Genomic DNA, 144,179 nt, shown 5'->3' with positions numbered 1-144,179 from the left:
AATAACCCATGGAAACAATGGAAAACAAGGCTCAGTTTCGATTCTACTCACAGAAAAAACAGTTGAAGCTGAAAATCTGAGCCTGGTACACCACTTGAGGTGTGAAATCATAAGGAGGGGATCATTTGCAGACACAGATTTGCCTTATTCATTGCTCTTTCCAGGGACCTCACGTCATTTTACATTATAACTTTTTTCCTCTCTTTCTTTCATCAAGGTGGATGCAAGTTGCAAACTTGTTTTTAGGCCTGTTTTCTGTCTATCAAGTTTTTAAAAGGCCAAGTAGGAATAGACTATTGCAGATGTAATGCAATATGTTACCGACCTCTTCTGGTGCTGCCACAAACATTCAACACTACTCTTTAATTTAACCAGCTTGAGTGGTGGCCCCAAATGAATCCCAATTTAAGGGTTCAGTAAATCTAGATTATAAATTTGCATATAAAACTCATAGGTTTTAATAACATTTATATATGTATGCAAAAGATGAATTTATTACGATTTGATGTAAAAAGGTTATAAAAATTACTGTGCTAAAATTTTGCAAAGGTGCCAGCCAGCATCACTACAATCCAACAGAAATTACATAACAAATGAAAAAAAAAAGTGCAGTGCTATGTGTAACAAATTATCAACACAAATAAATGGTGACGTTAGCATATAAACATAATAAAGTACATTGTGCAAACAATTATATAATGTAACCAGAAGTGAGACCTTCTAAGTATGAAAAATATAAGTGGACTTAAATGATGGTATAACCACTGTATAACCAAACAGTCCATATAATGAGTGAAAACAAAAGTTCATTCCAATAATAATAATTATAAGGGACAATCCAAAATGGCTTAAGGAGTCACCACGGCATGTACATCCACCACCCCGGGGGGGGGGGGGGAGTAAACATGCTTACCAGAAGACAGCATCAACCGAGCATGTAGAAAAAAGGATCAAGATGGTGGTCACAGAGACTGTATCCAAGAGTGAGACAACACTTTAAGTCCTCTTCTATTTTTCATGCATAGAAGGTCTCACTTCTGGTTACATTATATAATTGTTTGCACAATTCACTTTATTTTGTTTATCAGCACAATAACACAACTCATGAGTGGTTAGAAACATTTATTTTAGAGACATGTCATATTAACAATCCTATTGCTGGGGGTAACTCACCAAACAAGTTGACTAAAGAGGTCTCTTAACTGCTCCTATGACAGTGATCCAACAATAACCAAAATGCAGCAAAATCTGTCTTGCTTTCCAAAAAGCAGTGATAAAATGACACATTACTAGTGATAGTTGAGAGAGTGCCGTCATAAGGCCAAGTGTGGCTCTTTTAGCAATCCTGTTTCTGGTGAGTTACCATCAGTAGTAGCATTGTTAGTGTGACATAACAAAAACTGCATTATCTCAGGGAAATACATATGACTAAATAAAATGTCTCCTACAGATTAAGTAATATTCTACATTTTTTTAGAGAATAGAAAGGAGTTTTCGGGGGACTTTTAAGGTGCAAATGAGTACAATAACTCATAAAGTTAAAACATTATTTATTTCTCATTATATTAAAATAATTTTTCAGAAAAGCATCATAGAGTGACTTATTAGTTTAACAGCTATGGTTTACAGATTTCACATTTATAATGGATGCATCATTCTTGACATGTTTTGCCAAACTATTTTTTGGCTTCTTCGGGAATGTATACACTAATGTTAACTGTGTAATACACTATCTATAAAGAAAAAAATATGTAAATATCTATACAAATATCCAAAGGGTTTTTCATAAATCCCTGTATGTTGCGGTCATTCAGGTACTTATCTAATAGTTTTTTAAAACTATCGATGCTCCCCGCTGAGACTACCGCCTGTGGAAGGGAATAACACATCCTTGCCACTCTTACAGTAAAGAACCCTCTACGTAGTTTAAGGTTAAACCTCTTTTCTTCTAAGTTGAATGAGTGGCCACGTGTCTTGTTAAACCCCCTTCCGTGAAAAAGTGTTATCCCTATTGCGGGGTCACCAGTACGGCATTTTTAAATTGAAATCATATCCCCTCTCAAGCATCTCTTCTCCAGAGAGAATAAATTCAGTGCTCGCAACTGTTTCTCATAACTAATATCCTCCAGACCCTTTATTAGGTTAATCTTTGTACTTGCTCCATTTCCAGTACATTCTTCCTATGGACTGGTGCCCAGAACTGGACAGCATACTCTAAGTGCGGTCGGACCAGAGTCTTGTAGAGCAGGAGAATTATCGTTTTATCTCTGTAGTTGATCCCCTTTTTAACGCATGCCAATATTCTGTTTGCTTTGTTAGCAGCAGCATGGCATTGCATTCCATTGCTAAGTCTATCATCTACTAGGACCCCCAGGTCATTTTCAATCTCAGATTCCCCCAGAGGTTCTCTCCCCAGTGTATAGATCGCATTAATATTTTTGCCACCCAAATGCATTATTTTACATTTTTCTACATTAAACCTCACTTGCCATGTAGTTGCCCACCCCATTAATTTGTTCATATATATATTTTTGCAATGTTTCCACATCCTGTGGAGAAGTTATTGCCCTGCTTAGCTTAGTATCGTCCACAAATACAGAGATTGAACTGTTTACCCCATACTCCAGGTCGTTTATGAGCAAAATAAATAGGATTGGTCCCAGCACAGAAACCTGGGGGACCCCACTACCCACCTCTGACCATTCCGAGTACTCCCCATTTGTCACCACCCTCTTAATTCCCCCTTGCAGCCAGTTTTCAATCCATGTATGGCCCATGCTAACGGATCTAATATTGTACAATAAACGTTTATGGGGAACTGTGACAAATGCTTTTGCAAAATCTAGATACACCACATCTTTGGGCCTTCCTTTATCAAGATGGCAACTCACCTCCTCACAGAAGGTTAAGAGATTGGTTTGGCAAGAACGATTCTTCATGATTCCATGCTGATTACTGCTAATGATACCGTTCTCATGACTAAAATCTTGTATATAGTCCCTTATCATCCCCTTCAAGAGCTTGCATACTATTGATGTTAGGCTAACTGGTCTTTAATTCCCAGGGATGTATTTTGGGCCCTTTTTAAATATTGGTGCTACATTGGCCTTTCTCCAATCACCTGGTACCATTCCAGTCAGTAGACTGTCAGTAAAAATTAGGAACAATGGTCTAGTAATTACTTGACTGAGTTCCCTAAGTACCCTCGGATGAAAGCCATCTGGCCCCGGGGATTTATTAATGTTAAGTTTCCCAAATTTCCCCTAATTTTAATTCTGTCCTGTGTTAACCATGGAGGTGCCTCCTGTGATGTATCATAATGATAAACACTGCAGTTTTGGTTACTGAAGCCCCCCGATTCCCTTGTGAAGACTGAGGAGAAGAATAAATTCAATACCTTTAACATCTCCCTATCCTTTTTTAACCAGATGTCCTTCCTCATTCTTTATGGGGCCAATAAGCTCTATCCTCCCTTTTTTACTGTTTACATACTTAAAGAATTTCTTGGGATTTTTTTTGTTCTCCTCTGCTATGTGTCTTTCGTGTTCTATCTTAGCTGCCCTAATTGCACCCTTTCTTGAATTTGTTGAAGGCCTTCTCCTTTGCCTTTATATGCATTTTTACATTGGAGTTAAAGTGGAAGTAAACTCCCCTATCGTTTTCAGCCAAGGAAGCTGCCATCTTTGCCTCTGTTTAATCTTCAACTGCTATGGTGCTGCACATGTGATTCATTATGACACCAGCCATTGGATGGTTTGATAGTTTGGCTGAGAGCACAGCCAATGTGCAGTTAGCATTCCCGGCATGCCTTTTTTTTTAACTGTTTAAATCGATGGGTTTACTTCCACTTTAAGCCATCCAGGACTTTTGTTTGCTCTTTTAAATTTGTTACCCAATGGGATGCATTGGCTAATGCCCTTATTTAATATGATCTTAAAGCAAACCCATCTCTCCTCCGTGTTCTTTGTTAATACTGTAAGATTTTATCCAAATTTATTGTAATTTAGGGAAGTTGGCTCTTTTGAAATTCAGTGTCTTTGTAATCCCCTTATGTTTCCTATTTGTGTGATTTATTCTGAAGCCAATTGACCTATGATCGCTGTTTCCAAATTGCCTGTATTTCCACATCCGTGATCAGGTCTGTATTGTTGGTAATCAGTAAATCAAGTAACACTTTATTTCTAGTTAGTGTGTTTACCATCTGAACCATGAAAATTTCCTGCAAGACATTTAGGAACTTGCGAATCTTAGATGAATGCGTGGTTCCCTCCGCCCAGTCTATATCTGGATAATTAAAATCCCTGATTATGATATTACTTCCCATCCTTGCTGCTAATCCAACTTGTGATAGGAGACCCGTCTCCCCCTCCTCCCCCCCTCCAGGTTAGGGGGCCTATAGCATACTCCTAGTAATATTTTCCCCTTAGCTTCATCCCTTTGGAGCTCTTCCCATAAGGATTCCACCTCCTCCCTAGCTCCCTTAGTAATGTCATCTCTCACATTCACTTGTACATTATTCTTGATATATAGGCATACCCCTCCCCCTTTTTTACCCTCTCTATCCCCGTGATAAAGGGTATACCCTTGAATGGTTGCCAGCCAATCATGAGAGCTGTTGAACCAGGTCTCTGAAATTCCCACAAAATCAAAATCCTCCTTGTACAACAATCTCTAGTTCACCCATCTTGTCCGCCAGGCTCCTGGCATTGGTGGACATGCCACGTAGTTTAGACCGGTCGCAAACTTTCCTCTTATTGGGTGTTCTGAGATTACAACTAGGACTTGTTACTATACTTGCCTTGGGTTTATGTGCTTTAGTCAACCTACCACTAATGCCCCCAATACTACCCTCTGGAATATGTTCCGCGCTGACTATCTCTACCTCTGCCCCCCCCCCCCCCCCGTCGCATAGTTTAAAAACCCCTCTAACTTGTTTGGCCATCTTTACTCCCAGTTTATCTGCACCCTCCTCATTTAGGTGCAGTACGTCCCTTCTATAATACTGATGAGCGAATGAGAAGTTGGCCCAGGAACCCAATTCCCTCCTCACTACACCAGCTCTTCAGCCACTTGTTCACTTCCTTAATCTCCCTCTACCTTTCTGGTGTGGATTAACCACTTGCCGACCGCCGCACGACGATGTATGTCCTATTTTTGAAGAGGGATATCTCGGTAACGGCAGCAGCTGCTGCCACAACCGAGATATCCATCTCTTCAGGCGGCGGTCGGCTGTACGATAACGGTGGTCTCCGCGGCGGATTTGCCGTGAGATCACCGCTATCGGCGGCGGGAGAGGTGCCACCCCCCCGCCGCCCTCCAGCACCTTCCGCCGCTTACCGGAGCCGTCGGTAGCGGCGGAGGCGATCGGGTCCTCTTCCTAGCTGGGCATAGAGACAAGTGAGGCTAAGATGGCCCCCACTCGTCTCTATACCATAGGAGGGCGGAAGCGACGTCAAAACGTCATTCCCGCCCATAGCTCTTAAAGGTATATTTTTTTTAAATGTAATTTTTTTTTTTTTTTTGTTGCATTTTAGCCCAAATATGAGATCTGAGGACTTTTTGACCCCAGATCTCATATTTAAGAGGACCTGTCATGCTTTTTTCTATTACAAGGGATGTTTACATTCCTTGTAATAGGAATAAAAGTGATCCATTTTTTTTTTTAAAACAGTGTAAAAATAAATAAAATCAATTAAAATAAATAAGAAAAAAAAAAGTTTTTTAAAAACACCCCGTCATGACGAGCTTGCACACAGAAGCGCGCGCATACGTGAGTAGCGCCCGCATATGAAAACGGTAGTCAAACCACACATGTGAGGTATCGCCGTGATCGGTAGAGCAAGAGCAATAATTCTAGCCCTAGATCTCCTCTTTAACGCAAAAAATGCAACCTGTAGAATTTTTTAAATATCGCTTATGGAGACTTTTGAGGCTAAAAGTTTGACGCCATTCCACGAGCGGGCGCAATTTTGAAGCATGACATGTTGGGTATCAATTTACTCGGCGTACCATTATCTTTCACAATATAAAAAAAATTGGGCTAATTTTACTGCTGTCTTATTTTTTTATTCAAAAAAGTGATTTTTTTCCAAAAAAAGTGCGCTTGTAAGACCGCTGCGCAAATACGGTGTGAAAAAAAGTATTTCAATGACCGCCATTTTATTCTCTAGGGTGTTAGAAAAAAAACAATATAAAATGTTTGGGGGTTCTAAGTAATTTTCTAGCAAAAAAAACTGTTTTAAACATGTAAACACCAAGTCTGAAAAGGCCTGTCCTTAAGTGGTTAATGTACCATGGAGGTCCTTTTCCTCAATTTACCTCCCAAGTCCCTAATATCGTTAGGACACTCCATCTGCCTCTGACTTTGTCATTGGTGCCAACATGCACCATGACAGCTGGGTCTTCCCCCGCCCATCCCAGTAATCTGTCCACCAGATCCGTGATGTGCCAAACCCGAGTGCCTGGTAGACAACATACAGTTTTAGCGCTTCAAGTCTTTGTTACAGATTGCCCTCTCTGTCCCTTTAAGAATTGAGTCCCCTACCACCAGAATCTTCGCTTCCCCCTACTCTTAAATTATTGTTTTTAAATTGCATACCTGTGAAATCTTGAATAAAACTCATGTGTCCTTGCAACAAAGGAAACCAGAGAAAGATGACCTTGGCGGGTATACAGCTATAAGGAGGAAAATGGCCCAGGCTGACATAAAAAAGTTAAATGTATTACCAGGCATGTCCAAACATAAGATAGGGGTGTACACATGCACAAATCTACAGTGGGGATAGAGTTAGTAATGACTTGTAGCCATTGATGTTGAATGCCCTTATAACTCTATCCCTCACAGTAAAGGTTTTGAAGTTATAAATCCCTTATAATTAGGGACGGGCTTGATGTTCGCTGAACAGCAAACATTATGGGGCGTTCATGTGAAATTTGAGTACCACAGAACCACTCCATAATGCACTGCAAGATCTCAGTGCATTGCTGTATGATCCTTACAAGGGTAAAGTTGCAGAACTCATCCTGCCTTCACAGAGGGAGCAGAGGATGAAATATCTTCAGGAGGCTTTGAAGAAAAGTTTCTGTAATGCATTTCTAGACCCTGGGAGGTTACCATTTCCTGGTGCTGGATAAGGTGTTTCTGAGGCTTCGTTCCGTCAGAGGAAGAGTGGTGGAGAAGTTGGCCAGCTGACCGATGTTTTTAAACAATTTTTCAGTCCTTAGTCCAAGGTCTGATAGGTTCAAGCAACCATCTCCAGCATCTGCATTATATGTTGCAGGAATATTTAGAGGCAAGAGTAGACTTGGATACCTTTCCAACAGAGCATCCACTCGGCTACTGGGTCTTGAGAATGGACCACTGGCCAGAACATTCAGTGCTGCTGAAGGGTTTGTAATGGATCAAAGAGTGCGCCTGTCCACAGACTCCATTGATAAGCTCATATTTATAAAATATAATCAGTCCTGGATCAGCAGCTATCAAAGCACCTGATGCTGATTGAATTTGCTATGGATATGGGATCCCTTGAAGGCTGCCTATGCTGCCTATCCTATTCCTCATGAATCTTGATGATGCTATCTTCCAACTATTTTTTTTTTTTTTTGGTCTAGGGCACCACCACCAACCAAGGCCCAGTTTGTATGCCCCTGTTTAACAGGGGCATGTAATTACAATTGTTGAAATTATATTTAACAGCAGGGCCCGTTCCTTTGCCCAACAAGAGTAACTGTGAGGGGCACCACCAACACCTAAGGCCCAGTTTTTCTGCAGAGTATATAGTGCAGTTCATATACTGTAGTAAATGTACTGCATTTCAGAATATATAGTGCAGTCCGTATAGTATATATACTGCAGTTCAGTGTAGTATATATATATATATATATATATATATATATATATATATATATATATATTTATGGCTGAAGCCCTATGACCGATACGTATCCGAACAATACAAACTTATCATGAGATACCCTATATGAAATGGACCTGAAAGTGTGCCCTGGTCTAATGGACGGTATACCAAAATAAGAGGGCATACCCAGTAATTAGAAATGAATGTGTTTGAAGAGAAATGTTTTGATAAATGCCCTAAAAAAGGGGATGGGAGGGTGGGTATTGCGCACAGGAAACCGACAAAGACCACAGGCGAGTGGGCTGGTTAAATACCCCCCGGGCTCCTCACATAAATTCAGGCCACCATACTGGCCTTCTTACTTATGGCTGAAGCACTATGACCGATACGTATCCGAACAATACAAACTTATCATGAGATACCCTATATGAAATGGACCTGAAAGTGTGCCCTGGTCTAATGGACGGTATACCAAAATAAGGGGGCAAAACACTTAGGTAGAGATAAGAGAGTTTTATTGTTTCCAGCTTAACCTTTATTGAGCAAGTTGAGTGAATGCTCGAGACATCTCTACCTGTGGGTTAGGGATGTACCGAGTTAAGCAGGCCGATTTCCACCTGCCCAAACTTTTGATGACGTGGTCCGGGACCCCGTGCCGGGATGCGGATGAAGCTGCTCCGATGCGGAAGGAGTGGCCGGAATACTCACCGGGATTGAGGAGCAAGTTGTGGAGGAGAATCCTAACATGTTTAATGAACTGGCAGTTCGTTAACGGTTTGACCGGGAAGGGCAAAAGAGGGCTTGAGTCCGGGAGCTCGGGTAACCGAGAGAGTATCTGTGTAAGCACAGCGACCGGGCACCAGGCGTTGTTGGTTTTGTAGAGGTGGATATCTACGCCGGTGCCTGTTTGCTGGGTCTTGGTTACCGAGAGGTGGAGGATGAAGTGGTCCTGGTGACGCAGCAGATGACGTCTGCGAAGGACTGGAGTATGTGGGCTGTTATGAGTGAACTCGCTGGGCCGTAGGAAGCCATAGTAGGCCAGGTAAATGGCTGCCTGTATGACCAGACTGGGGAGAACACCGAAGGGGTAACTGGTAAGCATGGTGGACATGTCCCTGAAGATGGAACTGGTGATGGGGAGCCGTTTGACTTTTATTGGCGGCTGTTGCTTCTGGATGCCGCGCAGGATGGCTCGGATCGCGTGGGACGAGAAGATGGACGGCTTGGAAGGATCCTGAATTGAGAGGAAGTGCTGTATGCCAGCTAAGTATAAGCGGATGGTGTTGAATGACAAGGCCAGTTGATTATGGCAGTATGAGGTGAAGGCTAGTATGTGCCTAGCGTCTGTGGGGGTGCCTACTGTGGAGGCAAGCAGAAATGTATTGAACGCCTTCCAGGCTACCCGGTAGGCTTTCAGAGTATTGTCCAATAGTGAATGGTTGATGAGCTGAGTGGCTCTATGTAGATGTGGCTCTAGTCCAGGGTCAACTGAGACCAATGCGGGATAGGAGCTGAGACCGTATCTGCACTGGGAACCTGCTGAAAGAAGGACAGGAAATTAAAGCGGGACAATGCGTCAGCTGCACAGTTGTACTTTCCTGGGATAAACGTGCAGTAAACATTAAACTGATGCTGCAGAGACAGCTGCACCAGCCTGCGTAGGAAGGACATCACGTAGAGAGATTTGGACCTGCCCTTGTTGACAATTTCGGCTGTGGCCTGGTTCTCGGTGGTGAAACCTACAGTTTGTCCTGTCCAGGTATGACCCCAGAGCTGGGCGGCTGCTACCATGGGGTAGAGCTCGAAAAGGGATGACGACTGACTAAACCCAGGGATCCTGAGTATTTGAGAAGGCCAGGGTCCGGCGAACCAATGGTGGCCAAAAATTGCCGCAAACCCTGTGGAGGCCGCGGCATCTGTCACTACCTGTGGCGAGAGAGGTGAGATATACGGGATGAACAAAGAGATACCGTTCCAGGTGGACAGGAACTCGTCCCACATCGACAGGTCTGCTAAGGCTGCGGTATCTAGGCATAGGATTTGATCCGGGTCTTGTGCCTGAGAAAGGTAGACCAACAGGCGTGAGACAAAGGAGCGACCTTGCGGAATTATACGCATGGCATAGTTGAGCATGCCCAACAGCGACTGTAGCTGCCTCTTTGTACATCCCCTGGTGCGGGTGAACTCGTGGAGAACTGCCCTGATGCGGGTCAGTTTGTGGAGGGGCAGGCTGGCCTGCATGGAGCTGGTGTCCAGATTGACTCAGAGGAAGGTGATTGATTGCGCGGGCCCGTCCACCTTATGTTCAGCGATGGGAACATTGAGGTTCCCAAAGACGGTCCTTAATTTGTCGAGGTCCCTTGGAGGTGTGCCTGGCTGTTCGATCAACAGGAAGTCATCCAAGTAGTGGATAACTTGCTGACAACCAACTTTGTGCAGGAGAATCCACTCGAGAGACTGCGCGAATGTGTCGAACAGCCACGGGCTGCTTTTAGAGCCAAACGTTAACTTGGTGGCGAAATAATATTGATCTCTCCATTTAATTCCGTGCCAGCACCAGAGGGATGGGTGGATAGGCAATAGTTTAAAGGCGTCGGATATGTTGGCTTTGGCCAGCCACGCACCTGTGCCTACTTTAAGGATGGCCTGAATCGCCATGTCCACCTCGGCGTATTTTAATGAGAACTCTTTGGAAGGATCCAAGGAGTTTAAGCTGGGAATGTGGGAAGAACGAGGCGCAGACAGGTCGTACACCAAACGATTTTTATTAGAAAATTTGCCCTTGACAAGCCCAATAGGGCTAACTCTCCACATATTGAAGGGGGGCTGTGAGAAAGGACCTATGACAAAGCCTCGTTCCACCTCGTTCTGCAGCAGTTGGTCAATGGCTTGCTCGTCAGAGGCTTCTGAGCGGAGGTTTCTGCACTCGTAGGTCTGGTGGGGTAGGGAGATGAGGCCGGTGTGGAAGCCTGTCGTGAAGCCATCGAAGAGGAAGGTGGCTAGTGAAGGAGTGGGGTGCATAGTGAGGTAGAAGCCCAAGCATAGGACGTCTATGCGGCTCAGTCATGAGCCCTTGTGTGCTTTGACCTCGCACAAATTTCTGGGGTGCGCTCTGTGACATACGACACAGATGTGCAGTAGGCGGCACTGGCTAAAATTGCACGAGCCGTAGTTATAGTTATTGCAGATGGCCGCTCCCCCTACGGTTCGGACCGTACGTCCAAATTTGTCTACTTGATTCTTTGGCGCAGGGCCTGATTGGCCTAGGGCTGCACCAGAGGTGGAGGGGAACTCTACCGGGCGACTAACCGGTATGTTGGCGCACCAGGAAGCGGTATGGGTGGAGGACTGGCAGATGGCACACAGGGGTGAACGAAGGCCGGCAAAATGCCGACAGAACAGTTCCGTGTCCATAAGGCTCCAGTCTGTGGGTGACTGGAACTGTGCCAGTTTAGCGGCTGCCTTGGCTGAGAATGACCGATGATAGTCGTAGAAGGAGAAGCCTCCGTATTTGTATCCTAGGTCCACTACCGTGTGGAGGTACAAATCCAGCTCTTCCCTCCTGGCAGGGGATGCTGAGCAAATGACGTCTCTCAGCATCCCAAAGGCTAGGGCAAACTCTGGGATGGAAAGTTTACGATTCAGCCTGGGGTCCTTAGCTTTGAGGACTATGGAGACGTCTCCCCAGGAGTAAGCCTTGTTTTCTGCAAGGTCATGTACCGAAATGAGCAGGGAGGCCAGGTTGACATCCTTGCCGTCCAAGATGTCCTTCCTTATGCCGGCCGGCACCAGATGTGCTGGACAGACCACGGGACATGTTCCTTCGTTACCTGTCGGCAGTGGTGACGGGACTGGAACCGGAACAGGGGTGGTTGTGGCTGGGAGAGCTTCTAGGAGCGTCACTCTGGCCTGGACGTCCGTGACCGTATTGGTTAGGGACGACACCATAGCGTGCAGTTGGCCTATAGCCGCTGAGATGGACTGGAGCGTAGCATGAGGCGGGGTACTAGGCCCGGCCGTAGCTGGTGGGGTAGAGAGGAGCCTGAAAAGCTCTGCCTTCCTAGCCGTAGCGGGGAAAGGAATGCCCCTGCGTCTCAGCTCCGCTGTCAGCCTGGCGATAGTCCAACCCCTGAAGGACTGTACGCTGTCGCTCACTGAAGGCGGGCGAGGAGACAAGGGGGCGGTAAGGTCTTCGCTGCCGAGTTGGGACATAGCTCCAGGTAAATCGTGCCCTAGGAGTGATGTCCTATCTCTTTGGGGACGAAGGATGGACGACCGGAACCTATAGAGGGTGACATAAGTCAAGACTGTTTCTCTATTATACCAAGCGAACCCACCTATTTGCTGAGCACTAAGGCGGGAGCGAACGTGTATACATATATATATATTGTCACAAGCCTTCACATACATATATATGTATGCCAGCATGGTTGCTGTCGCATTTTCCACGCCTTCCCTTCTCTCCCCCTTTTTTTTTTTTACCTGGGAAGATAACGTCCAAGCTGGTGCAGGGTGGACCTACTGAACTTGACTGACCTGGAGAGAGAAACAACAGATGACAATTGGTGAGAACCTAACAAGTAAACTGAAGAGTGACGTGAACGGCTGGCTAACATGACCGAAGTGCACCGTTGAGTAGACATTTTCCCGCCACCACTCCTTTTTTATCACCGCCATTTATTTATCATCATCATTTCTTTTTTCCTTTTTTTTTTGCTGTCCCAATCCGACGTATCATATGCGTAAAGGACGAAGTGCGAGATGACCCGTGTCCAATGCGGGAGCGTAAATAAGTGCTGTAGTTATGACCGTACAATAAGGCAACCTGTTGAAAAAAGTGAAATGTGGGTGTTCCCTCTGGGGCACGCCGAACCGAATCGATGCATCACGGATGCTACTGGATTCGAGTCGGAGCGCTGTAAGTGACAGTGAAATGAAGCATGATTTGCCATGACAGAGGCACGAAATGGTCGTGTCGCAAGTGCGACTGACAACAAAGCGGACTCTGGAGCATGTACTGAAATGTGGGAAATAACCTGGGGCGAACCGGAACGAATCGGTGCATGTGTATGTGCGACTGGATTCGAACCGGAGCGCGGAGCGTGACAGTGAAATGAAATGAACAACTGAAATGAACAAGAGGCCTGGATCGGCTGGCCACGAACTGCGACTGGAACCGACCAGTCTCTGGAGCATGCACTGAAATGAGGCTGAAAAAATACCTGGGGCCGTCCGGACGAATCGATGCACAGGGATGTGACCGGATTCGAACTGAACGCACTACGTGACAATGAAATGTTTCCCATGATAGAGCTACGAATCGGAGAGGACGCAGCCTGCGACCGTCAACGAGCGGGCTCTAGAGCATGTACTGAAATGAGGCCAACGCAACTGGGACACGTTGATCGAACCCGTGCGTTTTGAGAAATGCGACTGGTTTCGAATCGGAACGTGATAGGTGACAGTGAAATGATTCCCATGACAGAGACCCGATCGATTAGCAACGAGCGGTTTCTGGAGCATGTACTGAAATGAGGCCGAGCAACTGGGGCACACCGGAACGAACCGTCGCATTTAAACGAATGCGACTGGATTCGAATCGGGGCGCGGTGAGTGACAGAAATTAGTGAAATGATGAAATGACCTACGTGAGCCAGCTGTGGCAGAGGTACGAATCGTTGTGCCGTGAGGTGCGACTGGCAACGATTAGTCTGTGGAACATGGTGATGAGGCAGATAACACAACAATTTACGAAAACAGTGCAGATTTTTCTTCGAGCAATTCCTACTGAAATGAGGCCCGTGAAATGAAGGGCGCTGCGAAAATGGTGCGTTTTGAGTGATAAACGACCCGGTTTCGTAACGAATGACTCAAGATATTTCAAGTTTTACGATACTCAAAAATGAAAACGTTTTAGTAAAGGAAGGTCAAACGAGACCCTTACCTGCGGCAGTCGAGCCAGAGACGTTGTACAAAACACGAACGGGAACGAAAACCACGAGACTTCTGGTAGAGAGAAGTTTCCGAACGGCAACTAAATTCGAGTAGTCGGCCTAGTGACGTAGTATTGCGCACAGGAAACCGACAAAGACCACAGGCGAGTGGGCTGGTTAAATACCCCCCGGGCTCCTCCCATAAATTCAGGCCACCATACTGGCCTTCTTACATATATATATATATATATAAAAAAAATACAGTGCAGGGTATATAGTGCAGTGTACAATATATAGTGTATTGAAGTGGGGAACCCTATGACAGAATTAAGAAGACAAAATGGCATGCCCCCCCCCCCATCCATACCAGGCCCTTTGGGTCTGGTATAGATATAAAGGGGAACTCCACGTCAAATGAGAATGCGGCCCTCCCAAACCATACCAGGCCACATGCCCCCAACATGGGGAGGGTACTTTGGCCAAAGATGGCTCAGGGGGACTAAGCCCACGGCCCAAACTATATAGGGCTGCCTACATAGTGGCCGCGTGTAGTGTTTTTGGCGTGGACAGAGAGATAGCTTGAGTTAGATTAAGCAGGCAGGCTATTTAGTTAGTGGCAGTGTATTTGATAGAGATATATATATATATATATATATATATATATATATATATATATATATATATATATATATTGTGGCTCTGTCATGAGTGATGCGCAGTTTCACCGCCACAGTTATCAATTCTGATCATGTCTTCTCTGCTTTTTTACAGGTAAATGTCTATCCAGCTGTACGCTCTACTCTGCTGAACTGACATTGCTGTAACATATTTGGTAAATGTCTTCTGCTGTCATATCTTTAAACGTCTATATTTTTATATTTACTTCTATATTTAATGCTAGCTATATAACAACCACACTACAATAGCAACATTACTGGTGATTGATTCTCAACCCCATTTGGCTTGAGTAATCAAGAGAGGTAATTAGCTTACGACCCTAGCCTGTGTCTGGTCTGGTATTGGCCATCTCCTCTCCCATATTCAGGTGTCTTAAATCAGACCCTATGATGACCAATAGAGAAATGCATGCCTGCATTTACAAAACTTTTCTCAGATGCCCACCTAACCAATTGTCCCTTGGATCCTGTTCCTTCACAACTACTACGGTCACCCTCTTCTTCTATCCTATGCTCCCTCATTCACATCTTCAATCTCTCCCTCTCTAGTGGCACCTTTCCCTCCCCTCAAAAAACATGTGCAAATCCCTTCCAATCCCAAAAAGCCCTCACTGGACCCAACCAATCTAAACAAATTCTCATTGCTCCCATTCACTGGTAAACTTCTATAATGCTTAGTCTACAATCGTCTTAGCTCCTACCTCAGTGAAAAAAACCTTCTTAACCCATTACAGTCTGGCTTTCACTCCCGGCACTCCATGGAAACTGCCTTACTAAAACTCACTAACGATTTACTAACTGCTAAAATCAACAGCCAATACTCCATACTCCTACTACTTGACCTCTCTGCGGCCTTTGATACTGTTGACCACCCGCTCCTTCTCAATAAACTACATTCCCTTGGCCTCCGAGATTCTGCTCTATCCTTGTTCAATGCCTATCTATCACAGCGCTCCTTCACTGTCACCTACAACTCTGTCTCCTCCTCTCCATTGCCCCTTTCTGTGGGGGTCCCCCAAGGCTCTGTTCTTGGACCCCTTCCTCCCTTGGTCACTTGATAACCACCCACGGCTTCCAATACCACTTATTCGTTGATGACACCCAAATCTATCTGTCTACTCCTCGCTCCTTTGGTTTACTCTTGCATTACTAACTTGTTAACTGACATTTCAGCATGGATGTCGCACCACTTCCTTAAACTAAAACTGAGCATCCCCCCCAGAATACCCCCGCCATCCGTGCCCCCCTCCATGACTTTTCCATCAAAATCATCAATGCAACTATCAGTCCCTCCCCTCACGCCAGGGTACTAGGTGTAATCCTAGACTCTGACTTGTCATTTCAGCCCCAGGTCCAATCGTTGTCAAAAATTTGTAGAATTCACCTCTGTAACATCTCTAAAATTCGCCCCTTTTTAAAAAATGAAACCACCAAGCTCCTCATTCACTCCCTTGTTATCTCACGCCTTGACTATTGCAACTCCCTTCTCATTGGCCTGCCTCTCCATAGGCTATCCCCTCTTCAGTCTATCATGCTGCTGCCAGACTTATCCACCTTACCAACTGCTCAGTGTCTGCCAACCCTCTCCTACAATCCCTACACTGGCTCCCAATCACCCAGCCAATTAAATTCAAAATACTAACCACAACATACAAAGCCATTCACAACTCTGCCCCAAGCTACATCACCAATCTTGTCTCCAAATATCACCCAAATAGTCCTCTCCGTTCTTCTCAAGACCCTCAAGCTCTCTCATCTCCTCCTCCCATGCTCATCTCCAAGATTTCTCACTACCTCCACTGGTCCGGGTATCCCCTACTCTTGCTACCTTCAGGTGGTCCCTGAAAACCCATCTCTTCAGGAAAGACTATCATGTCTTCAAGTAATCTTCTACCACTTCCATCAGCTCATTCCCCACAGTTACAACCTTTTGTACTGCCTGCCCCACTCTATTAGATTGTAAGCTCTTCTGAGAAGGGCCCTCTTAATCCTCTTGTATTTTATTATATTGTAACTGTATTGTCTCCTTTCATATTGTAAAGCACTGCGTAAACTGTTGTAAATTGTAAATCCTGTATAGTAATAATATATATATATATATATATATATATATATATATATATATATATATATATATATATATATATATAAATATATATATAAATAAATATATATATATATATATATATATATATATATATATATACAGTGCATTCACTGATGTATAGTTAGTATAGTGGATCCATTGTACAGTTCCCAATACAGTGCAGGCGGTGTAAACAGTATATAATACAGTCTGTACAGTTTCTAATACACTTAAGGTGATGTGTATATATATATATATATATATATATATATATATATATATATATATATTGTAAGGGATCTTCCCGGGGTAGGGTGTGTTTGGACACAGTTCACAGCAGACTTGGAATTTATAAAGCAGATCTTGGCGTTTATTCGTGGTACAAACAGTCCAGCAAACAAAAGTATACAGCAACACCGTGCTTTTAAGTACAACAAAAATAAAAGACCTAGCCCGGCTGGGCGCTTACTAACAGGTTCTGCTCACCTATCTGACACTTACAAACACAGCGTCTTTCGCCTGGATGTCGCAGGGTGAGTTTTAGCTCCAGCAGTGGCTGTGCTTGCAGCTTCCTTCAACACACAGATTGTTCATTCCCTGGCTCAGAGCAATCACCTGCAGGCCTCGCAGAGCCTTTAGCTTCCCAGGCTAATTAGGATCAAAGCTCACCTGATCCCAAACCCAGAACTGGATCGGGGGATGTGGAATGACAGGTCCCTCTACCAAACCTACCTGCCATTCCATATAAACCCAGGCCCGGCAAAATTAAATAACAACTCAGCAGCATATCGCTGCTGAGAAACTGATCCATCCTGGATTTACCATCTCACACTGTGTAGCAACCTAGGTGAGATGTACACCCCCTCGATCACTTCTCCAGTGACATGTCTACATATCCCCCCCCTCTTTTTCAGACCGGAGGGCTGAGCCTTTTGTCCCCACAGACAACTTACCCTTGACAATGCGTCAGCATTTGCCTGTAATTTCCCTGGCCTGTGTTCCACAGTGAAATTAAAGTTTTGTAGGGAGAGAAACCATCTAGTCACTCTTGCATTTCTCTCCTTGTTTAACTTCATCCATGTTAGGGGGGCATGGTCTGTCACCAACTTGAATTTCCTGCCTAGCAAGTAATACTTTAACGATTCTAGAGCCCACTTTACTGCCAAACATTCTCGCTCCACAATGGCATAATTTTTCTCGGCCGGGGTTAGTTTTCTACTCAAGTACGTCACTGGATGCTCCTCACCATTCACTACTTGTGAGAGTACTGCACCTAAGCCTGTGCTAGAGGCATCTGTCTGGACCAGAAATTCTCGCCTGAAATCGGGGGTGACTAACACAGGTGGTTGGCACAAGGCAGACTTAAGGCTTTGGAAAGCCTCCTCGGCCTCTGGGGTCCACGTGACCATTGCTGTCTTTCCGCCCTTTGTCAAGTCAGTTAGCGGAGCAGCAACTGAGGCAAAGTTCGGCACAAATCTACGGTAATACCCCGTAATACCCAGGAAAGCTCTAACCTGTTTCCTTGTCAGGGGTCTAGGCCAATTCTGTATTGCCTCAATTTTATTTAGCTGTGGCCTAACCAATCCTCTTCCAACAATGTAGCCCAGATATTTGGCCTCTTCTAGGGCTAGAGCACACTTCTCGGCATTTATGGTCAACCCTGCCTCACTTATGGCATCCAACACGGCCTGTACCTTACAGAGGTGACTTTCCCAATCAGGGCTAAAAATGACCACATCATCGAGGTAGGCGGCTGAGTAATCACGATGTGGTCGCAGAATCAAGTCCATCAACCTCTGGAAAGTTGCAGGCGCTCCATGTAACCCGAACGGCATCACTACATACTGGAATAGCCCATCAGGGGTGGAGAAAGCAGTTTTCTCTTTAGCCTCGTCAGAAAGTGGAATCTGCCAATAGCCCTTTGTGAGATCGAGGGTGGTTATGTACCTGGCGTTACCCAACTTCTCAATCAACTCATCTACCCTGGGCATAGGATACGCATCGAACTTGGAGATCTCATTCAACTTTCTGAAATCGTTACAGAACCTCCAAGTTCCATTGGGCTTTGGGATTAGCACAATTGGGCTGGACCATTCACTCTGTGACACCTCAATTACCCCCAGAGCAAGCATACGTTTTACCTCGGCAGATACGGCTTCCCTACGTGCCTCGGGTATCCTATAGGGCTTAAGGTTTACTCTGCTTCTAGGCTCAGTTTCAATGTGATGATGGATGAGGTGTGTACGCCCTGGGAGGTCAGAGAACTTGTTTTTGTTTTTCTGTAAAAATTCCTGAGTCTCCTGTTTCTGTGACACTGATAGAGTATCACCTACCTTGACTGGAGGGATTGGTTGTGACAAATTATTAACAGTATTTGTCGCCCCCAAGGATTCCCTGTCTTTCCAGGGCTTGATCAAGTTTATGTGATAAACTTGGAAAGGCTTCCTTCTACCTGGTTGGTGCACCTTGTAGTTCACCTCACTGATCTTTTCAACAATTTCATAAGGACCTTGCCACTTCGCCAAGAATTTACTCTCAACAGTGGGGACTAGTATAAGGACCCTATCGCCTGGGTTGAATGTCCTGATTCTTGCGGACCGGTTGTAAATTCTACTTTGGGCCTCTTGAGCTCTCTGGAGGTGTTCCCTTACCAGGGGCATTACAGTGGCTATACGGTCCTGCATTTGTGCTACATGCTCAATAACACTCTTGTATGGGGTGGACTCATTCTCCCATGTCTCTTTTGCAATGTCTAGTAGACCCCTAGGGTGATGACCATAGACCAACTCGAATGGTGAGAACCCTGTGGACGCTTGGGGCACCTCCCTAATAGCAAACATGAGGTAGGGTAATAAATGATCCCAGTCACGACCATCTTTTGCCACCACTTTCTTCAACATATGTTTCAAAGTTTTATTAAATCTCTCCACCAATCCGTCCGTCTGGGGGTGGTACACAGAGGTACGGATGTGTGAGATTTTAAATAGTCTGCATAATTCCTTCATTACTTTCGACATAAATGGCGTACCTTGGTCAGTTAGGATTTCTTTGGGGATCCCAGTCCTAGAGAACATATAAAACAACTCACGTGCAATTGTTTTAGATGCAGTGTTTCTTAAGGGTACAGCCTCAGGATAGCGGGTCGCATAATCCAGGACTACCAGAATATACTGGTGTCCTCTAGCTGACTTTACAATGGGACCCACTAAATCCATGGCAATACGCTCAAAAGGCACCTCTATAATAGGGAGCGAAACCAAAGGACTGCGAAAATGTGACACTGGGGCACTAACCTGACATGTGGGGCACGACTCACAGTATTTTTTAATGTCATCATATATGGCCGGCCAAAAAAACCTCTGGAGAACCCTCTCTCGCGTTTTGTCAGTCCCCAAGTGTCCCCCAAGAACATGGTTATGTGCCATGTCAAGCACCTGACGCCGGTACGGCTTAGGTACCAGAAGCTGTTCCACAATCTCATCCTTAACCTTATTAACCCTATAGAAAAGATCATTAGTCACCGAAAAATGTGGAAATCTTTTTTCAGCATCTGGTTCCTGAGGTACCCCATTCATTACAGCAACCTGCTCTCTCGCATTTTTGAGAGTGGGGTCCTGTAATTGTGCAGCCCCAAAATTATCTCTAGACACCTCTAAGTCTAGTATATTTTGCTCAGTGGGAGGAGCCTCCTCCTCCCCAGCCAGGACCTGTAAAGGAAAACAATCATTTTCATCCTGCATACTTTTATCATTCACAGTGGACAAGGCAACCCCCTTAGAGGTATCCTCACTCCTTTTGGGGATTTTTCTTTTTTCCCAGAGAGCCCAGAATAATGGAAAATCGCGCCCCAATATTACATTATGCATGAGGTTTTTAACCACACCCACTTCATATTGTACGGTGCCTTGTTCAGTCCCGACTTTAGCCAGCACTATAGGGTACATTTTTGTATCACCATGTATGCACACAACACTCATATGCTTTTTAGACTCTAAGTCCCCAGTCACCAGGCTAGCATGCACCAAGGTTACAAGGCTTCCTGAGTCCATTAACGCTTTAACAGGAAAGTCATTGATTGTAATATCGCAGATTTGCGGTTCAGTCTCTAGTCCAGGAACTGCAGCACAAGATGGTTCCGCAAATAGCGACTGACGCCGGCTAGCGTCACATTCCATGGGTTCAGAGGTAAGAGGGCAATGGGCCGACACGTGTCCCGCCTCATGGCATCTCCAACACTGGATAGGGCCTGGTCTCTTTGGCAAGGAGTCCTTTTCAGAGCCCCTTAGCCACCCGGGACCATCACCAGTCTTTTGTCCCTGAGACACCACTTGAGCCCTTTTCCCCCCATCAGCACCCCTCCACACTCCCCCAATAGATGGAAGTCTCTTACCAGCTGACGGCACAGATCTGGCGCTCCGGGGAGGTGAAGATGCTGCAGGAACATCACGGAGGTAGTCCTCAGTCGCCTGGAACCTCTCCACAAGGTTGACAAGTTCGTTTGCATTCTTAGGATCACCTTGTCCCACCCAGCGTTGCAAGTCAGTAGGAAGGGCTCGGAGGTAGCGATCCATCACGACCTTCTCTAGGATTTGTGCAGGAGTAGAAGTGTCTGGCTCCAACCACTTTCTTGCCAAATGGATTAGGTCATACATCTGGGACCTCGCTGATTTGTCCAGACTGTAGCTCCAGTTGCGTACCCTCCGGGCACGGACTGCAGTAGTAACTCCTAGTCGGGCAAGCATCTCCTCTTTTAGCCGAGTATAGTCCTTAACCTCTTGCTCACTGAGGTCATAGTAGGCTTTTTGAGGTTCACCTGTTAAATAGGGCGCAATTACCTCTGCCCACTCAGCGGCTGGTAACTTCTCTCGCTCAGCCACGCGCTCAAATACTGTTAGATAGGCCTCAACATCGTCCTCAGCAGTCATCTTTTGCAGCGCTTTCTGCACAGTCCTTCTCCCAGAAAAAATCTCTGGAGCGGCTCCCATCACCACAGGCGCCTCTCGATTTGCTATCAGGTGCTCAATAAGTTGTTGTTGTGCAGCCATGAACTGTTCATGTCGTCTATTGGCCTCTATCTGAGCCTGCTGTTGTGCAGCCATGGACTGTTCATGTCGTTGCTGTTGTTGCAAACTCACTTGCATAAACTGCTTCAGCATCTCCTCCATGTTGCTGGACTGTTCCTGGAGTGTCATTGCAGCTTTCACCCAAGACATAAGCAGCTGTAGCCAAGTCTGTCCACACCGTTGCCCCTAGCAACCGACTTTGCCCGCATTCGAACACCAATTGTAAGGGATCTTCCCGGGGTAGGGTGTGTTTGGACACAGTTCACAGCAGACTTGGAATTTATAAAGCAGATCTTGGCGTTTATTCGTGGTACAAACAGTCCAGCAAACAAAAGTATACAACAACACCGTGCTTTTAAGTACAACAAAAATAAAAGACCTAGCCCGGCTGGGCGCTTACTAACAGGTTCTGCTCACCTATCTGACACTTACAAACACAGCGTCTTTCGCCTGGATGTCGCAGGGTGAGTTTTAGCTCCAGCAGTGGCTGTGCTTGCAGCTTCCTTCAACACACAGATTGTTCATTCCCTGGCTCAGAGCAATCACCTGCAGGCCTCGCAGAGCCTTTAGCTTCCCAGGCTAATTAGGATCAAAGCTCACCTGATCCCAAACCCAGAACTGGATCGGGGGATGTGGAATGACAGGTCCCTCTACCAAACCTACCTGCCATTCCATATAAACCCAGGCCCGGCAAAATTAAATAACAACTCAGCAGCATATCGCTGCTGAGAAACTGATCCATCCTGGATTTACCATCTCACACTGTGTAGCAACCTAGGTGAGATGTACACCCCCTCGATCACTTCTCCAGTGACATGTCTACAATATATATATATATATATATATATATATATATATATAAAATATATATATTCTGCATTCAGTATAGTCTACATTGCATTCGGTGGTGTACAGTTTCTAATACACTTCCGGTGGTTGTACACTGTATATAATACAGTGTAGTGCGGTGTTACAAAAAACCCATCATGTCTGGAAGGCCATAAGGAGAGGCAGATGCTCACAGGCCGCTAAAAGAGGGCAAGCAGCCTCTGTGTCTAAAGTCAACAGTGGTGGTTGTGGACATGGTGCATCCTCTGCAGGTAGCCGTGGGGCACGCTTGTCCTTTTTTTTCTGCTGCTGGCTGTGTTATTGAGCCACAACATGCAGAAGAGTTGGTGTAAGGGAAAACAAAGCTGCCCTCATTCTACTCAGTCTCTGTCACCCAGGCTCAGAGTAGTTTGCCTTCCAATGCAGCTGTCAAAGCGGCCTATTCCACCAGCTCCTTGTCCACAGTTACTCCTTCCATAGCCCCACCATCATGCTGCTGGAGGATGCACAGCAATTTGAAGGCTCTGATGTTGGTTCCCAGGTTGAGGAAGGGAGTAACATGAGCCTAGAGAGAGGGGGTGCCACAGAAGGACAAGAAACTGGCAGTCATGTTCCCCCAGCTGCAGCATACTGCCAAGTTTGCTCCAGTGATGAGGAGGGAGGGGATGATGAGGTCACTGACTGTAATTGGGTGCCTGAGAAAAGAGAAGAGGAAAGTGAGGAGGAGGCACAACTCCAACGAGGCAGGATGTCCTCCAGGGAGGCAGCTTAAGGGCTGCCACCTGTCAGGGCTGGTCTCAGCCCTTCCTTTTCTGACCTGGACACTCAGCTGTCGGCTAAATGCCAGTTCCTAGCTCACCACAGTGACTCACCTGTTGATGCAATCCTGCTCGTCAGTCCTGCTTACTTAAGCCATCCAGCCCAGATAATCTCTTCCTTCACCTTGGTCAACATCACAGAGACTTTTGCTGATTCCTGGCTTCTTGACTTTCTGGCTTGTCTAACTATCCGGTTACCAAACTTTGGCTTTTGACTACGTTTGTTCTATTTACTTTTATTATTAACCTCCTTAGCGGTAATCCCCAGTCTGGCTCGGGTTGGAATTTTAATTACAATAGCGGTAACCCCGAGCCGGACTCGGGCTTGCACCGCTCGATGCAGGGGAGGACACAGGTAACGTTACTTACCTTGTCCCCTGGATCCAGCGATGTCCGCCGCGCTGTGTGATCGAGCCGTCCTGCGCTCGATTCACAGTGCCGAATGCCGCTGAGCTCCGTTCCCTGCGACGTTACGACGCACGGGAGCGGAGAACGGCGGCAAATTCAAAAATGTAAAAAGACACAAAACACACACAGCACTGTAATCTTACAGATTACAGTGCTGTAGTAAAAAATACACACCCCCTTTGTCCCTAGTGGTTTGTGCAATGCCCTGCATGCACTTTTATATTATAAATACTGTTTTTTACTGCTTGGAATTTGGAGATTGTCCATAGCAACCAAAACATGTCCCTTTTTCATTTTTTTTTGGATTTGATTACATTATTGAATAATTTTTTTTATTCTTTATTACCGTATATACTCGAGTATAAGCCGAGATTTTCAGCCTCTTTTTTGAGGCTGAAAGTGCCCCCCTCGGCTTATACTCGAGTCATCGCTGTCTGCCCGCTCGATCAGCGTGTCGAGCAGACAGACAGCGGCCATTCTGATTCAAAAGCCGCGCCTCCGGCTCCGCCTTCGCCTGTGATAGGCGGAACACTGAATTTCCCAGCAGCCTGTGTTCCGCCTATCACGGGCATCCGCTCATCCTCGTACTACGGACGAGGATGATACGACGTCCGTGATAGGCGGAACACAGGCTGCTGGGAAATTCAGTGTTCCGCCTATCACAGGCGAAGGAGGAGGCGCGGCTTTTGAATTTTACAATGGCCGCCGACGAAGAGGGCACGGGACGGAGGCAAGGCAACGCACGGCACGGGACAGGACAGGACGGGATGGGACGGGACGGGACGGGACGAAGGCAAGGCACGACACGGGACGGAGGCTCGGGACAAAGGTAGGCTGGACACACACACACACACACACACACACACACACACACACACACACACACACACACACACACACACACACATGGAGACACACACACACGGATGGATGGATGGATGGAGACACACACACAGGGATGGATGGATGGATGGATACACACACACACAGGGATGGATGGATGGATGGAGACACACACACACAGGGATGGATGGATGGATGGATGGAGACACACACACACAGGGATGGATGGATGGATGGATGGAGACACACACACACAGGGATGGATGGATGGATGGACACACACACACACAGGGATGGATGGACGGACACACAGGGATGGACGGACACACAGGGATGGACGGACACACACACAGGGATGGACAGGCATGTCTCACCCTCGGCTTATACACGAGTCAATAAGTTTGCCAGTTTTTTTGGGGGTAAATTGGGGGCCTCGGCTTATATTCGGGTCGGCCTATACTCGAGTATATACGGTATATTATAAACTTTATCATACCCGGGATGTCCGCTAGACTCTGGTTTGAAGAGATTTCAGAGCGTTATTCCTAAGAATTACAGGACTACAAAATAAAAGCCAGATTTCCATGCAAAATAATTGTACCGCTTTCAGCACCTTATTCCAGACTGAATCATACCGCCAGGGAGGTTAAACAAGTGTGATTTAACTGTACTTCTGTCTCAGATCCGATTCATGGTTTCTGACAGTAGGCAAAGGTTGTGAATTCAGAAGATGCAGTCAATCCACATTTTGGTAATATTTTTTTCCAGATTGGATGAGCATGATCAATGCATGGATCAGTTTGCCATAGCGTTACAAATGCTTGGCCCAGCTCACCTGGAATCTCCCACTGTGGCCGCTCCGGTACAACCGGTGTTACAAGTCGTCCCTGCTGCTGTCTTTGTGCAGGCACCTGCCTCGAGGTATGAGGTATGTCTGTAAGTAAGAGATATGTTTGGTTCCGCTCTGCTTTCCCAGCGATTTGGGGCGATCCAGTGCAATGCAGAGGATTTCTCAACCAGGTTGAGATATACTTTGAAATGCTGCCCCAGGCATTTCCCACGGACAGAAGCAAAGTAGGTTTTGTGATATCTTTGCTTTCTGAGAGAGCTTTGGCCTGGGCAAACCCTCTATGGGAGATGCAAAAGCCCATTGTCCTGAGTTACCCAGAGTTTGTGGCTTCTTTTAAAAGGGTATTTGATGTTCCCGCATGTTCTGCTGCCAAGTGCCTCATGTCCATCAACCAGAGTATGAGAACTGTTGCAGATTATGCCATTGAATTCTATACTCTGGCAGCAGAGGTTGCTTGGAACAATGAGGCCCTTGTGGCTGCTTTTTCTCATGGTCTCTCAGATACAATCAAGGATGAGATAGAAGCCCGAGATTTACCCACTGAGCTGGAGAATTTGATCACGTTTGCCATCCTCATTGACTCCAAACTCAGAGACTCTGTTTTAAGGAGCGCTTGTGGAAGCCTCCTGTACATTTGTCTCCGAGCTTTGCAGTCCCACCCTTGCCTCCCTCACCTCCCATGTCTCCTGGTACAGAGTCAGTCAGTGAAGGTGAACCCATGATCTGAGATCACTGAACGTGTATGAGAGGAGCCTGGGAGATGTATAAACCCCCAACAGGACTTTTCCCAGCTCTCTCTGGGATGCTCTGCTACAATACATGTATACACATTTTTTTTTATTATTGCACTTTAACCACTTCCCGACCAGCGCACGCCGATGTACATTGGCAGAATGGCCCAGGCAGGCATATTGGCGTACAGGTACGTCCAATCTTAAATGCTGCCCTGCCACCACGAGCGCGCCAGTGGCGGCGCACTTGCGTGCTGGTCAGGATCCCCGTGAGTCTAGTCGCGGGTCCCGCGGACTCGATCGCCGTGGGCATACCCGCGATTGTCTCACGGTGCAGCTGAACTGGGAGATGCTGTTGTAAACAGCATCTCCCCGTTCTGCCTAGCAACATGTGACACTGATTTCTGCTCCATGTGATTGGGGCAGAGATCAGTGTTCACTAAAAGAAAGCCCAGCCCCCAACAGTTAGTAACACACCCCTAGGAACACTTAACCCCTACACTGCCACCCACTGATTAACCCCTTCACTGCCAATGTCATTTACACAGGAATCACTGCATTTGTATAGCAGTGATTGATGTATAAATGACAATGGTGTCAAAAATGTCCGATGTGTCCGCCATAATGTCGCAGTCACAATAAAAATCGCTGATCGCCGCCATTACTAGTAAAAACAAAAATATTAATAAAAATGCCATAAAACTATCCCCTATTTTGTAAACGCTATAACTTTTGCACAAACCAATCAATAATCGCTTATTGCGATTTTTTTTTACCAAAAATATGTAGAAGAATACGTATTGGCCTAAGCTGAGGGAAAAAAATGTTTTTTTTATATATTTTTGGGGGATATTTATTATAACAAAAAGTAAAAAATATTTTCAAAATTGTCGGTATATTTTTGTTTATAGCGCAAAAAATAAAAACCGCAGGGGTGATCAAATACCACCAAAAGAAAGCTCTATTTGTGGGGAAAAAAGGACGTCAATTTTGTTTGGGAGCAATGTCGTATGACCGTGCAATTGTCAGTTAAAGCGACGCAGTGCCGAATTGCAAAAAGTGGTCTGGTCTTTGGCCAGCAAAATGGTCCGAGGCTGAAGTGGTTAAATAGAACAGTTGGTTCTATGCTCTTGCTGATGCTGGCTCTTGGATGTTACTTGCTGACTTGTGGCTCCACTCAAAATGAATCTTAACTCACCCCTCTGCCACCAATCTGACATTTCTGGTGTTGCTTATGCCAAATTCACCAGGTCCAAAAGAAGGCAGGGGGAAAGGGGGGCACACAAACCTTTATAAATTTACATTTGTTCAAAAAGTTAAACTATGCACAGGAGCTCTTGGTAATCAGGTGGCAAATTGGAGCAGAAAGGGTATGAAAATGTAAGTATTAAGAAACCTTAATGTAGATGTAAACTTAAAGTAGATGTGAACCCAAGCTTAAATATCATATACTGTAAGCTTTAATGTCATATAAAAAGTGTTTTTTTAAATATATTTTTTAATCTGCAGTTTAAATTAAATGATTACCTTTTGATCCTGCCATGAAGGTCCGTGTTCAGGCACCCTCTGTTGTAGGATGGCAACACTCTGACCCTATATCCAAACTGTGCTCCTGCATTTTCACCTTGATAAAAGGGCTTTCGATGGAGACTACGAGTAGCTGTTTTAACACATACTTCATGCACATGACCCACTATTGGAGCAGCCATTGCTAGAGTGTATGCATAGACAATAAGTGCCTGCAAAGGGGCTGCAGGACTTCAGCAGCACTGAGATGCAAGTGAAAAATGTCCAGTAAGTACAATGGGGGTTATTTACAAAAGGCAAATCCATTTTGCACTACAAGTACAAAGTACGCTTGAAATTGCACTGAAAGTGCACTTGGAAGTGCAGTCGCTATAGGTCCAAGGGGCACATGCAAGGAAAATAAAAAAAACAGCATTTTAGCTTGCACATGATTGGATAATAAAATCAGCAGAGCTTCCCCTCATCTCAGATCTCCCCCTCAGATTTACAGTGACTGTACTTCCAAGTGCACTTTCAGTGCAATTACAAGTGCACTTTGCACTTGTAGTGCAAAGTGGAATTGCCTTTCGTAAATAACCCCCAATGTGTGGGTACTTTTTTATGAAATAGATATAGTCATTTTTTAAATCTGGTGGTTTCTAAAAATACACATATGTATCATATCCCTATACATCTGGTTTATTTTGTTATGTCGCTTAGACATTTTGGGATAGAGCAGGTTTCAATGAGATGGTTACTAAATATAACATTAATAGTAATCTCTAATAGTGATATTAGAGAATCAGGCATAACACTTACTTTGTCTTTGAAGCCAACCAACTTTCAGCTGATAAAAAAGGATTTGCTGTTTCTGATGTTTATTTTAGCATGTCTAAACTGTAATTGAAATTCTCCAAACTATTTATGTTTGTGACACAACTGGCTACAGTGCTTATTTGGTCAAGGCAGGGTGCTATAATTCCTAGTGGACAAAAACAAAAGAATACTTTCTCTGCTAAGTGGCATAAATAAGCTTTTTTTTTCTATTAGGATCAAAGGGAGCATAAAGTAAGATACCTCTGGTCTTCAGTTTATGGCTGGCGTTTTACTTGTTATCCTTATTAATGCATTGAGCTCAAACTAAGGTGACATGATCCAAACAATTTTAACATTGTCCAGACCTTCTGTTTGGGCAATTAACAACCTCTGTGAATTTATTGCTCACAACCTTCTTCTTGAGGGTGGTCACTATCTCATTTAAACAATGTACAATTCAGGACATAGACCTGTGCATTCCCAATTACCTAAATCACTCAAAACAGTGTTTGTTTTTCTCCCACACTTGTGTGACCTGTTGGGTGTGTATTAAGTTTTCAGATTCAGTAAAAGGTATGGTGTCATGGCCCTTGGAAATACCAAATGGCACGTATGTTGTTATGTAGAGCCCCATCTACAAAGACCTGCAGCATCTCATTTTCTACCAATGGATAAAGGGGGTTATTTACCAAAGGCAAATCCACTTTGCACTGCAAGTACACTTGGAAGTGCAGCCGTTCTAAATCTGAGGGGTAGATCTGAAATGAGTGCAAGCTCTGCTGATTTTATCATCCAATCATGTGCAAGCTAAAATGCTGTTTTTTATTTTCCTTGCATGTCCCCCTCAGATCTACAGCTACATTACTTCCAAGTGCACTTGCAGTGCAAAGTGGAGTTGCCTTTAGTAAATAACCCCCAATGTACAAATATGCACAGCATGTTTGCACAATATGGCAGACGTACCTCCTAGATGTCTTTCTTCTAGAGCTGGCATGCTTACTCTTGTTGTTGGGAAAATGCCACCTTCTCAACACTTCTTCTGAGTCTGGCATCTTGTCACAGCTCATTGGGCAGCCACTGATTAAGTAATCTATACATTTGCGCTCTGGACAATTGCCCTCATACTCAGCATCTTACAGATGCCAGAAATAAGCCGGGTGTGTACAAAGTATTGTGCAAGAATCCCAGGCTGTGTACTCAAATTTAAAAAATTGTTGAGAGAAAAGAGGTTTTTATTGGCAGAAAAGACATGAAAAGCCTCTATTGCTAAAGAGCTCTACTACCTAGCAATCTTTTTGTTCCTTGAATTTAGTTCTACTTTAGGCTCCATGCACACTAGAATTTTTTTAACCACTTCCTATAGTAAAAAGACGTCCAGGCGGTGGTTCCGCTATCCTCACTGGATGTCATATGACGTCTTTAGGTATAACAGCCGGCGTGCGTCCGTGTCAGTCTGACACACCGCAACACTGATCTCTGATGGAGACTCTTTATCACATCAGTCTGACACCCTGCAACTACGATCTCGGTAAAGAGTCTCCGATGGAGACTCTTTACCACGTGATCAGCCATGTCCAATCACGGCTGATCACAGTGTAAATAGGAAGAGCCGGTGATCGGCTTTTCCTCACTCGCATCTGTCAGACGCGAGTAGAGGAGAGCCGATCGGCTGCTCCTCTGACAGGGAGGCTCTGTGCTGATCGATTATCAGCGCAGCCCCCCTGAGGATGCCCACACTGGACCGCCAGGGATGCCACCAGACCACCAGGGATGCCAGTCAGTGCCACAATGGATGCCAATCAGTGCCCATAATGGATGCCAATCAGTTCACTGATTGGTATGCATTATTGTTTGGCACTGATTGGCATCCATTAGTACAGTATAATACAATACAATGCTGCCTATCAGTTCCCATCTGTGCCGCCTATCAGTTCCCATCTGTGCCGCCTATCAGTGCCCATCCCTGCCACCTATCAGTGCCCATCCCTGCCCATCTGTGCCGCCTATCTGTGCCGCCTATCCATGCCCACCTGTGCCGCCTATCCATGCCCACCTGTACCGCCTATCCATACCCATCCATGCCGCCCATCCATGCCAATCCGTGCCAGCTATCAGTGCCAATTTGTGCCACCTATCCGTGCCCATCCGTGTCCCCCATCAGTGCCACCCATCAGTGCCGCCTATCAATGCCCATCAGTGCCGCCTATCAGTGCCACATATCAGTGTCCATCAATGCTACCTCATCAATGCCACTTCATTGGTGCCACCTCATCGGTGCCCATCAGTGCCGCCTTATCATTGCCCATCAGTGTAACCCCATCAGTGACCATCAGTGAAGGAGAAAACTTACTTATTTACAAAGTTTTGAAACTGAAACAAAAAAAACATATTTTTTTTCAAAATTTTCTGTATTTTTTTATTTGTTTAGCAAAAAATAAAAACTGTGATCAAATACCACCAAAAAAAAGCTCTATTTGTGGGAAAAATTATAAAAATTTTATTTGAGTACAGTGTAGCATGACCGCGCAATTGTCATTCAAAGTGCGACAGCGCTGAAAGCTAAAAATTGGTCTGGGCAGGAAGGTGTTTAAGTGCCTGGTATTGAAGTGGTTAAAGCCCCATACACACTATCAGGTTGTCTGCTGATTTTTTCCTTCAGATTTACCAAAACCATGTAATATGAGGTCAAATCTTAGGAGTTTAAATTTGTATGCATCAATCAACCCTCGTTCACCCCCCTGCACTTCCTGTCACAGTGTCACGAATAGCAGTTTTTTTTTTTCTGTTTACTGCATTGGTGCATTGTGACTGTAATAACTGTTAGGGTAGTTAGATTTAGCCCCCTTTAAGTCTAGGGTACCTCCCTACCCCCTAATAAAGGTTTAACCCTGTGATCACCCCCATCGCCAGTGTCACTAAGCAATCGATTTTCTGATCACTGTATTAGTGTAACAGGTGATGCTAGTTAGGCAGGTAGGTATTTAGGTTTGCAGCTTTATATAGCATCAGGGACCCCCATATACTACCCAATAAAGGTTTTAAAACCCCGATTGCCCCCTAGTTAACCCTAGTTACCTAGTATAACTGTCATGGGTGATGCTGGTTAGTTAGTTTGTTTTTTTATAGTTTCAGGGCACCCACCATTTATTACCTAATAAAGGTTTAACCCCCTGATCTCCCGGCGGGTGATATCAGTTAGGTTTTAGGGTCAGATAGAGTCTGCATCGCCCCAGGCAGTGTCAGGTTAGTGCCAGTACCGCTAACACCCACACACGCAGCATACACCTCCCTTAGTGTTATAGTATCTGAACAGATCAATATCTGATCTGATCAGAGCTATACTAGCATCCCCAGCAGTTTAGGGTTCCAAAAAACACAGTGTTATCGGGATCAGCCCAGATACCTGCTAGCACCTGCGTTTAGCCCCTCGGCCCAGCCCAGACCAGCCCACCCAAGTGCAGTATCGATTGATCACTGTCACTTATGTAGCACTGGGCTCCTGAAGAGCATGCACTATGTGTTTTTCAAATTTAAGGTTACACCTGAGCTGCAGTTTGGTTTGGGTACAATTGTCTAAATTTGGACTTCAGCATCAGTCTGACTGAACTATGAGATGTTCAGCTTGGCCACAGGGGGCACTGTCTCCTCTGGCAGGCATGGAACTACAGTTTGGTTGGATGCTTTAAGATTACCCTCTCTTGGAGCCCGCCCAGTGGGAGTGGCGCTCTTGCTGTGCTTTATTTTGCAAATAAAATCCCTTTATGCGGATCTATCGTCAGTCTCTCAAGTTACTGGGCCATCTGCCACGTAACACACCTAGACGTGATGTGAGGCAAAAGAACGTAACGGTAAGCCCAATCTAACCAGCAGCTCCTTTGGGGGTTAGAGCTACACTTACAAAACACTAATCACATAACTGCAGCGTTTGCAGAGTCAGGCCTGATCCCTGCGATCGCTAACAGTTTTTTTGGTAGCGTTTTGATACAGTCGCTAACAGCCTTGGAGCTTTTTTACCCGTGAGTCTCACTAGTGTACCACTAAATTTAGAGCCCATAATGGCAAATCGAAGGTACACTATTGAAGAGGCCTACACATTTCTGAGCATTACAGATAGTGAAGAGGAAGTCACTCATCTGTCAGATTCAGGCTCAGAATACGATCCTGTAGACGACAGCTGATCCATGACAGATAGCTCTGACAACGGAGTTGTGGTCCCTGCCAAGGTCAGGCATACCAGACCCCAAACTTCTTCTTCTGTTGTTGATGTGCAAGATCCTCAGGTCCCTCATATGGAGCAGAGCAGTACTAGCACCACTCATCCTTCTGGTGGCAAGCACCAGCGGCCTAGTACACCCTGGTTGTAGTCAAGCCAGCACTGCAGTAGCACGTGGTGACGTGGCAAGTCCCATAAGTGCAGTTCAAGCTGGTCAGGTGGCAAGCACAAGTAGTGTCCTGCTGCCACCAAGAAGACGAAGAGAGGCTCGCCGTGCCCATAGTGCCCTTCCTGCTGCTTTCGCCAATCCTAATTGGGAACCCACCACTTCTGCAGCACCCGTACTTCCCCCATTCACTGGCCAATGTGGCATTCAGGTGGAAACAGTTGATTTTTCATCACTTGATTTTTATTCGCTGTTTAGACTAGTATAGACAGGCATGTGTTCACAGGGTCTCCCAAGATGCCATCGCATTTTGAGAGACTCAAACCGCTGGAACCGTTACAACAGTTCCATTAGAACTGTTACAGTTAAAAAAAAAACACACAAAAAAAAATCTAAAATCTAAAAACCAAAAATAGTTGTCATTTTATTGTTCTCTGTCTCTCTATTATCTCTCTATTGTTCTGCTCTTTTTTACTGTATTCTATTCTGCAATGTTTTATTGTTATTATGTTTCATGTTTGCTTTTCAGGTATGCAATTTACTGTGTTTTATTATTAACCACTTTTTTGTTTTCAGGTATGCCATTCAGCTGCAGAGCGGATTTATTTATCTTGACAGTAACAGCATTTGCTCCCACGATACATAAAGCTGTGACTCCAGTGCTGTCGGAGGTGATTTCACCACCACAGTTAAAAAAAAAGAGCATATATGCCGAATGTGGGCAGCAGGGGCGGAGGAGTGATTTGCCCCTACCTTTTCTGGGAGGATGCTCCCATGCTTCGGCATATATATATATTAGGCACAGATTGTGTTAAAAAATTTGTTATTTTTTACTATGTTTGTTTTTTTTTTGTATGTACTTTGCAGGTATGGTAAGTCCCACTGTTATACTGTAATGTGACTTTGTTTTATTGTTAACCATCATTTGCTTAGCAGGTGCGCCATTCAGTTGCAGCGCAGATTTATTTATCTTGACAGCAATAGCGTTTGCTCCCATGATACATAAAGCTGTAACTCCATCGCTGTAGGAGGGGATTTCACCACCACAGTTAAAAAAAATAACATATATGCCAAAGCATGGCGCCAGCAGGGGTGGAGGAGTGATTTGCTCCTACCTTTTGTGGGAGGATGCCATCACGCTTCGGCATATATAAACGGTGCATGTATGCCCATCATTAGAAGTGGGTGGATGAAGGGAGTTATTCTAATTGTGGGCATACCCACCGATCAATCTCTTTTTTTTGTTCAGCCCACAGGCTGCATGAAAAAAAAGATTACAATATATGGCCAACAAGGACCAGTAACGTACTGGTATGTTGCTGGATTTTGAGTGGTTATACCAGAATGATGCCTGCAGGTTTAGGTATCATCTTGGTATCATTCTTTTCAGGCAGCGGTGGGATTTCATGTAAAAGCAATCCTAGTGGCTAATTAGCCTCTAGACTGCTTTTATAAGCAGTGAGAGGGAATGCCTCCCCCTCCCCCCCACCGTCTTCCATGGTTTTCTCTGGCTCTCCTGTCCCAACAGGGAACGTGAGAATGCAGCCCCTGAATCGGCCAGCTGACCATAGAGCTGATCAGGGACCAGAATGGCTCCAATCATCTCTATGGCCTAAGAAACTGGAAGCTACGAGCATTTTATGACTTCGATTTTGCCGGATGTAAACAGCACCATTGGGAAATTGGGAAAGCATTTTATCACACTGATCTTGGTGTGGTCAGATTCTTTGAGGGCAGAGGAGATATCTAGGGTCTAATAGACCCCAATTTTTTTTTAAAAAGAGTACCTGTCACTACCTATTGTTATCATAGGGGATATTTACATTCCCTGAGATAACAATAAAAATGATTAATAAAAAAAAATGAAAGGAACAGTTTAAAAATAAGATAAAAAAAGCAAAAAAAAAAAAAGCACCCCTGTCCCCCCTGCTCTCGCGCAAAGGTGAACGCAAGCGTCAGTCTGGCGTAAAGTGTAAACTGTGAAGATCAGATTGAGAGCAGTTATTTTAGCAGTAGACCTGCTCTGTAAATCTAAAGTGGTAGCCTGTAAAGGCTTCAAAAGACTTTTAAAAGTGTATGTAGTTTGTCGCCACTGCACGTTTGTGCGCAATTTTAAAGCATGTCTTGTTTGGTATCCATGTGCTCAGTCTAAGATCATCTTTTTTATTTCATCAAACATTTGGGCAAAATAGTGTGTTTTAGTGCATTAAAATGTAAAAAAGTGTGTTTTTTTCCTAAAAAATTGCATTTGAAAATTTGCTGTGCAAATAATGTGTGAAAAAAATGAAACACCCACCATTATAATCTGTAGGGCCTTTGCTTTAAAAAAATATATTATGTTTGGAGGTTCAAAGTAATTTTCTTGCAAAAAAATATATTTTTTCATGTAAGCAAAAAGTGTCAGAAAGGGCTTTGTCTTCAAGTGGTTAGAAGAGTGGGTGATATGTGACATAAGCTTCTAAATGTTGTGCATAAAATGCCAGGACAGTTCAAAACCCCCAAATGACCATGAGCAATATATCATTTAGTGACAATTTTGAGCAAAAAAAAAAGTTTTTTCATGTTCCCGCAATTAGTAGCAAAATATAAAATATTCCATGGGCTCAACATGCCTCTCAGCAAATAGCTTAGGGCGTCTACTTTCTAAAATGGGGTCATTTGGGGGGTTTGTACCATCTTGGCATTTTAAGGCCTTCAAAAAAGTGATAGGTAGTGAGGAGTGAAATCAAAAATTTGTGCCCTTAGAAATCCTGAAAGCAGTGCTTGGTTTCGGGGGGCCTCGTACGTGGTTAGGCTCCCAAAAAGTCCCACACATGTGGTATCCCCATAATCAGGAGAAGCAGCTAAATGTATTTTGGGGTGCAATTCCACATATAACCATGGCATGTGTGAGCAATATATCATTTAGTGACAACTTTTTATAATTTTTTTTTTTTTGTCATTATTCAGTCACTTGGGACAAAAAAATTTAATATTCAATGGACTCAACATGCCTCTCAGCAATTTCTTTGGGGTGTCTACTTTCCAAAATGGAGTCATTGGGGGGGGGGGGGGCGGTTACACTGCCCTGCCATTTTAGCACCTCAAACAATGAGATAGGCAGTTATAAACTAAAATAAAGAATATATATGTGGCGCTATAAACTAAAAGCTGTGTAAATTCCAGAAAAATGTACCCTAGTTTGTAGACACTATTTTTACCAAAGACATGTGGCCGAATACATTTTGCCCTAAATGTATGGCTAAAATTGAGTTTATTGGATTTTTTTTATAACAAAAAGTAGAAAATATCATTTTTTTTTCCAAATTTTCGTTTTTTTCAGTTTATAGCGCAAAAAATAAAAGCTGCAGAGGTGATCAAATACCATCAAAAGAAAGCTCTATTTGTGGGAAAAACGGATGCACATTTTGTTTGGGTACAGCATTGCATGACCGCGCAATTAGCAGTTAAAGCGACGCAGTGCCAAATTGTAAAAAGGGCTCTGGTCAGGAAGGGGGTAAATCCTTCCGGGGCTGAAGTGGTTAAACACATTGCCAAAAGTTTAGCATATATTTTTAGGTCCACATTTTTCAAAGAAATGGACCTATAGCTAGAACATTGAGTGGGGTCCTTTCTGCTTTTGCTATAATAGTAATTTAGGCCTCCTGCGTTTGCTTTATAAGGGATCAGTCTAGTTTAATTTCATTATAAAAAAATTATCAAGATGAGTTTAATGATATCTCCAAATTGCTTATAAAAGGTATCTGAGAATCCATGAGGGCCAGGACTTTTACCTGGTTTCAAGGATTTAAGTACCTGAGTAAGTTCTGCTGTTAAAAAAGGAGTCAGTAGGCTCTTTGCCTTCTCCTCCGACAAGCTGGGTAAAGCAGCACAATGGATATAGTTAGAGGGTTGGGGATGACTGAAACTGTCTGATATAGATGTATCATTTAAATTATATAATGAAGAATAATAATCATGAAAAGTGGAAGATATTTGTTCAGTAGCATATACAAGGTTGTACTGGGAGCAGCGCACCTTTGAGATGAAACACCTAGACTGTTTCTTGGAGATCGAGCGTGCTAAGGCTCTACTACACTTATTTCCATGTTCATAAAGAACATATTGTACACATTCCTTATTCTTCGAAAAAGCCTGATCAAGTAGCGAATACAATTCAGATCTCTTTTGATTGCATATCTCAATTATATATAACCTCGTTTATGTAACCTATTGAACCTATCTGCTCAACAAAAATATTGTATCACAAATAGATAAGGTAAATCTCTCTAACCAGGGCATAGACAGCAATGAAAACTGACAGATGTTCTAATCCCTCTACATTTCCTCTACACTCCTCCAAAACTCCAAAAAAAAGTTGTGTGTTTTGTTCCATTTTAACTATGACACTCATCATACCTATATTTTACAGAGGTGTACCCTAAATATTAAATAAGGGCCTATACCACATGACAAAAATATTTGGGAAAAATCTGATAAAATATATAACCTTTTATTGAGGCTACCTGAAGGGATTAAGGCTCTTGCTTTACACTTTTTTGTGCTAGGCTCCATCACACTTGGGTCACTCTCTGCGTGAAGTTTATAAGCTAACCCTGTGTTTGCATGGGTTCCTTCATACAGTCCAAAAAATAGTGGCTTCCACATGAAATTGGTTTGAATGTGTTTATGACATTTTGTCTGAAATGAATAACACAATGGATATTCAGTAATGCAGAATAATGTATTTTTGGTGGCTTATATGTAACATATTTTTTTCCATTCCATTAGGTAATATGTAACCTAATCAACACTCCATGTCTCCATGAAATTTAAAAGGGAAGGGAGTTACATTTCATTACATTCAGTTTTGTTCTTGTTACTGGCATATGAAAATCTGAAACCACGTGCCTTGACAGCATAGCATGGATTGCATATTTACAAGAGGTTAATCAGTCAGTGTTAATCCCAAAGGGCAACAGAATGAGGAAACAAACAGCCAAGGCATTCCATCATTTCCTCTATTGCTTCTTATCTGCAGCTCATCTTTCAGCCCCCCTGAGAAAAGCTGTAAATGAAATGAATGTTCCACTGCCAAGAAAAAGTGTGACAGCTTCATGTGCTCTCTGCATTTCTTTAAAGCGCTTCTTGATTGGGAAGTAAGCACATTTACTTGTATACACTAGAAGCACAAGAGTGCAGCCAGCAGATGGGGATACGTCATGCTTTTTTATAAAACACATATATGCACACCTAGTTACAACTTGACGCACTAAATGCTTATCATTAGACCTGGCATGGATAAGTCTGCAGCTTGTGATGTGATGTGATTTTTTTCTTTCCATTGCTACTTGCTGTAGTGATACCAAGCGCTGTGTCAAATTTCACCTGTAATGTCATGGCTGTAGATAATGGTACTGTGTTATACATATGAAAGTATGGGCTTTAATCCTTCAAGTAATGAAAATTTAAGACTGAGCATCAAAATATCGGGGGCCTTTTGCACACTTAAATTGGGTCTTCACTGTATCTGAGAACAACAAACCAAAAACACTGTTTAACTCATGTTTAATATTTAAAGAAAACTCCCCCATTCATGTCCCTATGTTTTATTTTGTTGAAAAATCTCTTCGAAAAACAACCCCCTAGCATTTCTGGCCATAGCGAGGGATGACCCAAACACCCCCTGGTTTGGTTCACACCAGAACTTGCAAACAGACAAAAAATGTGTGCAAACACTGTTAAAGTCTATGGGACATGAATGTGAAAAATCAAAAGTGCTAATTTTAAACGTTTATATGCAAGTTATTGCCATAAAAAGTGTTTGGGGACCCAGGTCCTGCCCTAGGGGACATGTATCAGTGAGAAAAAAAGTTTTTAAAATTGACTTTTTTTCAGGAGCAGTGATTTTAAGAATGCTAAATGTGAAGCAATAAAAATTAAATATTCCTTTAAATATCGTTCCTGGGGGTCCCCTTAGTCTGCCTGTAAAGTAGCACATTTTTCCCATGTTTAGAACAGTACCACAGCAAAATGACATTTCTAAAGGAAAAATGTCATTTAAAATTGCTCACGGCTGTAATGTATTGCCAGATCATGGCAATATAAATAAAAAATCATTTAAAAAAACAGCATGCCCCCCCCCAGTCCATACCAGGCCATTCGGGTAGAACTCAATGCCAACTTTTTTTTTTAAATGGCGTGGGGGCCACCCCCCAAAATCCATAACAGACTCAAAGGGCATGGTATGGACGGGGGAACCCATGCTGTTTTTTTTCTTAATTCTTTCATAGGGCTCCCATTAACCACTTCAATACACTATATTATATATTGTACACTGCACTATATACCCTGCACTGTATTGTATATACTACACTGACTGCACTATATACTCTGAACTGCAGTATATATATAATACAGACTGCACTATATACTCTGAACTGCAGTATATATACTATACGGATTGCACTATATACTCTGAACTGCAGTATATATACTATACAGACAGCACTATATACTCTACTTTACTACTACTACTATACTATACTCTATAAACTCTACTATATACTTGGGCCTTAGGTGTTGGGGGTGGCAGAACATGGTAACCACTCACAGTTACTCTTGATGGGCACAGAAATGGGCCCTACTGTTAAATATCCCAAAAATTGTAATTACATGCCCCTAGCAACATCACCACTATATATATATATATATATATATATATATATATATATATATATATATATATATATATATATATATATAAACACACCACCTGAAGTGTATTATATAATGTACAAAAATGAACCGCCGGATGACTATATATATATATATATATATATATATATATATATACCGTATATACTCGAGTATAAGCCGAGATTTTCAGCCTCTTTTTTGAGGCTGAAAGTGCCCCCCTCGGCTTATACTCGAGTCATCGCTGTCTGCCCGCTCGATCAGCGTGTCGAGCAGACAGACAGCGGCCATTCTATAATTCAAAAGCCGCGCCTCCGGCTCCGCCTTCGCCTGTGATAGGCGGAACACTGAATTTCCCAGCAGCCTGTGTTCCGCCTATCACGGGCATCGTCTCATCCTCGTACTACGGACGAGGATGAGACGATGCCCGTGATAGGCGGAACACAGGCTGCTGGGAAATTGAGTGTTCCGCCTATCACGGACATCCGATAGGCGGAACAGCAGTCAGTGGGAAATTGAGTGTTCCGCCTATCACCGACGGAGGCGCGGCTTTTGAATCCTAGAATGGCCGCCGACGAAGAGCTGAAGGACGGAGGCTCGGCTCGGGACGGGACGGGCCGGGCCGGGACGGGACGGGCCGGGCCGGGACGGGACGCAGGCTGGACGGGACGCAGGCTGGACGGGACGCAGGCTGGACGGACACAGGCAGGCTGGACACAGGTAGGCTGCACGGACACACACACACACACACACACACACACACACACACACACACACACACACACACACACACGGATGCATGGACACACACACACACACACACACGGATGCATGGACACACACACACACACACACGGATGCATGGACACACACACAGGGATGGATGGACCCACAGGGATGGACGGACACACAGGGATGGACAGGCATGTCTCACCCTCGGCTTATACACGAGTCAATAATTTTTTCCAGTTTTTTGGGGGTAAATTGGGGGCCTCGGCTTATATTCGGGTCGGCCTATACTCGAGTATATACGGTATATATATATATATATATTACAATACTAGACTGAATGCAGAGTATATATATATATATATATATATATATATATATATATATACTCTGCATTCATACACTTTCAGACCATTTTCCTGGCTTAAAGGGGTTGTAAAGGTCAACTTTTTTCACCTTAATGCATTCTATGCATTAAGGTGAAATAAAACATCTGACAATGCTGGCGCCTCCAGCCCCCCCCGTTTTACTTACCTGACCCCTCAAAAGTCCCGCGCTTGCCCCCGACATCCTCTTCGCCGCTCACCCTGCCCATTGATTGGCTAGAGTGGATGATTGAAAGCAGCGCAACCATTGGCTCGCGCTGATGTCAATCACATCCAATGGCGCGGCACGCCGGGGCCGGGGCCGAGTGATACAGCGAGCGGCTATGGGGGCTCATGGGAGAGCGCTCCCGCAAGCACTCCACACTATGCGAGGGAGCTCACATGAAGTCATGGAGTCCTTGCAGGAGGGAGCCAAGACAGCTGTCGAGCGACCCCAGAAGAGCAGTTTCGGGGCCACTCTGTGCAAAAAGTGCTGCACAGTGGAGGTAAGTATAACATGTTTGTTATTTTAAAAAAAAATGTTTTTGCCTTTAGTGATCCTTTAAGACCAGAGCACTTTTTGCGATTCGGCACTGCGTCGATTTAACTGACAATTGCGCGGTCGTGCAACTTGGCTCCCAAACAAAATTGATGTCCTTTTTTTCCCACAAATAGAGCTTTCTTTTGGTGGTATTTGATCACCTCTGCAGTTTTTATTTTTTGTGCTATAAACAAAAAAAGAGCGACAATTTTGAAAAAAACTCAAAAAAATATGATTGGTTGGCACAAACGTTGCAGCGTTTACAAAATAGGGGATAGTTTTATGGCATTTTTATAAAAAAAAATTTTTTACTAGTAATGGCTGCGATCAGTGATTTTTATTGTGACTGTGACTGTGACATTATGGTGGACACGTCGGACATTTTTGACACATTTTTGGGACCATTGTTATCTATACAGCAATCAGTGCTATACAAATGCACTGATTCCTGTGTAAATGACACTGGCAGTGAAGGGGTTAAACAGGGGTGGCAGTGTAGGGGTTAAGTGTGTCCTAGGGGCGTGTTTCTAACTGTGGGGGGCGTGGCTGTGTTTTACAGATCACTGATCTCTGCTCCAATCACAGAGAGCAGAGATCAGTGTCACTTGTTGCTAGGCAGAACGGGGAGATGCTGTTTACATCGTCATCTCCTCGTTCTTCCTCCCTGTGAGATGATCGCGGGTATCCCCACGGCGATTGAGTCCGCGGGACCCGCGTTCGGACTCACGGGGGTCCTGACCGGCACCGTGGCAAATTCAAAGGGACATACCTTTACAGCCATTTGCCTGTCCGTGCCATTCTCCCGATGTACATCGTCGTGCGCTGGTCGGTAAGCGGCTAGACTGACTTTATATATATATCAAATACACTGCAACTAACTAACTAACTTGCCTGCCTAATCTAGCTTAATCTATCACCGACCACAGTCACACACTATACACGGCCGCTATGTAAGCAGCCTTATATAGTGTGGGGTGTGGACTTAGTCCCCCTGATCCATGATTGAGCACTGAGCACCCTGCCTTTGGCCAATTATGGCTCTCTTTGCAGAGCGCGCTGTGATTGGCCAAAGCATGCAGGTCAGGTGCATGCTTTGGCCAATCATGAGACACTAATACACTGCGATCTCGCAATGCATTATGGGGCATTCCACAGTGCTCTAATTTCCCTTAAACGCCCCATATTATTCGCTGTTCGGCAAACGGGTGAGCACCCGATGTTCGAGTCGAACTTACCTTTGACTCAAACTTCAAACTCATCCCTAGCCATGACTATCTTGAGTAAGGGTAAATGATTGATGTAGTATTTACGTCCTGGAATCCGTCTGCCTTTAGCTAAAGCATGCATGCAGGGGAGTGTGTTTAGCTGAGAAAACCCCCTCCTCCTCTCCTCTCCTCCCCTCCGAAAAACTGTTGAATTACTTAAAAAGTAACCAGTTGTTGACCCTCGTGAAGACTCCTGGAATGTATGACATTATTTTCCTAAGCAAGAAATCAGGAAGCAACTGAAGAAATGTAAAAAAAGAAAAAAAAATGAACACAACTAAATACGTTATACTTTCCTTTTTACGAATGCAAGCAGTGTGAGGGTTAAATATAATAAATGTTGATTGAGAGAGTGAAGTTCCACTTTAAGTGCTCATTAAACATTTCATTTTCATATACTACCTGATTATTATTTTGTTATTATTAGATAGTAATATTTCTGGCATACATCTTTTATCAAATTGCCAGTCTGGTCTTTTGGAATAACATGACTGTCCTTTCACCTGAAATGCACATCTATTGCTCTGCTTATGATAGGTCATTCTCCATTACTGATTCATAATCAATAATGGAAAGTATTGGGCAATCTCTTTAGATGTAAAGTGGGAATAAACTACCCAATCTGGCAAATCTGTTAGGCCTCTTTCACATTGGTCCAGGTCAGGTGGTAAATACAGGCGTCTGAGCCCCCAGCGGCAAGCCACCCAAAGTGTACAATACTGCTGGAGCCTGTAGCAAATTTACTGCAGTATGCCAAGTTGACAAGTGTCACCACCTATCAAACTTGACCATTCAAGTTAGTGGGGCAAAGCTGCAACGGACTTTTACTTTGGCTTGCAGTTACAGTGCATTAGCCCCACTTGAAATTGCTGTTCCGCAAAAGAAAAAAGAAAATGAACAGGAGACAACAGGATTGTTTTCAGAGCATGGACTAGTGGGAACCTATTCTTAAGCAGTGCAAAAATCAGTCTCCTGGGGTCCATTACTAATACAGGTCCCTCATAGATGCCAATGAACAATCTTTTTCTGCATCTGGCTGCATAATATGCTATTAAAACATGTTTTTGGGGATTATTGTACATGCCAAAAAATTATAACTGTTTACTAATCCAGACACACTTGACAGACAACATACAAAGTATTGATATTTTACTTTTCCCACTGCAATCAAAGCAATGCAACTTGGTCAATGTTGTAACTGAATATTGAAGGAACAGCTTAATGATGAAAACAGCTCTATGCTTTTGCCTCCAATAAGCAAATGTTGTTTGCTAGATGCACAGCACTGAAATGCAGTTAAGTTTCATATGATTAGAGCACTGCTCCTTCCTCTACCAGTCTGACTGCTACTATATGGGGGATTACAGAAGGCTGGTAAAAGGGGAAAAAGGACAGACTGTTTAAAAATACACATGTACACTACCCCTGTAGGAGCCAGTGCTTAATTTGGGTTCTCTGCTCTTGTTTAGCCCTATGTGAGGCCTTGACCACACTGACACTACCAGTATATCCTTTCTGTAAGCATTAACAGGCACACAAGAATTAGACTCACAACTCTTTGAAAGAATCCTCCATTTTGACAATACGCCAGGGATTTTCTCCCCACACCCACTATTACGATTTATAAATACCGGGCTCCGCCCAACCGGCCATGTTATTCATTCACAGAGTTCTGTGAATGGGAAACCTACAAGTATCAATGAACTATCAGGGTGCTGATGAGTGCTCTAGTTAGTTTTTTGATGCTTTCTGTGAGCTTACACTGACAGTTTGCAGGAGCACTGCATTGCACCCGCAATCTGATCATAAAATACTTTGCAGGCTCTTAGTAAAAAATGAAAATAAATGCTAAGTTTTTTACTTGCAAAGATATGTGCATTTATTTTTATTTTTTACAAAGGTGAAATTCTCCTTTAAAGTCAACCAGAATGAATATAGCAATGAGCCCACAATCAGCTTCACAGGGTCCCTTACAGAAATTTTAGGTTCCAGCATATACTGAGACCCCATTGGCATAAACAATAACTCTCCACATGAGATGAATTACCCCAAATGACCAAAAAAAAAACAACAAAGATGAGCTATGTCACTTGAGAGCTAGGTTTAGGTCTGAGGGTAAATATTTATTGTTTAACAGAGGTCTCTATACTCTGGATAAAGTTGTATGACTGTAGTCCTTAACATGAAACTCGGTTGGGGCCCTTGAAGAAGTTGGCACGCAGGGAAATAAGAGTATGTCTTTAGGCTGGGTATAGCAGCCTTGCACCTGAGGAGTTAATTTGATCAATGGGGGCAAATCTTTAGATGCAGTTGAGTGCTAGATGGATGCAGGCACAGTTGCAGCAGTTAAATGTTAGTGTGTACACAATTGCAGCAATTCGATGTTAGGGTGTACACAGTTGCAGCAATTCAATGTTAGGGTGTACACAGTTGCAGCAATTTGATGTTAGGGTGTACACAGTTGCAGCAATTCGATGTTAGGGTGTACACAGTTGCAGCAATTTTATGTTAGGGTGTACACAGTTGCAGCAATTTGATGTTAGGGTGTACACAGTTGCAGCTATTAGATGTTAGCATGTACACAATTGCAACAGTTTGAGGAACAAAACAGGTAACTTAGCTGTGCTGTGCCTAGCCTAGCAACAATATGATCTGTTAGCACAAGGGTTTATCTCTGCAGTTTCTTAAAAGTGGATTCTGACAACATCAACAAAGGTTCCATTAAACTGTGGGTCAGTTCAGTTAAACTGTGGGTCTGCGACCTACTCACCTGGCCTGTACCTGCTGATCGGTTCTGGCGAATGACAGACTGTCCTCGGCCTGTGTAATGTAAACACCTTTTTCGATTCCAGCAAGTGAGAAGAAGACATCTACAATGAGTAAACCAAGCACTACACTGACACCAGTACACATAGGCACACTTTTAACCCTTTGATCATCCCCCGCCAGTTAACCCTTTCACTCCATGTCACAGTGTCACTAAGTGCAGTTTTTAGATTTTTTCTAATCACTGTATTGGTGCCACTTGTGACACTAAACAGTGTTAGGGCAGTTAGTGGCAGTTAGTGGTAGGCCCAGGTAGGTTTATGGTATCCCCCATATATTCACTAATAAAGGTTTAACCCCTTGATCATCCCCCAGTTAACCCTTTTATTCCCTGTCACAGTGTCACTAGTATAGTGTATAGATATTTTTTCTGCTCACTGTATTAGTGTCACGGATGACACTAGTTAGCTAGTTAGTCTTGTATAGTGTCAGGGTACCCACCACATATTCCTTAATAAAGGTTTAACTCCTAATCAGGGCCTGGTATGGACTGGGGGACCCTATGCTGTTTTTTTTAAATGTATTTTTCGTCTATATTACCAGGAGGCGGCAATACATTACAGCCAAGAGCAGGTTTAAATTACATTTATTCCTTTAGAAATGTCATTATTGCTGCGGTATGTTCTATACATCGCTCATATGCACCACTTTACAGACATACTAAGGGGACCCCCAGGCACGATATTTAAAGGAATATTTCATTATTATTGTTTCACTATAAGCATCATTAAAATCACTGCTCCTGAAAAAATGGTCATGTCCCACAGACTTTAATTGGGTTTGCATTTTCACTAGAACTTTTTGCCTGTTCGAGGTGTTCTGCTTCAAACCAATCTGGGGGGGGGGGGGGGTGTTCAGCCTATCCCTAGTAGATAGATAGATAGATAGATAGATAGATAGATAGATAGATAGATAGATAGATAGATAGCTATGCAGCTGCATATTACACCATAGCAAACATTACATATCAGGAGCCTAGTTAGGTCAGCTGGACTAATACCTCCCACTTCTCACCTACAGTTATTCAGTGGAAGGGGTCCCAGGAACCATATCTAGTGTAAATAGGCCTGTGAATTGGTCCCTGGTGGTCAGTCAAAAATATAAATAATCACTTTTCATTGGTCACCTTGCTTGCTATTATGATAATTTGTTTGGATTATTGTATTCACATTTTTTAAAGCACCTCTTTGAATTTATTCATTGATTTTTCTCATAATAAACAGCTAAATAAAAAGTATTATCTCTCTCTAATAAAAACCTTCTAGTGACACCCTCTGACCTCCATCTAATGACGGCATTTTGTTTTCATCCCATTATGACTTCAGCCTCCTTTCACTGAACTGTGCTAAGCGCCCCCTTTTGTCATAGCATCATTTCACTTTCTTTTGGTTTGTCCAGTGAATTGCAATTTATTCTGAATGTAGAAAAACTGTACATTCAAAACCTTAGGCCTTGATACCATCTCAAACAATCTGAAACCATATTGAAAAGCCATTATAGCTGATTACATTCAAAATGCATTCCAGGAAAATCTTTTCATTATTCTCAGTATATAATTTATTTCATATTGCACATTTATTTTAACTATATATAAACGGTATGTTTTAAAATCTTAAAGCTACAGATTGAGTTACACAGAAGATTACTAATGTCCTTCCTGTCATCAATAGTATCAATACAGTCGATTCCCTGACTTGTCTAATAAAATCATTTACGTCATAACACAAAAGAATTATGACCTATTTCTTGTAGTTCTGTAGAGGTTAAACTAAATTAGGAACATTACAAGGATAATGGGAGTAAATGGAAGGACAAAAACACATTCTCTGCTTTTCTTAGCATGACCTGGTGTTTTAATTGCTTAATTCTTTCCAGATTATCTTATTTTCATAATTATTTGAACTAATGTCCTAAGTAACTTGAAATGAATTGGTGCATACAATGGCTGTCTTTGTATTTTTCTAATGATGTGTTATTTTTAGTTGTATTAAGTTATATTTATAAAGTTAAAATTTAAAATCAAAAAAAGTGTTATTCATGTGTATAAGTAATTTTGCTCAACAATTCTGGCACTATAAAGGATACATATTTTCCATTTTTATATTTTTTTCTTAATGTTTCATTCCCCAAATTACCACCTAACATTTTTTCATAGTAGTCTAGATACATTTTTGTTACACTGTATACCATAAAGTATTTTTTTAGTTAAGAGAAAAAGGCATAGTAACATTACCAATAACTGCCATCTAAGGACTGGAGTGCTGCAATATATTGCATTGTTGTTTTTCACATTAGATACACATTAGTGATACCATTTATTCCCTGAATGAAGTCATTAAGGATGTAATCTTCAAGGAACCCTTAGGTAAATTCCTCAGTAATATCTATCACAACCATTCAGGTTATGGTTTAATTTAAATTTAATACAGTTGAGTTTAGGGAGACATTATCATGTCTTGGTCTTTACATAAGTAAAATTTGTGTGCTCAACCTGAATCTCATTGATGGGAGCCTAATGTTAAAAAAACATTAATATCTATAGCTTAATTCTCCTTGCTGGATCCCCTCTAAATTTTTTAAACAAATCAATACTGTTTTCAGGACTATATATGGGGGATTAGGCAACCTTGACTAAAACTGAAGGCATATTATAGAACTCCAAGGCCTGTCTACCCCTAACCTATAGAATTATAATTGCAGCATATTACAGGCTGGGGGATGGGGTATTGATCATCAAGCATATAATATTTTGCTATAGTGGTTCAAGAGTCATGGCACATTTACCTTTCTAGAAGTTGCTGGTTACTTACACTAATTTCAGAACCTGCAGTCCACTTACCTGTCACATAAAAAAAATGTTTTTTCAGTCTTTACATCTAAGATATGCATTATAAAACAGTCAAACATGATCTGGCTCTGTTCTCTGCCTCCATGAAACATGGATTGGTTTAGGTCCCAAATACAAATGTGTGGCAATTTCATGAAAATAATCTCAGCTACTGGCAACATTTCTGCAAAAATCCCTACTGAAATGTAGGCAGAGGCAGGAAGCAGACCTGGGACCATTCTCTTATGAGGTCTGGGAGGATATGTTAAATGAGCTATCACAGGTCTCCCTCTCAGATTCTCATTAATTGACTCAATTATTTATACTGCATAGAGCCTATCATACACCAGAATTTCTTTACAAAATAAGGCAAAGGGACACCCCAAACTTTTCTTAATGTGGTATTGATTAGAGATCCCCTTTATACCTGTCATGGTGATGACCCCAATTGGTGAGCTACTGACAGAGTTATACAGATTTTGAACATAGTTTTTACCTTCTCACTAATCAATATTCCATTTTGGGTTCATGTGACTCATATGAGTTTGATACACACACACCCCCCCGATGTTCGAGCTGAATACCGAACATTATGAGGCATTTGCAGAAATTAGAGCACCCGTGGAACGCCCCACAATGAACGGCGAGACTGTCAATGCACTGTGATATCGTACCCCTACACATAAAAATAATGTCGTGGGGGTCCCCCTAAAATCCATACCAGACCCTTATCTGAGCACACAACCTGCCAGGCCGCAGGAAAAGGGGGGATGAGAGAGCGCCTTCCCTCCTGAACTGTACCAGGCCACATGCCCTTGCCCAGTGGTTGTGGGGGTCTGTGGGTGTGGGCTTATCGGAATCTGGAAGCCCCCTTTAACAAGAGGAAAACCAGATCCCGGCCCCCCATGTGAATGGGTATCGGGTCCATTGTACCCCTACACATTCACCAAAAAAAGTGTCAAAATGGTAAACCTGACAGGAGACAGTTTGGGACAAGTCTTTTATTTAAAAAAAGAAAAAAGTTACCCCACCCCCCGATGTTACGTGACATCACATGACATCAGAAAGGGGCGGGTCACCCGTTTATATCACCAGGTGGATGCCTCCCATCAAGGTGGAGTTTTTTTTTTTTACTTTGGTCGTCTGTGCTGTCATCAAAGATGGAATTGCGGGACACTTTTTTTTTAATAGGACTTGTCCCAAACTGTCTCCTGTCATTTTGACCATTTTGACACTTTTTGGGTGAATGTGTAGGGGTACAATGTACCCGATAACCATTCACATGGGGGCCTAGGATCTGGGGGTCCCCTTGTTAAGGGAGCTTCCAGATTCCGATAATCCCCCCACCCACAGACCTCCACAACCACTGGGCAAGGGCATATGGCCAAGTACAGTTCAGGAGGGGGAGGCGCTCTCTCATCCCCCCTTTTCCTGGGGCCTGCCAGGTTACGTACTCAGATAAGGGTCTGGTATGGACTTTTGGGGGGACCCCTACAACATTATTTTGACATTTTCTAGTGGGGTTCCCCTTAAAATCCATGCCAGACCTTTAGGGTCTGGTATGAATTTTGGGGGGACGACATGCCATTTTTAAAAATTTGGATGCAGGGTTCTCCTGAATTATCCATACCTGACCTGGAGAGCCTGGTATGGATTTTGGGGGGACCCCTACGCAATTTTTTTTACATTTTGGTGCAAGGTTGCCCTTAATATTCATACCAGACCCAAAGGGCCTGGTAATGGACTGGGGGAGGGGGAAGCCTATGCCATTTTTTTGAATGATTTTTATCTATATTGCCGACAATTTATTACAGCCATGAGCAGTTTTAGATGGAATTTTTTCCTACATGAGAAAGATGCGCTACTTTACAGGCATACTAAGGACACCCGACAGGAACAATATTTAAAGAAATACTTCATTATTATTGTTTCACTTTAATCATTATTAAAATCACTGCACCTGAAAAAAGTGTTCATTTTTGAAACTTTTTTTGCATTGACACGTCACCTGGGGCAGAATCCGGGTCCCCAAACACTTTTTATGGCAATAGCATACATATAAGCCTTTAAAATGAGCACTTTTGATTTTTCATGTTCGTGTCCCATAGAGTTTAACGTTGTTCACACAAATCTTTTGTCTGTCTGCAAGTTCTAGTGCAAACCGGGGGGTGTTCGGCTCATCCGTAATAGTTATCTGCAATTTGTCTTTCGTCTGCAAAATGCAGAGTTCACTAAAGTGGGACTATACTCACCCCAACTTCAGTGATGCTGTGTGCATGAGCACCTTGCTGGCCTGATATCTTTAGTGTTAAATCTTCAGCCCTTTTGATTGGCTGGGCCAGGATGTCACCACACATCTCGGCTGGTGCCAAAATTTTACACTGAGCTACATGTACGTGTGAATATTTCAAACAAGTAGATAATAATCCTTTATTGCAGAAAGGCACCCGCCTGCTAGTGCTGCAAGGCAGGGATGCTAACCACTAAGCCACTGCTGCCCATATAATATTAATAATTAATAATAATAATAAAAAAATCACATGAGAGGGCTGGGCTCTGCCCAAGGGAACATGTATCAAATGAAAAAAAAATTATTTGGAGATGGGCTGCAATTTTAATAACAGAAAGAAACAGGCACCTCTGAACGTAGGCTATATCATTTAATGTGTAATAAAAGACATTACAAACTCTCATTGATGTTAAGGTAGGTAGGCACATCTAAACCACTGAAAGTCGCTGCATCAATACGACAGCTGTGTCCATAGTTTGTTATGCATCTCGTCTGAGCTGTCCTGGGCCGCAGGAAGCTTCTTCAGTGGAGTAGAGTCAAAGCGAGGATAGAAGCGCAGCTGTAGTCAAAAAAGAGGGCCGGAACGCAACCTGAGCTGGATGGTGGTATGCTGAAACGCAGCGCTGACCGTGATGACATCATTGGCGTGCTCGCGACATGTTTTGGAGCATGCCTACTACAAGGATGTAAACAGTGTGCTGCTTTTTCACGCTATTGAAACTAAGGCTAAGAGGACCCTTATATGTGCCCAGGTATACTGTCATCTAGTGGGTAAAATACTAATTACACTGCATATTATGCTAATAAAAGGGATCTAAAATCATACTAGTGAAAACACTGTAGATATCCATAAAACTTGTTACGAACAGCCCTATATGTGTAAATTAATTCATTGTTATAAATGCATTTGATATACCACTATTAGCTTATTTAGATGCATAAGATATAAATATAAATTGTAACAATAATTAAAAATATAAAAAACAAGTACATCTGACAATATTGCTATGGGTTATTATATTGTGTTAATTTTATATAAAGGGGATAGTGTAAAGCTCCTATTGTTGATATATTGGACTGAAGTGTATATTGTCCCAATGATGTCATAAGGATATGTCAGGGCTGGGCTCAGCCCTTCCTTCTCAGAGCTCTATGCTCAGCTGTCGGTTAAGTGCCAAAGACTCTTCTTTACACAGTGACTCACCTGGTCTTCATTTCCTGCTCATCAGCTGGAGCTGCTGGTTATATAAACTCCTTGGATCATATCTTCAGTGCCTTTGCCTTGGTCAACATATCCAGACTCTCTCTGCTGTGTTTTCCTGTGAAAGACTTTTGCCTGGCTGGCTTCTCTTTCTGGTTCCTGATCCTGTTTGCTGCACCTGACTTCGCTGATCTCTGGACTCCTGTTTTTCCGGCTTGTTCTGATTACCCGTCCTGGTTACTAAACTCTGGCTCTGTTTATACCATTGTACCATTTTATTAAATAGTGTGATGTTTACTGCACTTCTGCCTCTGATTCATGGTTCCTGACAGCAGGCAAAGGCCATGAATTCAGAAATTGCAGGCAATCCACTTGTTGGTAATATTTTTTCCACATTGGATGAACTGGATCAGTTTGCCTTAGTGTTACAGATGCTACTGAATCGCACTGCTCACCTGGAACCTCCCACTGTGGCTGCTCTGGTACAACCTGTGTTGCAGGCCATCCCTGCTGCTGCTCCAGTCTCAGTGCTGGTACCCTCATTGAACATTTCCTCTATAAGAGGTATGCCTGGTTCCACTCCTCTTCCCCAGCGATTCGGGGGGGATCCAGTTCAATGCAGAGGGTTTCTCAACCAGGTTTCATTATATCTTTGCTTTCTGAGAGAGCCTGGGCAAACCTGGGCAAACCCTCTATGGGAGAAGCAAAACCGTTCACTGTTGTCCAGAGTTAGCCAGAGTTTGTGGCTTCCTTTAACAGGGTATTTGATGTTCCCGCACGCTCCATGTCTACTGCCAAAGGGCACGAGAACTGTTGCCAATTACGTCATTGAGTTCCGTACTCTGGCAGCAGAGGTTGCTTGGAATAATGAGGCACTCATGGCTGCTTTTTCTCATGGTCTCTCAGATCAAATCAAAGATGAGATAGTAGCCCGAGACATACCCACTGAGCTGGAGAGGTTGATCATGTTTGCCATCCTCATTGACTCCAGACCCTGAGACCCTCTTTTAGGGAGTGCTTACGGAAGCCTCCTGTATGTTTGGCTCCAAGCTTTGCAGTCCCACCCTTGCCTCACTCCCATACCTCCTGCGACCGAGCCTGCCAGTGAGGTAGAACCCATGCAGTTGGGCTTCACACGTCTCTCTGAGAGATTGTTCCTTTATTGTGGCCAGGCAGGTCACTTCCTGAAGTCTTGTTCTACCTGTCCGCTGGCACCTGAGGTTCTCTTGTAGGGGACAGACCTTAGGTGGCGTTGTTACATCCCTAGTTATCCAGAAAGATAAGCCCCTGGTACCGGTTATGCTTTCTTGGTCTGAGTCATCCATCGAGATACTGGCTTTAATCGACTCTGGGGCCTCAGGCCTGTTCATAGATGGTGACTTTGTGTTCAAGCACTCGATTCTGCTGCAGCTTCGTTCCACTCCACTTACCATTGATGCTATTGATGAGAGACCACTACAGCCTGCTCAGGTGACTCATAAGACTGCTCCATTGACCATGGCGTATATATATATATTTATTTATTTTTATTTTTTTCATCCTTATGACATCATTAGGACAATATACACTTCAGTCCAATATATCAACAATAGGAGCTTTACACTATGCCCTTTATTTAAAATCCCCATAATATAATAACCCATAGCAACATTATCAGAGATATTATAATGTTTATGACCTTCAGCTTTTATATTTATAATTATTGTTACAATTTTTTTATATATATAATTTAACATTTTTTATGCATTTAATCTTATGCATCTAAATACGCTAAAAGTGGTATAGCAAATGCATTTATAACAATGAATTGTAATTTGTACATATAGGACTGTTTGTAACAGTCTACAAATATCTACCGTGTTTTCATTAGTATGATTATAGATCCCTTTTATCACAATAATATGCAGTGTAATTAGTATTTTGCCCACTAGATGGCAGTATACCTAGGCACTTATAAGGCTCCTCTTAGCCTTAGTTTCAATAGCTTCACAAAGGAGCGTGCACTGTGTACATCCTTGTAGTGCGCATGCTCCAAAACACAACGCAAAAACGCCAGTGAAGCCATCACGGTCAGCGTGGTGTTCCAGCATCCCCCTCATCCAGCCATAATTTTCGGCTACAGCTGCCCTTCTACCCTCACTTTGACTCTACTCCAGCGAGTGTGGGCCAGGACAGCTCAGGCGAGAGGCATAACAATCTATGGACACAACAGTTGTATTGACAACCGATGCATCAACTTTCACTGGTTTAGATGTGCCTATCTACCTTAACCTCTATGTAAGTTTAAATGATACAGTCTACATTCAGTTTTGCCTGTTTCTTTCTGTTTTACATGTTTTGAGATCGCTTCACTTCCTTCACAAGGCTTGCCCTCACAAAACGTGTTCCCCTACATTGAGCTATGAGTTCAAAGGACTAAATTGATGGACTTGTGCTTATACCAATATCTATCTGCTGCACCACCACCCATCTGTTTGTAATTGTGATTTTAATAATGCATTAAAGTGGTTGTAAACCTCAGTCATGAACCCTGAGCAAAACACATATATTTGTTTACTTATCTCTCTCCAAAGCTCTAAGTGTAATTTCTCTCTGGTGCTTCCTTCCTCTGTTATCAGCATGAGTCACTTCTAATGCCGCGTACACACGTTCGGAAATTTTGGTCGGAAAAATCTCTGATGTTTTTTTCCGACGGAATTCCGACGGAATTTCGCTCAAGCTGTCTTGCATACACACGGTCACACCAAATTCCGACCATCAAGAATGTGGTGACGTACAACACATATGACGGGTCTAGAAAAAGGAAGTTCAATAGCTAGTAGTCAATAGCTTCCATCTCATAGTTGAATCTGAGAATGCGTGAGTTTTTGCACATTTGAATTGCATACACACGATCAGAATTTCACACACAAGCAAAATTTCTTTTGCTGGCATACACATGGTCACATTTTCCAGCGAAAAGCTCTTTTGCTGGCCGAAATTCTGACCGTGTGTACGCGGCATAAGAAGTTTTCACATGAGATAACATTTGTGTTGGGGAAGGAGCTCAGCACAATAGCTTGTCTATTCACAACACATTTCTTCTGCTGGGTGAAAGGGGGGGGGGGTGTATTTTCCAATCAGCTCTCATACACTGTAACTGCAGCCTCTCCACTCCCTCATCTGTGATACTAACAGATGAATAAAGATGTTAACATGATTCTGCCCTTTTGAAGGGGTGCAGGGAAGAGAAGACTGCAGATAAGTAAAACCTATGTAGGAGTATTTGTTTCATCTCTTTGTTTTCATCTGAGGCTGTTCACGTCACAGGGTATATGTGAGGGTTTACAACCAGTTTAAGGGCAACATTGAAATTGCAAAATTCCTTTAAATAACATGCCTGTTTGATGTTCTTAACTTGCCTATGAAGTGGAGCATCTGCACAATGTATACAACCTACTGCAGCAAGACTGACATTTTCAAAGAAAAGCTTTAGCTGGTTTATTACTTTTTGTAAACAACTGGCCATGGATTCCCTTCACCGATATTAGACTCTTACCTTAGGGGAGGGTCTGATATTAATGGTAAAAGGGGACAATGAACAAAAAAGTGGCATAGGGTTCCCCCAAAAAATACATGTTAGACCCTTATCCTTGATGAGGGTCTGGTATAAATGTCAAGGAAGACCTCACAAAAAAAAGTCAACCTAAATTCCTTAACCAACCCCTCGGGTTTGGCGTGAATTTTAAGGGGGAACCCCATTGAAAAAAACAAGAAAAAAAGTATGCTTATCTGAGCATGCAGAATGGCAAGCTAGGAAATGGGGGGGATAAGTGAGTGCCCCCCTCCTATACCATATCAAGCCACATGCCCTCAACATGTAGGGGTATCTTGCCAGGGAGGACTTTGAACATGGTTAGGTATTCTTTGCAAATTGACTTTTCACCACATTCACTAAGCCATGCAAAAATGCCTTTGCAAAATTAACAGGCTATTTTGCCTTTGCCTTTATTCATTATTTGGCATTTACAGATTACATTGCAATAATCTCATTTTATGTTGCTTGATGTTATATTTTCATAGATTACCACCAAGCACCAGAGTCTTTATTTCACTTATTTACTTCTATGTATATTAACAGTCCTTTTTTAACATCTGGATAATTCAGAAGGAATTTCCTTTTAGCTAGCAACAAAGAGAAAACATCAGCAGAATTTGATAAGTATGATTATAGTATGCATGTCATGTAAATCTTTCAGAGGTTCGGGAATTGGTACATATATAACTATTAATTTGAAGCTTCCTAAACCACAGATTGAAAAAATTATTATTTTTTATATTATCATTGAACTTGGTAAAATTTTGATGTAATTTAATGTTAAAGCTGAACAAGCAGCTAAATAAATCAGTGCATACTTATGTAGAGCTGGCTCCTGACGAGCAGGCGCTATTGTTTTTTCAAAGTTAAACTTCCTGCAAACACATTTTGGTTTTGGGGCTAATTTACTAAATTCATGGATTCAGTGCCAGTCCAGCTGGTTTGCATTGGGTTCTCCTTGGCCGCAGGTGTTGCTGTTACCGCCGGCAAGAGTAAGAACGCAGTCTAGCTGGGTGGATTGAATGCCACGTTTCTTTCGGAACCAGCCCAGTGGGAGTGTTCTCCTGCTGTGCATTCTGGGAGGTAGTATTTAAGGTAGTAACATCACGTGGTTTGGGGTTCTGTTCTGGAGAATATTTTCTGTCTGTTTGGTTCTGGTCCTCCTGACCAGCCCCATGGCCCTCCTGGCCTGGGGCGCGGAACCATGCATTTCCAAGTCTCGGGGCTTGCTAGCCCGAGGCAACGCAACTGCAGGGACAGGCCTGAATGGATCTCGGGGCCTATTGATTCAAAGGTGGTCCAGTGCCGTCTCATCTAAGGCAGAGGCCCAGCAACTGGAGAAACCCCAGGGGAGGACTCTTCAGGAGAAGGCCGTGCGCAAGGCTGACTTCTCTGAAGGAGCCTGGAGGTTCAGTTGAAGGACACTTCATGGATCTACACTCATGCGGTATCGCATGATTGGCTGAGAGATACTGGTACCGTTTGATAGCTCTTTAAATTTGTCTATGTTCCTCAGTTACACTCAAGTCTGTGGCAGAGACTTTTACTCAAGTATTCTACACTCAAGTCTGTGGCAGAGACTTTTATTCAAGTATTTTACACTCAAGTCTGTGGCAGAGACTTTTCCTTAGCACCCTACTGGCTGCTATGCCTAGTGAGAGGAGGTCAGGGGGTTGTGAAATCCAGCTGTGAAACGATTACTATTCTCAGGATTTTTTTCTATAAGAGACTTCCTATTTTTTCAATCCAAAGTACCTGAACCTATTCCTAACCCTCTACCCTAAACTGAGAGACTCTATTTCTACTTCAAATAAATAACCCAAAAGAAGATTCAGTGTCAGTTTCCACATTTCTTTGGGCCATCTACCACGGGAAACCCTAGACGGAGTGTGCTATATGAGAACTGCTTTACCTTTCAAAAGATTTTTAATTCCGTGCAGCCAGTTTACAGATCTGTATATTACTACCAGGCAGGATAACCAGGTTCCCCACTACAGCATCAGCACAGCACTTCCATGGTCAGTCAGCTAAGCAATAGAACAGTAAGGTATTGTTTACACTTGTGGTTGGTGGGACAGTGAAAACCTGGCTCAACTGCACATTTTTACTGCTCCCACTTAAGACCTAATGGGTGTGTGTGTGTGTGTGTGTGTGCTTCCCCTTAATCACTTGCTAACCATGCTATAGCCAAATGATGGCTACAGCATGGCTGGCTAGTTTTGGGAGGACACTATATGACAGCCTCCCGTGATGGTGCCTGCCGCACGTCTGCTGTGGGGCACAGTCAGTGAGCTCTGTGATCACAGTGTCTGGAGGACGCTGCTGATCACAAATTGAGGTAAAGAGCCAATCATGCTGACAGCTCTATAAGGGGCATGTACACTGATAATCAGGGCACTGATTATCAGTGTCCTGATTATCAGTGCAGTCCCAACAGTGTCCACCAGTGCTGCCAATAGGTGCCCAAAAGTGCTGCCAATAAGTGCCCATCAGTGCTCCTAATCAGTGCCCATCAGTGTCACCTATCAGTGCCACCTACCAGTGCCCATCAGTGCCGCCTATCAGTGCCCATCAGAGCTGCCTATCAATGCCGCCTATCAGTGCTCATTAGTGCCACCTATCAGTACCTCCTCACAATGCCCACCAGTGCCACCTCCTCAGTGCCCATCAGTGCAGGCTATCTGTGCCCATCAATGCCTATCAGTTCCACCTCATCAGTGCAACCTATCAGTGCTCATCAGTGTAGCCTCATCAGCAAACATCAGTGAAGGAGAAAAATTACCTGTTTGCAAAACTTTATAACAAACTATGGAAAAGTTTTTTTTTTTTTCCAAATTTTCGATCTTTATTTGCAGTGATGAATCTGAAGTATGCTTAATCTTGGAACATTATAATTTATATCCTGCTCCCAGACCCCTTGGTATTTACTTTATCCATTTTGGCTTAGGCCGCGTACACACGGGCGGACTGTTCGTCCAACTTTGTCCGCTGAACAGTGTTTGGGCGGACAGTCCGCTCGTGTGTGGGCTTTCAGCGGACAGTTTCAGCGGACAGTTGGACGGACAAGGTTTTTCGGAAATTCCGTAAAACTGTCCGCTGAAACCTTGTTTCAGCGAACAGTCCGCTCGTGTGTAGGCTTGTTCGTCAAACAAAGTTGCGCGCATGCTCAGAAAGGATTTTCACGCCGAAAGCTATAATGCAGTGTATAGGACGTTGTATTTTTCGTCCCGTCGTACGTGCCGTTCACGTCATCGCGCACGGTTTCAGCAAACTGTTCGTCCGTCGTGTGTGGCCATGTCCGTCCATGCTAAGTTTGAGCGGACTGTTTGCCGAAACTGTTGGACGGACAAAGTTGGGCGAACAGTCCGCGCGTGTGTACGCGGCCTTAGAGTTTTCTGTATTTTTATGCTAGGTTTGTCTGGTCTTCCTGTATAATTGTCTGCTAGTTTTACTACCCTCATGGTTACTGTGCTTATAATTTTGTTTTTAAATGCTGTGCTATTTGTGTCTTTATTATTTTATGTGCACGCTGTGCCTCACCCACACTTTCTACTCCTTTACCTGGAACCCTGTGCTTTGCATCCTTTAAACTCTGTTGGCCCCATGTATTATCTTGTAGCACTCAAGGCTTCATACACACAAGACGCAGATGCAAACTATGCTGGACACATGTTTTTAAAAGCTGAAACTGGCGTTTAGAAACGCACATTTTGCCTCAATTTTTACCGCGATTTAATGGCATTTTACCGTATTTTACCGCGTTTGCGTCTAGAAGTGTTTAGTTAAGCTAACATCATAGACCCTCCCCAGCTCAAAAAACAGTATTATTAACTATTTCAGCAATTTTGTGAGACCAGAGTGAGTAGCAGCAGCTGTGAGAGCAGCAGTGTGCTTGCATTTAGCGTGTCACTTGCCACGGCACCTGCCACAATTTGTGGATTGTCCACTTGCCACGTCACTTGCCACATCACCTGCCATGTCACTTGCCACGTCACCTGCCACAAGTTGTGGATTGTCCACTTGCCACATCACCTGCCACGTCACTTGTTACAAGTTGTGGATTGTCCACTTGCCATGACACTTGCCACCTGCCATGTCACTTGCCACAAGTTGTGAATTGTCCACTTGTCACGTCACTTGCCACATCACCTGCCACAAGTTGTGGATTGTCCACTTGCCACATCACCTGCCACGTCACTTGCCACGTCACCTGCCATAAGTTGTGGATTGTCCACTTGCCACATCACCTGCCACGTCACTTGCCACAAGTTGTGGATTGTCCACTTGCCACGACACTTGCCACCTGCCATGTCACTTTCCACAAGCTGTGGATTGTTCACTTGCCATGTCACTTGCCACGTCACCTGCCACAAGTTGTGGATTGTCCACTTACCATGTCACCTGCCATGTAATTTGCCATGTCACCTGCCACGTCACTTGCCACATCACCTGCCATGTCACCTCCCACGTCATTTGCCACGTCACTTGCCACGTCACCTGCCACAAGTTGTGGATTGTCCACTTGCCACGTCACTTGAAACGTCACTTGCCACGTCATTTGCCACAAGTTGTGGATTGTCCACTTGCCACGTCACCTGCCACGTCACCTGCCAGGTCACTTGCCACATCACCTGCCACGTCACCTGCCACAAGTTGTGGATTGTCCACTTGCCACGTCACTTGCCACAAGTTGTGGATTGTCCACTTGCCATGTCACCTGCCACGTCACCTGCCATGCCACCTGCCACAAGTTGTGGAGTGTCCACTTGCCACGTTACCAGCCACGTCACCTGCCACGAGTTGTGGATTGTCCACTTGCCATGTCACTTGCCACGTCACCTGCCACATCACCAGCCACAAGTTGTGGATTGTCCACTTGGCACGTCACTTGCCACGTCACCTGCCAGGTCACTTGCCACGTCACCTGCCATGTCACTTGCCACAAGTTGTGGATTGTCCACTTGCCACGTCACTTGCCACATCACCTGCCACAAGTTGTGGATTGTCCACTTGCCACATCACCTGCCAGGTCACTTGCCACGTCACCTGCCGCAAGTTATGGATTGTCCACTTGCCATGTCACTTGCCACTTCACCTGCCACGCCACTTGCCACAAGTTGTGGATTGTCCACTTGCCACGTCACCTGCCACCTGCCATGTAACTTGCCATAAGTTGTGGATTGTCCACTTGTCACGTCACTTGCCACGTCACCTGCCACGTCACCTGCCACAAGTTGTGGATTGTCCACTTACCACGTCACCTGCCAGGTCGCTTGCCACGTCACCTGCCACGTCACCTGCCACGCCACCTGCCACAAGTTGTGGATTGTCTACTTGCCACATCACCTGCCAGGTCACTTGACACGTCACCTGCCACGTCATCTGCCACAAGTTGTGGATTGTCCACTTGCCATGTCACTTGCCACTTCACCTGCCACGTTACTTGCCACAAGTTGTGGATTGTCCACTTGCCACGTCACTTGTCACCTGCCATGTCACTTGCCACAAGTTGTGGATTGTCCACTTGCCACGTCACCTGCCACAAGTTGTGGATTGTCCACTTGCCACGTCACTTGCCACGTCACCTGCCACGGCACTTGTCACAAGTTGTGGATTGTCCACTTGCCATGTCACCTGCCACGTCATCTGCCACAAGTTGTGAATTGTCCACTTGCCACGTCACTTGCTACATCACCTGCCATGTCACCTGCCACAAGTTGTGGATTGTCCACTTGCCACGTCACCTGCCAGGTCACTTGCTACGTCACCTGCCACAAGTTGTGGATTGTCCACTTGCCACGTCACTTGCCACTTCACCTGCCACGTCACTTGCCACAAGTTGTGGATTGTCCACTTGCCACATCACTTGCCACCTGCCATGTCACTTGCCACAAGTTATGGATTGTCCATTTGCCACGTCACTTGCCACCTGCCATGTCACTTGCCACAAGTTGTGGATTGTCCACTTGCAATTGCAATTGTTTAAAATATTTTTTTAATGGTTTTTCATCACTTGCAATCATTTTTGAGATTTTTAATGTAAAAAAATGGGTCACCTTTAAAAACATTTTGCAGCGGTTTGCGTCTGAAACGTGGAGACTTTTGCGTCTGAACCCATTTTTTTGCTTCTGGTAAAACGAGGTTAAACGCAACTGCATGAAAACGGCAAAAAAGGAGACTGTGTACATGGACACATAGGATAACATTGAATGAGTTCAGGGGCAGTTGAAAAAAGTGTCCAACTGCCTCTGAGCACGCGTTTAACATCGTCTCGTGTGCATGAAGCAAAACATTATTAAAGTGTGACTTACCACGTCACCTGCCAGGTCGCTTGCCACGTCACCTGCCACGTCACCTGCCACAAGTTGTGGATTGTCTACTTGCCACATCACCTGCCAGGTCACTTGACACGTCACCTGCCACGTCATCTGCCACAAGTTGTGGATTGTCCACTTGCCATGTCACTTGTCTGAAACGTGGAGACTTTTGCGTCTGAACCCATTTTTTTGCTTCTGGTAAAACGAGGTTAAACGCAACTGCATGAAAACGGCAAAAAAGGAGACTGTGTACATGGACACATAGGATAACATTGAATGAGTTCAGGGGCAGTTGAAAAAAGTGTCCAACTGCCTCTGAGCACGCGTTTAACAGCGTCTCGTGTGCATGAAGCAAAACATTATTAAAGTGTGAGTAAAGGCTCAACTTTGAGATAGCTTAGGTAATGGTGGTGACCCCTGCCAGTATTTTTTTGGTCTGTAGCCCAACTGTGAGATTTATCTTCACTTCCTGTCCCAGAGACACAGCAGAAATAAAGAATAAATATTTCCAAAGCAAGAGGACATACCTTCTTAGACAGTTGTCACCATCACCAGAATAGGTTTGCTAATGGAATATTTCCTCAAACCTCATGTTCTTGTGACTTTTCAAAATGTTTACTTTTCCATCACTTTCTGTACTGGAGAAAATAGACATCAGTGCCCTTTAAAGAGGAAGTAAACCCTGATGGGTTTACTACCTCTTTCATTCCCTGCAAAGGTAAAGCATAATGGACTACTATGCATCGCATAGTAGTCCATTATGTGTCACTTACCTGACACAGGAGCCAGCGAAGTCACCGCTGTCCCTTGTAGTCTGGCGCATCCATCTTCTCGGTGGGGTCTTGCAGCTCCGCTGCTGTCATTCGGCAAAGCCGCGATGACATCCCTCACGCGCGTACGCACGGGAGCCGACATGCGTGGCATCTCCGTTGTTGAAGATGCCGCGCTCAGTGCGCCTGCACGCCGCTGTCTACGGCGCATGCGCCGTAGACAGCGGTGCCTGTCTTCGGGCAAATATCTCCTAAACCGTATAGGTTTAGGAGATATTTCTTGGACCTACAGGTAAGCCTTAATCTAGGCTTACCTGTAGGTCAAAGTGTGTTGTAAGGGTTAACAACCACTTTAAGTGATTGTAAAGGCTTGTTTAAAAAACAAAAAACAAATATGTTACATTTACCTGCTCTGTGCAATTGGTTTTGCACAGAACAACCCAGATCCTTCTCTTCTCGGGTCCTTTTTTGCTGCTCCTGGCATCTCCCTCCTATCTAGTGCCCCCACAATCAGCAGCTTCCTATGGGGGCACTGGAGCCGAGTGACACAGCTCTGTGTGTCCATTCGGACACGGCGCCCCACCACAGCTCCGCCCCTCATTTCCCTAATTGGGTGACTGACTTTGATTGACAGCCGTGGGAGCCAATGGCACCCCTACTGTTTCTCAGACAATCAGGAGGAGTGTCCCGGACGGCTTAGACATTCGTGGACATTGCTGGAGAGACAAGGGGCTCAGGTAAGTAATTAGGGAGTGCTGGGGAGGCTGCTACACACAGAAGGGTTTTTTTTATATATATAATGCATTAAGATAAAAAACCTTCTGCCTTTACAACTCCTTTAATAAGGGTGACTCTCCCCAGACAGAGGTTCCATATTCTATCCAAAACAAAAAAAAATTTTCATGTTGCATACACTTTACCATTGTTGTTTATTAAAACATAAGGTAGAAACAGGTGCAGACAACTTTTACACTGCTTGATCTGCCCTTTCTGTACTTTTGCTCCTTCCTAAATGACTTTAATTGTAATCAGTCACAATACATCTGTCACTATTACTTCTACACTGTTCAAATAAATGGGGAGCTATTTAGATAATAAAGTGTTATGAGAGAGCATAAAATAACATTGAACAGATGGCAGAAGACATGCATTGCACACACTTCATGTGGCTGAAACATTTTGTTCTAAATAATCTTAATGGTATTTTCTTGATTAGACACAGTATATGTTTTTATACAGATAAAGGCTGGTGGGAATTTTTTTTAAATAAAAGATCACTTTAATAAATCTTTGCAAGTACAATGTTTACTACCATGAGGATAATGAATATAAATTATCATATATCCAGCAGTCTTAGAGGATTTATACAATCTTTTCTGGGAAGTCAGTATATTCTTCACACTCTTCTGCAGAGTATAATATTGATTTATTATCAATAACACACTTCTAAACTGTCTGTTATTAGAAGCGTGTTGGAGTTCCTGTTGCATAACTGAGCAACAGAACTAGTAGAGCTGACATCCCTGTTATTAAGCTAGAGAGACCATTAAATTTAGTCATTCACATGCCTATAAAATTAAATTTAAGTGATGTGACATTTTCATGAATTTCTAGTAACAATGCTGCTGCATTCAGATGCCGCTGCCTGGCTGGATTCACTGCCTCCTAACAGTTAAAGGTTGGTAACACATATACCAGTTTCCAGTCATTCAGTTACTTATTGTCCTTTTGTTTATCATACCGTTACCTGTAAAACTTGCTGTGAGACATGTCCGGATACATTACCTCAGCTGCACACAAGCTGTGGCTGCACTAGACTGTTCTGTGCTCTACCAAACTCCAGGTAAAAATGGAAATCTTCTACTTTCTTGTCACCCCACTCCATGCTATTAACATGGGATCATAGGGCTGTGTTGACTTGGTCCCTTGCTGCCATTTTGCCTGGGAAGTCAGAACTAGACAAGCAGTGGCCCCTATGGATGCATGCTATTACTCCAGGTTGGTGCTGTTGGGGGAGACGCGTTCACCAGACGTCAACACATAGCCTGATCAGCACCCAGGGAGCTGGGGTGCTACATGACTGTACCTGCTGGGGAAAAACAACATTTATTACTAACTATGCACCACTGCCTAGATCAGGGCTGCATCCTTTCTTTTGCCCACTCTTCTGCAGGAGATGTTGTGTTTTACTCTCCCCCAAGTGCTTGTGGTGGATGCTTAAGTGACTCCAGCTTTGGGGGATGTAATCTACTGTGGTCAACCAACTCCTCATAGTGCTGGGGGCACTCCTGTTGGAACCACATGGTTTTTCACCTGATGCTGGGAACCCGGCACTCTTCTCCTGGTTATGATTCGAATGTTGGGGCTCTGAATGTCAGGAACATGCTTGTGGGCTGAAAATCTGGATTATTGTGTTTGTTCTTGAAATCATAGCCATGAACTACCTCTACAGCAAGTGTTCTTTAAATTACTAGTGACTGTTACACAGTTCTGTTTGTTTAGTAACTAAGCTATGTACCCCTAGGTTCCTCTAGGAGAATGTCTATCCAGGTTACACCAGCATCTCTGTTGCCCTGTTAGGTAATGTGCCTCGCTCTGAGCATGCACCCTTGTTAAACTATGGTTCTTGTTGGGGGTTGGGGGAAATTATACCCTTCCAGTTTACACTGGGGATGTGGGAAGAGAGGGAAATTTCTCTACCGTTACAGATATTAGGGGAATTTTTTATTAAAGTTTAATGTTTGGAGTTGCTTTCTTACAGTTGGATTGCTAATAATTTGCTTGTGCAATATGGCCGTACTATGTGATCTGACATTACCACCTACAGTTAATGCACATTGGTTTGACTGCCTCTGGGGTCCGGTTGGGATGGTGAGGGGACTTGTGGATCACGGCCATTTATCTATACCTACTAATTAATGCTAATCTATCTATCATTTCTAGGAATGTTCAGGGCCTAAATTCAACCATCAAAAGGTCTCTGGTTTTTAAATACCTACAGAAATATAATCCCCACATATGTGTTCTTCAAGAGACACACTTGATAGGCACACAAATACTCGGGATTTGGAGGGCATGGGTAGGAGCTCATTATCACTCCACCTACTCTAATTATACTAGGGGAGTAAGCATCTTGATCCACAGGTCCCTTCCACTACAGAAACTGGATGTTCGAACAGACCCAGGGTGTAGATTTGTGATCATACATGCCTCAATGTATAATAGAAACTTGATTCTGGTGGGACTGTATCTCCCTCCCCCAGCTAACATACAACTCCTCTACGATATCATGCAGATTGTGATGGGTTTTAATACACAGGACATTTTTGTGTTGGGTGATTTTAATTTGGTGCCGTCGCAGGACCTGGACAGACTGTATTCAACAACCTGCCCCTCATCAGATTTACAACTGTGGGCAGACACATTCACTCTCACTGACATATGGCATCACTTTTACCCATATGTGTCATTCCCCATCTTACCAGGCTCTTTCCCATATAGACTTGGAATATGCCTCCCCTGGGGCCTTGTGCTGGACAGGAGAGGCAGTGTAATCTAGTGTATAGGGGAATAGGGGCATATGACAATCTTCCTGCCCTAACCAAGGTGACGATCAAGGTGTGGATTGTGGCTCAACGCAAGTTCTCCCAAGTAGAGCGCTGGTCCCCGGTCCAGCCTCTCTGGGGGAATCACAATCTACCTCATTTTAGGTCTATACCAGACCCACAGGTCTAGGCGAGATTCGGCATCAAAACATTAAGCGACATCATGCCTACAGGTACCTTGCTTACATTCCCCCAATGATCTAGAACCTATGCCCTGCCTGGATGGATGTACTTCCACTATGCCTAACTCTGTCATGCGGCCAGGGCCCAATTCCATACACCACCAATTTTGCAACTAGACCCGAGGATCTATTGTCTTATGAAGACCTGAGGAAGCCTCTCTCTGCTCTTTATGGTACCCTGCTGCACCATAGACACTCCAAAGGTGGATAGGCACTGGAAAAGGTGGAAGGCAGATATATTTGAGCATTGGAAAAGGAGGATTGGGAGGATTGTTTGGAAAAGGGGCCTAAGCTGGTTATTTCTGCAGTAGACAAGCTCATACAAACAAAATTCCTCCACAGGGTGTATTTTTCCCCGTTTGGTATGTCTAGAATATATCCTGATAGAGACCCGCACTATCCTGGCTGTCTGATGCACTTGGACACCTATTAACATATGTTCTGGGATTGCCCCATGCGGTCGACATTTTGGGCAGGGATTTTTGAACAATTGAACGTCCGTATTGATCTCTCTGTCCCTATGACGCCTGATCTAGCTCTGCTGGGTATTCCTGATGACAATCATAGTAAACTGCTAATTTCATATCTTTTGTTCTATGCAAAAAATAGTTATGCAAATGGACCTCCTCTAACCCCCCCCAGATGTATCCTCCTGGGAAAACAAAGTTAATGTTGCCCTCCCTCTCTATAAGTTGACATATATTAGCTGTGGATGCCCCTGGAAATTTGATAGTGTGGTTACTCTGGACAGCTTTCTAAGTAATTGGATCTAACAGGCTGTGGCCCCTCTTTCTCTCTCCCATCCTCATTTCCCCCTGCCCCCTTCCTTCCCCCCTTCCCCCTCCCCCACTACCCAGGGGACCTAATGCTTGAAAATGAATCCTAAACAATATACTTTTTCCTGTATTGATCTATTTTTTCAAACTGCTAATTATATATTAAATTTAATATATGGATAATATCTACATTGATGCTATATACTGTATGTATTGCATAAGCTAAAGGTATTCCTGCTATCTTCTACTGTATGATCTCCTTTAATAAAGCACTCCTGTTCGTTAAAAAAAAAAATTATAGTATTGATGATGTTCCAGCTTTTCTCTTTTAATGGTGCTAGATATCACACTGAAAAGTCAGAGTAATGATTCAGACTTTATACACTCATACTTTTTTTATTGTATATGTTTCACTGTATTTAAGTTCTCCCTGCAATAAGATCTAAGATATGCAATGTGGATTGTCTTGTAGAGAATGCTCAAGCCTTCTGAATGCTGTTCGCCTTTTGTTTACTGATTCATTACTTTTACAGATATCTATATCAGATCTGTTACATTTTTCTCTGAAAAACATAACAAATAGAGTTGGACGAACGGTTCAAACAGAACATGAGTTTAGGCCGAAACATTGGCTGTTCGCCCGTTCGATGAACACCTACATTATCGGGGCATTCAATCATGTGTACGGCCCACCAAAGGACCATAATGCATCGTGCCACCACACAGTGCATTGGAAGCCCTTATTGGCTTTGCCCAATCAAGGCACATAACACTGTCAGAGCCATAATTGGACACTGTAATGATGACACTATCCAATCATGGTACTTTGCTCTTAGTACCACCCCCCACTATAAAAAATATTCTTCCCACTGCAGCCATTTGCAGTGTGATATTGGCATGGAAAGAGATAGAACAGGGCTTGTTTACCACAGTATATTGCAGTTTATTATTGCAGGTTTACAACAGCATATTTCGGTACATTATTGCACGTTTACCGCAGTATATTGCAGTACATTACTGCACGTTTAACACGTTTTTTTTTATCAATTAACTTTTTATTCTTTCAAACAGTGCATTACACTTCATGCATTACTGCGTCACATTAAATCAGCAAGAAAATAAATGAGTAGTCTTTAGGGACCTCCCGCCCAATGGCCCATCACAGGGAGCCCCCGGGGACTGGCACAGACCAGGCCAGGGGGGGCTCCTCCGTGAACATCTGGGCCGACCCTGGAGGTAGAAAAATGGCGTTGCCCATCGTAGGGTCCAGTAGGGTAGCCCAATACTTAGATATAAACATCTACAAACGATATTAACCACTCATTCCAAGCGTTATCCTCAAAGCAGCATTCTAGAGGAGCAATGAAGCACGCGAAAGCGCAAGCCAGAGAGAATAGAGGAAAGAGAGGCAAACAAAAAGGAATAGTAAAACTGAGCGGTAAGGAGAGAAGAAAAGAGGAAACAAAGGCGGGGAGGATAGGAGATAGGAAGGGTAAGGAAAGAGAGAGAGAACATATCGAAAGAGAAAAAAAAAAGGGGGGGGGAGGGAGTGGGGAGGGGGAGGGTAGGGGAAGGGAAGAAGGGGAAATTACCGTGTGTGGTCCCTGCGTTCGATCACATCCGGTCCTCCCGGGAGTTCCATGGGCTCCAGACCGCATCATGGGCCTCGAGCCGGTCCTGTATCCTGGCGGTCATCCTCTCCATCAACTCCATGTCCTTGATTCTAGTATGGAGTGCACCGAGAGCGGGGGGCAGCACCTTCTTCCAATGTAGGGCTATTAGACATCTCGCCTCTGTCAGAATGTGTCGTGACAATTTCTTACGGGACTTCGTCAGCTTAGGGAGGGGGATGCCCAACAAGAAGGTCTTAGGATCCAGGACCACTCGCCGATCCAAGAGATCAGACAAGAGGTGCCGGACCCCTTCCCAGAAGGGAACTATAAGGGGACACTGCCAAAAAATATGGAACAGCGTACCCCTGTGGGCCATGCACCGCCAGCATCTGTAAGAAGTGGTGGGGTAAATGGCGTGAAGAACGTCCGGGGTCATGTACCAGAAAAATATAATTTTGTACGCGTTCTCCCTGTAGAGCGTGCATAGAGAGCTTTTTGAGGCCTGGGACCATATCGTCTGCCATTGCTCCTCCGTGATCTCCTCACCCAACTCCTCCACCCACTTGAGCATATAAGCGTGTTTGCCTTTTAGAGCTATAGGGGGGGCATTGAGTATTTTATATATAGCAGATATAGCAGATATCAATCCCTTTTGGGCCGTGCCCTCGAGGATTACGGTCTCAAAAGCGGAGGGCGGGGAGAAGCGCAGGTCAGAGGATATAGTGTCGTATCTGCAGATAGCTGTAGAAGCTCTGTCTCGGGAGGTCGAATTTGGACTGAAGGTCAGCATATGACAGCAATCTCCGCGATCTGGGGTCCACCAAGGTCCCCAGATGGAAAAGGTTCCGGGATGACCATGGATGGGACATCGCATACGTCAGGCTATCTGGCATCTTAGGGTGATACAGGAAGGACGTCAGGAGCGACTTAACCGAAGACAAGACATATATCTTAGATAGCTTGCGCCATAGGCCCTGTAAATGAGACATAGGTCCCAGCAATTAGGCCCGGGGAACCAGTACTGCCGCACTCCAGAGCATACTATTAGGGTGAGCTGGGGCCAACCAAAGCTTTTCGATTTCCGTCCATCTGTTATACGACCGCTGGGTGAACCAGGAGGTCACTGCATGGAGCTGGGCCGCCTGGTAATATTTAACGAGGTCCGGAAACGCCAGACCCCCGTCTGAGCGGGAGGCTGTCATTACCGAGCGGGGGATTCTGTGGCGTTTGTAGTTCCTTGTGAAATCAAGCAGGTCCGCTTGTAATTTTTTCAGGTGGTGGTAAGGTACGGGAATAGGAAGGGTCTGGAAAAGGTAGAGGAGTTTCGGGAGAATCGTCATTTTCCCCGAAGCTATCCTACCGAAAAGGAAGATCTGGTGCTTTCGCCATTGGGAGAGTAACTGCCTGATAGTGCCATACAGGGGCGGGAAGTTTGCCTGATACAGAGAGTCAAATGTCGGGGTGATATGTATCTGTAGTGATCTAGTTCCTTATGTAAATTAGGCAGGGATATCCTGGGCTGGGTCAAGGTGAGGATAACATCGTCCGCGAACAATGAGACCTTAAATTCCCTGTCCCTAACCAGGACGCCCCTGATGTCCGGATTCCGCCTAATGGACGCCGCCAGGGGTTCTACACAGAGAGCAAATAATAAGGGCGACAGGGGACACCCCTGGCGCGTGACATTGGAGACAGAAAATGTCGAGGAGGTAGCGAAGGGGGTCTTAACTTGGGAGAACGGGTTGGAGTAAAGGTGCCGTATAGCCTGCAGGAATGGCCCCCTCATCCCCATGTGCTGCAACGTGGCGAACAGGAAGGGCCACCCCAATCTATCAAATGCTTTTTCCGCATCCAGACTCAGGAGCAAGGATGGGATGCCCCCCCTATTCGCCACGTCGACTAAGTCTATGACCTTCCTGGTATTGGTGCTAGCTTGACGGAGAGGGACGAATCCCACCTGATCTTTATGAATGAGGGAAGGGAGGACCACGTTGAGCCATAGGGAGAGAAGTTTCGTAAAGATCTTCAGGTCCGCATGCAGGAGCGCAATGGGCCTATAATTGGCACAGAGAATGGGGTCCTTATCGGGCTTGGGTATCAGGGTGAGGAAGGAGCGTTGCATATTGGGAGGAACCGGGGTATTCAACAGAAACGCATTGAACATTCTGCCCATGTATGGGAGCAGTAGGGGCAGGAACGTTTTATAATATTCGTAGGGTAGGCCGTCTGGACCCGGGGATTTATGAGCCGGTAACGACTTGATGGTCAATTCTATTTCCTCCTCTGTAATGGGCTTATTCAGGGAGGCTAGATCCTGGTCTCGGATGCAGGGGATCCCGCTGTCTGGCAGGTATTGGTGCATGCGTTGGGAGAGCCCCGCCGACAGGGGGGCACTGGGTATGTCACTGCTGTTATACAGCTCCTCATAGAAGCTCGTGAACGTGTCTACGATCTCCTTAGGGTGGGAAACTACAGTGTTGGTTTTAGTTTTAATCCGGTGTGGGGCGGACAGGAGGGTTTTATCTTTAAGTTTCCTTGCCAAAAGTGAGTGCACCTTGTTGCCCCTGTCATAAAACGTCTGCCTAATCCTCAAGAGGGTCTTTTCCACCCGGCGAAGCGCTAGGTCCTTAAGCGCGATGCGAAGCTTAGTTTTTTTCCGGAGGATTCGCAGCGACGAGGAGGCCTGCATAACCCTTTCTAACTGCCCGAGCTCCCTTTCCGTTTGCAATTTAGTGGCCTCGGCATCTTTCTTCAAAGCAGAAGAAAGGGCCATGCACTTACCGCGGATGACCGCTTTGTGGGCCTCCCACAGAGTAGGAGTTTAGTCCATGGACATTTAGGGATAAAATCTTAGCCATCAGTCATGTCAGGGGCGGGAGAATGTAAGCGAGGTCTTACCCGGTTTCCACCTTTCAGGACGACCGTTAGGAGCCAGGAGCTTGCTTGTTCCGGAGGAGGGACTCGACAGGGAGTTCCACGACGCCCACCGACCTCGACACGGTGGGATGACAGGGAGGGGAAGGGGGGGAGGAAGAAGCAGAGAAAGAGAGAAAAAAAAGAGGTTAGAGCAGCAAACAAAAAAACACATGCCAAATAGACAACTGTTGTACAATAGAAAATTGAGCCATAGGAGACCATGAACAGGCAAATCGCTCAGGTCTGAAAGGATTCCCAGGGGGCCACCAGAACCCGAACCCGTGGGCCGGGTCCGGCGGCCTCATGGGAGTCCAGCTCCCCCGTCAGATGTTGCAAATAAAGTGGGTGGTTGTAGGCGGGGGGGAGCTGAGGAAATGCACTTGCGATATTAATCGCCAGACATTTCCTAGGGTCCCGGATGCAACACCAATGCATCCGGGTAGGAGGAGGGTGACACAGAGACAGGGGAAAACCCACTTTCTCGGTTCTCCCACTTGTACCAGCCTTAAAAAAAAAAAGTCAGCAAGAAGGCACTTAAAGGGGGAAAAAAGATGGGAACTCATGGGGCAGAATAAGAGGGCAAGTTCGTAATGTCCGGACATCGGTCCACCGGCCAACCAACAAACAAAACGGGCCGTAATCCCTTGCGCCACAAGGGCCTATGGGATCAAAAAAGGAAAAAAAAGTATGCAAAAATTGCCTCTATGCAGTACTTCAGCCATTTCCTTGTCGGGCCGATTTTTTAGGTGCTTCCCGGTTGCGAGGACGTTGTCGGGAGGGGACCCTCTGCCACAGAGTTGGAGCGGGTGGCTGGGTAGCCACAAGATCCCAGTCCGGCAGCTGGGGAGGGTGGATGCCCAGATCCTCACAGAAAGCGCGTAGATCTCCAGGGTACCGCAAGGATGCCGTCTTGCCTTGATGCTTAGCTGTAAGGGCGAACGGATAGCCCCAGCGGTAAGGAATGTGAGCGTCCTGCAAGGTGCGGAGCAGTGGTTGAAGGAGTCTACGTTTCTGCAGCGTAAGCCAGGATAGATCCGGGAAGAGCTGCACTTGGGTGTTGCGAAAGGTCACCACCCGGGCCAGGCGGGCCTGTCTCATAATGTCCTCTTTGAGATGGAACAAAGTTATTCTACAGATGACATCCCTGGGGTTGGAAGTTGCATTTTTGGAGTGCAAGGCCCTGAGTGCTCTGTCCATTTCAACAAACTTGGAGGGGGGTTCCCCAAGAAGGTCATTAAATATTTCCTGCTGGATAATTTGGAGGTCTTCTGGCCCGTCCGCCTTTGGGATCCCCCTCACCCTTATGTTATATCTACGCCCCCTGTTATCCAAGTCCTCCACATGACGCTGCATGTCCCTGAGGAGCATGTGATGATCGGCCCCTTGTGCTTGGGTCCTGTGGATTGCTATTTTGGTCTCCTGTATCTCCTCTTCGGCCATCTCCACCCGGTCCGCTAGATGCTTAAGGCCGGAGTGTAACATTTGTATTTCTGATCTACAGGTTGATTTAACATCTTCGATCAATTGCTTAAAATCCTCTTTAGTGGTGATTGCTTGTAGGTATTGCTGCCACTGCGGGTGCAGGGGCGGTGGGTGGGCCCTCCAGGGTCACCCCCGGCTGAGTACAAAAGGGGTGGCGGCGGAGGTCCGAGGCTTCCATAATCTTTCTCCCGTGGAGCTGGGGGAGGCTCGGTGGGTGAGTCCCACACCCTGCTCCAGGGAGGCGCCGGGGCCGGGGGTACCGGACGGCTCCGTCCCTCCCCTCGATGCGGGGTTAGTCCCACCCTAAATGTGGCGGGAGCCGCTCCGGTGTCGCTATGGGCCGGGAGCCCATGATGAGAACAGTCTCTGGGTCTTGGATGGAGGAGACTGGGCCCCCGGACTCAGTCGGGGCCCCGCCACTCCCCCACGTCCCTGCTGAGACCAGGGCAATGGTTCCCCTGGGGGGGTAGGGCAGGGAATTCATTATCCTCTAGGGAGGGAGGGGACCCCAGTGAGCTGGCGGGGAGAAGGGGGTCTGACGTCGCCCGGAGCAGTCTAGGGAGGGCTAGCGTGCATTGTGTGTCCGTTGGGGGGGAGGGGATCCGTTCCCCAAGCACTCCGGGCTCTGACCAGGCGCCATGCGGCCTCTAGCCACCCCCCAGTCATCCCCTCTGTCATGCTCCCAGTCCAGTACAGTACGTGGGGGGGACTGCCAGCCCCACTGCTGTGGTCTCTGGTCCCTCAGATCTGTGCTCTGCTCCGACGCCTGTGGGGGGCTAGATGCACGTGCGTCCGGGAGTAAGGGCAGCGTAGTAGGCCTCGGGCCTAAGCGGGCGGCCTGGTGCGGGGGCGGGAGCGGGGTGTCACTCACCACACCAGAGGTCCGAGCGGCAGCGCTGGATGGGAGAAGCGTCCCGTCTTCCTCGGAGCCCGCGCGGCGGCCTTGCTGCGCACTGGAGACCGGGGATGAGGCCTGTAACGTCTCCTCAGTCGCGGCCGGCGCCATCTTGGGAGGCCCTCCGGCCCGAGTATCCGGCGGTGAAAAGTATGCCCGGAGGCCGGCCGCGGGCCCCGGGGGGGCAGAGGAGGGTCCCTTGGTAGCCGCAGAGCGGGTGGCCCTCGATCTGCCCATCGGATGGCGGCGGATTATCCCCCTATGTGCTGCGGGAGCTAGGCTGGAGGGAGAGCGAGGCTATCAAGCGTCCATGCGGGTCCACTTCCGGTCACGCCCCTAACGCAGTATATTTCAGTGCATTATTGCAGGTTTACTACGGTATATTGCAGTGTGCTAGTGCACATTTAATGCAGTATACTGCAGTACATTGGTGCATGTTTACCACAGTATATTGCAGTACGTTACAGCACTTTTAAGCAGTATATTCTAGTGTGTTGGTGTACGTTTACTGCAGTATATTGCAGTGCATTACTGCATGTCAAATGCAGTATATTTCAGTGCGTTACTGCAGGTTTACCACAGTATATTGCAGTGTGTTAATGCACATTTTTTTATTTTTAACAATCTCTTTATTCATTATTTTAAATTATTTAAAATTGTTTTTACAAAAATAAAGCTGCTCCAATTACTTTACCTATTCCTATATTCTCTCTTTCCTTTTTTCTACTACCCCCCCCCCTTATTTGGTTTGTTTCTATGTGCTTTTAATATCTGGCTCAGTGCCCTTCTCCTTCTTTTATTTTCTCCATATATTGATCCAAGGCTTTAAAGCTTTTCCAACCTTCCCAGGTACTGATATATTTCCTCTCATGTCCTATACCCCTACTGCTTAATAGGTCCATTTTACTATAATGGTCAATTTGTTCAAACCACTCGTTTATGCCTGGTTTTTCACTGTTTAACCATTTTTTTGGGATCAAACCATTTGCAGCATTCAAAAGTTTTGGGGTCATTGTTTTCATATATTGTTTCTTTGGGGTTTTCGAATCGTGAAATAGGCAAGTCCATATATTTTTTTCTATTATCTCACCAGTTATCTCCTTTATATTATCCACTATTTCTTGCCAATATCCTTTTATTTCTGGACACTTTCACCATATGTGGATCATCGTTGCCCTTTGTTTACAGTTTCTCCAGCACAATGGTGATCTCTCTGGGTGGTATCTGTGGATTCTCTCTGATGTCAAATACCATCTTGTTAAGAATTTATAATTCATTTCAATAGTTTTCATATCCCATACATTATTATATCCCATTCCTATAATTTTTCACTTGATGATCTTCTAACTTTATATCCAAATCTTTTTCCCATTGTTCTATATAGGCAGGTCTTCCTTGTCTTTCTAAGTCCGATAATATTCCATATCATTTTGATATTCCATTTTTCAGTGGCATTTGGGCAAAACAGAGTTTTTCCAGAGGGCTTAATTCCCCTTCGTCTAAGATTGGATGTGGAAGTGTATTTACCAAGTGTCGTAATTGATTAAGTTTCCATTTACTTATTTTCCACTTATTGCATTCTTCTAGTTCTATTCATGTTTTCATCCTTCCTTTCATCGTTATATCTTTCAATTGTGGGTTTCTTATCTCGTGATCTACAAATATCTCATTCCCCGGTGTAAAAAAATGTGTTCCAGTGAGAGCCATTAACAGTGAATTGTATTTCCATTTGTTTTTACTGATATACCGTGTCCCAGATTTTGAAAACATTTTTAGTCAGGTCGTGAGTTTCTAGATCCATTACTCTATACTTTCAGGGTATCCATATATTTTGTGTAATGTGGTCCTATTTATTATGTTTTCCATATCTACCCATTTTTTTACTATTTCCATTTGTCTACTCAATCATTCGTGCTAGAACTACTGCTTTATAATATCAATCAATGTCAGGTGTTGCCTGTCCTCCGTGTTCCCTACTCCTCGTGATTTGTGCAAAATTAATTCTCGACTTTTTGTTTTGCCAAATATATTTTATCAACATTGTTTTCATTATCTTGAAAAAACTCTGCAGGAGCCCAATTGGTAACATCTGAAATTTGTATATCAACTTTGGTAAAATCATCAGGAAAAAATCCAGGACCTGACGGTTTTACGATCAAATATTACAAAAAATTTCAAGAACAAAACTTAAACGCAGACACAAAAATGTACTCAAAAATTATAGCCACAAGATTAATACCATTGGGGATAAACCCGGACCAGACTGGATTTGTCCCTGTCAGAGAAGGACAGGACAATAGAATAAAAACAATTCTGATGTTACGTAAGGGGAGCCTAGCTGGATCCCAAGATCTACTCCTGTCAATAGATGCAGAGAAAGCGTTCGACAGGGTAGACTGGGGATTCATGATAGACACGCTCCGATACTTAGGAATGGGACCAAAAATCATGAAGTGGATAAAAAATCTATATAATGGCCCAACAGCAATGGTAAAGGTTAATGGGAGACTCTCACCAGTGTTCGAGAGGTTCAATGGAACACGGCAAGGATGTCTGCTTTCTCCACTTTTATATATACTATCAATACCTTTTTGGCGACGCTCCGAAACAATCAAGATATCGGAGGGGTGCGGGTTGGAGAGAAAGAGTACAAAATCGCGGCATACACGGATGACATCTTAATGTATGTAACTAACCCAAGAGTGACTTTTCCAAATATAATCAAGGAAATTAGAGAGTATGGGGAACTCTCAAATTTGATATTAAATATTGGATTAGGAAAAAATGAAGCTCAGACTCTCCAAAAAGAATTCCCTTTTACATGGGTAAAAGAAGAATTAAAATATTCCATTAATAAATGAGATCAAAGAAGAAATTAAAAATGTAAGTACACAACCAATATCATGGATTGGAAGAATAAACATGCTTAAAACAGGAGAACCTACACTCCATACCATAGGAGCCTATGAACTCCTTTTCACTATGCTACAAGTATAATGGATGCATGGTTCACATTTAGCATAGAACTCTTCAAATCCATCACTGTAGGTGCAGACCCATTTCTCATCTTCCATGATATTATTAGCCTGTTTTGCCCAGGGTTCTATAGTGGGAAAGTTGTTGTTTGAGGTGTGGGACTATACTCTTCTTATATGCCCTGATGGAACTTTGAATGTCATGAAAGAGGCACTGCACAGGGTCATCTTGAATCTGGACAGTAGTTATTTCAGATATTAAAGCCCTAAGCTCTACCCAAAATGACTTAATCTTGGGACACTCCCACCAAATATGGATGTGGGATCTCTGTAGTCCGCAACCTCACCAGCATCTATATGAGGTAGAGGTGTATGCAATTGACAAAATTTTTGGGACCCTGTACCACCTAGATAGGAATTTATAATTAGTCTTCTGTATTTAAATACATATTGAAGATGTATGTAAAAATCTTAGCATATTCTGTTTCTGTGGCTCTGTACAATTGATTTCCAACTCTGTTTCCCACTCCCCAAAAAATTGAAGGTCCGTAGATACATTACATTTATTTAGCAGTTTATAAGAGGTAGATAGCAAGCCTCTATCCGTAGGCTGTTTATACCACAGAGATTCCAAATCGATCCTCGAAGCTGAGCTGTACAAAAATGTTGGAGTGGTTGGTATCTCCAGGCATCCATTGGAAACACACCAAATGCCTCTCTGAGATTTCTCAGCAGGCACAATCTCCCATTCTGCATAAATTTAAGGCAACTGGTGTCTCCAACAGTCACCAAAAATCTAAAAAAAACAATGATTGGACCGGAGGGAACCGGAAAAAAACACCTAAAGGTAGTAATGGGGAAGTTGATGGAGAGAGAACTAAAGTTTTAAAGTGTTGGTAGTGAGGCAGGAAACTGAGTTGCAGAGCTCCCTAATTGGATATGGAACTCACGGGGCTTGAGCTAGATCCCGGCCCGCCAGTGTTACTTCTAGTTTTACCCAGGCCTTTTGAATAGTGTGGGGTCTCCAACTAAGGATTCTAGTTAAGGCGATTGCCCATAATAATTCCTTAAATCAGGGAGACCCAGTCTTCCATCCAGTTTAGTCCTCGTAAGTATATGATACGCAAATCTTGGTTTAGCCATTGGCCATACAAAGTCCGTAAAGATCCGCTGAATATTGACAAAAAATACATTTGGGAGTCGGATGGGTATCATCTGCATAGTGAATAACATTTTTGGAAGCACACCCATTTTTAAAATGTTAATTCTTTCTAACCAGGAAAAGATGGCTCTATCCCAATCCGCCAGATCGCCCTTAAAGGGGTTGTAAAGGTAAATGTTTTTTCACCTTAACGCATTCTATGCCTTAAGGTGAAAAAACATCTGACAATGTCGGCGCCCCCAGCCCCCCCGTTTTACTTACCTGACCCCTCGAAAGTCCCACGCTCGTCCCCCGACGTCCTCTTTGCCACTCAGCCTGGCCGCTGATTGGCTGGAGTGGATGGATTGAAAGCAGCGCAGCCATTGGCTTGCGCTGCTGTCAATCACATCCAATGATGCAGCGCGCCGGGGGCGGAGCCGTGTGACACAGCGAGCGGCTATAGCCACCGGCTGTATCACGGGAGAGCACCTGCAGGTGCTTCTCACCATGCGAGGGAGCTCGCATGAATGTGAGAAGTACCTGCGGGAGGAAGCAGAGACAGCCGCCGAGGGTCCCCAGAAGAGCAGGTTCAGGGCCACTCTGTGCAAAACGAGCTGCACAGTGGAGGTAAGTATAACATGTTTGTTATTTTTAAAAAATAAAAAAAATACCTTTACAATCCCTTTAATTCTTTGAAGAAGCGGGATATAGTTTTCTTCATATAACTTTAATAAATCTGCTGCAGTTTGATTCCCAAATACTTAATAACCCGTTCATTCCACGTGAAAGAAAAGGACTGCTTAAGGGTGTGCTCTATAGTTTGGGGTACGTATAATAGTAGGATTTCGGATTTGTTATAATTTATTTATAAATTCGACAACACTCCGAATTCATTTAAATCTGACATTAAATTAGGTAAAATTATTAAAGGATCCGAGATATAGAATAAAATATGATCTACATATGCGGAAAATATTATGCTCAACAAAGCCCACTTTGGATATTAGAATTCTCTTCTACTTGCACAATAGCACTTCTATAACTAAAGTGAACAGCAAGGGCAACAGTGGACACCCCTGCCAAGTTCTGTTCTTTATTCCAAAGGAGATGGAGAGGACACCATTGATTTTGACCCTGGCCCTGGGTCTCCTATATAGGGCCATGATCCAACCCAACATTTTCGGCCTAAGGCCCATAGCAACCGGTGTCTCTTCTAAGAATACCCAGTCTACTCAGTCAAATGCTTTATTGCAGGTTTACCATAGTATATTGTAATGTGTTAGTGCACATTTAACGCAGTATATTTTAGTGTGTTGGTGTACGTTTACTGCAGTATACTGCAGTGCAATACTGCACGTTTAATGCAGTATATTTCAAGTGCATTACTGCATGTTTAATGCAGTATATTTCAGTGAGTTATTGCAAGTTTACCGCAGTATATTGCAGTACATTACTGCACATTTAACGCAGTATATTTTAGTGCGTTATTGTAGATTTACCGCAGTATAATTCAGTGCATTGGTAGACGTTTACCGCAATATACTGCAGTGCATTACTGCACATTTAATGCAGTATATTTCAGTGAGTTATTGCAGGTTTGCTGCAGTATATTGCAGTTTGTTAGTATAAGCTTACCACTTTCAATTGATGAAACATGCACATTTTACCATCTTTATTACATTTTGTTAATAAGCCCCCTGCATAATTTCTGGGAGGCCATCAAGGAGAGGCAGACATTCCCATGGCACTGTGAGGGGGCCAGCAGTTTCTGCGTCCACAGGCAAAGGTGGACATGGTCCGTCCTCAGACAGGGCATAATTTCCTCTGTTTAGTGATGTTCCCTGTGCTATAAAGCCACGGCATGCAGAAGGGGTGGTGGACTTGCTTACGAAACCATCCACATCCTCCTCATCCTCCATCGCCCAAGCAGAGACTAGTACGCAGTCCATTGCAGCTTCCAGAAAGGCTATTTCTGCCTCCTTGTTAACAGCTACTCCTGCCATAGCCCTAGCATCAGGCATGGAGCCAGCTGAGTTATTTGAACACAGCATCAGCCACTTTCTCCTTAACGAGGCACAGCCATTACTTGATTCAGATCCTGGTTCTGAGGTTGAGGAAGGTAGGGAGAACACTGTTAAACAACATATTGGCAGTCATGTTCCGCCAGCTGCAGCATGTTGTCACGTTGGCTCCAGTGATGATGAGGTTGGAGGGGATGATGATGATGAGGTCATTGACACGACTTGGGTTCCGGATAGAGCAGAGGAGGAAAGTGAGGGTGAGGCACAATCCCAACGAGGCAGCCTTCATGGAAGAGTAGAGATTAGCCATCCTATTCTACCAGATTGTGAAGCTGTTATCTCCCGACCCACTTCCCACAGCTCAGCTGTCTGGGCCTTTTTTAGCACATGTGCAGCCAATCGCACTGTTGCAATTTGCAAACTTTGCCTCAAGTAGATCAAGCGTGGCAAAAACATCAGCCATTTGGGTACCACAGACTTAACAAGGCATTAAACCTCCCACCACTCAGCCCGTTGGCAAGAGCACCTGAAAGCCACACAAAACAGATGCAATTCTGCTCCTCCTCCATCCTCAACTTTCTGGTCTACCCCCACTATACACTCATGACCTCTCAGCAGTCTCCACTGTCAGGCATGATGGTAGGGCAAAGGGTCCACGTCCTTGCTGCACATCTGCCAGTAGCACATTACCAGCTGTAGAGTATAGCGGACACATTTCTCTGCCCCATCTGCTGCAGTGGAAAAAAAAATACAGTCACTGCCACCCACATGCCAAGCTTCTAAATTCAAGCTTTTCAAAGCTGCTGGCTTTCTGGCTAGTGGATTCTGCCCCCTTCTGTGATTTTGCAGAATGTGCTGTATCACAATAGCAGGATTCCAGTCGCTATTTCTTTTTTACCTAAGGCCATTCCAGCTCTGCACCATCATGTGGAAGGCATTATTGTAGCATCATTGGGCAAAGCAGTCAGCTGCAAGGTCCACATTACTGGTGACACGTGGTCTAGCAAACATGGTCAGGGATGCTATATTTCATTCACGGCACACAGGGTAACTCTGCTTGCAACTTAGAAGGATGCAGAACAGGGCTCAGTGCTGAAGCTTGTTGTGCCGCCACATCTCCATACAGATACTGGTGATGATGCAAGATTTGTCAGCTACAACCCCTCCTTCTCCATGCCCTCCTCTGCTGAAATGACCTAAGAACCACCAGTACCCCCTAAACGTTCAATGGGCTATTTCAGGCTAAAAGGTGTCATTCAATGCTTCAGCTGGTCTTTGTAGGGGATAAGAGCCACATCAGAGCAGGGATTCTTGCAGCTCTGCATGAGCAGGCCCAGAGGTGGTCATGCAATGCCAGCTGGAGCCAGGAATGGTGGTGTGCGATAATGGCACAAACCTCATGTCCGCTCTTAGACAGGGAAAGTTAACACATGTGCCATGCCTGGCACATGTCCTCAGTTTGGTGGTGCAGCGTTTTTTAAGCAGGTACCCAGGGTTGGAAGATCTGCTAAAGCAGGCCAGAATAGTCTGTAGCCATCTCAGGCGGTCATACACAGCCAGTGCTCTGTTGGCTAAAATTCAGTGATAATTTCCCCTGCCCATAAACCACCTGATTTGTGACATGCCCACAAGGTGGAACTCGATTTCAGCAATGCTGCAGCGGCTGCATATACAGCAGAGTTATGTTGGTAAATAGGGGGCACTAATGGTTATAATGTGATAATTTTATGCTAATAATGTGCCATTAACAAAATCATCAATAGCAGCAAAAATATAAAAAATAACCTATTGAGATAAGGCCTTATTTAGTGGATATGAAGCAGGAACTATACAAAAACATAAATAGTGACCCACATAGTGAAAAACAGTAGTGATATAAATAGTCCCAAAAAAAATTAAGCAACAAAGAAAAAACAATCTTCTCAGCGAGTGTAGAATCTTCTGTGGTCAAAGTGAATATTCCTTCACCAAACGATCAATTCACCATAGAGTGATAGGCAAATAATCTGCTTACCAAATACCCATGACGCCTTTAACTAAAAAGAGAGTCATACGTGCTTATGCAGGAATATACCTGCTCACATGTAGAAGCTGGATGTCAAGAGGCAATTAGTTCTTCCCTGGATGGTTAAGCATGGAACATTGAAGGAACAATGGAAACTTCCACAGTGTAATCCAGTATAATAAAATTAACAACGCTAAAAACAAAACAAATGGCGGCTTACATTGGTCTGTGCCTGCCTGGCACTGGGGCTGCTCGCTTGTCTAGGTAGGGTCTTGGCGTGTGAGCCGTCTGCCACCTCCATGGTCGGCGTGCTTTCCACCGTACGAAAGCGACAATAAAAGGACCAGAAGTGGGAGGATCAGGTGACCAGGTACCACTGCCGTAGAAATTCAGAATTAGAAAATTCGAAAATCACAAAAATGCAATAAAAACATATTGAACAACAAAGAAGAAAATGTGAAAATTCTAAATTTAGAAAATTCGAAAATTCTAAATTTTGAAAATTCGAAATTTCTAAAATTTCTACATTTTCAAAATTTAAAAATGAGAAAGAAAATCCGTAAGATTCAAAAGAACAAAAATTTGAAATAATAACTAACTAATAATGACTATTAATTATAGGTATTGGAATTACCTTTCAAATTTGGCTGTTAGTGAATGTAATGAATACAAATTTATCTGAAGTTATGAATTATCCAAAATAACGAATGCCGCATCTAAACAAATAGAATGGAAAAAATTAATAATAAATAATAATAATAATAAAAGTTTTTATTATTATTATTGTGATTTATTATTATTAAATTGCTACGCTCCATTCGTTTAGGTACGGCAATCTTTATTTTGGATAAATTGTACTTAGGATAAATTTACATAATTTCGAATTTCCGAATTTGGATCTATTCCAGTGCCATTCAAATATGGCCACCAATGTTTATCTTACTGTTGCTGGGTGACCGCACGGTACAAATGGCATGAGGTGTAATAAGATGGCGCTGCTCCTGATGATGTCTATGTGACAAAATAGGTAGGGAGGAGCTTGTAGCGTCATTACGCCACTTCCAGTTTTCGGAGATTCTCATCTGTGGAAAGCAAGGTGTCCCAGACATACTACTTTCCACTTGTACTGACCGCAGAGCACTATTGGAAATGCGCTTTTTTTACAATTTGTTTCAAATAAACCTACTTTTTTGGATTTACACTATGGACTGCCTTTTTGTCCATCCATCCCTATGTGAACATACCCAATGACCAGACCTATCGTGAAGGAGGAGGAGACACTGGAGAAGGATCAGAAACATTCACCCCATTACCAGCGATTTACACTATACTATTCACCCAGGCACAAGTCACTTTAGAATACGATTACCTCTATGGTTTTATGAACAGTGATTTTTTGTTTTGTATTTTTGGACAAAATTATTTATACGGATTGACTTCTGGTCTTATATGTGGACATTTTTTGCACACTAAGGCCCTTTGAGCACTATTATAGTTTTTTTGTGGACTATTTCACTTTCTAATGGCTATTCTTTACTAGATATATATGTTTGTGTATGCAGCACCATTTATTTATTACTGTGCGCTTTATAGGAACTTTTTCTTCACTTCATATAATTTATATTGTATGTACATGGTTAATTTTTTCTGAACATCGCACATCAGATTCAGGCAGCCCCACCTGTACCTCCTTTTTTCTACATTTCACTGGCCACAACTTGCCCAGTATGCAATTGAGCTGCTGAGCTGCCCTGCATCCAGCGTGCTTTTCAAATGGGCATTCAGTGCTGCCAGAGGTTTTGTGACAGATAGGAGAGTGCATCTGTCGACAGACTCCGTGGACCGGCTGGCATTTGACAAAATGAATTAGTCCTGGATTAGCAGCAACTATGGATTCTCTGATGCCGATGTCGCTGATTAAATGCTTTTTGGATCTGGAATCTCTGAAAAACTGTCTAGGCTGCCTAGCTTTGTGGGTGTTGATTTCATCTGGACAAAATATTTTGGTGTAGGTTTCATAGGCACAATTAACACCCACAGACCAACTTTTCCACACCTGTTTGACAGCTGCATGTCATTTAAACTTTTGACAGCAAGGTCAATTGTTGCTTTCATCAAGAGTACCTCTATAGGGTTATGGTGTAAAGGCACCACTGACAACTAAAGACCAATTTTTCTGCATCTGTTTGACAGGTACCTATCATTTAAATTTTTATTGCAGACACCACCGACACCCAAAGCCCTAATTTAAACTTGTTACTTCTATCCAAAGTCTGCGAAAAAGACACCAGAATTTATCCAAAAATTCTCTAATCTTGTTCCACATGCACTGAATTGTGGCCTCATCATACAGACTGGCTCCCCAAAACGTTGTTTACAAAATAAAGAAACCTTGCAGAGAAAATGTCATTTTTTTGGCTTTATAAATTGAATTATTGCTGCAGCAGGTTCTATACAGGGTACAGATGTGCCACTTTACAGGCAGACTAAGGGGACCACTAGACACTATATTTAAAGGGATTTTTTATTTTTTATTGTTATTACTCATTTTTATGGCTTATGTTTTTAAGCATCAGTAAATCACTACTCATTTAAAAATTATATTTTTTACAAACTTTGTGTTCATTGATACATGTTCCCTAGGGCAGTGCCCAGACCCTCACACCCTTTGTATGCCCAATTACTTGCAATATAAGCCTTCAAAATGGGCACTTTTGATTTTTCCAGTTCAGGTCCCATAGACTTGAATTGGGTTCGTTATTTGGTTCCGAACTTTTGCAATGTTCGAAAGCTCTGAAGCTAACCGAACTGGGGGTCGTTCAGCCCATGTCTAGTAATAAATATTATTGAGAAAGTAATCTAATTTCTGCACAGTAGACTTTATCAGCTTCAATGGTAGAAGATTTTACAAACTCTTTCATTCTTAGGGTAATGTATATAGTGTTTATAGCAATATTGAATATGAGTTAAGACTAGTTTTAGCTGTTTACCATTATTTGTAATGAGAATTATTTTTATTATGAGGATAATTCATTTGAGCATCCTGAAAAGCCACCAGTGACTAAATTGCATGAACTGGGAATCTACGTTTTCCTATAATCAGACACCATTTTGTTTCTGGTTATATGAACTTAAAATTTGGAAATTATGACAAGACTTACAGTACACTAATATTTATCACAGTTCACCATTTCAAAATATGTAAAGATAGAATAGTAAGAAGTAGAAATAGTCTGGTAAAAGCAAGTAACCTCCTAAGTGAATTTTACACTAACCATACCTGAACAAGAGCCAAAACATGTGAAAATTGATGAAGTTCAGAGTCAGTCTATTCTACAGCAGAATCTGAACAATCAGTTTTCTTATTGCGTTACATTATAATTTCCTCTGAATTTTATTGACCCCAATCAACCTTCATTAAAACTATGCTTTGGACTTGTCTGTAGATTGAAACAATGTAACAGAAAACAGATTTTGCTTAACATACTTACCCCAGGCAGATACTCTAATGTCTGACACAGATTAAGATTGAGGTTAACCAGACATCTAAATTTCACTGTCCGCCTGGTCTAGAACTAAAATGGTGACCACTTTAGTGTTCATATTGCACACCATACAGAAAATGGAACTCATCATTTTTCAATGCTGCACCATCTTGATGGACAGCCTTTTCACTCATCACAAGAAAAATAATTAATAATCAGTACTGTATTATATATTTTGCTTTTCTTTTACATTTTGAGCAGCAGCAGATAGGGCATGAGCAAAGATGCAAAGATAGGTAGCTTTACGTATTATGCTTATTTATTCTCCCTTGGTCTGTGAATTTTTCAAATTCAGTGTTTCACCCGTAAGAGCCATGCGTAATGTAAATCAGCTATTTTATTTTGCAGATAAATAACACACCAATTTGACTGTCATTTTGAACGTTATTGATATTATTAATTATTTGCAATGTCTCTCACCTTATTAAAAGGATCCTGCATGGTCCTATAACATTGGTTTAAACCATTTCTGTGGTGCTGATCACATTGGTTTCCTTTTATTGCTTACAGTAGATGTTCAAACAACTGGTAGTACATCCTATTGTCCATTTCCCATCCTTCACCTTCAATAGGCCACATCATATACAGTCCCTTGAAAAAGTATTCATACCGTTTGAAATTTGCCACATTTTGTCATGTTGCAACCAAAAACGTAAATTTTATGTGATAGATCAACACAATGTGGCACATAATTGTGAAGTGGAAGGAAAAGGATACCGTATATACTCGAGTATAGGCCGACCCGAGTATAAGCCGAGGCCCCCAATTTACCCCCAAAAAACTGGGAAACCTATTGACTCGTGTATAAGCCGAGGGTGAGATATGCCTGTCCATCCCTGTGTGTGTCCGTCCATCCCTCTGTGTCCGTCCATCCCTGTGTGTCCGTCCATCCCTGTGTGTGTGTCCATCCATCCATCCCTGTGTGTGTGTCCATCCATCCATCCCTGTGTGTGTGTCCATCCATCCATCCCTGTGTGTGTGTGCGTCCATCCATCCATCCATCCCTGTGTGTGTGTGTGTGTGTGTGTGTGTGTCCATCCATCCATCCATCCATCCCTGTGTGTGTGTCCATCCATCCATCCATCCCTGTGTGTGTGTGTGTGTCCATCCATCCGTGTGTGTGTGTGTGTGTGTGTGTGTGTGTGTGTGTGTGTGTGTCCGTGCAGCCTTGTGTGTCCAGCCTACCTGTGTCCCGAGCCTCCGTCCGGTCCCGTCCCGAGCCTCCGTGTCGTCCCGTCCCGAGCCTCCGTGTCGTCCCGTCCCGAGCCTCCGTGTCGTCCCATGCCAGGATCGCCGCTCTTCGTCGGCGCCCTGGCGGCCATTCCCCTGTTCAAAAGCCGCGCCTCCGCCTCCGCCTGTGATAGGCGGAACACTCAATTTCCCAGCAGTCAGTGTTCCGCCTATCACGGACATCGGCTCATCCTCGGATGAGCCGATGTCCGTGATAGGCGGAACACTGACTGCTGGGAAATTGAGTGTTCCGCCTATCACAGGCGGAGGCGGAGGCGGAGGCGCGGCTTTTGAAAGGTAGAATGGCCGCTGTCTGTCTGCTCGACACGCTGTTCGGGCAGTCAGACAGCGGTGACTCGAGTATAAGCCGAGGGGGGCACTTTCAGCCTCAAAAAAGAGGCTGAAAATCTCGGCTTATACTCGAGTATATACGGTAAATGGTTTTCCAAATTCTTCCAAATTTTAAATATGTGAAAAGTGTGACGTGCATTTGTATTCAGCCTCCTTTACTGTAATACCACTAACTAAAATCTAGTGGAATCAACTGCCTTCAGAAGTCACCCAATTAGTAAATAGAGTCCACCTTTGTAATTTATTCTCCCTATAATTACAGCAGTTCTGTGAAGCCCTCAGAGGTTTTTTAGAGAACCTTAGTAAACAAACAGCATCACGAAACGCCAAGGAACACACCAGACAGGTCAGAGATAAAGTTGTGGAGAAGTTTAAAGCTGGGTTACGTTATAAAAAAATATCCCAAGCTTTGAACATCTCACGGAGCACTGTTCAAACCATCATCCGAAAATGGAAAGAGTATGAAACAACTGCAAATCTACCAAAACATGGCCATCTACCTAAAATGACAGGCCGGTCAAGGAGAGCATTAATCAGAAAAGCAGCCAAGAGGCCCATGGTAACTCTGGAGGAGCAGAGATCCACAGTTCAGGTGGGAGAATCTGTCCACAGGACAACTAATAGTTGGACACTCCACCAATCTGGCATTTATGGAAGAGTGGCAAGAACAAAACCATTGTCAAAAGAAAGCCATAGGAAGTTCAGATTGCAGTTTGCGAGAAGCCATGTGGAGGACACAGCGAACATGTGGAAAAAGGTGCTCTGGTCAGATGAGACCAAAATTGAACTTTTTGGCCTAAAAACAAAAAGCTACATGTGGTGGAAAACGAACAGTGCACATCACCCTGAACACATCATCCCCACTGTGAAACATGGTGGTAGCAGCATCATGTTGTGGGGATGATTTTCTTCAGCAGGGACAGGGAAGCTGTTCAAAGTTGATTGGGAATGATGATATGGATGCCACAATTGCTATATGTCTTACATAATGCACCGGTATGGATATGCAAAAAGTGGTTCAAAAAACTGGACACCCTCTTCCGGGAGCTTATTTGGAGGAAGGGCACAGCCCGGATACGACTCCAGACGTTACAGTTACCGTTAGATAGAGGAGGCTTGGCGGTGCCACACCCCAGGAATTACTACCTGGCGGCGCAGCTGCAGCATCTGGCGGGTTGCGACTCGGAGCAGGGAAGAAAGTTAAGGGGAGGGATCAGGATGGTAGGAGCACCACACGAACTTATGGCCGAGGCCCTGGAGGCAGACTCCTTTCAGCACAGTAACTCTGTAACTAAGATGCTGGGCAAGATATGGAAAACGGTGAAATTAAAAATGGGCTACACAGGGCTGCTAGAATTTACACCACTCTGGGACAATAAAAATCTACCGGAATTATTTAAAATAGGTAAGATTAAAAGGTGGGAAGTGGAAGGCATAACCAAATTGATCCAACTCTACGACGGAGGGGCCCTAAGAACATTCCCGGACTTAAAGCAGATCTATGATATACCCCAACAATCATACTTTAGTTATCTACAGGTGAGACACGCCTTAGTAGCACAGTTCGGGGGGCACACGATACGGTGGGATAAAACACCCCTACTTTGGAAATTACTTACAACGGATAGGGCAAGTGGGTGTATATCAGAAATTTATAACCAGTTAGGTATGAACCAAAACCTGGAAGTTGATCACCCGAACTTAAAAAGGAAGTGGGAAGAGGACATAGGGGAAATATCAGAGGTACAGTGGAGGAGAATAATGGAGCTAGGGCCGGTGACGTCGGTCTCCCCCTCTCAAAGGATCTCACACTTGATGTTAATACACAGGGCCTATTATACACCCAAGAGACTATGCCTGTTTGGCAGGAGAGCCGACGATAACTGCCCTAGATGTCGGGGACAGGGGGACCTTCTCCACATGATGTGGCGCTGCCCAAAGTTATTTCGGTATTGGAGGGAGGTGGTGGATACTATCAATAAGATCTATGAGTTAGAATTGGTAATGAATCCGATCCTGTGTGTGCTGGGTTGTAGACAGGAGCGGAGAGAATCAAAAAGTACAACGGCGGCAGTGGTACGCTGCTTGTTCCAAGCACGTAGGCTGATCGCGCAAAGATGGCAAGCTGAGAGGGCCCCGCTGGTGAGTGAATGGACCCAAAGTATTAATGAATTAGTATGGAAAGAGAAGACACTATATGTAAAGAGAGGGAACTTTAGAGAGTGGAAAGAAATCTGGAGGCCCTGGATAAATGAGATGGGTTATCCTATTGATTAAAAGGAATTAGTAGAGGGTGATATAGGTGTTGTGGTGGTGGTTTACCGTAATCCTCGTGCTTATGTGAGGGAGGGGGGAGGGGGAGGGTTGGGGGGGGGTAGGGGAAGGAGGGGGAGGGAGGAGGGGACTGGGGGGGAGAGGGGAGGGTGGAAAGGAGTATGGGGGGAAAAGTTGAAGGAGTAAAATTAGGCTGTTGTTGTTAGTTAGTTTCTTTGTTTTTAGAACGTTTTGTAACCTTTGATGGAAAACTTAATAAAGAAGATTGGAAATAATCATCATAAGCCACGATGATGAGGAATCATGCTGAGACATAAATGAGCTGAAAGGTGATTAAGTCTCTTGCATAGGATTTCTGATGTGGAAAAAAAAAAAAAAAAAAAAAAAAAAAAAAAAAAAAAAAGTTGATTGGGAAGATGGATGGAACCAAATACAGGGTGATCTTAGAAGAAAACCTGTTAGAGTCTGCAAAAGACTCCAGAAAGACAATGTCTTCCAGAAAGACAATGACCCTAAACATACAGCCAGAGCTACAATAGAATGGTTTAGATCAAAGCATATTCATGTGTTAGAATGGCCCAGTCAAACTCCAAACCTAAATCCAATTGAAAATCTGTGGCAAGACTTGAAAATTGCTGTTCACAGACACTCTCCGTCCAATCTGACAGAGCTTGAGCTATTTTGCAAAGAACAATGGGCAAAAATTTTACTCTCTAGATATGTAAAGCTGGTAGAGACATCCCCAAAAACACTTGCAGCTGTAAATGCAGTGAAAGGTAGTTCTACAAAGTATTGACACGGGGCGGCTGAATACAAATGCACTCCACACTTTTCACATTTTTATTTGTAAAAAAAAAATTGAAAAACCATTCATAATTTTCCCTCCACTTCATAATTATATGCCACTTTGTGTTGGTCTATCACATAAAGTCCCAATAAAATACATTTCCGTTTTTGGCTGCAACATGAGAAAATGTGTAAAATGACAAGGCTGTGAATACTTTTTCAAGGCACTGTATAGTATATATTTGCATGTAGTGTACATTCAGGTATAGAATTTTGTAATGTAAAATGTGGATATCACAAAGCTCAACATTACGAACACACATCAGAACTTACAGCAATATCTCAGATGCCTATTCTCTCCTGGAAATTAAAATCATTAGTGACCCTAACAGGATGTTAGAAAAATGTTAGACTTTTCAGAATCTGCAGAAACCTATAGGTAATGTTAATGGGAAACTGTAAAGCAAAACAGATATTTTTACCTGACCTTCTCCTGCCCTTCAGCTACTTTTGTGTAATTAAAAATAATACCTGTAAGTAAAGCAAAATAAAAACCTTACCATGCATTAAAAAAAAGGTCCAATAACCTTTAATGCCTGAACAACTAATTACAAGAACAGCTGCACAGTTTCCATTAATATGTTTTCTGTCTTGGTTTTATGTTATTACAATTCATCACTCTATGTCACCCTTGTGTAAATGTTTTCCTATAATCTATTTTGTGCTTTTCTTTCTTAATCAAAAGAAAACATAGACAGAAAGTATTATAGAAGTGATCCATAAAGACCATATTAGCAGACATTTAAAGTGGCCCTCTTTCAATTTTACAAGGGAGCCAACTGCTACACATCTGAATAAACTACTAAAGTATAGTATGGCCAGGTTACATTATATTCCATTCAACATAGTGTTTTAAGTAAAAATATATAGCTTTCTATAACATAGATTATATTTGCCTTAGCTTGCTAAAGTACCATGACATTGGTTTATTTTACACTGACTGTGGCTGTAAGTTATGCTTATAAAATTTAAAAAATGAGATATAGCATGGAAACAGGAGAGTATCTTTCACATACAAGACCTTGTGAATGCTATGGAACAGTGCCCAGCAGGTGTTCACTCCCCTCTTAATTTTTATTGGCATCTACTGGGCACCCCACCCAAGGCAGCTTGCTTATGTGTGCTCATATTCACATGGTGAGTTCATGCTCTCAGTAGAATTAGTAGAAGGTGTGCATAGCAGAGACAAGACAGACATTAAATCATTTATTGAATGCACATACTATGCAAAGCTTTTGCATTTTTTTTTTACACAAGTAGATAATTACATGCTTGTAAAAAAAAAAGGACTGAGGATTGTCATTACTCACATCCATGTGATAGAAAACAAATGGAGTCAATCAAATAATTGACCTAAGACTGCAGGACAAAATATGTTGCTCTTGGACATGAGAGCTGTAAAATTTACAGCAGTAAAACTCTCTAACAGCTGGAAAATTGACCCAAAAAGAAAAGGCAATAGCATTTAGTTGAGGTTATCAAGACAATTAATTGTAGGTAACTTTAGAGTTAAGAAGATGCTTTGTTTATGTTATGTAGGCTTCAAGTAAGAACTTTGCTAACACAGTGTATACAGTATTTCACAAGAGTGAGTACACCCCTCACATTTTTGTAAATATTTTATTATATCTTTTCATGTGACAACACTGAAGAAATTACTCTTTGCTACAATGTAAAGTAGTGAGTGTACAGCTTGTATAACAGTGTAAATTTGCTGTCCCCTCAAAATTACTCAATACATAGTCATTTATGTCTAAATCGCTGGCAACAAAAGTGAGTACACCCCTAAGTGAAAATGTGCAAATTGGGCCTAAAGTGTCAATATTTTGTGTGGCCACCATTATTTTCCAGTACTGCCTTAACCCTCTTGGGCATGGAGTTCACCAGAGCTTCACAGGTTGCCACTGGAATCCTCTTCCACTACTCCATAAAGACATCACAGAGTTGATGGATGTCAGAGATCTTGCGCTCCTCCACCTTCCATTTGAGTATGCCCCACAGATGCTCAATAGGGTTTAGGTCTGGAGACATGCTTTGCCGGTCGGTCCATCACCTTTAGCCTCAGCTTCTTTGGCAAGGCAGTTGTCATCTTGGAGGTGTGTTTGGGGTCGTTATCATGTTGGAATACTGCCCTGTTGCCCAGTCTCTGAAGGGAGGGGATCATGCTCTCCTTCAGTATGTCACGGCATTTATGGTTCCTGCAATAAACTTTAGCTCCCCAGTGTAGGCAGCACTCATGCAGCCCCAGACCATGACACTCCCACCACCATGCTTGACTGTAGGCAAGACAAACTTGTCTTTGTACACCTCACCTGGATGCCACCACACACGCTTGACACTATCTGAACCAAATAAGTTTATCTTGGTCTCATCAGACCGCGGGACATGGTTCCAGTAATCCATGACCTTAGTCTGCTTGTCTTCAGCAAACTGTTTGCGGGCTTTCTTGTGCATCATCTTTAGAAGAGGCTTCCTTCTGGGATGACAGCCATGCAGACCAATTTGATGCAGTGTTTGGCGTATGGCCCGAGCACTGACAGGCTGAACCCCCATCATCTCAACCTCTGCAGCAATGCTGACAGCATTCATACGTCTTTTTCCCAAAGACAACCTCTGGATATGACGCTGAGCATGGGCACTCAGCTTCTTTGGACGACCATGGCAAGGCCTGTTATGAGTGGAACCTGTCCTGTTAAACCACTGCATGGTTTTGGCCACAGTGCTGCAGCTCAGTTTCAGGGTCTGGCAATCTTCTTATAGCCTAGGCCATCTTTATGTAGAGCAACAATCCTTTTTTTTTTAGATCCTCAGAGAGTTCTTTGCCATGAGGTGCCATGTTGAACTTCCAGCAAACAGTATGAGAGAGTGAGAGAGATAACACCAAATTTAGCAGCTGAGACCTTGTTACACTAAGGAGTCCCATGACACGGGGGAGGGAAATGGCTAATTGGGCCCAATTTAGACATTTTCACTTAGGGGTGTATTCACTTTTGTTGTCAGCAGTTTAGACAGTAATGGCTGTGTGTTGAGTTATTTTGAGGGGACAGCAAATGTACAGTTATACAAGCTGTACACTCACTACTTTACATTGTAGTAAAGTGTCATTTCTTCAGTGTTCACAGAACAAAAATATTACAGTGCACACATGCAAAACTAACATTTACCTCCAGCAAGGCTTTTTAAAAATATGGGGATTTGGTCACACCATATTGCTATACGGTGCTTAAGCCCACTTACTGCGACAAAGTACCCCATGGTTAGTGGGTCCTACACTATCCATAGATTGGGAGATCTTGCTTCTCTGAACCATGGGAGCTATACTCCTCTATATGGGAGAACATGAGGTCTCCACCATGACACAGGTGGTCACTAATGAGAGGTTCTTATTGAGGGAGTGGGGTGCTCCACCCAAAAGGATTTGGTCAGAATCCATACAATAGACAAAGATATTTGGGGGGGCACACCCTAAAAAAAGTCTTCGCACAAAAATGTGAGGGGGTGTACTCACCTTTGTGAGATACTTTATATATATATATATATATATATATATATATATATGTGTGTGTGTGTGTGTGTGTGTGTGTGTATATGTTTTATGACTACTGCTTAGCCAGGTTATAGTAGTAGATAAAAGCAGATTGATAAGCAGGGAGAAGACCAAAACCCTCTCAGGCTCCTTCCTTTCATAGGGCTCATGTCCCTAAATGATACTTATTGTTAGTTTATTTTATATAACTTCCCAGGGGACCAAGTGCATATAGAATTTGGTCCCATTCTGACTGGTACCCTGTAGTCTCCTGAACACATCTCCTAATGCTGGTTATAGCTACATGCCTTTTTGTAGCCCAAATGATGGGCATTCCTCTGGGGGAGGTAACGCCAGTACAGTGCCTCACCTCTTCTCTGCTGATACCCTGTATGAAGTAAAAGCAGCTGCAGATACATTACTGAAAGAAACTAGTTCTAGACATTTGAACCTTATCTTGTAATTGTTGAAAGGTTTTAAAACATTATCCTTAAAAAGCTGATAAATGAATCTTTTGTCTTTGGATTCTCATTGTTCCATGGTAGTCAATTTAGTGACTTCCAACATAGTATCATTTCCCCACAGAGGGATGTACAGTATATAGGGGAGCCCTCACAAATAAGCACAGATTTAACCAAGTTATAAATGTTTTAAATCATTAAGAAAGTAGGAAAGGACTTTAAATACAGCAACTGTCTGGCTTCTAACATTGATACCACCCTTGTTTTACCCAAAATACCTTACATAAGTATGTGTGGGGTCTCTATTTCTATCCTCAAATGTTGAATCTAAGCAGCCATATATTATAGTTACATGTTAGGAAGTGCCAATACTCCTTGATCTAAAGGTCTTTGTAAAACTTTTTATTTCAGTCCCTTCCATACCAGCTCCCGAAATAAAGCATCAATGATATTAAACCAATTCTTGGGAATGCAGATGGCAGAATTATGTAACAAATAAAGCAACTGGGGAGCCAGATTGTTTTAATTTAATTTAAGTTGGTGCAGCCAGCCACTGAAAGTGGGAGGAAGAGCAAACTTTTACACTTAAAATCTTAAACTATCAATCACTGGGGTCACATTCAAGGTCAAATAATCCTTAAGGCAGGAAGAGATATTAATGCCCAAATAACAGTGTAAATCCACAATTTTAATCATACCTACCTCATCAGGCAGAAGATCCTTTTGGGGGTCTAATGGAAGCAACTTTGGCTTATCCCAATGTATATCTAAACCTGAGAAATAGCCAAATCTGCATATCAAAGACATTAAACTAGTTAAGGAGGCAGTAGTATGTCTTAAAAATAATAAAATGTCATCAGCGTTTAATATTCATTTTTTCTCCAATAAGCCTCATTTAAAACTAACAATCTCAATGGATTTACATACTGTGAGTGACAAAGCCTCAATTACCAGGGCAAATAACAGGGGTGACAAAGTAATGCCCATTAATTGTTATAAACACAGATGGTTTAGGATACATAAGTTGTATCCAATTTATAAATTGTGGCCGTATTCCAAAAAAATGCAGTACCTCCCATAAGAAGGACCACTCAACAGTGTCAAATGCCTTTGCAGATAGAACAGCTCTATTTCCCTGTTCCTCTGATGAATATCTCCTCGCTACAAATATTATTAGAAGTGGAGGGGCCTGGAATAAATCCAGACTGATCCTCATGAATCAGTTTGGACATAAATGGTGGCAGGTAATTAGCAAGAACCTTTGCCAAAAGCTTGGCATCCATATTTAATAATGATGTAGGCCTATAAGAGGTGGTGTGGTCACATCTTTACCTGGTTTAGGAATCAAAATAATATTGGCCTGATACATAGATGCTGGAAGCTGACCTATACTAGAAGCTGTATTAAGTGTTTCTAACAGCAGTGGAAGTATGACACTATCATATATTTTATACAATTCTGCTGGTAACCCATCAGCCCCTGGGACCTTATTTATAGGAAAAGATTTCAGAGCCTCAGAGTAAGTTCAATTAAATAAATGGGGGGGTGTTCCAAAATGTCTTTCTCTTGGTATGTGAGCTGAGTAAAAGAGACCAGGAAGGCTAACAAGTCAGAAGAGTGATAATTTATCACAGATGTACACAAATGATGGTAGAATGCATACAATTCATTCACTATTTCTGCAGAGTTAAATAATCCTCTCCAGTGGAAGATTTAAGATGACAAACATGAGAAGATTCCCTCTGGTTACTTATGACCTGAACAGGCAAGTGTCCCAATTGCCCACCTTCCGTAAACTGTTTACAATTAGAAAAATAACTTCTTTGTTCTGCCTTCATCAGAGAAATATTCTCAGAGAGATATTCAGTAGATACATTACACAAAGCTGTAGCTCAATGTGTCTATCAGTGGCTGCTTTTACATATACACAGCACAGCTGATGGATCACACACTGTGTGGGTTTTCACTTTTATGAATGGGTGATAAGCAATGTTGAGGCCTGTGCCATGTATATTGGAACCCAATGTTGCTGATCGTTCATTCACAAAACTGAAATATCACACAGCGCTGGAGCGCTATGTAACGTATTGGCCTCCAGACTGGTCCCTGTAGCTAGAAACCAGAGCTGTCAATCACAAATCCGTCTCTGCTCTAGTGGTGTTGTTAGACGGTTATTGTATATAAGTGATAGAATGCTTGTATCAAATTTTTAACTGTATAGATAAGTCATGTGAAACGAAATGCTTCATTATGTAAAAGAAAATAAGCAAAATAAGCATTTAAACGAGTTTACACAATCACAGCAGGGAATGCTGCCTACCTGCTATACCTACTATATATATATATATATATATATATATATATATATATATATATATATATATATATATATATATATACTGTATATACAATCAATTTTGTATATACTCAATTTTAAGTACATAATTAGTCTGTCTGAAAAAACATGCCCATTGAGTTCAACCAAAGAAAAACACCTGTCAACTTGAACCACATGAAAGTAACCCAGAAATATTTCCTTCCACTAAGGTAGTATACTCAAAACAAAAATTTGAAATATTTGAAATATCTAGAATTCTGTTTTGCATAATTATATGCCTTTATTCTATATACAGAATCCATGCCAAAATTAGCAAGATTTAATCTATAAAAGAGTTATTAACACCCTAACTGTTAAGTCATTGTTTTTTTGTTTTGTTTTTTTAACAAACTCTAAATGAATGTCAACAGCTCTTTTTTTTAAACAAAGTTATTCAAATGTAAAATTATTATAATTAAAATGATTCTCCTTAAATTAGAGGTATTTCAATTATCTTCTTTTTTCCAAAACACATAGAGGTAACATTGTGCTTACCACACATGGATGTAGTTATGCCTCAGAAATGGGTCCGTGAGAGGAATACGTTAACAAGCATTAAAAATGTGGGAAGCAGGCACGTACCTAAATCATGAATTTACTGGTTTTCAAACCAACATCAAACGTGTTGTAAGAGGATGATGATAATATCTGGAGTCTAGACATTCTGGATTGATGTTATGCATACATAACTCTAAATCATTGCAATTATATTTGGAAAACAAGGGAGAAACCAACATTTTCAAGTAGGTTTCCAGTCAAAGATGGAAAGAATTGACATAAAAGATAACTGGTAAGCTGGTTCATTTTATTTCAGGACACTTACATCAAAATAAATACTAAGAAAGTGTTTACAAGAAGGAGTGAGGAGTAGGCCTTCATCATACTATTTCTAGTAGATCAGAAGAACAGAATCCAGTCAGTAATATAATAATAGGTAGGTATAGAAAGTGGCTTCACCACTGGTATACAAAGCAGAGGCACAAAACTTCATATGAATTTCAAACATCTGTTTTACTTCTTTTTTTATATATATATATACCGTGTGTGTGTGTGTGTGTGTGTGTGTGTATACATACTGTATAATAGCAGTAAAAAAATTAAATTTATACCGTTTAATGTCTCAATGAAAGTGGCATACAGTAAATGAAAAATTGACTCTTCAACACAATTTTATCAACATTTTTGACTTATAAATGAAGCCACCTTTAACAGCAAACACACTTGTGGTACTATTTTTACATCAGAAATCAGATAGAAACAGATTTAAGTCTGAAGATACAGTTTACCATTTCATGATTTGAGATCTACTACCCTGTTCATTTCTTTTAAGGTAGTTATGACATTGACTGAAGCTGAGTTTTGGATTTCTATTTTGCTTAGCCAACTAGGCATAGACAAGAAGGTATTGCATAGCACTCTATAAAAGCTGTCGACTCTGGATCCAGGAAAAAGAGCCATAGACCATTATACTTTTCATACCTGCAGCTTGAAGTCTATTCTTCATACACTTGTTTAGTTCAAACACAGTTAAGCTCTGCTTTAAGTAGTTCTGTGAAGCGCTTATTGCACAAGCTGTTTTCTCTATGAAACTTGTCTTCTGACTCATGACATACTTACCTTCTCTCTGCATGGAATTCCACAGAGTGGTCCTGATTCTTCTCCTCTTGGGTTCCCTGCTGGAGTTCTCTTCTCAGGGTGCCTACTCCTCCTCTTCTCAGGGTGCCACACAGGCGGGCTTGATCTTGAGGCACGGTGCATGCCTCCATAAACACAGACAGCAAGGCTCGGCCTGGCCCCCCACTCTCTAATGACAGGATTTTACTGATAGCAATGTAAGCCATTGGCTCCCGCTGGTCTCAGCCAAGAGTGTGAGAGCTGGAATAGCTACTACAGATGGACATAACGCTGAATGGGGTGAGGGTGTGGTGAGGGGTATACTGCTATGTAAACATTTTTTTGCAGGAAGTGCATTAAGGTAAAAAATGGTTTGGCTTTATAATTACTTTAACCACTTCCCTACCGGCGTATAGGAAAATTACACCAAGAGGGACATCTCCTCCTTCCGGGCGGGTGTCATATTATGTCCACCCATTCTCGCCGCTTCTGCCCGCCCCCAGGGGCACACAGCGCAGCAATCAAAGGTGAGATGTGTCGCTCAGACTCAAAACTTGTGGGAAAAATGACATGTTCAGAAGATTCATAATACCTCATAGAATATATTTTGGGGTGTTTGCTTTCTAAAATGGGGTAATTTTGTGGGCGTTTCCATTTTCCTGGTGCTCCAGGGCCTTCAAAAGTGTGATAGGTAGTCAAAAGATTATATGTGTAATTTATGCTCCTAGAACGCCTGGAGGTGCTCCTTGGATGTTGGACCTCTCTATGTGGCCAGGCTGGGTAAAAGTCTCACACATGTAATATCACCATACTCAGGAGGAGTAGCAGAATGTATGGGTGTTATCTTTGCTATGTACATGCTATGTGTTAGAAATATCTTATGCATTGACACTTTTGTGTAAAAAAAATTTTTTTATATGTTTTCCACATTTTCCAAAAACTTGTGGAAAAAAATGACATGTTCTAAAGACTCATAATGCCTCATAGAATATACGTTGGGGTGTTTGCTTTCAAACATTGGGGTCATTTTGTGTTTCCTTTTCATTGTCCTGGTGTTCCAGGGCCTTCAAAAATATGATAGGTAGTCAGAAAATTAGATGTGTAATTTATGTCCCTAGAACGCCTGGAGGTGCTACTTGGATGTTGAGCCTCTGTATGTGGTCAGGCTGTAAAAAAGACTGATATGTGGTCACCATTAGGGATGGATGAATGGTTCAGCCCAAGCATAAGTTTCGGGCTAAACATTCGTTGTTCGGTTGTTTGGTGAACAGCCGAACAACTAGGTCATTTCACCATTTGTTCAGCCCCCAAAGTGACCATAATGCATTGCGGCGCTGAACAGTGCATTGCAAACCCTGATTGGCTGAAGCAGTGAAAGCTTCAGCCAATCAGAGCAGAGAGCACTTTATCCAATCATGGCTCATTCCTGCCCCACAGTATAAAAGTATTCTTTCAATGGCAGCCATTTTCAGTGTGATTTCGGCATGGAGAGAGATAGAACAGGGCTCTGTTCAGTGCTATCAGTTAGTTTGTGTGCTATACTGTGCTATTTTGCTTCAATTGTCAGTGTAGAATATTAGTTTAGTGTCAGTCTAGGGATAGTGTGAGTGTGGTATACTATACTCTAGCTGCATAGTGTGCAGCTAGAGTAGGGACAGCTCAGATTTCACTGTAGTGTAGTGAGACCGTGTCATTCATACATGCAATGTGTATAACTAGAGTAGGGACAGTTCAGATAGCATATCGTTTTGCGTGCGTTACTGCCAGTTTAACACTATATCGTTTGGTGTGCGTCACTGCCAGTTTAATGCCATATAGTTTTGCATGTGTTACTGACAGTTTAACGCCATTTACTTCTGTGTGCGTTACTGCAATTTCAACTCCATATCGTTTTGCGTGTGTTACTGCCAGTTTAGCGCCATTTACTTCTGTGTACGTTACTGCTAGTTTAACACTATCCATCATAATTCTTATTTAATAATGAACATCCCAAGTTTTACAGACAGTTCAAATGGTAGACGGGTTTCACAATATTTATGAATGGATATCCAAATATGTGCAAGTTTATGTCTATGTTTTTTCTTTCTCATTAATGTCTCTGAATCACATATGGCTATAAAGAAGTCTGCAATTTAATGATCTGTATCACCTGTTGCTATATTGAATAGGTTTATATAAGGAGAATAATGCTGACTTATCTTTGTAATGAATAAGCGCACCTGTTTGTGTGTGAAACGTGTCTACCATTTGAACTGTCTGTAACACTTGGGATGTTCGTTATTTAATAAGAATTTTGATGGATCTTGGAGTTCAGCCATTTCTTCAGTGTTGATCGTATGCGGAGCTGAGCTGAGGCGGGCACCTGTGATATCATTAGGCTTCCTGTCTTACCTGGAGCAGTGAGTTCTTTTGTTTGGATATGTTACTGCTAGTTTAACGCCATATAGTTTTGCGTGTGTTACTGCCAGTTTAACACCATATAGTTCTGTGTGCGTTACTGCCAGTTTAACGCCATTTACTTCTGTGTGCGTTACTGCCAATTTAACGCCATATAGTTTTTGGTGCATTACTACCAGTTTAACACCATATAGTTTTGCGTGCGTTACTGCCAGTTTAACGCCATACCCTCCGATATATACCCCCCAGACTCATTCTACAAATGCAGGCTAGCTTCTGGCCAGCCTTCTAACGTTCCTTCTACTTCACAATTATGTGCCACTTTGTGTTGGTCTATCACATAAAATCCCAATAAAATACATTTACGTTTTTTGGTTGCAACATGACAAAATGTGGAAAATGTCAAGGGGTATGAATACTTTTTCAAAGCACTGTACTGCTATTAGTTCATCGCACTCCCCTTATACTGTTTACCATGGGATTATGCCCTGATCCACTATGCGCTCGGTGTAATGCCCTGTACACACGACCAGTTTTCCCGCCGCCGGAATAAACTCTGAAGGTTTTTCCGACGGAGTTCCTATGGAATTCCGCTGAAACTGTCTTGTGTACACACGATCACACCTAAGTCCAACCGTCAAAAATGCAGTGACGTACAACACGTACGACAGGACTAGAAAAAGGAAGTTTAATACCCAGTGTGCCACCCTTTGGGCTCCTTCTGCTAATCTCATGTTAGTAGAAGTTTGGTTAGAGACATTTTGCGCTTTTCAGACTCCTGCTTTTCCAGATAGTTTTACTGCTGTTCAGTTTGTGCTTGTGGGTTTGTATCTGGTTTCCAGTGAGTGCAGTCAGTTTGTATCTGTTTTTCAGTGCGTTCTTGTCCGCTTGTTTTTTCAGCTCGCTCTTTACAGGCCTTGCTGTTCTGCAGTGTGTTCTATTAAGTATGTTCTGACCAGTCGACCGTTTTGAAACCATGTTGCGGGTATGTACTCGTTGTAGAGTTTGTGCTGTGTGGGGGCTTGGTGTTGGGGTTTATACTTTAACCCAAGTGCAGTCCATGAACAGGGTGGAGAGGAGTTCATGGACCAAGAATTTTTTACTCCAGCGTGACCAATTCTCGAACATGCCTTTGCTTCATGAGATCCAGGAGAATAATCCTGACGATTTCAGGAATTTTCTCAGGATGATGGACCCCATTTTTCACCATCTGTTGGCTTTGCTCACCCCTTATAGTATGAAGCAGGACACCTGCATACAGCAAGCCATCACTCCGGAGTAGAGGCTAGTCACCACCTTGCGGTACTTGCCGACTGGGAGAAGTCTACAGGACCAAAAACTCTCTACAGGAAACTCCCCACAGGCTCTGGGGATCATTATTCCAGAGACCTGTTCTGCCATCGTTGAGGTCCTGCCGAAGGACTATAATATGGTTAGTTGTATCCTTTAACATCACATTATATGTATTTAATGTTTGCTAAGGTATTGTATTTATGTCATCGTTCCCTAATTACCATGATTGGAATATGCTGTGACTGTCCCCTTTATCCTCATACATGCTGGAAGCTTTTATTGCTCGTTTTTTTGCCTTCATTCATATTTGCCTTCACTTTTTTGGCCTTCTTGCATATTTGCCTTCACTAACCTCCCCAGCATGCTATCCTGGGCCCATATACACCTATAGCCTAGTCACTTAACAATGTATTTTGTCAGCTCCATTGTAGTGCTTTACCCAAATCACCCCCTAAAATGTGTTCAAATGTTATGTGTGTCCTTAAATCCAGGCAGTGCTGGAGGCTTTTTTTTGGCTCCTAAAGTCACCTCAACCCCTCCCTCCCATAACATTTTTACAATGGGCCATCAGAGGGGGGAGGGATATGATAAGTGGACCTTAGATTTTTGTCTGAAAATACTCCTTAAAAAAATGTTATACTGATGTTGGCCAAGAATGTTTTTGCTATGCAATGTTATATGCAAAAGTACTTATATTTTCTTTTCTGTTTTGATTCCACAGTTCCCTTCAATGCCACAGCAATGGCAGACCGTGGCCTCCCATTTTTCCAAACTGTGGAGGGGCTATAGATGGGAAGCATGTCCACATTGTGCCACCCCCCTATTCGTGATCTTACTATTATAACTATAATGGGTTTAATAGTGTTAATGGAGGTGGTGTCGGCACACTATGAGCTCCTCTATGTGGACATGGGGAAGAATGGCCGGATGTCGGATGGAGGAGTCTTTGCCCAGACTGAGTTTTACCAACGTCTCCAGACTGGTAGACTGGAATTGCAACCTGATGCAGACAACGTGGAAGGACTCCCATTCGTCTTTCTTGCTAATGGAGTGTTTGGTCTGGGCGAGCATTTTCGTCCAAAAGGTTTAATGAATAGAATCACATCACAAAGGAAAAGTGTGATTCTTTTCATTAAACCTTTTAGACGACAATTTGTCGATCCTTGTGCTGGTGAATATGTACGCTTGTTTGATGCTTCCAGGACCCAACTGGTAATCGCTGCAGCACCGGCTACTTTATGAGCCATTGATACCAGGAACATGTGCGATAGGAATATTGATTTGACTGTTTCTGACAGCAATCCATATGGCAGACTACAAAACCAACCATATAAAACCAACCATATCATCCTAACCTGCTGCATATTGCACAACTTTTTAAGGAAAAATGCCCAAAATGATATTGCCTCTGTTGGGCCTGAGCCTGGACTTCCTGTTAATCCCCTGATGGGCCTGGATACTGGCCGTACTGGCTTGGCACCCCAAAGCTCCCATGAAGTTCGGCAGAAATATGTAAATTATTTTATAGGTGGGGGGCCATTGCTATGCCAGACACCGTCTAAAAAAAGTTTTTCATAAAAAAAAACAATATCTGATAAAATCTTGAATTTTCTTTACTGCTTGTGTTTGTTTTTGGCTGTCTCCTAGGTTCTCCTAGTGCCCTTGTAGTGCCAAGTGGGTTTTCCTTTAGTAAATAAGCCCCATTGTCACTTTAAACACAAAATGACTTCAAAAACTGGTATTGACCATTGAAAGAAGAAGCCACAGATTGTTGATGAGAAAAGTTTTTACTCTGTGCACATTCACACATGTGCGTTATAAAAATAATTATATTTTTTTTAAAATGTATGTTTTTTTTTCAATTTGTTTTACTTTTTTTTTGTTCAAATTAGACATGTTTAATAACATAACATACAAAACTCTGGAACTTACAGTTCAACGTAGGAGACCAGAAGGCAATATCAGACATTATAGTATGTCCTAAATGTCTGGATATTGCCTTCATCAGATGGGCTGGGGGATGGGGGATGTCACCCCTGTAAAAGCCAAATTTTGAAGATGCACACAATTTGGGAGTAAAAATGGGTATTTACCTTCTGATCCCATGCCAAATGTCAACATGTGCCATCTGCCATCATGGGGGATGAATGGAAGTGTTTTGGGGGTGCAACCCCTGCCTCTCACCTACTTCATTTGGGAGTAGGGGTTGCACCCACAAAACACGTACATTGAAATCCCCTGATGGCAGATAGAACATGTTGACAAACCGTGTGCATCTTCAAAATTTGGCTTTTACTAATTACAAAAAAATTGTGTTTTTAGAACAACAATTCTTAAAATGGTTGCATTTTGAAGATCTTTTAAATTCTCCCAACACATCAATCGTGTTCTTCATTTGTTTTTCCAGAAAATTTTGTTTGCTTCTTATGATGTCAATTTCACGTTTCCATGTCATCATTTCCTGGATTAGGAGTTGTGCACTTGCACTTGTGAATTTTGGAGCTTGCTCTTCCACAAGCAGCAAATCACCTAAACAATTTGGGAAAAAACATGTATTATAAATATGCAGGCATACATATATTACCTGAAGCTGGGGTGTCAGACACTCACTTGTTGTGGTGACAAGTTTGCGCACTTCCTGTTTTTGGGAGTTCCCCTTCTTTGTTAGGTGGGGGGTTCCTGATGTCCTCTGTTGAATGGTGACCTCCAAGTCTTTGGTCCCCTATGAGAATGAAATAAAAGGTATACTTTAGCACACAGATATTTAGGCATGACCAAATGTATTTAACCTGTATCTGCATCGTATTTAATGAGCAAACAATGTTTACTACGACCGATTACTGTGCCCACTAACCTGAAACTTGCCATTTTAAAATGTCCTACAGTAAATCACATGGCGCAGCATGCAAGTAATAATAAAGAATCGAAACACACTACAACTACTTACTTTTTCTAAGCACTTTCTTAATCCTTCTATACTGATCCAGCTCCCTCAGTTTCAGGTCTGACCAGTGTTTCCTTATTTGCTCCTGATAAATGTATTCAAATTTTTTTACAAATAAATATGTGAAAAGTGTGGCATGCATTTGCATTCAGCCCCCCTGAGTCAATACTTTGTAGAACAACCTTTTGCTGCAATTACAGCCGCAATATTTTTTGGGTATGTCTCTACCAGCTTTGCACATCTAGAGAGTGACATTTTTGCCCATTCTTCTTTGCAAATTAGCTCAAGTTCTGTCAGATTGGATGGCGGTCGTCTGTGAACAGCAATTTTCAAGTCTTGTCACAGATTTTCAATTGGATTTAGATTTGGACTTTGACTGGGCCATTCTTACATATGCATATGTTTTGATCTAAACCATTCCATTGTAACTCTGGCTGTATGTTTAGGGTTGTTGTCCTGCTGAAAGGTGAATCTTTGCCCCGGTCTCAGGTCTTTTGCAGGCTTTCTTCTAAGATTGCCCTGTATTTGGCTCCATCCATCTTCCCATCAACTCTGACCAGCTTCCCTGTTCCTACTGAAGAAAAGCACCTCCAAAATATGATGCTGCTACCACCATGTTTCACGGTGGGGATGGTGTGTTCAGGGTGATGTGCAGTGTTAGTTTTCCACCACACATAGAGTTTTGCTTTTAGGCCAAAAAGCTAAATTTTGGTCTTATCTAGTTATCTAGTAATAGTTGTGCTGCAGACAGATTCTTCCACCTGAGCTGTGGATCTCTGCAGCTCCTCCAGAGTTGCCATGGTTCTTGGCTTCTTGGCTGCTTCTCTGATTAATGCCCTCCTTACCCAGCCTGCCAGTTTAGGTGGACTGCCATGTCTTGATGGGTTTGCAGCCGTGCCATAGTCTTTCCATTTTTGGATGATGGATTGAACAGTGCTCTGCGAGTTGTAGAAAATATCAAGGGGCATGAATACTTTTTCAAGGCACTGTTTGTACCTTTTAAGAATTTTGTTTGCTTATGTGTGCACACTTGTACAAGAATTAAATGTAATACTTTGTGATGTGTGACATTACTCTTCGGAAAGTGACTTGACTGTGTATTGTTTGTGTATTGTTTGTTGGTTCCTTATAAACTCTCTTTCTGATTAAAAAAATAAAAAAACAGTAACAATGAGTTTGGGGCACTATAGGGTTATATTGCCAGCCAGTTTGACATTATTCACCTAAATACCCTTACCAGGTTATTTATGTTCCATTGGGAAGTGACCGTGACAATGGGTTGAGATCCTTTACACCCATCATTTACCCATTCACCTAACATGGATGACCTAGTCAATTACATTATAGAGGCAAAAGATCTGACATTTTAAAAGTCTGAAAAAAGGGATTCTCTTGAATTTCCCTAGTAGAGGTCAGTGAGTGAGCAGAAGGGAGACCAGAGCAGCCTTTTACTAATTCAATAAGTGAGTAGATTGGTTCACTTTGCACATCAGATGTACATTCTCTGGCCATGGATTAGCATCTGCAAAGTACAGTTATTGCCCTTTTTTTCAATTAAGCTAAAATCCTGCAGTGTTTTCTTAAATAATCAAATCTTACGCAAGGTCCCAACTCATTTGAAAAAAAAGTATTTCTGTACACCTATGTGTTTAAATGTATTTAATTTGCTTTATAAGCACACTATATAGACACTATAACTTGCAGCTTGACACAGATTATGTGATTTCCTGTTAGTTTTACAATTTATTGCCGGTGACAGGTTTTAAGCAAACATGGAGGGTGTAGTGTTTTACAGGCAACTGCACCTAGTCTCCATCACTTTAGAATCTGTATAATGGAATTTTGCACATAAAACTGGTTAAATATAGCCGTGTGTTCAAACTTTCCATAACATTAAATGAGTCTAAAATAAGCATTAGGAAGACTGGTGGCCTTATTCTGTGACTTCCTAACACATTTATTTGGAAGGTTTATATTAGCTGAAATATATTGAAACTAACAGTTTACACAAGGTTCAGTTGATAGGCTCTGCAGAGTTTCAGCTTTACAAAGTGTTTCTAGTTCAGCCATTTTTAGATATGTAATGCAGATTCAGAAACCAAAACTTACTACAGTTTGGATCACATTTATATAAACTAAAGGTTACGCAGGATGAGGGAAATCACAGTGATGACATTGAGCATATTTTGAGAAATATTTGGGGGGGGGGGGGTGCATTACTATTTAATCATCAATCCTGCCCCAGCCCCCCAAATACCTACCTGAGTCTAGTCTCGATCCAGAGCTGTGTCTGAGAGTAGTGTCTCTCTCTGCTCTCTCTCCTCACTGGAAAGGGAGGTAGCAGCAATGGCTCTTGATGCTGTCGATCACAGCTGATGAGAAGGGGTCAGGGCCACACAGAGCATGTCTTGTGATCGAGCCCACATAAATGCCCCATAGCAAATGGCTTGCTATGGGGGCATTTGGCAGAGCGGAAGGGCCAGGAGTGCCAGCGGGGGACCCCAAAATAGGAGAATTAAAGCTGATCTGTGCAAAACCATTCCATGCAGCAATATGAAATGTTTGTTATTTTATAAAAAGAAATCTGTTTAAAACCACTTTAAGTATTGTGGGCATACCTAAATTGAAAGTGAGTAGTACTAGTTTGTAGGTGCTGTGTATTTCTCAACATCCAGAAAAATATCTGATATTACAGTATATTAGAAACGTGTTGAAATTCATTTGAGGTTGTCTGATGCTTGTGTGCCCACATGGAAGATTCACAGTCTCTTTGTTCTTTTGACCACTGTCCCCAGGATACAAGTGACAGGAATGCCTCAATCTTACAATTGCTGCTGGTACGGGATTGAAGCGGGGACACTTAAGCCAGCCACAGATGGTTTGAATCGAATATTTGAACCATCTATGGGCAGGCTGTTTGTACCCAAGTCGATTCATCCAATGACTTGGGTACAACCAAAATGTCAGATTATCATACAGGATTATTGCCAACGACTATACCCGTTAGCAATAATCACATCCCTGTACCCACCACCAGCATCAGGAGGACACAATAGCTCAGCGGGAGTGATGCCCCCATCAAAACTGACCATGTTGATGGGGGAATCAAGACATTTTCTTTCCTGAAACCTTTTTCCTTTTCTGCAGGAAAGAAAATTGCATCATCAATGGCCGGATTTATATTTTTACTTTCTGTTTTGTCTGTAGGATGGGAATTGAATAAAAATTCCCCTAATGGGACAAAGACACCAAAAAGAACCCGGACAGGGATTGTAGACCTTACCTACCATACCTAGAAATGTTTTGACTTTAAATACACCTTAAAACCCAAACCAGGCTAATTATTTTTATGTCCACCTAGAGGTGGGAAAAAACAGCTCTGGTAGCAATACTCACCCCTGGTGCTGTGCCCTGCACTACCTATTCTTTTCCAAGAGATGTCCTCAGTTTTTCTGGCTAAATGATGCCCACAGGCTTTCAATCTAAAAAAACAGGAATATACTATAGTGCAGGGCATCATTGACTGGCTCCCTGGAGGGCCATTACTATGCCACTCTGCATTCATAGGGGTTGATATACTTAAGGCAAATAAACTGCTCACTTTGCAAAGAACCATTTCCTCAAAGCTTAGTGAATGAGGTGAAGTTCTGCTGAATTTCGTTATACTGTACAATCATGTGCTAGCAAAAATGCTGTTTTTGTTATTATTTTCCTTGCAAATTACAGGGTATTTTCTTTCTTTTTCAATGTTTTTTATTGGCAATTTTTAAACAATAACACTAATCCTACTTTGGTCCAGCTTGTTAAAGAACTAAAGAACAAGAGAAAGGCAAAATTAAACAGCACAATAACTCTCATTGGTCAGGTATTTAGGCCACTGAAGATATAAAATCAGAGTAGTAGACAATATGCCTAAGTATCATATGCATCATACCAAACAGGGGGAGCTATTAAATAAGAAAAACAAATAAGAAGAAATAATAAACACAGGGCAATCTATGCTTAACTTAGAGCATATTATTGACTGCAACCTGTTAACTTACATGGACTCCTGCAAGCCCTTCAACTTTATATTTAGTGACTAAGTCACTCAGGGCCGATAATGACTTAAATGACTTACACCCATCTTGTAGGAAAAAAAAAAAAGGAGGAAGAAATCGGGGGGGGGGGGGGGGGGGGGGGCTAGAAAAGTATAGAGTAAAGAAAAAAATCAGTAGAGAAAGAGATGAGAAAAGACGAGAAGAAAGTTTTAGTGTCTAAGTACCAGGCTATGGCCCTCCCATGCAGGGTGCTGGTGTCACTCCCACCAGATCAGGTGGATTCTGACAGGTATTTAGCCTTTAGGAGGCGGTATTTTTCCTGTAATGTGCTTCTACACAGTATTCCTCTATCGTCGCAGAAATCAGTAAGACAAAGAAAGCCTTTGTTCGTCCATCACTTAAATGTGGAGGGACTGAGATCCAGAGGGAACATCGGATTGCCCAACAAAGGGGCCATTGTGTATGGGGAGATTTGAATCGGTATATTTTGGCCAACCTGTCCCATAATATGCCCAGGCTATCTCTGCCTTTCAGCCATATCAAGTGACTAATTGGAGTAGAGGGGTGAGAAGATTCCAACTGTGTCCATAACAGGTTAACCCGCTGGGAATGGAAGTGGATCAATTGCGTTAGTTGTGCGGCATAATAATATTTGGTCAAATCTGGAGCCCCCATGCCCCCCCTAAATTTAGGACTAAATAGTGTGCCTATGTTCACTCTAGACCTCAAATAATTTTCAGGACCTTCTGCTGAAAAAACACCCTGCAAATCTGACATACTAATTGTTGTTGGTAAGGTATGGAAAAGGTATAGAATTTTAGGTAGAATATTTGTTTTTACTGAGCTCAGCCTACCAAACCACGAGGGGAGTTGGATGTCCATTTGGTGAGGTCTTCTTGTAGTTTCTTATATAAGGGGGGATAGTTTTTATGATATAAAGAATCTATGGAGGGGGTGAGATATATGCCCAAGTAAGGGAGTGCAGTCTTTTGCCATTTGAAGGGGAAATTTTGTTGGAGAGAGTTAACTGAGCCATCTTCTAAGGTTAGGTTGAGTGCCTGGGACTTATGTGGTTTACCCTCAGTCCAGAAATGATAGCAAATAGCGCTAACTCCCGATATAGATTGGGAATGGAGGTGGTCAGGAACTTAAAGTAGCATTAATATGTCATCGGCGAACAGAGCGCATTTGTGCACCCTGTCCCCACAAGGAATCCCCTGAATATCCGTGTTGTGTCGTATTTTGATGGCTAGGGGGTCTAGTGATAAAATAAATAGAATGGGGGATGGGGCAACCCTGCCAGGGTATTCTTTTCAGAGATGAATTCAACACACCCACTAAGCTCCCGGGAAAATACCCTTGTAATGCGCACCTTTCTTTGCTAAGTGAACAGCATATTTGGCTGTAGTAAATCAAACCCAGAGTGTATTAATGCATATAGCAGCAATGCACACAAGAGGAACTCATTTGGGAGGAAGTCCTTTGGTGGGGTTGCTCAGCTTTTAAAATGAATTATTCTCTGTTGATAGTAAATAAAATAATTTTGTTGCACAAACAAACAAAGTGCTAATACATTAATACTACAAAGCATAAGAATAGGGATATTGCATAAAAATCATCATGTGAAAATCAATTCTTGAAAAAGTATCAAAAGATGATGATTCAATAAAGTGCATAGTGCAAAGTCAGTCCAAATAAAAAGTCAACAGTGCAAGAAAATTCTTGAAGTAAATGTGTTCATCACCCCAATCTTCTTGTGTAAACATATGCCACGCCACACCCAACTCACAAACTGCTTACTGACAGGTAAGACCTCAAATATGGAGGCCTGGCTGTACTTTTTAGGAGAGATCCCTGCTGGGATAGATGGATGGCACACTTCAGGGCACAGAATAAGGGCTCTCAGAACACTCCACAGAACAAGCTAGGGGAAAATAGTTATAAGGAAGAAATTCATAGTGCCTTAATATAAAACTTCACCAGTTTATTAAAAAGGAATACTACTTATACAAGGTAGATAAAGTCAGACAAGTAGGAAAATCAGCACAGTCATCACCCTAGTAGGTAGGATTCCGTCACCCTCCATGTTTCATCCAATGGGACGTTATCCAGGGGTATAAGGGTAAATTTGTATAATCTTTATGACAAAATTGCTCTCGCTATATCTATCTTCCATGAGCTTTCTGAACAAATCTAAAGCGTGCCTTTGGAGCAAATAGTCACCAGATTTCTTAAAGTCGGTCCACTGAAAAGAAAAGCTAATGCATCTACCAACTCTTTTTATTTGTTGCAGTCCATTTAATGAGTCTTTGTCTTTGTTTTACTTTTATTTAATAAGAAATACATACTGTATCACATGGGATCTTTCTTCCTGCAAGCATTGATGATGTGACTGATTCCTGTATTAACTGTGCTACCTGAAGCTCCTCCTCTCACCTCTGTAGTTCAGATAACAGGCTCTGTGAAATGTGTGACCCAAGTAGTTCACATTTACCGGTAAATGTGGTATAGGTAAATGTGTGGAATACTTCAAAAAGTGTGTTTATAAACCTCAAGATCATTCAGATAATTGGGAGTAGGCTAGAAATAATTTAAATTCAATGTAAACCATAGATACCCTTTAATTCATCTGAGAATAAAATGTACACTGATATTTTAATTACACAATTTCTATGGGAAAGTTTAGCCAATGCTCTTCTGTTTAAATGCAACACATGTTTGTCATATACACAAAAGGAGATTGCGCAAAAAACTAACCACAACAATATATATATATATATATATATATATATAAATGTGCAACACAATTAACAGTGTTGATAAATTAATGTGTTAAAGTGGGTAAATGAATCACTAATTGACTAATTATTATAGTGATAGGAGGGTTATAAAGTTCCAAACCAAACTTTGAGGTAGGAATCCACACAAAATATTTCTATCTGATGTATCAAAGTCCCAACAGAAACAACTTGACAAGATGATGAAACAAGCAACTTTTGATGCCGCCCCTCACACTCTGCAATGGTAACTGATCAGATGCTTCAAATCTGAATAGGAGAAGTGAGCTTTAATAAAGCCAGATGGCCTCTTACTGAATTTCACAGACCCCAAATTATAAGGGTCAAACTCGTCTGATATCAGCAGCACTCAGCAGTGACATTTCACCCGGTCCGCTCCAGAAAAGGGCAGCCACTCTACCCCATCAGGAACAACAAGATGGATTCATGATTTTCTGTTCACTCTGGTAATGGCAGCAATCAGCAGTGATGTTCCACCCGGTCTGCTCCAAAATGGATAGCCGCTCTCCTCCATCAGGGATAGCAAGATGAATTAATAACTTTCCTTTTGCTCTGCTCGGTACTCCTTCAATAGGTATTTTAAATTAATTTTAAAAGAAAAAATAGAGGAACTTTATAGTGTAGCAAATCATAGTAATTTATTCCAAAGATTTCTCATGCACAGCAAAAAATACGAACAACACACAGTTCCTAGTTATCAGGCTGCCAGCTGGTGCGTGGTGACGTCACAAGATTCTCTCCAACAAACGCATTTCCTTGTAACAAGCATTCACGGAGAACAGTCCCATACTGAGCTACGGCTGGAGGGAGATGACAGTCTATAGAGCATGGACCACCCCACTCCTCCGTGGCAGCTGTTGGGTCTGTCGTTGGGGAAGCAGGAAAAGAGGGGGGAACGAGAGAGCGCCCTCCCCTCTTGAACCATACCAGGCCACATGCCAACATGGGGAGGGTGCTTTGGGGTAGCCCCCACCTCCATAGGAGGCACCCACCATATGACGCATCCTCGCAGGTGACAGTTCTTTTATAACTGAGGGCGAGGCCACACAGTGAAGCTCCTGGGTGACCACGCCCCTCTCTGACACACGGGGACCTCCCCATGGCTTTCCTGCGGCATCAGAGGGGGGCCACCCAGTTACATAACCGGGTGGCCCCGCCCCCTCTGACACCCCGAGAAACCATGGGGAAGTCCCGTGTATCAGAGGGGAATGTCACCATGTATCACCCTCCCCCTCCTGAACTGTACCAGGCCACATGCCCTCAACATGGGGAGAGTGCTTTGGGGTCTGACCCCAAAGCACCTTATCCCCATGTTGATGGGGACAAGGGCCTCATCCCTACAACCCTGGGGGACAACATGGGGACAAGGTACTTTGGGGTCAGACCCCAATGCACCCTCCCCATGTTGCGGTCATGTGGCCTGGTACAGTTCCGGAGAGGGGGGTGCTCTCTCATCCGGTATGGATTTTGGGGGACCCCTACACCATTTTTTTTTAATTTTGGCACAGGGTTCCCCTTAAAATCCATACCAGACCTATAGGGCCTGGTATGGATTTTGGGGGGACCCCTACGCCATTTTTTTAAATTTGGTGCAGGGTTCCCCTTAATTATCATACCAGACCTGAAGGGCCTGATATGGATTTCAGGGGGACCCCCACTCAATTTTTTAAAATTTTTGGTTCAGGGTTACCCATAATATTCACACCAGACCCAAAGGGCCTGCTAATGGACTGGGAGGGAACCCATACCTTTTTTTTCAATGAGTTTTATCTATATTGCCGAGACTCAACAATTCATTACAGCCGCGATCAGTTTTAAATGACAATTTTTCCTTTAGAAATTTCATTTTGCTGTGCTAGTGTTCTAAATATGGGGAAAATGTGCCACTTTTCAGGCATACTATAGATACCCCCCAGGCATAATATTTAAAGGAATATTTCATTTTTATTGTTTCACTTTAAGCATTAAAAAAATCACTACTCCCAAAAAAAAAAAGGCTGTTTTAAAAAAAATTGCATTGATACATGTCCCCTGGGGCAGGACCTGGGTCCCCAAGCACGTTTTATGGCAATAAAATGCATATAAGCCTTTAAGATTAGCACATTTTATTTTTCATGTTCATATCCCATAGACTTTAATGGTGTTTTTGTGTTCATTCAAGTTTTTTGCCTGGTCGCGTGTTCTGGTGCGAACCAAACCAGACCAGGGGGTGTTCTGCTCATCCTTACTACTCTAACTATCCCTACACATGATGTGCAAAAAACATTTCTTAGAAAATAAGTGTAGTCATCACTTCGACTCCTTTCACACTGAATATAGCCATAGACTGAGTATAGCCTCAAATACAAAATATACGTAATACATATAACAGTACCATCAGCCCAATTGATAATTGTCAAGAATTGGGAATTCTAAGGATATTGGGGCAGTTGCTGAGGCTACTCCCTTCATATCCACACCCAAAAATGTTTGTCGAGGGGACTATTGCGGTACTAAATAAATCATAAATCATAAAGCACCTTTTGGTCCATGGGCCCCTCCGGCACGCACATGTGCTGTGCACACGTCCATGCACAGTGCGTCCGCATCAGCGTGCGCGATGGTTGCATGGCCGTGCAAGCGCGCGGTGTGGGTGGGCGGACCCTCGTGACGTCAGACGCCCCCATTTAGCAGCGTGCACTGATGCCGGAAGGGTTGGGAGCTTAAATAGTGGTCTGTGTTAGACCACTGTTGAGCAGTTTTCAGGACTCCACATGCCGGGTTGCGCTGTTGGACATGTCTATACAGGTTAGAGTATTGCTGTTTTTGTACCCGATGACTAGGACCTCTAGTACCCTAGGTCTCCTGGTCTTATCTTACTTTATGCCTTTTTTCATATGTGCTTAAAGTGATTGCTGTGTGTACCCCCACAGATGGCGATCAATACCCAGGTTCATGTTTGTTTCCTGGCTAATGAATTACCATATTAATTATCATGATTACCTGGTGTGCTAACCTGCAATACACCTGTGGTGTCCATCTACAACAGCAACCTGTGCATACATGCTTACCAGTTCCTCCCTTTGGTGAGTGTATTATATATATATATATATATATATATATATATATATATATATATATATATATATATATATATATATTAGGTGATACCTGCCCTGCACACTATACATTTGTATTCCTTGGCTACTATGGTGTTGCCCTGTTCGATCTCCCTCTATGAACATGGGTGGTGTGCACTGGATAATATAGCACAAACGGTATGTATGGATTTTACTTTCACACTTGTTTCACTTATATCCTTTTTACCCTATTTTTTGTGGTGGTTTGCCCTTTTCCACAGACTCCTTATTTTTTTTTCCTTTTCTTCCCAATTTGGTCACATTTCTTTGGTAATTTTTTGCTTGCTTAGGACACCTTAGGATGCACAATTAAGCACTTCCTTTTTATAGGCTCTTTTTACAGCCCCTATACACAGTCTATTTTCCATCCCTTTTCACCTATATATCGCTCTTTAGGTGTGTATAGGTTAATGTCTCATCTCACTTTAACTCTCATATCATATATATCTGTTTAAATTTGAAGATTCCTTTACAATCCCCCACATCTGCCGTGGGAGGAAACCGATGGGTCCTGTGATCTACTGCTTCCTCCTTTGTGGGTGAGCTGATCCCCTCGCTATTTAAATTACTGTAAATCTTCTGTAATGTCATTATATGATTCGCTGCTATTTGATTATTTGCAAATATTTTTATTTACTCTGTAGACTATCCTCCTGAAGAAGCGGTTCGCTGCGAAACCGGTAGAGGAAACGTTTCTGTACCCCTCTTCAATAGAAACCTTACAGGGTTACCCATCGGTAGTTTATTAACCTCCCTAGCGGTAATCCCGAGTCTGGCTCGGGTTGGGATTTTCATTACAATAGCGGTAACCCCGAGCCAGACTCGGGTTTGCACCGCTCGATGCAGGGGAGGACACAGGGATCGTTACTTACCTTGTCCCCTGGATCCAGCGATGTCCGCCGCGCTGTGTGATCGAGCCGTCCTGCGCTCGATTCACAGTGCCGAATGCCGCCGAGCTTCGTTCCCTGCGACGTTACGACGCACGGGAGCGGAGAACGGCGGCAAATTCAAAAAAGTAAAAACACACAAAACACACACAGCACTGTAATCTTACAGATTACAGTGCTGTAGTAAAAAATACACACCCCCTTTGTCCCTAGTGGTTTGTGCAATGCCCTGCATGCACTTTTATATTATAAATACTGTTTTTTACTGCTTGGAATTTGGAGATTGTCCATAGCAACCAAAACATGTCCCTTTTTCAGTTTTTTTTGGATTTGATTACATTATTGAATAATTTTTATTATTCTTTATTATATTATAAACTTTATCATACCCGGGATGTCCGCTAGACTCTGGTTTGAAGAGATTTCAGAGCGTTATTCCTAAGAATTACAGGACTACAAAATAAAAGCCAGATTTCCATGCAAAATAATTGTACCGCTTTCAGCACCTTATTCCAGACTGAATCATACCGCCAGGGAGGTTAAATTGTGGTGTATATGATTTTAGCAATATGAAAGTTTTGATGGATTTCATTTTTTTGTCCTTATTAAATTACTTGTAATTTTTTTATAACAAAGTCTTTTATGATTTATTTAGTACCGCAATAGTCCCCTCAACAATATTTTTTGGGTGTTGATATGAAGGGAGCAGCCTCAGCAACTGCCCCAATATCCTTAGAATTCCTTTCACACTGAGGTGTTTTTCAGGCGCTTTTGGGCTACAATTAGCCCCTGTAAATCACCTGAAAAGAGGCTCCCCTGCAGTCTCAGTGTACACTGAGGCAATGCACTGGCAGGACGTTAAAAAAACTCCTGCAAGCAGCACCTTTGGAGTATATACCGCTCCTAAACCTCCCCTGCCCATTGAAATGAATGGGCAGCACCACCGACCCGCCAGTAAAGAGTCGCTGCAGCGTCGCTTTACAGGTCGTTTTAACCATTTTTCAGCCACTAGCGGGGGTTAAAAGTGCCTCACTAGCAGCCGAAAACCTCCACAAAGATGACAGAAAAGCGCTGCTAAAAATAGCGGCATTTTACCGTCAAAGCCAACCCATTCCAGTGTTGGAGCAGCTTTAGTAATGGTATTATTTGTGTCTGAAAAACACATTTTAAAGTGCTCCATGACAGAATTTATAAACATACCACATGGCTGAAGTCTTTGCAGTATCTTTGTATTTGGCATTCTTACAGTACATATTGTAAAACACTGCATTAAGTCATGAATGCCCTGAAGTAGACACAAAATGTAATATGCTTAAATGTTAATAAAAAAGGAATTTTCTTAAGAGCTTTTCAGTTAGGTCATCTATTAACACCACTTTAAATTAAGGTACTTTTATTTATTTACGGTAATTTAAAATATGCTATTTCGAAAAAAAATATATATAGTATTCAAAAATGTACACAGTCATGAAAAAGTGTCTAAGCAGCTCATAAGTTACATCAATTGCAAAATCAAATGTAACCCCAGGTAAACAGACATAGGCATACGTATAATGGAGCTACTTTACTTGCCAAAGGATTTACATTTGTTCCATCCTGTACTGGGATTTACACACCCAGAGCTAGGTTGTCAACCTCAATTTTCGTTACTGCAGTTAGGGTAATAAAAATGGTTAACCTCCTTGTACCTGGCCTTTGATTGGACAGTGAAGTAGCAGTAACAAACTGATACGTTTACCCCGCTGCTCTCTCCTTCTTTCAGCATTTTTGGTATCAGCATGTGCTAGTGATCAGGCTGATGTTAAGACAGGTACCTAAGTTACTGTCACGTAACATGCATTTAATTATGTTTAATGAATGGCATGTGGTCCCCCTCAAAATCCATACCAGACCCGTATATGAGCATGCAACCTGGCAGGACGCAGGAAAAGAGGGGGGACGAGAGAGCGCCCTCCCCTCCTGAACCTTACCAGGCCACATGCCCGCAAAATGGGGAGGGTGCTTTGGGGTAGCCCCCACCTCCATAGGAGGCACCCACCGTATGACACATTCTCGCCCTCTGTTATAAAAGAACTGTCACCTGCGAGGATGCGTCATACGGTGGGTGCTTTGTTTTTTTTTCTTTTTTGGTCCGTTGGAGGAGCAAGAGAAGATGAATGGACTTCGTGGGACATTTTTAAAAACAATTTTAATAAAGCACTTGTGCCAAGTTGTGTCTTGTCTTTTGTACCATTTTTACACTTTTTCGTGAAATGGTAGGGGTACAATGTACCCCGTTACCAATTCACATGGGGGGTCAGGATCTGGGGGTCCCCTTGTTAAAAGGGGCTTCCAGATTCCGATAAGCCCCCCACCAGCATACCCCCACAACCACTGGTCAAGGGTTGCAGGGATGAGACCCTTGTCCCCATCAACATGGGGACAAGGTGTTTTGGGGGGCTACCCCAAATCACCCTCCCCATGTTGAGGGCATGCGGCCTGGTACGATTCAGGAGGGGGCACTCTCTCATCCCCCCTCTTTTCCTGTGGCCAGGTTGCGTGCTTGGATAAGGGTCTGGTATGGATTTTTGGGGGGACCCAACGCCATTTTTTTTTACATTTTGGCACAGGGTTCCCCTTAATATCCATACCAGCCATGAAGGGCCTGGTATGGAATTTGGGGGGACCCCCACGCAATTTTTGTTTTTAATTTTGGTTTGGGGTTCCCCTTAATATTCATATCAGACCCAAAGGGCCTGTGAATGGACTGGGGGAATTCCATGCCATTTTTTTCAATGACTTTTATCTGTATTGCCGGGACCGACAATTCATTATAGCCGCGAGTACTTTTAAATTACTTTTTTTTCCTTCAGAAATGTCATTTGGTGCAGGGACTGTTCTAAACACAGGAAAAATGAGCCACTTTACAGGCATACTATAGACACCCCCAGGTACGAAATTTAAAGAAATATTTCACTTTTATTGTTTCACTTTAAGCATTATTAAAATCACTGCTCCCAAAAAAATGGTCGTTTTGAAAACTTTTTTTTGCATTGATCCATGTCCCCTGTAGCAGGACCCGGGTCCCAAAACACTTTTTATGACAATAACTTACATATAAGCCTTTAAAATTCGCACTTTTGATTATTCATGTTCATGTCCCATGTAGTTGTGTAGACTTTAACAGTGTTCATGTGTTCTGCCGAATATTTTGCCTGTCGGTATGTTTTGGTGCGAACAGAACCGGGGGGTGTTCGGCCCATCCCTAATCCAAGGACAACAAGAGCGCTTATGTAGGTGCAATGTTGCTACAGTAGAATTTATCTTCAAGGTGCAAAGTTAGCAACTTAAAGGCACAATGGCCACCTGCCATCCTTTGAATGATCTCTGGGTGTGACATTGTCTATTATATGACCCATGTCAGTCTTGTGAAGACATTAAGAAATTTCATCAAGGATTCTCTTTGGGCCCCCCAAAGGGCCACATGAGCCCAAATATTCACATTGCCTCAATATGAACACAGTCCTCTATGCCACAAAAGGCAATCACATATTCAATACATTTTCCTGAAAAAATATTTCTGGGATTGGATTTTCATGCTTCTATCATGTAGGCATATGAGTTCTTCTTCTGATCACGTCATACCAGAGCAGATCTAAATTAGGAGAAAGTTATCATCCTATGACAAATAGGAGATTCCACTAATTTGACTTATGTCAGTCTAGGCCACATGGTATACGAGGTGGACAATTCATGGATTTGTTTTATCCTCTTTTCCATGTCAAGGAAAGAGATTAAACCCTATGCCAGGTTAATTTTTGAGATTGCAAAAACTTTTCTTTTAAAAAAAAATCTGTTTTTCTAGTCCCATGGTCTTCTTTGAATTGAAATATGCTTCAGAGGTTTCTGGACATTTTATATAACTTTCAGATATCATCAAATTGGTGTCAGATTTACTCAAGCATTACACCTAGAATTCACATTTCAGACAAAGTACAGCTTATTATACTAATATATACATAATAAAATACATTATTTGGTGTTCCAGTGGGAGTGCTGTGTTGAAAACATTGCTCATAATAAGCTACTCACATACCAGTTGTATCAACAAAAAGGTGTTGAAAGCCCCGATCTGGAATGAGCCGTCACCAAGTTCTACGTTACTCAGATTTTACAGTTCTGTCCCGATGTTAAACACTACACACTATTTATAACACTGGCTCTGTTGTGTTTCTTGTTGAAGCATAAATAAAACCTAGTAATTTGTGTACAAGTTTACTGTCAAATACAGATAAGTGCTTAAACAGCATGCTAACACGTTTTATAATTGTTTTTTTCTTTAATTAAAATGAGATTTGGCAAATTTGTTTATAAGAAATGTGAAAGTCTTTTTCTGAACTTGATGACAATATTTAATACTCAGTGATAAAGAACTTAGTCCTGAGGGTACAAGAGGCCCAAGTAAAGAGGATCACTTACTAAATGACAAATGTATTAGAACAGCTTGGAAAGTCTGTGTTCACTTTAAATTCTTAAAGTAAAGTTAAGGATAATATATAAGGATAAATGTCTCTTTTTTTGTCAGTTCATCCTAATCCAGTATTTACAGGAAAAGTTTAGGGTTTGCGCTTATAAAATAACTTAGGTATGCCTTTTAAAGGTTATGTCTAGGATCGATTTTCCAGGTCCCACCAGGCCAGCTGTCTTAAGGTGCTGCCTGCCTGCCACACCACAGCAGGCTGGCTAGACATAGTGGGTTTGATTCACTAAGGCCGAGTTCACACTGGTGCAACACGACAGAATTTGCCCTGCGACTCAAAGTCCGACATCCCTTCGACTTCAATTAACGAGGATCCAACTTTGATCCTGACAATATCAGGCAATTTGTGTCTGGTGTGAATCTTTAGGGGAACTCCACGCCAAATAAAAAGAACAAAAACAGCATGGTGTTCCCCCTCTAAGACCATACCGGGCCCTTCAGTCTGGTATAAATTATTTTTTTTTTTATTTAATAATTATTTTTATTGAAAGTTTCATATAGTACAATATAACGAAACAAGTACAGGTAGTGGTGAACTACATGTTGTGATTTAACATCCAAAAGAAAGGAAAGAGAGAAATAAAGAAAAGGAGAGGAAGGAGAAAAAAAAGAAAATTGCGATTACAAATGTAAATTCAGCATTCTACCTCTGATTTCGTATTCACATCTTTATGATGTCAGTTCAATGATTTAAGTTAAGATACAACTGTTACAATTAAGTGGGAGGTGCCACTGTACCTTTCCGCGACCTCCATCTGGCTTCCCCGGCACCCCAACTGGGATCACGCTGTGACGGGGGGCCATCTAGAGCATCGCCAGATAGTAACTGCCACATTTTCATGTAATCTCAGATGGAGTTATTTCTTGTACCACTCTGTCCAACACTTCCATTGTTGGTCAAATTTCTTGCCACAAGAATTCCTTAGAGCTAGCAATCTTTCATAGTGAAAGTTCAAGTTCACCTGGACTAGTACTTCCGAGGGATTTGGGGATTGTGTACTCTTCCAATGTCGGGCAATTATTAATTTGGCTGTAATCAAAATATGTATCACTATCGTGCGGAATTGGGGTGGATAGTTATCTATACCAAGGTGGAGAATTGCTAGAGCTGGATTTGGGGTTTGCATCATCCCGGTGACTTCCGTGAGTATGCTAAATATCTTTCTCCAATAGCTAGAAACATCTTTACAATGCCAGAATATATGTAATATAGTACCTACACTTCCACAGTCTCTCCAACAAAGTGAAGAGTGCGTAGAAAACATTCTTGCTAGTTGGTGTGGTGTCTTATACCATTTGTGGAGTACCTTCTGGGTGAGCTCCCAGTGGTTGACGCAATGAGTGGCTGTATAATTATATCTGAGGGCCTTGCTCCATTGGCTTATATCGTACGTCTGATTCAGATCCCTCTCTCATGTGAGCATGGAGGAAGACTTCACCAGACATTGTTTATATTGCAAGGTGTTGTATATAAGTGAAATGCCTCGGGTTTTAATGTTGGGAGATACAAAGTAGTGCCAAATTGGGCTATTAATTTCAATATTCGGTGGAGGAGATCTCTTTAGAAAGGATGACACCTGGTTGTGTAGGTATTTGCTGGTTGGGGGGACATTATACGTGAGTTGTAAGGAGTCGAACGATTTTAATGTCTCTTGGGTATATAATTAGTCTACCCACTCTATTCTATTTCCCTTCCATTTAGTGACATTACTATATGGTATCATTAGTTCCAAGGACTGGATCGGGATCCTGACTTCTGTGTGGGGATGTGTTAACTTTTGCTGTTGTAGTAGGTGTCTCCATGCGGCAATAGTTGCTACAATCGTTGGGGAGAAATGTATTAAGGATCTAGGCTTCCAAGAGTCTGCCATGAGGAGAAGACTCATGTTGTGAGTTTGTGCTATACACTCTTCTAGATTTACCCATAGCTGTTCAGGGTTTGGTGAAAACCAGAATTTAGCTTGTGCCAGCATTACTGCCCAGTAGTAGTCTTTAATTTCCAGAAGACCCATGCCACCAGCCTTCTTATGCATGATAAGCTTATGTAGAGGACATCTCGCTCTTTTGCCCTGCCATACGTATTGTTTGAGGAGTTTAGTCAGCTCTAGGAAATGTGAAGTTTTATAAGGGATCAGGAGGGTTCTAAATGTTTATAAAATTTTTGGTAGTATCAGCATTTTAAATGCTGCAATTCTTCCTGCCCATGATAGTACGGTCGTGGAGATTTGGGATATAGTTTTTTGGATTTCTTGTAGAAGATGTTTAACGTTAACATCTGCAATGAGAGATAGGTTCTTTGTTAACTGTATGCCTAGGTAAGGGATTTGTTTGGATGCCCATATATACGGGAAGGTTTGCTTGATATGAGAACTTACGTTTCGGTTTAGTCCCAGGTCTAGTATTAGTGAATTTGTAAAGTTTACTTTATAGTAAGATATCCTGCCAAACGCCTCTAGGATTTCGTGTGTGTGGGGTAGTGACACAACCGGGTTTGATAAGAAAAGTATTATGTCGTCAGCGAACAAATTGACTATATGGTCTTTTCGTTGGGCTTTGAGTCCTGAAATATGCGGATGAGATCTAATAGTCTCCGCCAGGGGTTCTATCATCAGATTAAATATTAGAGGTGACAAAGGACACCCCTGGCGGGTACCATTCGATATGGTAAACGTTTTGGATAGAAGCCCCATGGTAAACACTTGGGCGGAGGGCGTGGAATAAAGCGCCAGGATTGCCGACAGGGCCTCATGTTGAAAACCAAATTTCCTCAGCACTGCCTCCATGTATTCCCAATGGACCCTGTCGAACGCCTTCTCCACATCTATTGAAAGAAGCAGAGAAGGCGTTCCACGAGTCCCAGCTTGGTGAATGAGATTCAGTAGACGTCGTGTGGCGTCTGATGCCTGTCTCCCTTTCATGAATCCAGTTTGGTCTGAGTTTATTAAGTTTGGCATAATGTCGAAGATCCTATTTGCTATTACTTTAGCGTACAGTTTTATGTCTCCATTGAGGAGAGAGATGGGGCGGAAGTTGGCTGGTGTATCTGGAGATTTCCCGGGTTTGGGTAGAGTGACTACATAGGCTCTGAGCATTTCTGCTGGGAAAGAACCGTTTGTCCTAGCTACATTGAAAATAGACAGGAGATGCGGGGATAGAATATGGCTGAAAGTTTTATAGTGCACATTAGAGAGCCCATCCGGGCCTGGGGATTTCCTGGAGGGTAGTGAGTGGATAGCTTTCTCTAACTCGACGGAGGTGAATGGAGTTCTTAATTCTTGAAGTTGGGCGTCCAATAGGGAAGGTAAACGGATTTTAGCTAGGAAAGATGCTATGTTCTCTCTTGTTGGTTTAATTGTGTTGGGGTCTGTATGAAGGTTGTAAAGGGACGAGTAGTAGTCCGCGAATGCGTCTGCTATTTTTTGGGGGTGTTCCACTTTGGTTGCTGTTTTGGGGTAGAGCAGGTATGGGATTGCCGTTTTAGTGCGTTTGTCTTTTAAGCGGTTGGCCAGGAATTTACCTGCTTTATTGTTGTTTCCTTAATAATTAAGTCGGAGCCTTGTCATAGCACGGTCATGTAACATGCTATACCATTCTCTAATTTTGTATCTGATTTGAGATAGTTGTGTTGCGAGATCAGTAGACGGGTTTTGTTGGTTACGATGCTCTAGAGAGCGGAGTTCTTTTAGTAGATTGTTTAAATTAGTGGCGCGGGTCTTCTGGATTTTGGAGTTAATTTTTATTAGGGCCCCCCTAATGAAGGCTTTGTGGGCATTCCAGTTTGTGAAGGGACTAGTGCATTTGGGGTCGTTAATCTGAAAATATTCTACAAGTTGTTGGGAGATTTCTGTGTGATATTTTGGGTCCTGCAATACAGTCTCGTTGTTCCGCCATATGCGGGACGAGGCGTGTGTTCTACCTCCTTCAATATGGATCATGATGCGTGCATGATCTGACCATGTTATATCAAGGATAGAGGAACTTGTAGTTCTGCGAAGTAGATCCAAATCAGTGAGAAACATATCTAATCTGGAGTAGGAATTAAATCTAGGGGAATAATATGTATATGATCTTTCGTTCGCGTTCAGGCAACGCCAGGCGTCGAATAGTCCCTCCTGGTGTAGGAGATCTCTAAATTTGGGGAAGTGATTCCTGACTCCAGAGGAGGTATCTAGTTCTCTATCCAGAATCATATTGAAGTCCCCACATATTAATATGCTGCCAACACGCACCCGCTCTATTTGTTTAAGAACTTTCTTCAAGAATTTCAATTGGTGCGAGTTAGGAGCATATATGCATGCAAAGGTAATGGAAATCATATTAATATTGCAAACCATAATGATGAACCTACCATCAGGATCTATAACAGAGTCTTTAAGTTCAAATTTCACCGAGTCTCTTACGGCAATCATAACCCCTCTTTTCTTCGCCGTGATGGAAGAGTGGATGATATGTGGGAATTTCTGGTGCGAGCACATAGGTGTAGCTAGTTTATGGAAGTGTGTTTCTTGCACAGCTAGTAAGTCCACGTTCTGTTTGAGTGCCTCTTGCCACAGGGATCGTCTTTTGGCAGGATGATTGAGTCCCTGTGCATTAAGGGAAATAATTTTGATGCTCATTGGAACTTAATAAAAGTCGATAGGATCCGTCGGTTGTAGATATTAAATGGAGAGTCCCGGAGGGGTGCTAGACGACGTATGAAGAGTCCTATGTGCATACAGGTGTGTGTCTCCGTCATATTGGTGCATATTCCGCATGTTCCAATTCTGGCAGTAGGGTTTGGAAATTCGTTGAGCTGTAGCCTTTTAAATTGGTGTGTGAGTACTGACACTGAGCGCGTACAGGTTGTGGTGTAGTGAAGCAGGTATAATAAGGATTCGTAGAGTGGACTCACATATCCAAGATGTGAACTTCCAATGTTTCCTTTCGACGATCTGCCGTAGGCAAATTCCAGGTAGAATAAACAAATCATAGAAGCGAAAAAAAACGAAAAAAGAGAAAAGGAAATAGAAAAAGAAAATTCGAACTGCAAAGTGCGAATAAGAAACAAGACCCATATGGGTCAGGCAACAAATGCCCAATGCGAGGGGCTAACGGTACGCTGTCAGGTACCAAGGGCGCTCAGGGAATCTAAACAGAACTTGCATGGAGGAAGCTCTTGTGTAGTAGATTCAAGTGAGACGAACTGTTGATCTCCGTTGTGGTTTTGCTTGCCAATCACTGAGTATTTTGGCTGGTGTTTGTCTTGTCGGTTGGGATGGAGCCGAAACTGCATCAGGAGGTAGAATTTGCCAATTTTTCAAGAGCCGCATCCCTTCCTCCAGGGAGTGAATGAGGTGGGTGGACCCGTTGTAGGATGCCTGTAGTTTAGCAGGGTATTTCCACTTATACATAATCTTGTGGTTTCTCATGGCTTTGGTTAAAGTTGCCATGTTGCGTCGGAGCTGTAAGGTATATTGTGACAAGTCTGGCAGGACGTAGCATATGAAGGATTTTTTCCTTGGCTTTAAAAAAATGCATTCTCAGTAGAACGTCTCGGGGTATTTCCTGAGGCAGGAACGCTGGTTTCGGGACCCTGTGGATTCTGTCGATCGTCAGGTCCAATGGTGACAATGATGGGGCCAGAGCTCGAAAGAGGTCTTGAGCATAGGTTGGAAGTTGTTGTGCCGTCACTGTTTCTGGAACCCCCCTGGATCTTTAGATTATTTCTACGGGAACGGTCCTCAAGGTCCGCCATTTTTAGTTGGATCTTTTCGATAGCCTCGTGGTGTGCTGCATGAGAATCCACCAGCTCATTAAATGAGGAGGTGACATCGCACATTCTAGTCTCTACCTGGTGCACTCTTTCCCCCAAATCACTGATTTCAGCTCTACATTGGTGTAAACATGTCATCATATCAGTTTGTAGAGATGTTCACAATAGCATTAACAATTCTTTTAAAGTGGTGTCAGAAATGGGCTGACCTGTGGTTGGGAATTGTGCAATCGGATCCGCTGGTTGCTGGGTGATCGATCCACCACCGCTCACCTCCATGTCCAGTGTAGCCGTTCTGATTTGTGATCTAGTGCCAGGCTCCAATCTGGGCCTGGACTTTGCAGGGCTCCTGGTCGATGGAGAGTTGTTTGGGGAGTCAGAATCAGAGGATTGTGTTCCTGTTTCCTCGTCTATCTCCGCTGTGCACTCCGCTCTAGTGAGCTTCTCAGCTGACGTTGCTGACACTGGAGGCTGTGGGTGTTGTGCTGTGTGTCGTCCTCCTCCGCCATCTTTTTGTAGCCCGTGTTCTAAGGCCGGATAAAAGTCCGGCAATTTCATAGTGTGCGGCGGTTTCTAGGATCTTTTCCGCATGGCAGATCTGTCGGCGGGTGTCTCCGGGGTCGTTTGTGCTCGGTTCGCCGGCCGTGGAGATCGTGAAGCGGGCTTGAGAGCGTCTATTCCCTGAGCGCGGAGCAGAGCTCACTTAGAGTGCGACCATCTCGCTGCGCGGTCGCCACGCCCCCGTCTGGTATGGGTTTTAAGGGGAACACCCACGCCAAAAAAACGGCGTGGGGGCCCCCCAAAATCCACACCAGACCCATATCTGAGCCTGCAGACTGGCAGGTCAGGAAAGGGGGTAGGGACGAGTGAGCGCCCCCCTCCTGGACCATACCAGGTCACATGCCCTCAACATGAGGGTGTGGGTGCTTTGGGGCAGGGGTGCCCTGCGCCCTCCACCCCAAAGCACCTTATACCCATGTTAATGAGGACAATCGCCTCTTCCCAACAACCCTGGCGGGTGGTTGCCAGGGTCTGCGGGTGGGAGGCTTATCGGATCCTGGCCCCCCACCTTATGTGAATGAGTATGGGGTACAATGTATCCCTACCCATTCACCTAAAAAAATGACAAAAATAAAAACAGTTCACAGGTTTTAAAAAAAAGTAATTTATTCAATCAGCTCTGGCGTCTTTTCCGATTTCTTCTCCCCTCTCTGGCTCTTCTCACTCCTCCAGAGATGTCTTCTCCCTCTGCCAGTTCTCCTACCCTCTCTGGTTCTTCTCCTCTCTGTACTGTCTTCTCCCTCTTCTGCTGGGTCTCATCTCTCCGCCGATTTCTTCTGCTTCTGCCGGGTCTCCACTCTGTGCTGTCTTCTCCCTCTGTTCTTCCTCAGATCTTCTCTCGATGCTTTCTACCGCTCTAATGCTAGGTCCTCGGTGTGCCATTATTTATATAGGCATGGGGCGGGCCATTGGGTGACGTCATCTGGAGGCCCCACCTCGTGTGACATCCCCGCCTATCATGCCTTGGGTGGTGATGTCACAAGGGGTGGGGCCTGATCAGCTGTGTCCAGTGATCAGCTGTGTCCAGTGTCAGCTGATCACGGATGTAAACAAAAGCCAGTTATCGGCTTTTCTTTCCTCATGCTGACAGAAGAGAGCCGATAACTGGTTTGTGTTAAAGGGACATCGGCAGTGATAATCAGGGCACTGATTATCAGTGTCCTGATTATCAGTGCAGTCCCAACAGGGCCCACAAGTGCTGTCAATCAGTGCCCACCAGTAGTGTCAATCAGTGCTCATCAGTGCAGCCAATCAGTGCTGCCAATCAGTGTCCATCAGTACCCCCTCATCAGTGTTACCTATCAGTGCTGCCTATCAGTGCCCATCAGTGCCGCCTACCAGTACCTATCAGTGCCCATCAGTGCGCCTATCAGTGCTGCCTATTAATGCCACCTATCAGTGCCCATAAGTTCCACCTATCAGTGCCGCCTCATCTGTGCCTCCTCATCAGTGCCCACCAGTGCTGCCTCATCAGTGCTACCTATCAGTGACCATCAGTGCCACTTCATCAGTGCAGCCTATCATTGCCCATCAGTGCAGCCTATTAATTCCCATCAGGGCAGCCTTTTCAGGGCACATCAGTGAAGGAGAAACGTCATCTGTTTGCAAACTTTTAAAACAAAGTATTAAAACATTTTGTTTTTTTTTCAAAATTTTCGGTCTTGTTTGTTTAGATAACAATAAAAAACCCAGTGGTAATTAAATGTCAGCAAAAGAAAGCTATACTTGTGTGAAGAAAATTATAAAAAATGTGTTTGGGTATAGTGTTGAATGACTGTGCAATTGTCATTCAAAGTGCGATAGCGCTGAAAGCTGAAAATTGGCCTAGGCAGGAATGAGGAGAAAGTACCCAGTAGGCAAGTGGTTAACAGAAAGTATGGAAACACAGACAGATTTTTTTTTCAACATTTTTGGTCTTCTTTTCTTTTCATAGTAAAAAAATAAAATAAAAAAACCCAGTGATTAATAAATACCACCAAATGCTATACCTATTTTTAGAAAATTATATAAAATTAATTCTGGTAGAATGCTGCAAGAGCCAGTAAATATCAGTCGCAATATCCCAGTTGGAAACTTAAAGAATGGCCTATTACTTTGAGGTATTTCAGCATGGTACTCAAGTGGTTAAGGTTAATATATACCTACAACAGGCACTAAGAAGATGAGACCTTGTCTACACAAGATTTAGTACAGAGTGGGTATCTGAATAAAGATAATTAATTATAAGATGTGTCAACAAAAAATAGTAGTACTAGACACTGCAACTTTTGACATGCTGGTCCTGCACGTAGTCTGGATTAGTGATGGCCGAACGGTTCGCCCGGCGGTCGTTTCGTGGCGAATTTCGGCTGTTCGCGGTCCGCCCGTTCGGTGGACTATTGGCGCCGTTCGCCCGGCAGACGTCCGTGTTTACTGTGTAAAAGAACTTTGACCTATGATAACACATCCATCATGGGGTACAGGACAGCCAATTGAGACATTACAGCACATGGACACTTGGACATTCCCCCTAACTTATAAATAGACCCGATCCGGCGGCCATTTTACATTCTTTCTTCTGTCACTATAGGAAGAGGTTGCTATGTGGAGCAGGGAGAGATTACAGTGACCCAAATCGCTAGCTATTTGGTACACAAAAGTTCTTTTCAGGACTGGTATAGGTGTTAGGTGTAGTTCAGGATAGGCAGTGCTGTGCTAGTGATTGTTGCAGCAGCCTGAGTGTCTTTTGTCAGTTTAGAGAAAGGGACAGGACGGTGTGTGCTGCAGGGACAGCCAGTTTAGTCATTAGCTGTTACTATCAGGTCCACAAAAGTGCTATTTCAATTATTGTTTCAGTAGCCTCTGTTTTGTCCATTTATATAGGGACAGGCAGGAAGCAGTGTGTGAGGCAGTGAGGGTCAGTTTAATCAGTAGCTGTTACTATTAGTTCCACAAAGGTTCTTTTCAGGACTGGTATCAGTGGTAAGGTAATAGGCTTGTACACGTATAATATTCTTTCTTCCAAATATAGAAAGAATATTATACTTGACTGCTGCCCTTCTGCTGCAGTCTACTAATCATTCACAACCCACTTGTTCCACAAAGCTCCTTATAAGGACTGGTAACTTGGTCTGTCTAAGGTGCTACAGTACATAGGGTTGAGTGAGGTACAGTCTGCCATTCCATGAGGACTGGTATAGGTCCACAGTACATAGGGTTGAGGTGCACTACTGCTGACCGCTGCCCTATACTGCAGCAGTCCTTCATCGGTATAGGGACCGACGTACAGTCTGCTAATCACTCACACACAACCTACTTGGTCCACAAAGGTCCTTATAAGGACTGGTAAGGTATAGGTTACTACAGTACATAGGGTTGAGTGAGGTACAGTCTGCCATTCTATAAGGACTGGTATCGGTCCACAATGCATAGGGTTGAGGTGCACTACTGCTGACCGCTGCCCTATACTGCAGCAGTCCTTAATCGGTATAGGGACTGACGTACAGTCTGCTAATCACTCACACACAACCTACTTGTTCCACAAAGGTCCTTATAAGGACTGGTAAGGTATAGGGTACTACAGTACATAGGGTTGAGTGAGGTACAGTCTGCCATTCTATAAGGACTGGTATCGGTCCACAATACATGGGGTTGAGGTGCACTACTGCTGACCGCTGCCCTATACTGCAGCAGTCCTTCATCAGTATAGGGACTGACTTACAGTCTGCTAATCACTCACACAAAACCTACTTGGTCCACAAAGGTCCTTATAAGGACTGGTAAGGTATAGGGTACTACAGTACATAGGGTTGTGTGAGGTACAGTCTGCCATTCTATAAGGACTGGTATCGGTCCACAATACATAGGATTGAGGTGCACTACTGCTGACCGCTGCCCTATACTGCAGCAGTCCTTCATCGGTATAAGGACTGACGTACAGTCTGCTAATCACTCACACACAACCTACTTGGTCCACAAAAGTCCTTATAAGGACTGGTAACTTGGTCTGTCTAGGGTGCTACAGTACATAGGGTTGAGTGAGGTACAGTCTGCCATTCTATAAGGACTGGTATAGGTCCACAATACATAGGGTTGAGGTGCACTACTGCTGACCACTGCCCTATACTGCAGCAGTCTTTCATCGGTATAGGGACTGACGTACAGTCTGCTAATCACTCACACACAACCTACTTGGTCCACAAAGGTCCTTATAAGGACTGGTAAGGTATAGGGTACTACAGTACATAGGGTTGAGTGAGGTACAGTCTGCCATTCTATAAGGATTGGTATCGGTCCACAATACATAGGGTTGAGGTGCACTACTGCTGACCGCTGCCCTATACTGCAGCAGTCCTTCATCGGTATAGGGACTGACGTACAGTCTGCTAATCACTCACACACAACCTACTTGGTCCACAAAGGTCCTTATAAGGACTGGTAAGGTATAGGGTACTACAGTACATAGCGTTGAGTGAGGTACAGTCTGCCATTCTATAAGGACTGGTATCGGTCCACAATACATAGGGTTGAGGTGCACTACTGCTGACCGCTGCCCTATACTGCAGCAGTCCTTCATCGGTATAGGGACTGAGAGTTTTGTCACAGGGTCATTTAAAAAATGACAGGCAGAGGAAGAGGCAGGCCCTTCCGCAGGGGTGGTAGGGGTAGGGCAGGAGCAACAGGCTTGAGCCAAAGTGGGAAGTTGCAGAAGGTGCGTTCAATTACTTTAAAGGACGCACCAGACTTGGTTGAGTGGCTCGCTCAGCCTTACTCTTCTGCACCCTCCTCATACTCTCGATCTGCACCCTCTTCTTCACTCTCTGCTATGTGCACCCCCAAAGACACTACCACCAACAACACCACCACCACCACCACCACATACCATCCGCTTGAGTCACAGGAATTATTTTCCGATCCATATCAAGACATTTCTGATGCGCAGCCACTCTTGGTATTGGATCAGGAAGAGGAGGCAGCAACAACCGCTACTCTGCAAACTGACGACAGTACCCAGATAAGGCCAAGGAGGAGGTTGCTGCCTACTCCGAGATCTCTACTTATAGCGGTGGGGAAGGTGACGTTGATGATGACGTGTCTAGTGATGTCACGTGGGTGCCCACAAGAGAGGAAGAGGAGGGGAGTTCAGAGGGAGATATGGACCAGCAGATAGGGAGGAGAAGCAGGAATAACTTACATTGCACAGGAGGGACAAAGCAGACTGCAAATGTATCAGGAGCGAGTCATCGACCATGTACGGTCACATCTGGCGCTCCCAGGACACCGGCACATGGCTCCGCAGTGTGGACTTTTTTTAACGTGTCCGCTGCTGACAATAGCGTTGCCATCTGCAATCTTTGCAGTCAACGCATTAGTCGGGGTAAGCCCAACACTCACCTAGGGATGACCGCCTTAAGAAGGCACATGAGCAGCCATCACCGAGCCGAGTGGGAGCAATGGAACACACAAAGCCACACTGCAGGCTCTCACCGTCCAGCCTCGTCTTCTACTTCTCCTTCTCCTCTCTCCTCACAATTGTCCTCCACTCCACCTTCCATGACGCCAAGCTCACGTTTTTCTGCAAAAAGGCAGGCTTCCGTGGGCCTAATGTTTGAGCGTAAAAAAATGATGACGCTGGATAACCCTCTTGCCCAACGGTTGACGGCTGGCTTGTCAGAACTCATAGCCCGCCAACTACTGCCATATAAACTGGTGGACTCGGAGGCCTTTCGCAAATTTGTGGCCATTGGAACACCACAATGGAAGGTCCCAGGAAGGAAGTATTTCTCAGAGAAGGGCATCCCAGAGCTATATGGCCATGTTCAGTGGCAAGTGAATGTATCTCTGGCACACAGTGTCGGTGCCAAGATACATCTGACCACAGACACGTGGTCTAGCAAACACGGGCAGGGAAGGTATATCACTTTTACTACCCATTGGGTGAACCTTCTGACGGCCGTCAAGCATGTAACCCGTGTCACCCGTGTAGATTTGGTTTTACCGCCACGGATTGCATGCAGGGCTGACTCTTCTTCTCCTCCTCCTCCTACTCCATCCTCCTCCCTCTCCTCCTCAGCTGACTCCTCCTTTTCCGCTGCTAGCGTCTCTTCCGCTGCGCCGCCCAAGCTCCCCAGAACCTATTCGACATGCCAGGTGAGACGTTGCCATGCCGTGCTGCGTCTGTTGTGCCTGGAAGCCAAGAGCCACACTGGCCCGGCACTCCTTTCAGCTTTGCGTTCACAGGCAGATCAGTGGCTAACACCACTCAATTTGACAGTTGGTAAAGTGGTGTGTGACAACGGTGCCAATCTGCTTAGCGCATTGAAACAGGGCAAAATCACGCACGTGCCATGCATGGCACACGTCTTAAACTTGGTCATGCAGCGATTCCTTGTCAAATACCCTGGGGTCCAGGACATCTTGCATCAGGCAAGGAAAATCTCGGCCCATTTCAGAAGATCTTACACGGCCATGTCTCGCCTTGCTGACATTCAGCGGCGACACAATCTGCCAGTCAGACGTCTTATTTGCGATTGCCCGACGCGATGGAACTCAACCTTCTATATGCTTGATAGGCTGCTCCAGCAGAAACGTGCAGTTAACGTCTACCTGTATGAACTCTGCGGCAGAACCGGTTCTGGGGAGCTGGGTTTTTTTTCACCGCGCCAGTGGCTGCTCATGCGCGACTAATGCAGACTTCTGCGCCCATTTGAGGAGATCACCAAACTGGTCAGTCGCCATCAGTGACATGGTACCTTATGCCTTCTTTATGGAGTGTGCATTGCGTCGTGTCATTGATCAAGCTGTAGAGGAGCAGGAGCGGAAAGATAAGGAAGTCGCAATGCTGGATGAATTCCCAGGGGGGCTACTCTATCTGAGACAAGTGAACAACAGGAGCCTGAAGAGGAGTCAGAGGAGGATGGTGCCGGGGCGGATGAGGAGGAGCAAGAAGAGCATGCTTTAAACCTTTCTGGGATCCCTATTGTGCATGGATGGGGAAAGGAGAATGAAGAGGACGACATTATCCTGGATGATGAGCAGGAGCCAGGCCACCACACCGCTTCCACTTTAGTGCAAATGGGGGTCTTCATGCTCCAGTGTTTTAATAGGGACCCCCGTATAAAAAGCATAAGGGTCAAGGACCAGTACTGGGTGGCAACGTACTTAGACCTCCGGTACAAACACAAAATAGCGGAAATGTTACCACCGTCACAGAGGGCTGTCAGAATGCAGCATTTCCAGGCCTTGCTTCGAGAAATGCTGCATTCTGCTTTTGCGTGCGCTGGCAGAGGAGCAATTCCCACTTCCAGAGAAGGATTTGTGGGTACCAATCCAACAGCGCCTGCAAGAAGAGGCCGGTTTGAAGATTTGTTGGTGACTTCGGATATGACGTCATTCTTTCAGCCGACCCATCGACAGGTGTCATCCGGATCCAGCATCAGGGAAAGCCTAGACCGTCAGGTGTTCGACTACATCGGCTTAACGGCCGATGTGGACGCTCTGAGGAGTGATGAACCCCTGGACTACTGGGTGGGCAGGCTTGACCTCTGGCCAGAGCTTGCCCAATTTGCAATCGAACTGTTGGCTTGCCCCTCATCCAGTGTCCTGTCCGATAGGACGTTCAGCGCAGCAGGGGGGATCGTGACTGATAAGCGTACTCGCCTAGCTCACGACAGTGTTAACTACCTCACATTTCTAAAAATGAATGAGGCATGGATCTCGGAGGAATTCAACACATGTGACCAGTAGACCATGTATATGTCTATAAACAATTTTTTTAATCGAGCACAGAGACCTTTTTTCTTCATTTGGCTCACTTCCTTGTCCAAAAAAAGCACACCGTACTATATACCCGTACCCTCCTCTTTGAAGAGGTTGAGCGGTGTCATATTTCTACTGGGGCTGCTTATTATGAGGGGCTCCCACCATCCCTGTGCTGTGCTGACTTCCTCCTGGGGCTGTACCTCTGCTGTGCATATTATGAGGGGCTCCCACCATCCCTGTGCTGTGCTGACTTCCTCCTGGGGCTGTACCTCTGCTGTGCATATTTTGAGGTGCTCCCACCATCCTTGTGCTATGCTCATTATGAGGGGCTCCCACCATCCCTGTGCTGTGCTGACATCCTCCTGGGGCTGCTTATTATGAGGGGTTCCCACCATCCCTGTGCTATGCTGACATCCTCCTGGGGCTGCTTATTATGAGGGGCTCCCACCATCCCTGTGCTATGCTCATTATGAGGGGCTCCCACCATCCCTGTGCTATGCTGACTTCCTCCTGGAGCTGCTTACGGTGCAGGTGTCAGTGCTGTATATCACGGTGCTGGTGTGAGTGCTTTATGTCACACTGCTGATGTCAGTGCTCTCTATCACGGTGCTGATGTCAGTGCTGTATATCACGGTGCTGGTGTGAGTGCTTTATGTCACGCTGCTGATGTCAGTGCTCTCTATCACGGTGCTGCTGTCAGTGCTGTATATCGCGGTGCTAGTGTGAGTGCTTTATGTCACGCTGCTGATGTCAGTGCTCTCTATCACGGTGCTGCTGTCAGATGACTCTATCACGGTGCAGGTGTCATTGCTGTATGTCACGCTGCTGGTGATCATCTCCTGCACCCTCTTCTTTGCCTAACCTGGTCCCTGACCTTCCCTCTCCTCCATTGCCTTCATGCGCTCCACAGTCCTGAATTGTCACAACAATTTCCCATATAAAAAAATAATGCTTGTAGTTGTCGATCCCAGATTCACCTCATACATGTGTTATGTCATTGGCCATGTGGTGGGACTATGTTTGCACAGCTATTAATTATTTTGTGGCTGCAAATTTGACCTGTAGGTTTGCGAAGTTCGCCTCCCATTGAAGTCAATGGGGCCAGCCGCAAACGTTCCGGTTCGCGAACTATCGGCCGCGTTCGCGGTCCGCGTTTGCGAAACGTCCCGTCGGAAGTTCGTCCATCACTAGTCTGGATTTGTTGCTTTTATATTCTGTTAGTAATGTTAGAATTATTATTCTAAGCTAGTTAGGGTAGTCTTTGAGGCTTGATATTTTCGCTCTAAGTTGGTAAGCTTACACACACAAGGCAAGACACGATTCCAAAGTGAAAACAAAAAAAGACTTTGATAATAACTCCAATTCTTAAAAGGCTGTTTATTTTTAAAATGCAATTTCCAGAAAATGTAAACTTCTAAGACTTAGAATAAATGAAAGCAACGGACAATAAACAGGGACATAAATTGGTGTAAATTACCGTGTCTGACATTAAAACCTTCCATATTTGGTTCACTTATGGGGCTTAAAGAGTCTGAAATAAAGGGAAATCCTTTTTGGGGACAAACAAAATACTTGAAAGATTATAGAAAATAAAGTTCTTTTTGTACACAGACTATGTAATTACAGATATAGAAACCATATGAACAAAGGAACCTTATGATTTTAAAAGCTTCCTCAAACCAGCATTTATGTTCACCTTCATGTGGACCCAATAAAACCTATTACCACAAGTGTACAAGTACAGTACTTTTAATTTTGTATCATAAACAGATTTGCAATTACATGGCCATTACATTATATGTACTAAATATTTTAAATATGTAAAGATTTAAACCTGCACATTTCCTAAATCACTTTAATGTATTTATAGCTTTAACCAGATACATGATACTTTCCAAGCATCAAGTGAGCTTAGCATAGAAACATAGTTTTTTATACGGAAACATTGCAGTAAATTTACTAAAGGCTTATACTATAGACTGTTAACTTTGCAGAGGAAGTTTCACTTTGAAGAGGAATGTTCCCTTGGCTTAGTGAAAGGTAAAGCTCTACTGACTTACATCCTCCAATCATATGCAAGCAATAATACTATTGTTATTTTTCTTTGTACGTGATTAGGTATTCTCTTTCAAAGTGAAAATTCCTTTGCAAAGAGAACTTTCATCACATTTACTAAACTGAAAATTCCTTTGCATAGTGAAAATTCTTTTGCAATGCAAACTACCTATTTGCCTTTAGCAAATCAACCTGAATGTGTATAAAGTTGTTAATATTGTAATATCTTCTGTGCTGATAGCCTTGATAGGAATACATAGGACATAAGTATCTGCTAGGGCGTTTATTTACCAATGTTTTTACCTAAAATTTACACAATTTTCACCCAGGATTCATCCCTTTTTTAATATTTATTCTAATGTAGTAAGTAAATTCATTTTTATGTGCAAAATAATTGAAACTTGGAAGCAAGTTGAGTGATTCTTGGTTGAAAACATTGATAATTAACTATGAATTGTATTAAATAACTGTATTGTTCTTATGTAAATTTGATTTACATCTATCTATCTATCTATTAGTCTACAGTATCTATCTATCTATCTATCTATCTATCTATCTATCTATCTATCTATCTATCTATCTATCTATCTATCTATCTATCTGCACTGAGCAAAATTATAAACACTTTTGTTTTTGTCCCCATTTATCATGAGCTGAACTTAAAGATCTATTAATTTTTTTATATGTACACAAAAGGCCTATTTCTCTCAAATATTGTTCACAAATCTGTCTAACTCTGTGTTAGTGAGCACTTATCCTTTGCTGAGATAATCCATCCACCTCACAGGTGTGGCATATCAAGATGCTGATTAGACAACATGATTATTGCACAGATGTGCCTTAGGCCGGCCACAATAAAAGGGCACTCTAAAATATGCAGTTTTACTGTATCAGGGGGGTACGGGGGGTTTGAAAACCAGTCAGAATCTGGTGTGACCACCATTTGCCTCATGCAGTGCAGCACATCTACTTCACATAGAGTTGATCGGGTTGTTGATTGTGGCCTGTGGACTGTTGATCCATTTCTCTTCAATGGCTGTGCGAAGTTGTTGGATATTGTCAGGAACTGGAAAACGCTGTCGTATATGCAAATCCAGAGCATCCCACCCTCACTGCGTGACATGTACGATGAGTATGCTGGCTTCTGTTAAAACCTGCACTATAGGGCTGCCCTGTCCTCTTCCTGCTGAAAAATTCCCATCCTTGTGGGGTTTAACAGTCTCGGGTCTCCAGGCTCAACTGCACTAAAGATGATCTGAGGGGGACATTCCCCTCGAACATACCTGTGTTTGTTGTCCATAGCATATGCCTGCCCATACCATAACCCCACCGCCACCATGGGCCACTCGATCCACAATGCCAATTGCACACTTCCTCAAAATTTGCAACATCTGTGGCATTGAGCTGTGTGATACAACTGCACATTTTAGAGTGGCCTTTTTATGTGCCAGACTAAGGCATACCTGTGCAAAAATCATGGTGTCTAATCAGCATCTTAATGTACCACACCTGTGAGGTGGATGGATTATCTCTGAAAAGGAGAAGTGCTCACTAACACAGATTTAGACAGATTTGTGAACAATATTTGAGAGAAGTAGGCCTTTTGTGTACATAGAAAAAGTTGTAGATCTTTAAGTTCAGCTCATGATGTCATGGATCTCCACCTGCCCATCTTTCTGATCACGTGGTCCGGAACTCCATTGTGTGAGGCTGCTGATGCTGCACCAATGCGAAAAGAATGTCCGGAAAAACAAGCGGGGTCAAGGTCTAAGTCTGCGTAGGAGGATCCTGAAGTGACTAATAAACTGATTGCTGCTTAAGGGTCTAACTGGAAATGGTAGTAACGGGCTTCCTGGTGAGGGATCGAGTAGGTGCGCTAGTAACTGATCTAAGATGGCCACGGGGCACCAGGCATTGAGGGCTTTGAAAAGCTAGATGTTGGCCCCTGGGCCAGCCTGTTGTGTTTTAGATACCTCTAGGTGTAGGACGAAGAAAGCTTAATGGCAAGTGAGGTGCCGCCTGCGTAAAGTCTTACAGCAAGGCCAGTGACTGAAAATTCGCTGGGGTGTAAGAAGCTGTAGAAAGCCAGGTAAATGGCTTTTTGAATGACCAGGCTGGGAAAGAAGCCAAACGGGGAACGAGAAAGGATGACCGACATGTCCCGGAACATGGAGTTGGTCACGGGAAGCCGTTTGCTACTGATTTGCGGCTGTCGTTTGAGAATACCTTGCAGAATTGTCTTGACCGCGTGGGCGGTGAACAAGGACAGTTTGGTGGGATCTTGTAAAGAAATGAGATGCTGGATGCCGGCCAGATAAAGTCTGATAGTATTGTGTGACAATGCCAACTGTGTGTGGCAGTATGAAATGAAGGCCAGGATATTATGGAGATCTCCCTGTACTGCCCCGGGGTTTGAGGCTAGAAACCTGTCCTGTGATAGACCTTCAGAATATTACGTGACAATGAAAGATTAATAAGATTGGTAGCGTTGTGCAGGTATTGCTTCAATGCAGGGTTAGTTGAGACCAATGTGGGAGCTCCAGGCTCCTGTGAAAAGAACGAAGCAAAAAGACGAGACAGAGCGTGGGCTGAGGTATTACATTTGCCTGAGATGTGGATGCAGAGGACATTCAATTGGTGCTGTAGGGACAGTTGTACCAGCCTGCACAGGAAGGACATTATGGCCAATGACTTGGACCGTCCTTTGTTTATGATACTGGCTGTGGCTTGGTTGTCCGTAGCGAAAGTCACTGTTTGTCCTGCCCAGCTATTGCCCCAGACTTGTGCTGCAGCAACTATAGGGTATAGCTCAAACAATGAGGAGTATTGACTGAACCCGGGGATCAAAATAATTTCTGGTGGCCATGGGCCTGCAAACCAGTGATGGCCAAAGATTACAGAGGAAGCCTGTGGAGGCTGCGGCATCTGTGATTATCTGGGGTGAAGAGGGAGACGCTGATGGAATGAACATTGAAATGCCATTCCAATTTGCTAGGAAATTGTCCCACATGGTCAGATTGGCTATCGCTGCTTGGTCTAATCTAAAGATCTGGTCAGGGTCTTGAACTTGGGAAAGAAATACCAAGAGGCAGGAGACGAAGGAGCGTCCCTGGGGGATGATTCTCACGGTAAACAATTGAAGTTGTCTCTTTGTGCAACCTTGGGTAACTGTAAATGCATGAATGACCTCCCTGATGCAGGTCAATTTGTGTAGAGGTAAGCTAGCCTAGAGTATGATATCCAAGAAGGTGATTAGTTGTGCTGGGCCTTCCACTTTCTTCTCTGCTATGGGTACATTGAGTTTGGAAAAAACCTCCCTCAGGCTCTTTAGGTATACCGGGGGTTCGCTAAGTTTTTCAATGAGCAGAAAGTCGTCCAAGTAGTGGATCACTGACAGGATGCGTGGTGTGAAAGGATCCAAGACAGGGACTGAGTGAACGTGTCACAGAGCCACGGACTGCTTTTGGAGCCGAAAGTTAACTTTGTGGCAAAGTAGTACTGATCTTTCCATTTGACCATGCCATCGCCATAGGCATGGTTGAATTGGTAGCAACTTAAAAGCATCCGCGATGTCTGCCTTGGATAACCAAGTGCCTACCCCTACGCTGCTGATGGTTTGGATAGCAAGGTCTACTGAAGAAAATTTAAGGGAGAATTCCTCTGAGGGTATGAGAGAATTTAAACTAGGTATATGAGAAAAATAAGGCGTGGACAAATCATAGACTAACCGAAGTTTATTAGAAAACTTGCCCCTAACGAGCCCGATAGTGCTGACTCTCCAAACTGAGAAAGATGAGTGTGAGAAGGGGCCGATCATGTACCCTCGGTCAAGTTGACTCTACAGCAAGGTGCTGATGGCTTCCTTGTCGGTGGTTGCTGACAGTAGATTTTTTCATTCGTGGGTGGCGTCAGGAAGTGTAATGAATCCCGTGTGAAAGCCTGTGGTTAAACCTTGCACTAGGAAGGCCGCCAGTGAGGGTGACGGGTGTGAAGAAAGGTAGAAATTAAGCCATCTGATGTGTATGCGACTTAGTCATGCGGGGTTGAGCTTTTTTGATCTCACAGGCGTGTCTGGGGGGAGCTTTGTGGCAAGCGAGGCAGATGTGAAGGAGTCTGCATTGAGGGAAATTGCAACCCCCGAAGTTGAAGTTGTTTCAAATTTGTGCGCCTTCTAGTGCTTAGATGGGACGTCCTAACTTATCCTAACTTATCCTCCTGGGGGAGCTGTGTAGTTGCTCCTGACTACTGAGCTGTATTCAGGAAGAAGGAAAAGTAGGGGAGGCGTCTGCCATCGGGGTCCGAACACCAGTTAGCTGTGTGGGTGGAAGATTGGCAGTTTGTACAGAGTGGGGAGCGCAGGCCAGCGAAATGGCGACAAAACAGTTCTGTATCGACTGTGCTCCAGTCGGTAGTCATCTGGAACTGGCTGAGCCTAGCTGCTGCTTTGGCTGGAAAGGAGCGGTGGTAGTCGTAAAATGAGCTGCCTCCATACTTGTACCCTAGATCTGTCACAGCATATTATGTCTCTGAACGTGTCAAAGGCAAGCATGAACTCGGTGAGTTTGCATGCGAGCCTTTGGTCTTTCACTTTAAGACGGAAACGTCTGCCCATGAAAAGGCTTTGTTTTCAGCTGCGTCATGTATTGAGATAAGAAGGGGTGCCAAATTGATGTCCCGGGCCATCCAGGATGTCCTTCCTTATGCCTGCTGGGATGAGATGTGCAGGGAAGACGGTGGAGCTGCTCTGGGGCATACCTGTAAGTGTTGGCCTGGGGGTGGCGGTGGCGGCTGAAGGTGGTAAGGGGGCCACTTGCCATACCTCCAGAGTGCCCACTCTTGCCTGGACATTGGTGACCGTTTTTGAAAGTGTGGACACCAAGGAGTGCAAGGAGTAATTGCTGAAGCGATTGACTGCAGAGACGCCTGAGTGTCTGATGGAGCTGGCAGAGACGGTGGGAATATTAGTTTAAAAAGGTCAGCTTTCCTAGCTGTGGCAGGGTAGGGAATATTCCTATGCTGCAGCTCTGCTGTGAGTTTGGGGATGGTCCAGGCTCTGAGGGGTATCGTCATTTGCTGAGTCCGCCCCGGGTGATGATGGGACGGGGCGAGCTCATCGCTGCCGGCCAGTGACATGGCGTCCGCTAAAAATAAAGAGGGAAATGCATATGTTTTAAGGAAAGTTTGGGGATGTAGGAGGGGATGGATGCATTTGAGTAGATAGATGGAAGGTAGTAGGGGAAAAAAAGGAAAGGACAAGTAGCGATAGGCATAGTGACAGTTGGTTTGCACTTGAGCGCTGTTGAGTGTGACTTTAGAAAACTCAAAAGAATGCGTGACAACCGAGATGAGCCAGGAGGTGACTGGCTAGGTAGCCGCTAGCTCGGGTGCCCGTCCATGCTCGGCATAGACGAGTATACAAGAGCCCCCCAGGGCGAAGCTGGGGCGAGTAATTAGGTCTGGTTTTCTAAGTAGGAATGTTGCGGTTTGTGGTTTTTGACGTGTGTTCGGTCTGCTAATGCTTGCACTGCCAGCAAGTATGGAGATTAGGTGACCTTGTCTGCGTGGTGAAGGCTTGTGCTTCAAAAACAGAATGAGATGCATAGAAGTATGTGACAGTTGCTAACGCCTCAGGAACAAAGCCAATTGTGTATGTGAAGTTAAGTATGTCGTGAAAGTGTGCACAAGAGAAAGGAAAGATGGGGGGCCTTTTATTTCTTTTTTTTTTTAACTACGCACCTGCCTTGAAGCCCTAGTAGTGAAGTCTCGGTGGGGTCAAGAACTGGGTCGACCAAGAACATGTAATAGGTGACATGGAAACAGTTTGTGAAAGGTGGCTTGCAAGAGCTGTCTTGGGGCCGTAGCTGACCCCCTGGTGAAGAGATGCAAGCCCTTGACAATTTTTTTTTTTACCTGGGAGAAAGATAGTCCAAGTCTGGTGTAGGATGGACCAGCTGGCAAGCTTACTGACCTGAAAGGGGGAAAAGGGATAAAGAAAATGTGTGATAGAGAAACGTAAGTACTGCTGGATTCATACTGTTGATGTGTCTAGTTCGAACCGGGCTGGGTGTGAGCACCGGTGGAATAGTCTGTGAAAGATTTGACTCGTTTGAGTCGGTGATGCAAGAGGATTTGGCTCGGTTGTTAAAGTTTGCGTTTGGCGAGGACTCGAATCGTTGCATCGATGCTTCGACTAGACTCGAATCCTCCCTAGATGCGACTGAGAGGCTTGTATGTCGGATCCGACCATATCGCTGATGATAGGGCTGGGTTCGGATTGACTGAATGGTGATGTTGGATGAAGGGGCTTGTGATTCCCGAGGATCCGAAACATAGAAGCGAAGTTGCGACTAGATTCGATTCAGCCGTAGATGCGAGGGGACTAGGGGGCTCATATGTCGGATCCTACCGCATCGGCGATGATATGGCTGGGTTCAGATCGACTGAATGGTGACGTGGTTGAAGGAGCTTGTGATTGCCGAGGATCCAAACCATAGAGGTGATGTTGCGACTAGATTCACACGGGCTGTCTGGTGAGTGTTTGCTATCCAGTAAGAGGTGTATGGGGTCAGTTAGGTGAAGTGAATGTTTCATAAGAGGTGTAGGGGTTGAAGCTGTCTCGAATGACCCGCGTTGAGTAGAAAGAATGATATACAACGAAAGATGCCATAGAAAGAGCTTCGAAGCCGTAAGTATGACGTTTAGCGAAATAAAACATAATAACGTCATGATTTGAAATTCTAAGCAGAATGATAACAACAAAATCCTACCTGTGACGGCGGCTTGAAAGGTCGACGAAAGCTTGCGAACGGGAACGGAATAACACTGGATCGCAAAACATGAAACTCGTGTAGTGAGTTGTAAAAGTAAAAAGATACAGGCCGTTGTGGGTGGACTGGTTAAATACCCTCTAGGGTCCTCCCATAATTACAGGCCACCATACTGGCCTTCTCATATATACATATATATATATATATATATATATATATATATATATATATATATATATATATATGTGTGTGTAGGAAGGCCAGTATGGTGGCCTGAATTTATGGGAGGAGCCAGGGGGGTATTTAACCAGCCCGCTCACCTGTGGTCTTTGTTGGTTTCCTGTGCGCGGTACGACGTCACTACGCCGACTCTTCGAAACTCATTAGCGTCCGTGAGTTACCGCTTCGTAGTTGTTCGAGGCCCTCGTTCCCGTTCGCAATTTACGTACTAACGCGTCGATTCGGCTGTCACAGGTAGGGTTTTTTCGGTTGACTTGTCATTTCATACATTGTAAATGTCTCGTCACTAAACCTCAATATCAAACTTACGAGTCATTCGTAAAACCCTACACACAGCCGCAACATCTGTCTACTACTCGTAACGTGATCATACCAAACATTTCTTTGTTTTTGTGTACCTCACACCGACGCAAAGACACAGCTTCGTTTAGGCGTGTCTCACTGTTTTATGCTCCACAGACTAATCGATGTTTCTCGTGGATTTGATGGGCACTGGTCAGTGCCATGTCAAGGCCGAACCATTTCAAACCATTTCAGATCATTTCAAATCATTTAACTCTCACCTACCGCGCTCCGATTCGAATCCAGTCGCATCCACAATGCACCGATTCGTCCCGGTGCGCCCCAGTTGTTTTTTCTGCCTCATTTCAGTACATGCTCCAGAGTCCCATTTGTTGAGTCACCGACTCATGCCTCTGTCATGGTAAATCATTTCACTGTCACGTATCACGTTCCGATACGAATCCAGTCGCATCTACGATGCACCAATTCGTCCGGCGTGCCCCAGGTATTTTTTCGGCCTCACTTCAGTACATGCTCCAGAGTCCCGTTCGTTGTCAGTCGCAGGTTGCAGCGCACCGATTCGTGCCTCTGTCATGGGAAATCTTCTCACTGTCACGTATCACGTTCCGATTCGAATCCAGTCGCATCTACGATGCACCAATTCATTCCGGCGTGCCCCAGGTATTTTTCGGCCTCATTTCAGTACATGCTCCAGAGTCCCGTTCGTTGTCAGTCGCAATCGCGGCACGACCGATTCGGGCCTTTGTCATGGC

The sequence above is a fragment of the Lithobates pipiens genome, unplaced genomic scaffold (assembly GCF_037356315.1).
Source record: "Lithobates pipiens isolate NorthernLeopardFrog02 unplaced genomic scaffold, aLitPip1_a1.2 Scaffold_13, whole genome shotgun sequence".
NCBI lineage: Eukaryota > Metazoa > Chordata > Amphibia > Anura > Ranidae > Lithobates > Lithobates pipiens.
This window is presented reverse-complemented; position numbering follows the sequence as displayed.